Source organism: Camponotus vicinus, unplaced genomic scaffold, assembly GCF_025532165.1.
Source record: "Camponotus vicinus isolate PSW18456_S1 unplaced genomic scaffold, iyCamVici1.0 SCAF_8, whole genome shotgun sequence".
Taxonomy (NCBI): Eukaryota; Metazoa; Arthropoda; class Insecta; order Hymenoptera; family Formicidae; genus Camponotus; species Camponotus vicinus.
In genome coordinates this window covers 49,870-169,725 of record NW_028141980.1, presented here as the reverse complement: position 1 = coordinate 169,725, position 119,856 = coordinate 49,870, and the positions used below count along the sequence as shown (strand labels likewise).

At 35.6% G+C, this 119,856-nt stretch overlaps 2 protein-coding genes and 2 long non-coding RNA genes across 7 annotated transcripts; all 4 read right to left on the bottom strand.

Moving 5' to 3' along the window:
* Window positions 1–20,255: 20,255 nt before the first annotated feature.
* LOC145975729 (fatty acyl-CoA reductase 1-like) lies at window positions 20,256–54,645 on the bottom strand. The gene is made up of 9 exons (XM_083106398.1): window positions 54,343–54,645; window positions 53,773–54,021; window positions 52,955–53,097; window positions 52,636–52,745; window positions 32,218–32,410; window positions 26,694–26,942; window positions 23,453–23,629; window positions 20,565–20,645; window positions 20,256–20,448 (listed from the first exon to the last, which is right to left on the bottom strand). Exons 1-9 carry the CDS (start codon window positions 54,550–54,552, stop codon window positions 20,367–20,369), a joined length of 1,494 nt encoding a protein of 497 aa, XP_082962524.1. The 5' UTR covers window positions 54,553–54,645; the 3' UTR covers window positions 20,256–20,366.
* LOC145975730 (uncharacterized) lies at window positions 34,837–43,590 on the bottom strand. Its single transcript, XR_014440072.1, has 3 exons — window positions 43,456–43,590; window positions 37,078–37,144; window positions 34,837–36,999 (listed from the first exon to the last, which is right to left on the bottom strand). It is a non-coding gene; the product is annotated as an uncharacterized LOC145975730 (long non-coding RNA).
* Window positions 54,646–75,731: 21,086 nt separating the features above from the next.
* On the bottom strand, window positions 75,732–78,859 carry LOC145975921 (uncharacterized). The gene is made up of 6 exons (XM_083106691.1): window positions 78,706–78,859; window positions 78,467–78,604; window positions 77,702–77,890; window positions 76,805–77,040; window positions 76,367–76,526; window positions 75,732–75,984 (listed from the first exon to the last, which is right to left on the bottom strand). Exons 1-6 carry the CDS (start codon window positions 78,794–78,796, stop codon window positions 75,845–75,847), a joined length of 954 nt encoding a protein of 317 aa, XP_082962817.1. The 5' UTR covers window positions 78,797–78,859; the 3' UTR covers window positions 75,732–75,844.
* Window positions 78,860–100,343: 21,484 nt separating this feature from the next.
* Window positions 100,344–103,059, bottom strand: LOC145975779 (uncharacterized). 4 transcript variants are annotated; one of them, XR_014440086.1, is made up of 9 exons: window positions 102,768–103,059; window positions 102,292–102,644; window positions 102,072–102,195; window positions 101,778–101,939; window positions 101,503–101,674; window positions 101,365–101,432; window positions 100,917–101,251; window positions 100,642–100,813; window positions 100,344–100,571 (listed from the first exon to the last, which is right to left on the bottom strand). It is a non-coding gene; the product is annotated as an uncharacterized LOC145975779 (long non-coding RNA). The 4 variants fall into 4 exon arrangements; XR_014440084.1 differs by having other exon boundaries at window positions 100,917–101,432; window positions 102,292–102,399; window positions 102,549–102,644; XR_014440083.1 differs by having other exon boundaries at window positions 100,917–101,432.
* Between the last annotated feature and the right edge of the window lie 16,797 nt (window positions 103,060–119,856).

Sequence of the window (119,856 nt, the reverse complement as noted above, 5' to 3'; positions counted from 1 at the left end):
GCTTTGTCTTATGTTGACGTATCGTACTTATACGAATTGCTTCAGCTTCTCTCGCTTTAACTACTGCTAATGGGAGTATTTTTTGAAAAGTATAACGTTTATCTTGTGGAAAATGCTCGATTACATTAGATTCAAAAATTTTTATGAAATGCGAACGCATTAAACTATGATCATATGTCACTTTCTCAGGTTTAATATTAAATAATAATGAAATTGCAAAAGCTATTGCAAAAACACCGCAATCGTTACTATTTGGTTGATGCTGTACCGTTGGGAACTTGACAGGGTGCTTTTTAAAATCATATGTTAGGAATAATCTTTTTAAGAATTGTTCGTGATGTTTATGTAGCTTCTTATAATTTAATGAATCATAAATAAATATGTTCTTTTTGTCATAATAGCTACAAACCCAATGTCCATCATATGGACCTGATGAACTATGTAATATTTGTATATGTTTTTTATCTACTGGCATAGGTTGAATCCTATCAAGGCATTGCACTCGCCAGGTTTCAACAGGTCTATAATCTGAATAATTTTGTAAGAGATAACCGAAATGGTCCATATGTATGTCAGTTAACCAGTCACCTCGAATAATTATATCTTTTTCTCTAGATGGCAGAGTTATATTCTTTGTGTTTGTAAACATTTTATATAAATACAATATAAATAAATAATTATTAGGTGTAACCTTTTTATTTTAAAATATGCAACAACTGCTCTCTAGGCAGTTGCTCTATATCAACGTACAATTTTATTACGACGCACAGCAGCTTTGTATCGGCGCACAGCAGCCGTTTTTTACAGGCGCACAGCAGCTCTGTATCGGCGCACAGCAGCCGTTTTTTACAGGCGCACAGCAGCCGTTTTTTACAAGCGCACAGCAGCCGATTTTTACAGGCGCACAGCAGCTCTGTACAGGCGCACAGCAGCCGTTTTTCACAGGCGCACAGCAGCTCTGTACCGACGCACAGCAGCCGGTTTTTATAGGCGCACAGCAGCCTTTATGTGATTTTTAAAATTAAAATTACTTACCTGTATCCACTTGAAAAGCCGTCAATTCGTGCAGTCAACTCTGGAACTAATTCTGAGCAGAAAATTATTTTTTTGTTTTTCAATAATATCATTAAGAGAAATGGATACCTTTAAATCTAAAAAAGTTAATATTATTTCTTGGAAACCAAAGCTTTCATAAAAAAATGTACAAAAGTTTCATGACTTCAAGGGGAGATAGTGATATTTCGACCCAAACAATGTTTGAAACATTTTTGTGTAAAATTAACTATGTATATATTATTTACATTATATTAATATTTATTAATATAAGAATTAATATTTTATATTGTATTAATATTTAATATTATAATAACATTTTATATAAAATTAATATTTATAAAAATATCTATGAAGGCAATTTCTAGTAACACGCTGTGTAGATATGTTAGTGAGACAGAGAAAACGATTCAAAATGCGATTCTTTGTTTTACAGATCGACACAGCTCGATAAGGTAGGGTTATAATTAAAATTCAATGAATTAAACTCATGGTACTATTTTATATCCTCCTCGAAGTCACAAAACAGAAGACCTTTTTTCGAAATCTTGGTTTTCGAGAAATATGTTAATTTTTTTCAGATACACCCCATAATATTCTATGTAACAAAATATTTAATATAATAAATATAGCAAATATATTTAAGGAAGCAATTTCCTAATGTAAATGATAATTCGTAACTACGTTCTTAACTTAATATTTTTGTAAAACTTATTGCAAGAGATGTAAAGTATCCATAAAAAATCAATGCAATTTTTAAATCGCTGCATAAATAAAACGATGTTTTTTGAATAATGTTAGATTGTTAGATTAGATAGTAACAACGGCCTTGATGTTCTTTTGTTTCTATTAGATTTTTAGGCAGTATGTACTAAAAGATAATATTTAAAATAATTATTTAGTCAGCAATTAAAGATTAATGTATTGATGTTGATAGATAACATTTTAAATATCTGCAATAAATTTCAGAAAATAGTATTAAGCTAAGAATATGTATTTAGATCTATTACATACATATATTAAATTATGTGTGTATTATAATAAATGTAAATTATTGAAAAAAGTCTAAATCATGTACATACAGGATATGGTACTTAAATCAAAAGACTAAAATATCTCTACAAAATTTAAAAAAAAAATTACAATTACAAAAATTGTTATTAGTTTAAAAAGGAGGAATAATAAAATATTATTGTGTATAAAAAGATTACTTTCTTAAAATCATAATCTTTGAGTTTTTGAAGTTATCAAATATATGTTAATAAATTTTTTTTTAATACTTATATCAAAAGAGAATTTTAAGATAAATTCGAACGATATGTATTTATATATCACTATATAAATATCACTATATGTATAAAAATAATATATAAAAAGATATTTAATGTAATATAAATTTCGAAGATGTATCTGAGCAATTTTTTAATGTGTTTCGTAATGTTTATGTCTATTTAGATTTTTAACTTAATATTATTTTCGTAAAGTTTATTGCAATAAATGCACAAAGTGTTATCTAAAGAAACCAATATAATTCCTTAGTTGTTAAATAAATAAACGATATATGTTCTTTTAATAATGTCAGATGTAATAATAGTACAAGCAGTTATAATAACTCCTTTAAATTTTTTTACAGAATATTACAAGACAAATGCTTGTGTCACGATTACATCTGACATATAAAGAATACATCATTTATTTGTTTAGCAATTAAGGATTTACATTAATGTTGATATAGATAACATTTTCAATATTTTCTGCAATAAATTTCATGAAAATATTATAATATTAATAAGAATATAAAAGACATTCATTATTTTTTCAAATATTACATAAATCTATTATATGTATTTATACCTAAATATATCTATATGTATTTAATAAAAATATTATAAAATTAATTTTCTAAGTAAAATTCTTTTTTAATAATTGAGAAAAAGCTGATGACCTTTAAAACTCACAAATGATAATTTTGAAAAGAGTAATATTATATATAATAGAAATTAATTTTGTGATTATATTCCTCCTTTAAACAGTACAATTTTTATTATTGTCACATCTTCGTTTAAAGTCCAATTGTATTCACCATTTTGCTTTAGATACCACTAAATGTACAATCTTTTTTTTTCACAAACTATATTTTCTAAAAAAATAAGATTTAAATTGTAGAAACATATATAAACATATAAACAGATAAATAATATTTTGCAAATGTTAAAAATATTAAAATATATGTACATATAACATTGAATTGTTTGAAAGCATATATATATTATAACACTGAAAGCAAACATTTCTAAATAATTATATAAATTTCATAAATAAGTTATCACTTTAAGTTACAATATTTTGGAAATATTAAAAGCAATTTCATTTTATATTATTATACTTTTATTATTACTTTGTGAAAACACATTTCCAAATAATCATGTATCAAAACAAAATATAACAATTTAGAAATATCTTCAGTAAAAAGATAATTATATACTTTGACAGTCATATTGAAACAGAAATTTAAAAGCAATCATTATCATAAATAGCAATTTAACAATGTAACGATACTCTGAAAGTACACAAGAAAGAGTATTATATAGAAAAATTCTTCAATTTAATATTATATATATATATATATATATATATATATATATATATTCTGATTCTATATACTAATTTAATATGACTATATTAAATATAATCATACACAGAACAATTTTTAAAACAGCAATTAGAATACATCGACCAAATGCTAAATATACCTGAATACCTGAATAATATAACAATTATGTCTTTTATCCTCTACCTTTTCTTTTTATATTTTATCTTCTTCTCATTGAATGTTATTTCTTATCTTCTTATCTTCTTCTTTACCTTCTCTTTTATCGTTCTTTTCTCTTATCTTTAATATAAATAATATAGCTGAAAAAAGTAAATAAATAATATAGTTGAAAAAAGTAAATAATTTCAAAATTATATTAATTTGCTCTAAACTATATGCATAGAACTATATACATAGAAAGAATATTATATTTTCAATTAAGCAATTAAAAATATTATGATAGAATCTATACTAATATATTTTAATATAATATATTTTAATATAATTTTATGTACAAATATAATAAAATAAAACGTATGTGAAAAATAAATTATAACATAACCTTGTATATATTAAAAAAAATTTGAATATGTTGAACAATTACATACATTCCAACAACTATATGCGTACATCACGAAAAGTTAATGTACGAAACACAAAAAATAAAATTCAAAATAGAAAGATTAATAATTAGAAACTAATGCAAAGAATTAAAAATTTATATAAAAATTAAAAATTAGTACAAATAGAAAAATTTTAATTAAAAAAAAACTTGGCGGTGCTAAATTTCAAAGCATATATTAAATCAGTTAAATAGTAAATTTAATTTTGATGTCAAATTAGTATACGCCATATTATTTAGCACCGCCAAGTTTTTTTTTAATTAAAATTTTTCTATTTGTACTAATTTTTAATTTTTATATAAATTTTTAATTCTTTGCATTAGTTTCTAATTATTAATCTTTCTATTTTGAATTTTATTTTTTGTGTTTCGTACATTAACTTTTCGTGATGTACGCATATAGTTGTTGGAATGTACGTAATTGTTCAACATATTCAAATTTTTATAATAAATATTATATTGCTGTTTATTAAATTGTTCAACATATTCAAATTTTTATAATAAATATATTGCCGTTTATTAAATTAAAACAATTCAGACAGAAATGGGGCTGACCTTCGAAGAATATGATTTTATTTTATAATATCATATTATTTAATATTTTACCATTATATGTTAAGAATAATGGAAATTATACTATGGCCCCCTGAGCGCATCATATAATAAAAAGTACATGGCAGTCAACGTGTTAATTATTAATATAAAGAATGTTAAATATTAAACTATATACTCTTAAATCAGAACATATATAAATACCAGTATGCGTTATACATAAGTACATTTTCTAAATTGCATATAAATATATTCATTGTTTTTATTAACTAAACAATATGTTATACAATATGTTATACATTTTAACTAAATAATATGTTTCATAAATATTTATTTCATGTAATTCTTACTATTTTTCAACAATCTAGGTTATTTGCATATATAAGTTTTCTTGCACTTATAATGAATATTATTTCAATGTACATAAAGTATTTACCTAATTAAATCAGAGGAAAATCACTACACTTGTCACTTTACTATGAATTATGTGTTAAAAGTTTTATCACTTGCACTATATAATGATAAATAGGCGGCAAAAGATAACCACATCTAAACTAAAAGCATCTAAACTAAAGATGTACTAAACTTTAATGAAATTGTCTAAGGATATGTTCCATTTAGCGTTTGCAACGCTCATAGTATCATTTCATCCTTGTTATTAAATAAAGACAAATGATGCTCGTGAGCATTGCGTTAAGTGGAACACATCTTAAATAGGCCTTTAGTTTTAATTTGATGTCATTGGCTGCTGATATTCACTGGTCAGTACTGACTGATTTATACATCATTTGTACATACATGTTACGTGGTAGTGAATATCGAAACCACCATTTCCGCCATTTTTCTCCTAATGTACGACCGATGACCACGTTTTCTAGTAATTCCGCGTTTTCTAATAATTTTGTTAATTATAAAAAAATGGATACGGTAAAAAATAACACGACAACGAGAACGTACAAAAAGAAGACCAGTGTTGCTGTAGAAAATGTAAGTAGACTTTTATTAATATAATATTCCCTTAATATTAATTAGAATAAGGGCCCTACGCACAATAGGAAAAATATTAAATATTAAATTTATAGAACGAGAGAAAGAGAAAAGAACTCTTCTCTTCTTTTTTTCTCTTTTTATAAATTTAGTATTAAATATTTTTCCTATTGTGCGCAAGGGCCTTATATTCCCAGCAAACTAAGTAATAATAGTAACAATATTAATGTTATAATTTGTCACTTCACAATATAACACTGGAAAATAATATGCCTTCTATATATAACAGTTACATTGTTGATTGGGAAAAAACATTGATGTTACTATTATTACTTTATGTTTGCTGGACTTCTACTTATGAACTTTACATTTATGTACACACGATAACAAAAATGGCTTAACATTTGCATTTTTCATATGCGCATAAATTCATTAAGACATTCCTGTTATCTTGTGTACATATGTATCGCACTTGTGGATATATATTGCACATACATATCCACAAGTACAGAAAGAAAAATTATTAATATGTATTTTTTAAAATAGGATGCCACCAATATGATGCCAGAAGAAAACCTAACATTGGCCATGGAGAACAACTTACTTAAGGCTGAGCTGGCAGAGTTACAAAATCAACTAAAAACTAACAACGAAGAAGAAAATAATTTACTAAAGGCTGAGCTGGCAGAGTTACAACGCAAACTTCAATTAGCAACTAATAATGAAAAGGAAAAGCAAAAAGAAAAAGAAAAGGAGGAAGAAAAAGAAAAGGAGACCGAAAAAGGAAAGCAGAAAGAAAAAGAAAAGGAGAAAAAAAAAGAGGAAGAAAATAATAATTTTCAATGTAAGTATAAAAGAAACAATAAAATATAATAAATATAAAAATAAATGAAAATAAATATAAATGTAAATATATATATATTTTTATAATTTTTGTTACAGCAAAATATAAACCTCGCTGGCACCGAGCGGGAAGGAAACGCGAAGGTGGCCGCGGAGGTAGCCGTGGAGGTAGCCGTGGAGGCCGTACAATTTATATAAAAATGTAACAGTAAGTAAATAAAATATTAAAAATATTTATAAGCAAATATTAATTAGAAAGATCAATTATTACAATTTTAATTATTTTTTTATTTTACAGTTATCAAGAAAAGAGGGACGAAGAGGAGAGAAAGAAGACTTAATTACATTACATATATATACAGTGGTTTATTTTACAGCAGCCAATATATTCATTCCGAATAGCACATTCTCCCAATCAGCAAATAAATTTTTTGTCTGTTTTTCAATTTTCTCGTTATCTGTTTTCAACATTAATTTCAATTCTTGTTCTTCTGTTGCATACTCACGATCCAAAGTAGTCCAGTATTCTGTTAATTTTGCTGTAACATTTATAACATAATATAAGTATCATTAAAAATGAAATAACATTTATAATATATATTTTCAATAAAAATTATTTCTTGTTATTGTATTCTATTACTACATTTCTATTCTATTATCTTATGAATATAAGTAACGTAGATGAATAGAAGAAGACCTTACTTAGCTATGGAAAATGATTTACTAAGGACTGAGCTGGCAGATTTACAACGTCAACGTCAATAGCAATGAAACCACCTACGAATAAAGAAACTAACAATATCAATATATATATATATATATATATATATATATATATATATAATCTGAAATAATAATATAGATACAATCTAATCTAAATATATAAATGTTATATGTATATTATTATTTTATTTATAATTACCTGAAGTGACACACTTAACCTTTTACAGCATATTTATAAGCACCGTTAACGCCATCTTATAGCGAATGCGTCAAACGTACATTATAAGAATTGTGCGCTTGCGCATTGGGGATTTGAGCGTTGACCAGGGAGACGTTTCTTAAATGAAAATTTTCATATTTCGACTTTGCGTCGTAATAGCTCCGTTTCTAGAGCACGTAGCGCAAAAACAAAAACACTTTTATTATATAATTTAGACCCAAGCTATCGATTGAATCTAGTAAAAACTCGATCCGTTCAGCGGATATATGAGAAATGAAAATATCAAGTACGCTCAACTATCCGACTCGCGTACAGAGACACGGAGCGCGTCTTGTTGCTGCGCGGACTTAGCACAAGACACTACCGTGTCTCTTGATAATATGCATTATTGGGCCGTTGAAAACCCACATTGGATGCGATCTGTTCCCTTTCAACATCGATGGTCTTTAAATGTTTGGTGTGGCATAATAGGAGATTTTGTGATTGGACCTTATTTTTTTGAAGAAACTGTAACATCTGAAAGTTATTGTGATTTATTAAAAAATCATTTGCCTGCGCTTTTGGAAGATGTGCCACTACACATTAGAAGAGAAATGTGGTTTCAACAAGACGACACTCCTCCACATTTTGCAATCATCACCAGACAATTTTTGAATGAAAAATTTGGGAACAAATGGATAGGTCGTGGGGGACCTCGTCAATGGCCTCCTCGATCCCCCGATCTAACACCATTAGATTTTTTCTTATGGGGATATGTAAAGGACAAAGTTATGTTTGAACCGCCGACGACAAAAGAGAATATGAAACAAAGAATACGTGACGCTTGCGCTTCAGTGACTCCCGAAATATTAACAAATGTTAGAACAACTTTGATGTTTCGAGTAAATAAATGTTTACAAGTCCGTGGTGGACATTTTGAACATTTAATTTAAAGGACATTTTATTTCTTCACGAATAAGCAAAGAACTCAAGCGCGTATAATTCAACAACGCTATTTCCGAGCGCTTCAAGTAAGTACCTACAAGTCGAAACTTCAAACTGTTATATCTCATCATGGAAATATCTGACAAAAAAATGTTTCAGACAAAATTTACTTGTTTTTTCCTGTAGAATCTAAATATGTAACGTTTTATAGGGGGTTCCATTTAAAATTATAAAGTTACCCCCGCCCCCCTTAAGGGGGGCCACTTCACGTTTATGTAGTTAGAAAGGCCCTTCAGATCCATGCAATTTAAGACTAAGAACTTTAAAATCGATGGCATAGTTTTTGAGATATTGAACTGTTAAGAGTTATGTGGGCCACCCTGTATATTTAAAACAAAAATCCAAGCTGTAGGGAGATAGAGGTTGAAAAAGAAAAAAAAGGAATATATATATATGCAATGTAAATTAATTAAAGTCCGGATGACCGATTAACAAGAAGCAACTTGAATGCGAAGAATATATTCACAGCGATATTCCAACAGCACAAAGCTAGGTCAGGAAGAGGTTCGATGTAAATAACACGTGTGTTTCGGCTGGCGGATCCGTAACGACTCTTATTCGACATCGATCTGCTATGTCACGTAGCACGGAATTTATCGATCATGCGCAAATAATCATACTTCATGTCTAGGGCGCGCGCGATTTAACTCGCAATAAAATAAAATCGCCTACAAAGCTTATATTTTAAATATATTGATATTTAAGCTTTTCATGGTCGCCATCTTAAATCTGCTATTTTGAATTTAAATTTTGATGGTAAATTTAGAATCAGCATCCCCAAAAATCCTTAAAACTGTCTTTATATGATACGCATCTCTTCTGGGAAAGCCGAAGGTACGAAAGGGTTAAAAATAAAATAAAAAAAGGGGAAAAGAAAATTTTTAATAATATATAGGATATATTATATTTACTATAGAATAGTCAAAAAGAAAAGAGAAAAGAAAAATAAAAAATAATATTAAGCATTCAAAATTTAACATGCCTCTGTTTCCTATATTTAACAGGAAGCGTCATATATATATAATAAAACTCAAATCTAATAAATGCATTATTCATATTAACTAACAATTATTATTACTCTCATTACCAACCTCTTTTCTGATCTCCTCATATAACATACACATCTTATATTAATAAAATTACTAGCATCTCTTTAACTAATTCTTAAATGAATTATTCATTATTCAAAAGCATTTCATATAAGTAGTATTTTAAATTCGGGAACCGAATTTCTCCAACGGGGGAGATGTCACGTCCGGCGACCCCTAGATCTAGCAGAAATTTTTCCTTTTTCACTATCTTCCATCCAATAGGCTACAACCACAGACCAACATGAAACTAAGAGAGACACACTTATACGTCACCTATAATAAAATGCGAATCTGAGAGAGAGAGAGACATATATGAATCATCTATACGAGTGAGATAGACTTATACGTAACACTTGGGAAAGACAAGGACCGATATAAGGAAATCCTTTTAAATATACACTTCTTTTATTATACAAACTATATAAAAATAATGTAAAATATGTCTAAAAGATTAAGGAGAATCTATTTACGTAAATATCATGATAAATGACCAATATTTTAAATAATCAATTATTGTAAATCTTTGAAAAAGGTCATTTATCGTAATTTATTATAACTACTATAATAAATGTAGGACACGTCCTTGCAAGCAATGCATTCAGAGAATCAGTTAATATGTATTCCTAGAAAACTTTCTCTTAAAGACCACCCAAGAAGTTCGCAAAAATCCCTTTCATAGAATAAGCCAAGGAATTTGTTCTTAAAACTCTGTCATAAATTACCCCTACCACTCAAATTCAAAACCCAAACAGCACAAGATATCCTCAGGATGATCCTGAATATATCCTAAATATCCTCGGGATATACACGGAATTTATTCAGGATATGGTATAAAGCCAAACAGCTCAGGATATTTTTTGGATCTCTTAAGGGAATCCTGCAGAACTATAAGGGATATCCTAAGGATATCCTTTTATGTTCCTCATTGCATTCCAAATTAGTTCAGTTAGTGATTGATACTATATATATGTTATTTGAAGGATTAATTTAGATTATATCCAGTATATGTTTTCAGGATTATTTAAGAAGAAATTTAAAAAATTATATATGCGTTGCATATATCCACACAGTACGAATGGCTATTAGTCGACATTTTTTAGTCAACTTGAAGTCGTCTTTTTAAGTCGACGTTTATTATTGTGGCCTGTTTTTTTGTGTGTGAGTGTATATTCACCAAGTAGCTACCAAAGATATCCAATAAATAGATAAATAGAAATATTCATGTACTTCCACGAGTTTCACGCCTCGCCGCTAGGTGGCGAAAAGGAAAACGCTTAACCCGAAAGTGAAATTCATCTAAAACAGTAATATAAGGCCGCGACACAAGTCCCACAAATCACAGCTTATCGGTCAAAGAGCGCTATTATAGTCGCATCTCCTCTAGCTTTTGCAAGGAGCTTCAGAACTCCATGTAATTAACCGCAGACAGTTAATTTTTTTTAATTCCATCATGTATGTATCTATATACAGAACATTAAATTGATCAAATTTTTGAGAAATGACATTAAAATAAAAATTTAGTAGTTAATGGACATGAAATTAAATTGACTGAAAATTGACTAAAAATTAATTGAAAATTGACTTATAATCGCCATAAAGTTGACTTCTAAGTCGACTTATTAGCTAACTGACAATCGACTATAGTCGAGTCATTTGTCGGCTGTTAGTCGACTTTAAGTTGACATTCAATCTGACTTTGAAGTCGACTTTAGACTTTTTCTGTCGACTGACAATCAACTAACAATTGACTTGGTGCTGTTTGGATACAAACATATATTCGACATATAAACTGCTAAATCAAGCAACGCGATATAAAATGTATATGAGAAAAAATATGCTAGATATAACCTAAATTAAGATCCTGAAAATAGCATATAAAGCACTTCAAAGATATATTCTGGACCAATTTCCCTAACAGCACATATAGATACTGAGAATGTTCGAAGAATATCGCAAAAGTACAATGCATATATTCTCAGAACATTCGAGATACATACTATGATATACTAAGTATATACTAAGAATGCTCTAATGTCCGCCTATTTTGGTTAATAGCAAATACTGAGAATATCTTGTAGTATAATTCATATATGTAATAGAAATACTTTTAATAAATGTAGTAAACGCACACACTATTTCTCATTTTAATTTCAAATAATCTTTTTAATATTCTGAATCCCAACAAGGAATCCAGAACAACTAAACTACTAAACAAATGAAAAATTTTAAATTCAGTCAGTTTATTATAAATTAAACTGACTAAAAAGAAAAAAGAAGAAGCTTTGGAACTCATGTTAGTACCAGTCCTTTATATCCATTTCACCAAAAATTAAATACGAGTTTGGTGGCGCGCGTAGCGGCAAAATGAGGAAACACATGCAATATTATAGAATATATACGAAAATATACGAGAAAGAATATACTAATACAAGATATGCAAAGTATATTCTGAGAATATATGAAAAATAATATACAACAAGAGATGTTATGGGATTATTCTCAGTATATTACATCTGTAACGTATATTTACAGTATGAGTATAGAATATTCGAATGATATCATGTGCTGTTAGGATTAGGATGTATTGTGGACGTTTCAAGAGTTATAAAATTTCCTATGGACATCCTGCAAATATCTTTAGGACTTTGAAATAGAATCTCCTAAGGATATATCTAGGCTTTATGTGAGGCGCTCATTCCTCAGGACATCCTCAGAATGTACGAGGATTACAAACAGATACCCTCAGGATATCTCCTATATCCATGCAGGACGTCCTTAGGAGATCCAAAAGACGTCCGTGTGCTGTCTAGGAAGTGTATAAAAACACTTTCAACAACGGAGGATCAGCACTCTCATTGATTCACTCTAGACTTAGACTCACTCAGATTTTCATTGTCTTTCAAAGTTCAAATTCAAACTCGCACTGTAAAACGCTAGATCAAGTCAATTCAGAATAAAGAATTCAAATTTTAAACAAGAGTATACTTCTTTAATCATCATCAATGAAGAAAACCCAGCTCAAAGCAGTTAATTATCCTGGAGTTTTACCCTCTTAACCGCAAAAAGAACCCACAACTAAGACGTTCTGTCGAATTCGTAAAACTGTTGGAAGATCCTGTCTCACGGAACCATCTAATCGAAGTTACCAGAACGTGACTATATATATATATATATATATATATATATATATTGTGACGTTGCCGTCCCGACGCGCGTCCATCCGCCCCGAAAATCTTAACGGAGCGCGAGCCGATCGGCGGCGCCAGATAAAGATTGCGAGAGCCGTATCGAGATCTCCGGAGAGACGAGCGATAATTGTTATTTCGCGTTCCTAATTATTATTATTTTTTTTTATATTATTTTGTACGTGGGGCAACCCGCCGGAGAATATTGAAAGAAGAGAAAGAAGAGGAATCTTTTGCGACAACCTACACGGCGCTTCCAGCCTCCGATTCGAGAGCGGAGATAGCGCCCGAGGAACAGGACAGTGCAGAGTCGCGGGTGGAATTCGCCCCAGCGGCAAGAGGATGAACATCGTAAAAAAAAGGAAACAGCTGTCTTGGACCGGGATTGCAGGGTCCGGTCGGCGCTACCCTCCGAGGACGGAGGACGAACGATCGGCGTGGGAAGACCGCCGATAGCAGGGTCGCCGAAATTAAGATTTTTGAATTATCGGGCCCGTTACGGCTCCCGATACGGCGTTGTCGCGGGGCGCAGTAATATCTCGCGTGTCGCAGCGCTATTGGCCGCGAATCCACGCACCTCTGCGATTGATGAGGATTGACGCCGTTATCGACCCTGCATCGCGAGATCCAGAGAGACTCTCTGGCGCGGGCGCTTGTCATAGAAAGTCATCCTGTTGTATTTGTGGTCGCTTGTAAAAGTGTGTCGTTTTAGAAGACTCCTAGAGAAGACGGAGTCGAGAACCATCCCCTGGAAGCAGGAGCGAGTGTGTCGGTGAGGTTGCCCATCTTTAATTTGTGAGCCACGTACATGATTCCGTCCGTTACCCGGCCACTCTGTCGCCGTCACCATTTCGTGTTTCGTTTACGCCAGGACTCTGCCCTGAGCATTAGATTTTCGTGAATTTTGAGCGACCGGAGACAAGCGACCGAAGTGTCAAGGACAATCGTAACGCAGGCCTTAGTTGATAGGGAACCGTTCGTTTCTCTTCGGGATTCGGGGTATAGCAAAACGCGTAGCGGTCGGCTCTCGTATATCGACCACGTGCGCGGTAAATCGCGAAGAATGCGTTCGCTATCCGTGCGGTGGTAGAGAGTTATCGAAGCCGCGTAAGACAACCCCGCAATCAATCTTTGTGCGATTTTCGTGTGGTGATTAGCGTGTGCGTGTGAGTGTTGCGTGTAGTGAATTCGCGAGTATTTGTCCGTCATTGTCGCGTCCATGACATCGTCTCATTCGCGTCTATTTCGTGGTAATTGTCGTGTGTGTGAGTGTGTCGCGGTGTGGAATAAATTACGACAGATTGCGAGATTGTCGAAATTCGAGAGATTCGCGTAGGTAAAGAGCGTTACGCCGAAAAATAAAGTGCGAGCTGCGTAAGCGGCATCCGACGGCCCTCGATTATCGATCGCATCGACCGTGCTCGTCACCAACGATTTCTATCGTCTTCGCAAATTGATTAATTATTCACCCTTGATCATTAGGCATTCTTTTGAACCGATTGTTATTAATAAGAGGAACGAGATTAAAAATTAGAGCGGATAAAGGTGCATTTGCGGGAAAGAGCCCGTACAGTAAGACCACGATTTGACGATCGAATTATCGTATGTTTTCGAAACGCCGTTCAGCCTTGCGAAGTCTGGCCATAAAAACGGGCTAGAAGAAAAGTAAGGAATGACTTAGCGCTTTCTTATATTCTCAATTTCGTATAAAACCTTCGCTCCATCTGATTATAGAGTATTATTATTATCGCCGTCGAATATCTGTCATATTTCGTTATTTCAAATTTTCAGATTTATGTGATTATTATTTCTCTCTTTAATTTGTTATTTATTTTATTTTATTTCTTTTTATTTCTTTTTCTTGAATAAATTTGTTATCTTTTTTTTTATATTAAGTCCGCGTAATTTATTTAAGTGTTAGCCTTTCGTGATCGTTAAATTCTGTCGTGTTTGTCGAATTTCGGAATTGCCAAAGCCTCGTATAAAACAATTAACTTTTCCATAGACCCTGCCCCTCTACCGTTAGGCGAGCTAGTCGGCCCGTGGTGAACAAGGCAAGCGTTTTTCGCGTTATTTTGGCGTTAGCGAACTGATACGTGAAAGACCCTATCTGGCGCCCAATTTCGTGATCTCGAGACGACTTTCGCTTCGCCGCGGCTCGCGTAAGAGCATCCTCCATCCCTGTTTCCCCGAGCGCGAGTACTCTCTATTCGTCTTGGGTTTTTGACGACGTTTTCGCTCCCCCTCTCTAACACCTCGAGGAAGAATTGTATAAAATAAAAATAAAAATAAACGTTGCTGCGTAACTATATTTGTGTCTACGCAGGCAAGTGTAATAAATGTCTATGTAACTATAATTATGGTTGCGCAGTCAAATATGTAAATTTCTACACACATATATATAGATATATGTATATAATTATGTACTATAGAGAACTATAGAGTTAAAGATATATATACTTATGCAACAAAACGTTTATCAAAAAATATCCCTAAAAATAATTTATCTCTCAAAAAATATATGTAAATTTTACAAAAAGATGTGAAATCCCTCAAAAAAAACCTTACAAAGGTAAAAAAAATACGCCAAGTACATAAAAAATATTCCACCTTGAATGCAACAAATCGTTTATAAAAAATATCCCTAAAAATAATTTATAATAAAAATTTTCTCTCAAAAAATATATATTTTTCCTAAAAAAAAAAATCAAAACTAAATATGAAATCAATCATTAATTAGCCAAGTACATTAGAGCAATTGATAGAGATTTGCAATTTGAAATATTTGTCACAAATTCAATCTTGCATATATGTATTATAGATTCCCGACAAAATGAAAATGATTTTCAAAATAAGTTCAATACTTTGTATGATATATAAAAATACATTATTATATATGATCCAAATAAATATTTGTACAATATATGAAATAGCATTAATATATTACGGATTTTATATTGCAGATTATAAATAGTAAGTCATAAAACTATTTAATACTTACTGCAATAACATCGATTGCAATCGCTAATTTTGAATTTAAAAGAAAAAAACTAATCGACTTGTTTTAAGATAAGTTTTACTATGTAGACCTGGAACTAAAAGATTTAAGAAGTTACATACAAAAATTTGAAAAATACATCACATTATAATACACATAATTTTACAAAGTTTACGAATTACATACCTGTAATTAATTTCAATTATAGAAATATGTGAATTATAACGACCCGAGCACGCCAAGTTTTTGTAAGTCATTTTGGTCTTAATTTTTTTAGTTCCAAATTTACGTGGCAAAGCTTATGATTAATTTCAAAATTAAATATTTCCTAATAATAAAAATGTGTAAATTATAATACGACTTGGGTCAAATTTTTGTATGTAACTTCTTAAATTCTTTAGTTCCAGGTCTACATAGTACAACTTATGATCTTAAAACAAGTCGATTAGTTTTTCTCTTTTAAATTTAAAATTGGCGATTAATACAATCGATGTTATTGCAGTAAGTGTTAAATAGTTTTATGACTTACTATTTGTAATCTGCAATATAAAATCTGCAATATATTAATGCTATTTCATATATTGTATAAATATTTATTTGGATCACACATAATAATGTATTTTTATATATCATACAAAGTATTGAATTTATTTCGAAAATCATTTTCATTTTGTCGGGAATCTATAATACATAAATGCAAGATTGAATTTGTGACAAATATTTCAAATTAAAAATCCCTATCAATTGCTTCAATGTACTTGGCTAATTAATTATTGATTTCATATTTAGTTTTGATTTTTTTTAGGAAAATTATAATATATTTTTTTAGGGAAAATTTTTATAAATTATTTATTATTTTTTTAAGGGTATTTTTTTATTAAACGTTTTGTTGCATACAAAGTGGAATATTTTTTATGTACTTAGCGTATTTTTTTTACCTTTGTAAGGTTCTTTTGGAGGTAGTATAATTCTAATTTATATTGTTCATCGTATTTTCTAAATTAAATTAAAACTAATGAGAAAACTCGTATATTATTGTTATGCAACTAGTTTATTATTGTTATCATATATAATGCATAAGAGAATCGACTGATCGTAGTCCATCAGTTCCATTATAGGGAATAAAAAATAGAAATGAAGAACTTTGATTGATCGATTTCCTTATGCGTTATGTGCTATGCAAAAGTCCATGCTTTCATTTTTACACTTTAATTTTATACACCAATTTTACACACACACAGAGATATGTGTGTATATATTGCGACGTTTTTAATTTTTATATAAGCTTCCTCCTCGGGTGTTAAAGAGGAAGATGTTAAAGGGGGAGCGAAAACGCCGTCAAAAACACAAGGCGGATAGAGAATACTCGCGCTCGGAGGAACTAAGATGGAGGGTGTTCTCGCGTGAGCCGCGGCGAAGCGAAGGCCGCCTCGAGATCTCGAAGTTGGGCGCCAGATACGGTCTTTCGCGTATCAGTTCGCTAAAACGCCAGAATGACACGAAAAAAAACGTTAGCCTATTTCGCCACGGGCCGACTAGCTCACCTAACGGTAGAGGGGCAGGGTCCGTTGAAAAGGATATTGAATTATTTTATGCGAGGTTGTCGGTAATTACAAAAATTGACAAACACAACGGAATCTAACACTCACGAAAAACGAACACTCAAATAAATTACGCGAATTTAATAGAAAGGAAAATATAACAAATTTATTCAAGAAAAGAAATATAAAGAAAGAATATAAAGTAAAAGAAATAACGAGTTCCAGAAAGAAATAATAATAATAACATAAATTAGCAAATCTGAATTAACGGAATGTAACTGCGGTTAACATAATTTCGAAAATTTGAAACAACGGAACGTATACCAGATAATTCTTCGACAGCGGTGATAACAATAACAATACGAAATCGAGACCATAAGAAAGCTGTGATATTTATCGTCCTCCGGGCCCGTTTTTATGGCCGGACTTGGTGAGGCCGAACGGCGTTTCGAAATCGTAACGGAAATTTCGACAATCTCATCAACGACTCAATTTTACAGATCTTTTCGTATTATTCCATCACTCGCTCATTTGGTCGACAGCAATATGTTCGAAAAGAGGCTTAACAATTGAGCGAGAGTAATTCAGCTATTTGCGAAGACGGAAAATCTCGCTTGCGACGAGCGCGTTCGATTCGATCGATATTCGATAGCCGTCGGACGCCGCTTCACTTCTTTTCGGCGTAACGCTTTTTACCTACGCAAAACCCTCGAATTTCGGCACTTTCTTAATTCGCTGTAATCTATTATGCACCGCGACACACTCACACGTACGACAAATATCTCGCAATAAACGCCGATCATACAAGTCGCAAGCGCGACAAAGACAGCACGACATTCGCCACGTCACGATACGCACACGGCCACACTCTCACATACACGCTAATTAGTAACGAAAATCGCCCGAAGATCGATTGCGGGGATGTCTTACGCGGCTTCGACAACTCTTTTCGACAGCACGGATAGCGAACGCATTCCCCGCGATTTACCGCGCACGTGGTCGATATATGAGAGCCGGTCACTACGCGTTTCACGACACCCCGAATCCCGGAGAGAGACGAACAGTCCCTTATCAACTACGGCCAACGTTACGATCGTCCTTGATGTCTCGGTCGCTTGTCTCCGGTCGCCCGAAATACACGAAAATCGCGAGCTCGGTACAAAGCCCGAGCGACAACGAGACACGAAAATGGCGACGGCGACAGAGCGGCCGGTCCGCGGACGAAATCGCGTACGTGGCTTACAAATTAGCGATGGGCAACCTCACCGATACTTGCTCCCGTGAACAGGGGATGATCCTCGGTCTCGTCCTCTCGACAACCTCGGCTGCGACGCACACAAAGATAACGACAACGACGATACTTTACAAAAGCGGCTATACTTTGAGAGCGCTCGCACCAGAATGATTCCCTGGATCTCGCGATCCAGGGTCGATAGCGGCGTCAATCCTGCGCGCAGGGGTGCGCGGATTCGCGGCCAATAGCGCCGCGACACGCGAGGTATCAATGCGCCCCGCGACAACGCCGTATCGGGGGCCGTAATGGCCCCGATAATTCGAATTTCTGAATTTCGGCGAACCTGCTATCTGTGATCTTCTGGAGGCAGATCGTTCGTCCTCCGTCCTCGGAGGGTAGCGCCGACCGGGCTCCGTGATTCTGGTCCCAGACAGCCGATCTCTGGAGACTTTCCCTCCGTTGCTTGCAGGGGGCGAATTCCACCCGCGACTCTGCGCTGTCCTGAGCCTCAGGCGCTACTTCCGCTCTCGGCTCGAAATCCGTGAGCGCCGTGTCGGTTGTCGCAAAAAAGAATTCCTCTTCCTTCTCCTCCGGTGATTTTCCGGTTGGTTGCCCGACGTACAAAATGATACAAAAAAAATATAAATTAATAATAGCGCGAAATATGACAATGGCTCGTCTCTCCGGGGATTTCGATACGGCTCTCTTTTTCGCAATCTTTTTCTGGCGCGGCCGATCGGCTCGCGCCCCGTCAAGATTTCCGGGGCGGATGGACGCGCGTCGGGACGGCAACGTCACAATATATATATATATATATATATATATATATATATATATATATATATATATTGTATATATATACAGGGTGAGTTTTAATGGTTGTATCAATCTTTTTATCATGCGGGAGATTACCGACCGCAATTTTAATAAACTGATCGATACATAAATGTTAGTTAATTGAATGGACCGTATCGAAGGCCGAAATATAATGTGTACAATTAAAGCAAAAGTTAAAAGCTGAAATTATGTAGTATGGACTTATTATTATTATTAAATACACATTTATTATTATTATTATTAAATATATATATACATGTATATATATATATATATATATATATATATATATATATATATATATATATATATATATATGATATATATATTATTATATTTATTATTATTATTATTATTATTATTATTATTATTATTATTATTATTATTATTATTAAAGCTACGTATACATATTCAATATACAGGGTATCTGAAAACTTCGCGGTCCCGAAGTATGAAAGTAGATTGGGTCAAATTAAGAAGAAAGGTCTTCTATTGTTTGGCGATATTTGTAATAATTAACGTTAACAATTATTTGTAATAATTAATTAATTATAAGTATATATATGTGTGTGTGTATGTATGTATATGTATATATATAAAATAAAGAAAACAATGAATAAACATAAAAACAAGTTAATAAGTGTGGTCGAAAATATATCGCATTTATATTTCCTCTTTTCTTTAAAATTACTTCTCAACCTGATATATTAATTGTATTAATGTAATCCAGAAATTCTACAACAATACGGACAATCTTGAAGAAGGAACATTTTCATCAAAAATTGTTATAAATGACAGTTATACAATTTTATACAATATCCAGTTACAAGTTATACAATTTCATACAATAAACTATACAATATGCAATATTTATAAACCATCTCTTGTTTCTCTTTAAAATATTTAAAATAACATATATTTATATATCATCCATAGCATTCCAATAGCAATAACAGTTTTAAATGTTGCTACGAATAGATTCACTCTAAAATAAACATTTCTATTGTATTTAATAATTAATGTATCTTACACAATCAAATAAGCAGTTAATGCATTGAACAAATAAATAATAACAGTGTTTCTTTTATATTTTATTCTTACCTTTTATAATGTGCTTTTGCTACTTTCAATCGATTCATATCTTCGTGAAGAAGATATTTTTTGCCACCTATTAATACATTCCTTCAAATAATAAAATAAATATTTAAAATTATTTTAATGTAAATATTATTAGATAAACATCAAAATCGGACAATATTGTAAATCAATCTATCACTATCTTTGGATAAACTTCCGAAAACGACCCACGCTTGATTGTCACGAATTTTTGTAGAAACACTGTAAATGATGTAAAATGAATGTCCTTAAGCGGATTTTTACCGATACAAACATTTAATGCTTTGTCTTGCAAAGTATATGCGGGAACACCGCATGTTCCACCCACCCTACGGGGGGGCTCCACTTTTAGAAGATATAACCTAACCCAACCCGTGTTTGAAGTGTGGAATATACCTGGCTTCGCATAGAAAGTTACAAACTTATATAAACCATATGAACCATGTAAAGCGAATTGTCATATCTCAAGATATTTCCTACACTTTAGACACAGGTTGGTGTTCGCAGGTGAAAGCGGTTTTGTCGCGGCAGCGCAGGATTTGAACGAGCGCGACGGACAAGGACACGACAGTCTTTTAATAGCTGACTTCACACAACACGTAATTTTTTTTGGTTTTTGAGTTTTATTTTTAACACCACACAATTAAATAAAGAAAGATATATATATGTACAAAAATTTCAGGAACTGAAATTTCGAAGACGTGATAAGTCCAAAGACTAAAAGAACGGCGTAATTGAGCGGTTTAAGCGAACGGTTTTACTAAGAGCGGTTTTACTAAGAGCGAAAAATTCTGCGAACTGCGAAGTGCCCACGAGCGGTGCCAGTTTTATAGCGAGCAGATTTTGGGGCCCTTTGCGACGTGGGCCAATAAGTTTGATCTTTTAGCGATGACCTCAGGGCGCCGCGTATAATTGGCCGCCGATGAGGTCTGACGTAGAAACTTCTTTGGTTGCCATGCGCGCAGTATTTTTCGATCAGCTGATCGTGACGTATGGGCGCCCGTGCGCTGCGTTTATTTTGCCGACGGTTGACGATGTTGTTATACGTTAAACGTTCATGACAAGCGTTTCTTAGGCCGTGAAAAAATGAGAGATAACGCGTGCGGTCGAGTTTTTTGACGGATCAAAAGCTCGAGAAGATTCTTAATGCCCGTTAAATTTGAATTCTCGAATTAGAGAATATTATAAATTGCTGATTCTTGCCTATGCAAATTTTTAAACTGAGATGATTTTTAGATTTTCGAACATTGGGTTAGGTTATATCTTCCGAAAGTGAAGCCCCCCCGTAGGGGGGGGAAATGCGATGTCCCCGCATGTACTTTGCAAGAAAAAGCAAAGTTTACAAATACATATATTCTATTAAATATATTCCTAAATAGTTTTCGAAATATCAATTTTTAAAAGTCATAAATCAAAACTTTAGAAAATTGGAATTTCGTATATATATAAGGGTCGGACTCAAATAGCTTTGGAGATATAGGCTGAAAAAGGATAAAAATAATAAATACAAAAATTCGCGTGGAAAGTCGCAAATGTAGATATTATAATTTTACCATGTCATATATGTATAAGAAGAAATATATTTAATAGAATATATGTATTTGTAAACCTTGCTTTTCCTTGCAAAGTACATGCGGGGACACCGCATGTTCCGCCCCCCCCTACGGGGGGCTCCACTTTCGGAAGATATAACCTAACCCAACCTATGTCTAAAGTGTAGGAAATATCTTGATATACACATTAAGAATACACAAAGAATAATTATTTGAATAAATTATTGCAATTGTCCAAAACAGTGTAATAGACAATAATTTATATATAACTTTATTTTAATATTTTTAGCATTAAATGTTTGTATCGGTAAAAATCCGTTTAAGGACATTCATTTGACATCATTTACAGTGCTTCTACAAAAATTCATGGCAATCGGGCGTGGATCGTTTTCGAAAGTTCAGCCAATCTCAGCAATTAAAAGCTATACTTTTATTTCATCTTTGATTTCTGTTTCATTTATTATCATAGTTGATATAAATCCAGTATGTGCTTAGTTAATTTACCTTGCACTCGTTGCTCATTTAATATATGTTAAGTTGAATTATATAAATATGTTAAGTGTTAATTTATTGTATAAAATTAAATGTATTAAATTACTTGAAATTTGAAGAAATTTCTTTTCTATATTTTATTTAAATCTGCTATATTTCAATGAACAATAAATTTTTTGATAATATTCATACTCTTGTAAGAGTTACAAAATTTAATTTATTCTTGTTTTTATTCTTGCTGTTTCTTCCACAATGCAATTAGAAGAACTAAAGTGTCCATAAACTAAAATATTTTATAGTTTATATGTCGACACACATGGCTTAATATTATATTTTGATATAATCGATTAATAAATAATTAGTAAATAATTAATAAATAATTAATAAAAAATATAAATAAATTGACCGATTTACTTGAATTTTTATTTTATAAAAAATTTTCTCATTAAGTTTCAAACTTGAAACATAAGAAAAGAAAAATGTATGAAAGAATGTGTTAAATATTATGTTAAATTTTTTAAATAAGATGATAAATGAGAAAAATATAATTTTATGTTAAACTATTAATTTATACATAATTTATATATAATTCAATAACACGGCAGTATTTCGGTTTTAAAAATTATTTTTCAAATTTTAATTTTTACAAAACAGCAATTTGCTCAAAATTTTAAGATAGTACTAAATTGTATACAATATGATACAGAGCAATATCTAATAAATTTTTATAAATTTTTACATATAATTTTTAAAAATACCCAAAACAATGTGCTGAGCCAATTTTAGCTTCTTTCTATTTAAAGTTAAGTAATATTTTTACATATTTACCTGCAATACTTATTCAAATCCATATCAGAAAGATCGATCGAAAACATTTCTAGATCATCAGATGGTATTAGTGACATTAAATATCGACTATTTGTGTTATCAAATTTCCATTCATTACACATAAAATGTTGTAAAACACAATTGGCCACGTATACTTTCCTTTGTAGTCTTAATAACCTATGTAGCATATTATATGTATACATCAAACGATTTACACTTTTAATATGGTATAGCTCTTCAATTATTATTAAAATCAGAATAATCGAACTATCACAAAATAAAAAAAAATTATTTGAAAAAATATGCAATTTTATGTATCCCTCTAAAAAAACCTTACAAAGATAAAAAAAATACGCCAAGTACATAAAAAATATTCTACCTTGTATGCATCTTTAATAAAAAAATTCTTTAAAAATAATTTTTTACAGTAATTTTTCCTCAAGAAATCATTTTCCTAAAAAACAAAACCTCAACAAATAATTTTCATAAAAAAATGTTAAGAAATGAAATATCAAAACAAAATATGAAATCAATAATTACTATTAGCCAAGTACTTAAGAGCAATTTGTAAATTTGATATAATATTTGCCATGAAATATCAATTTTATACAGGAAATATTATACATAAATTCTCCCTAAGAAATTAAAACGCATTTTATATTTATTCAGAGAAAATTGATTTTTAAAATACTTAATGAGAATTAGGATGCTTTTAATTCTTAAATCACTTTTTATATAATGTACATAATTTTAAAAAAAGTTTGACGCAAGTTTTAAATCGAAGTAAGTTATGAAAACTTGGCGTGCCCGGATCGTAATTAAATACAGATTAAATATTTAATTACATAATGTCTAATATTTTACATTTTATTGGAGATATATTTGTTTATAATGTACTTAAGAGCAATTTGTAAATTTGATATATTTGCCATGAAATCAATCTTACATTATAGAAATATTATACATAAATTCGCCCTAAGAAATTAAAACGCATTTTATATTTATTCAGAGAAACTTGATTTTTGAAATTTTTAAAATCAATACTAATGAGAATTAGAATTCTTTCAATTCCTAAAACATTTTTTATATAATGTATATAATTTAAAAAAAAACGAATGTGCGCGCATTTTGCGCGGTTACTCTGAGATATGTATTCTAGATATGTATGCTAGCGGCGAATATCGCACAGTAATGAGAAGATAAGAATCGAAGAACGCACGGTTTTGCTGCTACACTCGCAATTGACAGATTAGCCGCGCAAAACACGCGGTCATTCACTAATCCTTTTTAATTAATATTTCATAAATGTTTATTTTCAGTTACACAGCACGAATAATTTTCATTTCGACATATATTGTAGAGGGTACATTCCTAAGAAATACACCGTTTGAATTTTGCAGTGCTCTGTCATAGTTTCTGAGATATGCAATTTTGAAATTTCATACTTACTTGTATTATCTTTTCGTTATATTCTAAATATGTTTATATTTTTTTATTTATATTTACCGAGGTTATATTTCTCAATCTTTCAGAAGGTTTTAGCCGCTTGTTATTTATAAAATAGTTATTAACGAAAGCATTTCTCATGAATAGAAGATAATTTTACGACACCATGTACATTTAAGAAGAAATATATTTAATGGAATATATGTTTGTATGTACTTTGCCTCGTCTTGCAAAGTAAATGCATGGATTTAAAAAAAAGTTTATCTGGAAAGTGTATTTATATTTCTTTTGTTTACATTTACTCTTTAATTAAACGCGTAGTCGAGGGAGGGGCTCCGTCCCTCTTTCTACACCTCCAAAAAAGACTAACCTAACTCAACCTGTGTCCGATGAATGAAATATATCTCGCTTCACATGGTTTATATAGTTTTACATAAATTTGCAACTTTCTATGCGAAGCCAAATATATTCCACACTTCAGACACGAGTTGGATTAGATTATATCTTCCGGAAGTGGAGCTTCCCCGTAGAGGGGACGGAACCCATAGTATCCACATATGTACTTTGCAAAACGAAGGAAGTTATATACAAACACTTATTAAAAATTAGGTAAAATAAAAAGTACAATTTTTATACTTTATTAAATTAAATATTTATCTTATAGATCGTGTAAGGAATATAATTCTACCATAATGTTAAAGAAATTTAAGCACATAAATAAGATAATGAAAAGATGATACAAGTAAATATGAATTCTCAAAACCGCATATCTCAGAAACGAAGAGAAACCGCCGCAAAATTCAAACAGCGTATTACTTAAGGGGGGAAGACCCTCCAGACAACAGGTTTTTCAATAATTTTTTACAAAAAACTGAGAGTATTTATTACATTGAATGAAATTACATATTGACATTGATGTTCAAATGTATACACACAAATTTTTTTATAAGAAAAAAAAACAAAATGGCGGCGCTACAGCTGCTCAAACTTGGCTCCTTCAATTTGCGCTGTGGAATGCCCAGCCCCTTGTAGTCAACTGAAATCAATCAATCAAAAGTTTTTCATTAAAATAAGTTATTTCGCTTTGTATGTACCTATTTTTAACGAAAAAAAAAATGAAAATTTGAACACAAAAAGAAAAAAATTACACTTTTTTTTTATAAACAAATTGTTAAAAACAATATTTTTAGTAATAATTATTACTAAAATTCAAATTTTACTAAAGTTCAAATTTTACTAAAGAAAAAAATTACACTTTTTTTTATAAACAAATTGTTAAAAACAATATTTTTAGTAATAATTATTACTAAAATTCAAATTTTACTAAAGTTCAAATTTTACTAAAGTTCAAATTTTCATTTTTTTTTTTTTCCGTTAAAAATAGGTACATACAAAGCGAAATAACTTATTTTAATGAAAAACTTTTGATTGGTTGATTTCAGATAACTACAAGGGGCTGGGCATTCCACAGCGCAAATTGAAGGAGCCAAGTTTGAGCAGCTGTAGCGCCGCCATTTTGTTTTTTTTTCTTATAAAAAAATTTGTGTGTATACATTTGAACATCAATGTTAATATGTAATTTCATTCAATGTAATAAATACTCTCAGTTTTTTGTAAAAAATTATTGAAAAACCTGTTGTCTGGAGGGTCTTCCCCCCTTAAGAATGTATCCTCTACAATATTGTCAAAATAAAAATTTTTCGTGCTGTTTAACCTAAAGTAAACACACATTTACCATATTATATAATTATATTTTATTATATATTTTAAAGCATTTAATTTATTTAGTACTTACATAGGTTGATGTCTCGAAATTTGTAAAACTGAATCTATTATTATAGCTGGTAAAATATGCCACAATATTGTCAACAGATAATATATAATTAAACTTTTAGTAAATACTACATCAGGGGTCCAGACAATTCCTTCCAGGGGTATCTTTTCCATGAATTTCAATAAGATATTGCATATTTCTCGAAATAATATACTTTTTTCATCAGGAAAAATGCAGTTTACGACAAACGATGTAGATGTTGGTGTGAAACTAATGATAAATAATAATACAAATTAATTAATATGCTTTATATACAGGGTGTTTCCGGTATCTCTCAACAAAATAAAATCATAAGTAGTTCTCGCCTGAACTAAAATATACTATACCATTTTGCAAAAAACCACGTAAAATTTCGAGATATTAATTAATAAAGATCGGCTAATGCGTGTGACTAGAAGCGCGCGGTGAGAAAGACCGTCCCACTGTAACTTGATATTAGGTGTATGGGGAAGCGGTGGGTGGCGCGCTCTTCGAAACATGATGGTGGCGCGCAGCGCTTCAGCGTTACGTGAGTAAGCTCCGCCCACCGTTTTGCCGCAAGTCTAGTATCGAGTTACAGTGGGACGGCCTTTTTTCCCACGCGTTTTCACTCACGCGAATTGGCTGATCTCTTTTAATTAATATCTCGAAATTTTACGTGGTTTCTTGCAAAATGGTATAGAATTTTTTAGTTGAGTTTAGCGAAATCTACTTATGATTTTACTTTGTTGCGAGATACCGGAAACATCCTGTATAAGATTTTATAAAAAGGCTATTTTACGATTCAGAAATATCTTATTGTTAAACAAATATAAGATTGCTAAAATATTACAAGATATTATTATAGAATATCAAAAATTTTATTTTAATATATTTTAAATTATGTATATTAAGTATTAAGTATTAAATATTAAGGGGATCCTAAAACGACGACCGAACTCCGACGGGATAGCGCCCTCATCTAAGCGTAATTAAAATTGTCGATAATACCGACAATTTTAATTTCGCCATTACCGACAATAGTATATATACATAAATCATATATATTACAAAGAATAATTTTTAATTGTGTTTAACATGTTAAAATCAGACAACATCTTTCTGCTTCTTTATCGCACGCATATCGAAGTATGTAGATAACAGAAAAATATAGATGTGTCTGGCGTGTCATATGTATAATTTAAACACAATTTCATGATTATTCATGATACATATATATATTATATTGATATATACATATATACATATATATATTATATTGATTATGTATCTTCTCATGTATCTTACAAGAGCAATAACACATTTGACAATTTGTGTACATATGTGTATATATATATATATATATATATATACATTTCTATGTTATATTTTATATATTCTATATTTCTATATATTTTTTACAATATAAAGTATAAAAAGTTATTATTCTGTTACGAGTAAGACCATGTATTGTAAATGTTTGTAAATTTCTATTACAATTATATAAATAATTATACATATATATAATGAAAGAAACATTTACATAAAAAAAAATTTAATTTCATAAAATGTATTTTTGTTAATTCCATTATACTGATTATGTGTTAAAAAAAACAATCTGTACTGCATAGATTGTAACTTTATATAAGTAACTATATAACTAATGTAACTATATATGTAACTATATATATATATATATATACAGAGTGTTCGATTTGTGAGGGACCAAACGAAAAGTGATGATAGATTGGGTCAAACTAAGAAGAAAAGTCCTCCACCATTTTGCAAAATTCGCAATAATTATTAAGTAATAAGCAAAAATGTCCCGGCGCATGAGAAGCGGTAAACCGCTTGTAGTGTGATTATTAAGTAATCAAACGAAAAGTGGTGATAGATTGGGTCAAACTGAAAAGAAAAGTTCTCTACCATATTGCAAAATTCGCAATAATTATTAAGTTATAGGCAAAAATGTCTCAGAGTATAAGAAGCGGTAGACAGATCGCTTCTCATGCGCTGAGATATTTTTGCCTATAACTTAATCATTATTGCGAACTTTGCAATATGGTAAAGAACTTTTCTTTTCAGTTTGACCTAATCTATCACCACTTTTCGTTTGATCACTTAATAATCACACTACAAGCGCTTTTATTTACCGCTTCTCATGCGCCGGGACATTTTTGCTTATTACTTAATAATTATTGCGAATTTGGCAAAATGGTAGAGGACTTTTCTTCTTAGTTTGACCCAATCTATCATCACTTTTCGTTTGGTCCCTCACGAATCGGACACCCTGTATATACAGGGTGAGCCATTTTAAGTTACCCACCCCAATAACTTTTTTATTTTTGAATGTACAACAAAATGTTTCAAATAAAAGTTACTTGACTTCGAGGGGGACAGAAGATGGTGGCAAAAATTTGACCTTGGATAGTCATTTGAAGGTCACATAAAGGTCACCTTCAATTTCTTAAATGGAACCTACTATTTTTCATTGCATATTCTTGTAGCTTATCTCGAGAGCTTTCCAAAACACTATAATTAAGTACCTTTTCATTAAGTACTTTCCGAGTTATGAGGCTTGAAATAATTCCTTAATTTTACATAAACCGTAAAATATCTTGTAAAATATTCATTTTTCGATTATCTTACCTTAATACTTTTATGTACAAAATAATGAGAGGAATCAATTGGTGTAAAGAAAACACATAATTGTTTCGAAAAAGAAAATGTAATTGTTAATTGCAAATTACACTTTTTCTTTCGAAACAATTATGTGTTTTCTTTACACCAATTGATTCCTCTCATTATTTTGTACATAAAAGTATTAAGGTAAGATAATCGAAAAATGAATATTTTACAAGATATTTTACGGTTTATGTAAAATTAAGGAATTATTTCAAGCCTCATAACTCGGAAAGTACTTAATGAAAACTTAATTATACTAACTTAATTATAATGTTTTGGAAAGCTCTTGAGATGAGCTACAAGAATGTGCAAAAATATATAGGGTGTCCCACTTAAAAAAACTGAAGTGACCTTCACGTGACCTTCAAATGACTCTTCAAGGTCAAACCAATGGTACCATCTTATGGCCCCCTCGAAACCAAACAACTTTTGTCTGAAACATTTTTCTCTAAAATGCTTAGTTTTTGAAAGAAAAGTGGTGTACAGGTGGTCTAGGACACCCTGTATATTAAAGCAATATTGTTACGACGTGATGCAAGAAGTCGGTAACACGACTGTAATTAACACAATTATAAGTAACTTTTCTTGGTTTTTTGCACGGTTATAGGGTCCGCACTTCGTTATTCTTAGTACTTTAATTGTGGAAAAGGATTTATCGATCTGTGTAGCCAATAAAAAGATTAATGATCGAACTGATTCTTCGCATTTTGTCGGTAAAAAAGTCGACTTTAGGATCCCCTTAACTATCAAGTATATTAAGTATATTTAATAATTATAAGTACTGTTTTATTAAGTATATTAATTATTAATAATTATGTACTATTCTTTATTAAGTTAGAGAGAAAAGTTACTATTAAGTATATTTAATAATTAAGAATTAAATATATAATTATAAAAAATTTTATTTGTCCGAGCGAAATTTCGAAATTTTAATTGTTTGAGAATGCTAAGTTTAACTGCACGTTTAATGCCGGTATATACCCGAGAGGGTATCGCGAGATAGAGAGACAGACACTTGAATAAAAGATGCTGTGCGAGATCACAAATAAAATGAAATTGTTACTTGTTTAGTTCTGCACACAATAACATCCACAATATTTATTATAACGTTTCGAGCGTACAATAGAGCGCGATCGATAGTTTTGCGCTGATCAAGATTCGTACGAGAGCGAGCGAGAGCGCGCTATGTGGTAGCGCGCGAGAGTGAGCGAGACCGCATTATGCAGCAGTACGTGAGAGTGAGCGAGACCGCGCTATGCAGCGAGATAGCGTCGAAGTCCGAGTTACAGAGGGGAGCGCACTCCAGTCCACGAGAAAGTGGAGGCACTCGGCAAGGTCCCGGCACTCGCGCTCAGACGATTGAGTCCTTAGCGGCTTTGTGTCAAAAGAGCCGGCGCTATGAGCGAAATCGCGACACCGACTGAATGCCGTTCCACGCGCAAGATGGCAATTGAAAGAACGGCGATTATCCTGGCGCGGGATGAATCGTTCGATGCCTTTTATCCCGGCAAAGCGGTCGAGTGCAGGAAGCGAAATTAATTTCCGTTAACGTCGCGTATCACTTGCGGATCTTCGCGACGGCACTTCGATTCGAGACTTTTGATGAACTCACGCACGGACCTCTTTATTTCACTCTCGTTCATTTGCGACTGTGTCGAGAGAAAGGCTTTCTCCGCTCTCCAGGACTCGCCGCGATCGGAACGAGCCTATCATAATTGAACACGTTAAAATCGCGTGATATCGCGATTTCCTGATTGGGTAGGACCTGATAATCCTACGCGGTCGCGAAGATCCTGACGGAGCTAGAGGAACAAGGACGACTATACGGATATTCGAATGCTATCGATTACTGACGGATGGCGCCATCGATCCGTATCTAGCGTTACATAATTTTCGATTTGATTCGCTAAACGAATCCTGAACAGTTGAATTATTTTAAACATCTCCGTTTAATCTTATTCAAAAGAAAATTTCAAACGGATATTCTTCCGAATGTGACACATCAAATTGAACATCGTCTTTGTAGGAACTTAAAAAACATCGTCCTTGTAGGAACTTAAAAAGTGATCAGAAAACAAACAGAAAAAAATAATTTTAGCCAAGTGACGTGTTAATTTTTTTTCATATGTATTAAAATTTTACATATTAACCTCGCTTTGCGTGGAAAAATATGCGTGGACACAGTGGGTTCCGCCTCCCCTGCGAGGGCTCCACTATCAAAAAATTAAACACATATGTAGGTTCTGATTGAACCACACTTCGCGTGGAAAATTGCCAACCCATGTAAAACCTCGCTTCGCGTGGAAAAGTGTATGCATGGAAATAGTGGGTTCCGCCCCCCTGCGGGGGTTCTACTACCAAAAAACTAGACACATAGGTTCGGATTGAACCTCGCTTCGCGTAGAAAATTGCCAACCCATGTGAAACCTCGTTTCGCGTGGAAAAATGTATGCGTGGACACGGTGAGTTCCGCCCCCCCGCAAGAGAACAAATTTTAATACATATGAAAAAAATTAACACGAAACTTGCCGCAAACGTGGCCACAATTATTTTTTTTCTGTTTATTTTTGATCTCTTTTTAAGTTCCTACAAGGACGATGCTCAAATTGATGGGTCACATTCGGAAGAACTGCCTTGCAAACATACAAATTCAATTGAAAATAAACATGTGAGTTTTTGATTCTCTAATGTAATAAAGCAAAACAAATGGAATAATCTAATCTATGCATAATGATATCATAATATAATTTTAGTTTGAAATTAAGTTAAAAACGGAAATTAATTTCCTTTTGTAACTTAATACAGTTAGAGATGTATTAATAAGTAAATTGATGTTACATACGTTGTTAATCCAAGTTTCCAAGTTACAAGAATTATAGTGTTGATGACAGTGTCTACTGGTATGTCATTTTGTGAAGTACAATTACTAGCACATGCTACTCGTAATAATCCTTTTCCACCAAATGCCATTAGTCCTGCTGGTCCATTAAAATTATCTATCCATCCTGAGATTGGATCTTTCAACGAAGATGTTACTATAACAAACAGAATATATTTTTTAGATCATTACAAAGTATTCCATAATAAACAGGTCCCACTTCAGTGAACAGGAGACAAACAAATAAAAATCTAAAATAAAAAATAATTAAATGAATAAAAAAAATAAAAAACAAGAAGTAAATAAAATAAAACAAAAATATTAAGTAATAAAAGAAATATTTTATAAATATTTAATATTTAATAATAAAAACATAAGCTTAAAAAAGTTTGAAATAATATCTATTTGTAAATATTAATACAATTAACTTCAAACTATTATTAAATAGTACATTTAAAAAATTATTCATATATATGAGAAGTAATTATTATTACTTCAATTTATTCTTATTTGAATTGATTTTTTTCACATATTTAGCGTAATATGATTTACAAAGGCTTAAGATTTTAGAATTAAATAATACTAACAAATTACTTTGTTACATTGTAATTATTATTAATTCTATATTTTACAAGACCAGTCGGGAAACGCCGCGATAAATTTAAAAACATACACGCACACATACACACATTCATGTATACATGCCGAACACACGTAGCGCGGCATTAAGTTAATATTAATATTTACAAATAGATATTATTTCAAACTTTTCTAAGCTTGTTCTTTATTATTAAATATTAAATATTTGTGAAATATTTTTTTTATTACTTTGTTACGTCCGGTGGACTCCACGATTCTTTTCTTTCCTCGAAACGATTTTGTGGAAGAAGGAAATCAAGGATCGACTTGCATTTGGAATGTAAAGCGATTCTTCTTAAGAATAAAGATAACGCGTAGAAGAACGCAACCTAACCCGCGTGTATCGTCATTTAACTTTAACAAATCTAATTCAGAGAATGGCCTGTCGAGATAGCGTTAACGAAACTCTAAATAAATTCGTGAATTATAAGACGAAAAGTTGTTATAAGAAATTCCAACAGTCCCGTATCTACATCTTGGTACGGCTTTATGTTCGAAGCCTCTCTATCTAAAGAATTTTTAAAATAAAGATCTGGTTCTCGGGAAGATTGTCAAAATCTAAACATACAGCAATATTCTTGAAATTGATAGTGCACGTGCGCTCGTTCGACAGGCCACCCTCAAGCGTTCTCCGAATCGTTAAATCATCAAGAACGATAAGCTAATCAACTTACTCCCACTCTCTACTGGATGGAGCTAAGTCTCGAGCCAAAGGGCTTAACCAATAAAAATCTTAAGAAACGCCTCTCCTCCCAAAAATCAGCCTCCTTGTCCTTAAGAAGGGAGTATTAAAAAGATTCCCACCATCCAGTAAGGAGGAGGAGTAATAACTTTAAAATGCAAGCGCAAGGCGCGACGCGCGCTAATTAACACTACAGTTGACAGTTCAGTACGCTAATTCTTCCGACGAGCAGCAGTGCAGTTGACAATTCAGTTCACAGTTCCAGTCAAGATTCAGTCATTCAATTTTAAAATTATATAGCCTCGGGGATCCTTTTTTCTTGCATTATGCAATTGAGTTATTAATCTGTTTTATATCACAGTGGAAATGATTTTGTTAATCTTTAATTGTGCATCGTGTGAATTTTCTGATGAACATCTCCATTACCCAGCTCTTCATTTTATAAACCTCCGACCTCAGCCATTGCAATTTTATCAACGCACTCATTTTTGTGATGCCAACGAGTTGTGAGTAAAATTGAGTAATTTTTATTTTCTCCCTTTCCCATATCTTACTATCTCACAATTTAAAATCTGTCTGACAAATAATTTTAAAAGGTTTAATAACCATTAAATTTTTACTAATTACTATCAATCAATTAATCCTTGTCTCACCTCTCCTCCAGTCTCGTTCATTGTTCTTCCTAATTCGCCTGGAATCTCCGTAAGGCGATTCGCGAACAAGTCCTTATTTCCGCTTCCCATTCGATTGGCGATTGCGAAACGATCTTTAAGTAATTAAAGAGTTTGAGTTACAGATCTTTAAAGTAATAAGAGTAATCAATAATACTTTCGATCAGTTAGAATTCCATAGTAACCATCAATAGTAATTTATCGTTAACAGTTCAATTCCCCTCTCCATATAACTCTTATCTATTCGTTCCGAATTTCAGAATTGGAATTCACGAATATTCCTCTTATCTATTCGTTGCGGATTTCAGAATTGGAATTCACGAATATCCCTCTTATCTATTCGTTGCGGATTTCAGAATTGGAATTCGCGAATATTCTTCTTATCTATTCGTTGCGGATTTCAGAATTGGAATTCACGAATATTCCTCTTATCTATTCGTTGCGGATTTCAGATTTGGAATTCACGACTATTCCTCTTATTTATTCGTTCTGGATTTCAGAATTGGAATTCACGAATATTCCTCTTATCCAATCGTTCAGGATTTCAGAATTGAAATTCACGAATATTCCTCTTATTTATTCGTTCTGGATTTCAGAATTTGAATTCACGAATATTCCTCTTATCCAATCGTTCAGGATTTCAGAATTGAAATTCACGAATATTCCTCTTATTTATTCGTTCTGGATTTCAGAATTGGAATTCGCGAATACTTTCCCACTCTCTAAAGATTCTTTAAAGCAATCTATCACACTAGTTTCCTTTAATTTTCTTCTCGATATATGTAAATATATATATATATATATAATTATTTCTTCAAATTGTGATCGGATATATTTCAAATGAAAAGATTGAACGATAAATAAACCTTAAAGATCGTTTCTTGATAGGGACCTAATATACTTGATCGATCATCTGTCTTCATTAATAATTACCGTATCTAAATCGCGTATCTTCAATTTTATTAGTGTCGCCTCGCAATTCGCGGTCAAACATAAAGACTTGGCGAATCTCTTATCTTAATTTTATTATTGTATTTTAATTTAGACCTGTGTTTCAGCGAATTTAGAAAATTTTAATTCTAACTATAACATATGCGCAAGCGATAAATTCTATACTTCCCTTAATGAGTAAGCGTTATTCATATTTTTTATTACACATTCACTTTTTATTTTTTATATTATATTAATTATATGTATATTGTATTAACCAGTCAGAATTTAATTCTTAACGTAAACTCTTCCCTGCATATTCTGACTGATGACCTCTGAACGATTGTAACATCCGCGAGAATATATACATACACACACAGATATCCACTCACGCTACAACTGCTAAGATGTATTCTTTTTTCTTTATTTTTTTTATAATATATGTATTTTTAATTTAATGTATAATTTAATTATTTAACCCGTTCTCTTCCCTAAATCCTGAGATCGCACTAGGTCCCATCCCGCGTAACAAGGATTAAATTCCTTTACCGAAAAGGGACCACCGAACGAATAGGCTTAAAAACCCAGCGTTAAAGAGACCTTCGGTCGCTGACCTGTGTCAGGCCCCCACATTCGTTCGACCCGATCCATACACACGCTCGAATAAAGTGTGTCACGGGGTAAGTAAGTTGCGTCCTTCCATACGGCCCATCCATTCCAGGGTCTGGACGTAACAACTTAATATTTTTGTTTTATTTTATTTACTTTTTGTTTTTTATTTTTTTTATTCATTTAATTTTTTATTCATTTTATTTTTTATTTTAGATTTTTATTTGTTGTTTTTTATTAAACTTTTTTCTTTTTACTTTTTATTTTATTACTTATTATGTTCTTTTTTACTATTTTATATCTACTTTTTAATTTATTATTGATCATTAAACTTTTTTTATTTTTACTTTTTTTATTTATTAAATTTTTTTTATAATGATTTAAATGTACTTTTGTTGGTAGCAGGCGAGAGTATATTTCTTCAAAAGTTTTTTAATTATTTCATTCTTTTAAAAGCTCTGTGTATATGTGTGTGCGTGCAGCTAAACATATTGTCGCTCAAAACCCAATAAAATCCTATTTAACTAAATTTGTATAGACGCATAAGCATAATGAATAATTAATTAAGGATAATTATCTTCTGTTTTCTTAAAATTCTTTTTCTCTCCTTTATTCTAGGTTATCATTATAATTTGGATATATTGTCTATCGATAGCCTTTTTACTTGAGTCCTCTTCACAGATAGTAAGGCGCAATTTTGCTGCCAGTATGCACATTATGAGTGCGGCGCAATCATGCAGCCAGTATATGTAGTGCAACCATGTTGTTTATTATTATAAATAATTATCTTCTTTCTTCTTAAAATTCTTCTCTCTTTTATTCTTGATTATGATTATAATTTGGATATATAGTCTATCGATAACCTTTTTTTACTTGATTCCTCTTCGCAGATAGTAAGGCGCAATATTGCTGCCAGTATGCACATTATGAGTGCGGCGCAATCATGCAGCCAGTATATGTAGTGCAACCATGTTGTTTATTATTACAAATATTTATCTTCTTTCTTCTTCAAATTCCTTTCTCTTTTATTTTTGATTGTGACTATAATTTGGATATATAATTTATCGATGATCTTTTTTACTTAATTCCTCTTCCTGCAGATAGTAAGGCGCAAAATTGCTGCCAGTATGCACATTATGAGTGCGGCGCAATTATGCAACCAATATACATATATCATGCGCTGCTATTCTTCTTTTGTCTTCATATTTCTTCATCCTACATATATGTACAGTTTTAATTATTATTATTATCTAACATGTAACACAGAATATAATAATAATAAGCAATAATTACATTATTCACCACGCGACTTCAATATGCCTTGCGTTTTTCTAAGTATTTTTGCAATCTTCCAAGTATTCTGTAATTTTTTTATTAATAAATGTATCACGAAAGAAAGAGAGAGAGAAAGAAAGAGACAGAGAGAAATCATAATAATAAAATTTAGATTTAAATATATAATAATAATTATAATTATGCAGCAAATATATAAACTTCTGTATAACTATATAATTATAATTATATAGACAAATATATTTATGTGTAATAATATATAGTTATGTAGAAAATTATCCATATTTATAAATATGTATAATACATATCAATTGTATACAATTATATTATATAAGTATATTATTTAAATAGTAGTATATATTTGTAATTTATATATTTGTGTAGTCATAATAATAAATAATACAACAATAATATAACATAATGAGAGAAAGAATCTTCTGCGTAGCCACATAATTATGATTATCAAGCGACGCGGTAGCGTCGCGACGCCAACTACATAAAAAACAGGTCCGAGCATTGAGTTGAGAGTCACTGTTCTCGACGCGGCGCTACCAAGTAGCGCCGCGTCGAGAATTTCGCGTCAAGTAAACTTTCGGTTAAGATATTTAATAAACTAAAGCCGTAATCAAAAATCTAACGACACTTTTATCATATAATATGAGTACAAGCTTTCGATTGCGACCTGTTTGAATAAAATCGGTGCAGTCAATCCTGAGAAATGATGATCGAATATCAGAATTGTGACATTTTTCGTTCCTTCTCTTTCTTTTTCAGGTTCAGACTCACGTACATAGCTCGCACGCACACACGCAAAGCGAGTTTGTCCCTCAAGCGGCGTTCACACCGCTGCGTGTACGATTATTGGTTCGATATGTATAATGCTTTAAGAGACAAAATCATATATGTGCATGTGCGTACATACGTGTGATATGTATATGTATGTGTGTACATATGAAAGATAAATTTTAAATAGTGCGGAATAGTGTAACAAGGAAGAGAAGTGACACGTTAATAAGCAGTCAGGTTACTTGTTTAAAAACACAGATTAAAAGAAATAAATAATAAGAGTAAACAAATAAAAGTATAATGTAGAACAAGGAAGAAAAGTAGTGCGTAATAATGTATCAAGGAAAAGAAGTGACACGATGATATTAAATGTTATTATCAAGCGACGCAGTAGCGTCGCAACGCCAAGTACATTTATTGTGACACTTAAGGACAACCAAGTGGACTGTGAATTTTGTAATATTCATCAATCAAAAGGTAAATATTGTGAAATTTTTCTATTTAGACATAATATATTTTGACATGTTATATATTAATCTTAATAAAGAGAATAGACAGTTATCATTTTGTGGAATATAATTATTATGTAATTTATAATATATATATGTGTGTGTGTGTGTGTGTGTAGAAATTTACATATTTGACCGTGCAACCATAATTATAGTTACATAGATATTTATTACATTTGCCTGCATAGACACAAATATAGTTACGCAGAAATATTCTCTACATGTATAATGATAATATATATGTGTGTGTGTGTGTGTCTGTGATATGTGTACGTATGTAGAAATTTACATATTTGACTACGCAACCATAATTATAGTTACATAGACATTTATTACATTTGTCCGCGTAGACAAATATAGTTACGCAGAAATTTTCCCTACATGTATAATGATATTTATATATATGTGTATGTGTGCACATATATATACACACACACACACACACATACACATATATATAATTATCATTATACATGTAGGAAATATTTCTGCATAACTATATTTGTCTACGCAGGCAAATGTAATAAATGTCTATGTAACTATAATTATGGTTGCGCAGTCAAATATGTAAATTTCTACACACACACACACACACACACACACACACACACATATATATATACAGGATGGCCCATTTTAATACATCCAGTCGAATATCTTGAAAACCAAGCCAGGGAGAGAAAAATGTTTCAGACAAAAGTTGTATGGTTTCGAGGGGGCCATAAGATGGTACCATTGGTTTGACCTTGAAGAGTCATTTGAAGGTCACGTGAAGGTCACTTCAATTTTTTTAAATGGAACACTGTATATATTTTTGCACATTCTTGTAGCTTATCTCGAGAGTTTTCCAAAACACTATAATTAAGTACCATTTCCACCACTATAATTAAGTTAGTATGGAATTGTTAATTGCAAATTACATATTTTTTCTTAAAAACTATGTGTTTTCTTTACACCAATTGATTCCTCTCATTATTTTGTACATAAAAGTATTAAGGTAAGATAATCGAAAAATGAATATTTTACAAGATATTTTACGGTTTATGTAAAATTAAGAAATTATTTCAAGCCTCATAACTCAAAAAGTACTTAACGAAAAGGTACTTAATTATAGTGTGTTGGAAAGCTCTCGAGATAAGCTACAAGAATGTGTAAAAATATATAGGGTGTTCCATTTAAAAAAATTGAACTGACCTTCACGTGACCTTCAAATGACTCTTCAAGGTCAAACCAATGGTACCATCTTATGGCCCCCTCGAAACCACACAACTTTTGTCAGAAACATTTTTCTCTCCAGGGCTTGGTTTTCGAGATATTCGACTGGATGGATTAAAATGGGCCACCCTGTATATACAGGGTGTCCGATTCGTGAGGGACCAAACGAAAAGTGATGATAGATTGGGTCAAACGAAGAAGAAAAGTCCTCTACCATTTTGCAAAATTCGCAATAATTATTAAGTAATAAGCAAAAATGTCACATGAAGGTTTAATTTTTTAAATGGAACCCCCTATTTTTATTATGTATTCTTATAGCTTATTTCGAGAGCTTTCCAAAACACTATAATAAAGTATTTCTTCATTGAGTACTTTTCGAGTTATGAGGCTTGAAATAATTTCTTAATTTTACATAAACCATAAAATATTTAGTAAAATATTCATTTTTCGATTATCTTACCTTAATACTTTTATATGCAAAATGATGAGAGGAATCAATTGGTGTAAAAAAAAGTTGTTTTTAAGAAAAAATATGTAATTGTTAATTGCAAATTACATATTTATTTTAAAAACTATTTTTTCTTTACACCAATTGATTCCTCTCATTGTTCTGTATATTAAAGTATTAAGGTAAGATAATCGAAAAATGAATATTTTACTAGATATTTTGCGGTTTATGTAAAATTAAAAAATTATTTCAAGCCTCATAACTCGAAAAGTACTCAATAAAAAAATACTTTATTATAGTGTTTTGGAAAGTTCTCGAGATAAGCTATAAGAATACATAATAAGAAATAGGGGGTTCCACTTAAAAAATTAAAGGTAACCTTCATGTGACATTTTTGCTTATTACTTAATAATTATTGCGAAATTTGCAAAATGGTAGACTTTTCTTCTTAGTTTGACCCAATCTATCATCACTTTTCGTTTGGTCCCTCACGAATCGGACACCCTGTATATATATAAAATTATATACTATATAATTATTGTTATAGATAATATGCAAATATTTTCCCCCAAAAAATTATTTGCAGAAAGGGTATAAAATTTTACAAAAAGGTGTGAAATCCCTCTAAAAAAAACCTTACAAAGGTAAAAGAAATACGCCAAGTACATAAAAAATATTCTTCCTTGTATGCATCTTTAATAAAAAAATTCCTTAAAAATAATTTTTTACAGTAATTTTCCCTCAAAATCATTTTCCTAAAAACAAAACCTCAACAAATAATTTTCATAAAAATATTAAAAAATAAAATATCAAAACTAAATATGAAATCAATAATTACTATTAGCCAAGTACTTAAGAGCAATTTGTAAATTTGATATAATATTTGCCGTGAAATATCAATTTTATACAGTAGAAATATTATACATAAGTTCTCCCTAAGAAATTAAAACGCATTTTATATTTATTCAGAGAAAATTGATTTTTAAAATATTTAATGAGAATTAGGATTCTTTTAATTCTCAAAACACTTTATATAATGTATATAATTTTAAAAAAAAGTTACGCAAGTTTTAAGTCGCAGTCTTTAAATCGAAATAAGTTATGAAAACTTGGCGTGCCCGGATTGTAATCAAATACAGATTAAATATTTAATTACATAATGTCTAATATTTTAGATTTTATTGGAGATATATTTATTTATAATGTAAACAATCCGGGCACGCGAAGTTTTCATAACACTCCGATTTAAAGACTGTGCGATTTAAAAAATTTGCGTAGAACTTTTTCTTTAAATTATATACATTATATAAAAAGTGTTTTGAGAATTAAAAGAATCCTAATTCTCATTAAATATTTTAAAAATAAATTTTCTCTGAATAAATATTAAATCCGTTTTAATTTCTTAGAACTTACGTATAATATTTCTACTGTATAAAATTGATATTTCACGTCAAATATTATATCAAATTTACAAATTGCTCTTAAGTACTTGGCTAATAGTAATTATTGATTTCATATTTAGTTTTGATATTTTATTTCTTAATATTTTTTTATGATATAGTATTTCTGCAATCATAGAAGTTTATATATTTGTTGCGTACCCAAGAATGATTGTAGAAATGTCATATAATCATAATTATATGGCTATATTTTTATTACAATCATTCTTGGTTACACAGCAAATATATAAACTTCTATGATTGCAGAAATACTATATAATCATAATTATGTGACTATGCAGAAGATTCTTTCTCTCATTATGTTATATTATTGTTATATTATTTATTATTATGACTATTGTATTATTTATTATTATGACTACGTCGTGTACTGATGAAATGAGTTAAATCGAATAGAAAAGTGTTATCATTTTGCGATTTTTACAATAATTAACTAGATATTAATTTATAAAGATCCATTTGCGCGAGTAGAAGCGCATGGCGAGAAGAGCTATCACACCATAACTTGATACTAGGCGCATGGCGAAGTGATAGGAAGGACACTCGGGTGCTATTCCGAATGAAACACTCTTTTGATTGGGATGAAACTTTGCACATAGCCGAAAGATCATGATAAGATTAACTGTTAAAGTCGCACATCTGGGCATAATTTTTAAACAATCTTTTCGATTGTTTAAAAATTATAAATAAATATTATTCTAGTAAAAATCGAGAAAGAACAAAAACGTCCAATTGGTACAATAATAGAAATTTCGACGAAATCTATTTCACATTGAGTTGCAACTTTTCACGCGAAACGAAGTTCATCCCACACCGCCTAAATGCGTAACATGGTAAATATGCATATGATGCCCGAAAAATATATATTATTTACAAAAATTTTTGTTAATAATTTTTGAATAAGCAACGAAGGTAGCCAAAACTCTTTGAATATCATTCAGGGTCATTATCTTAAAAACATAAATCAAAGTCGTTCATTAGGGCTTCTTGTTTTTCTGGATTTTTATTAATTAGAATTATATTTATTTTTAACTTTTAAACAATTGAAAGTCCAGATATGCAACCTTGACAGTTAATCATAATATGATCTTTCGAGACTACGCATAAAGTTTCATCCTAATCGGAAGAGTGCCCATTCGGAAATACAGCCGGATACGCTCTCCACGATGGCGACGCTAAAGCGCCCTGATAAAGCAATAGCAGACATGCTCACTAAACATATTGCTAATTTTGATAAATGCCTCCCACCATTTTACCGTGCGTCTAATATCATGTTATAGATGTATATCCTTCTCGTCGCACGCTTCTACTCACGTGGTTGACTGATATTTTAAATTACTATTTAAATAATTATTGTTAAAATCGCAAAATGATAAAGAACTTTTCTACTCGGTTTAACCCACAATTTAACCTCAAGATGGCTCTGCTATATGTATATTGATGCCTATGTAAATTTTCTTATAATTTTATACTTGTATTACGTCCGATGGACTCCACAATTCTTTTCTTTCTTCGAAACGATATCGTGGAAGAAAGAAACCAAGGATCGGCTTGCATTTGAAACGCAAAGTGATCCTTCTTAAAAATAATGATAGCGTATAGAGAACGCAACCTAACCCGCGCACATAACCGACATTTAAACCTAATAAATCTAATACTGACAATGAGAGTGGCCAGTCGAGATAGCGTTAACAAAACTAAATAAATTCGTGAATTATGAGACGAAAAGTTGTTATAAGAAATTCCAACCGTCACGTATCTATTGGTACGGCTTTATGTTCGAAGCCTCTCTATCTAAAGAATTTTTAAAATAAAGATCTGGTTCTCGGGAAGATTGTCAAAATCTAAACATACAGCAATATTCTTGAAATTGATAGTGCACGTGCGCTCGTTCGACAGGCCACCCTCAAGCGTTCTCCGAATCGTTGAATCATCAAGAACGATAAGCTAATCAACTTACTCCCACTCTCTGGATGGAGCTAAGTCTCGAGCCAAAGGGCTTAACCAATAAAAATCTTAAGAAACGTCTCTCCTCCCAAAAATCAGTCTCCTTGTCCTTAAGAAGGGAGTAATTGGAATTATTACAAGATTCCCACCATCCAGTAAGGAAGAGAAGCAATAACTTTAAAAAATGCAAGTGCAAGGCGCGACGGAACACTCCAGTTGACAGTTCAGTACGCTAATTTTTCCGACGATCCACAGTGCAGTTGACAGTACAGTTCACTCATTCAATTAGTCACAGTCGAGATCCACATTTTTGAGAATTCAATCTTAATTTGATTCAAATTATATAGCCTCGGGGATCCTTTTTTTGCGTTATGCAATTGAGTTATTAATCTGTTTTATATCACAGTGAAAATGATTTTGTTAACATTTAATTGTGCGTCGTGTAAATTTTCTGGTGAACATCTGCATTATCCTCTTCATGTTATAAAGCTTCGACCTTAGCCATTGCAATTTTATCAACGCACTCATTTTTGTAATGCCAACGAGTAGTGAATAAAATTGAGTAATTTTTATTTTCTCCCTCTCCCATATCTTACTATCTCACAATTTATAATCTATGTCTGACAATGTTCACGGATGAACGCGGATGGTCGCGACGGTGCTGAATTCTTAAGAGCGAAGCGCGAGGACAAGACAAGTTCTTAGAATTATAAAGACTGCGCACTACACTTATATTTCTTTGGTTTTGTTGTGCCGGGAGCGACACGGATTGTGGGGTAACCGGGGAGAATGCAGATAGGCCTCGGGACCGTCAATTTAGTTTTTACGTTTTTTATTGTTTCTTCATATCATTCATACAAATATATTCAATTACACTAATCGTCTCGATTTCAGTTAAACCTTCTCAGGAGTTTCGAGTTTCTTTCCGTCGCCTCTTCCTTCGTTCCGTTAGATTTTTAAGTGTTATAGTAACTAGCCCAGATTCGCACTCTTTATCAATTGACTTTTTATTAACGACTGTCCGCCGCGAACCCGCGGTGGACAGTTTTTAACACCTCATTTTAGGGGTATTTTGGAGGGGATCGCCTAGCGAAATGACCATATATGGTCATGGAAGATTTTCGTGGCGGTCAAGTCCAAGTGCAAACGAAGGAGGTTCAAAGTCGAATCCCTTCGTTGGCATTTTCACGTTTCCGGCGAACTCGCGCGTGGTTCACTGAGGTAGCGGTTTTACGCGGTTCGCGAACATTCTATGGCATCTAAAGCGTATAAAATTTATTAATGGTAAAATAATTAATTATAGTCTTAATAATTAGTTATAGTCTTTCGGACTATAACAGTTTGATTTTAACAATTTTTTATTATAAACGACACCACAATTTTAAATAAGAACATATATATATATATATATATATATATATATGTACAAAGATCTTGCCCAAGAACTGATTCTGTCTTTTTTACAGATAGTTAAGAGCTGAGCGGTTTAACACGAGCGACTTTTCTGCGAATTATCAAAGCGAATTAGCGAATTTAACGTAAGCGGTGCTATCTAGAAAATTGCTAGAGACTGCGGCCGTTTCTTGGTAATCGCGTCTTTTATTGAGGTGCCCCTTTGCGACGTGGGCCAATGGTTTCAATTTTTTGGCGGTGACCTCAGAGCTCTTGGTCTGATAGGCTACCGCTGGGTTTTGACGCGCCAAAGTTTGCGGTTGGCATGCGCGCACTCTTTTTCGATCAGCTGATTGGCAGTCAGCTGATCGTGACGTATGGTCGCGCATGCCCGTGCGCTTCTCTGATTCTGCTGACGGTTGACGTTGTTATGATGAATGTTTATAACGAACGTTTCTTATGCGATAGAAAAAACGGCAGATAAGCGAGCAGTTGAGGTTTTCTAAGCGATCGAAAAGTCGAGAAGGTTCTAAATACCCGTTAATTTTGAATTCGAGAATAATTTTATGAATTTTTAGCTAATATTAATTTTGATCGCGATGCATGTCACGAATGACTTTTTCGTTTCTCGAAGAGACAAATAATTCTAAAGATTAGACTATTGAGTTTTGATAACGAGGTGAGCGGCGCTTTCTATTCAATTATTTCATGCTATGCATATCTAATTATTAATTATTCTTCTTTTTTTTGTACATGCGTCTTCCGTCTTGATTATTTTTTCCTCATTTTGCGTTTTTTGAAATTCTCGACCGTTAAAGATGTTTACACTTTTCGTACACTCTGTTGCGTTCGCTTTTGTAAGATCGCTTATATTATTTTTGTTACCGTTTTATTTGTATCAATCGTTGAGACATTGAAAATGATCCGAAAGAGATCGAAATGTTTGTCGGTATTTTGCATTTGAGAGAATTATTGTTTTGACAGATAATGTACTTTTTCCGTCCAATCAGTTGATGAATATATAATTTTTCTGTCTTACAAGGGGAACACCAGGCAATGGAATCACCGATTTCGCTCAACTTGAAATACATTATAATTCCATCCTCCCACTAATTCGTCATAAAGTAATACGACTTACCTCTCAAGTCAAGTATTCGCGACAAAAACGTGTTTAAAAATTACGTGCTCGTTATGTACCGAATGGAAAAGACAGATTTTCAGTTAGTATAAAATTTCAATCAGTGACATGCAGCGTACTAATGGATGGAACTATAACATACCTGTATTTCAAATTGAGCGAAATCGGTAATTCCACTGCCTGGTGTTCGCCTTGTTGGATTTATTTTTTTGATTTCTCATTACGTTTTAACAGCCTACGTCTTGGTTCTCAGCCTTTCTTTTTATTATATTTTGATTTGTTATATAACAGCCCTAACAGCACATGTAGATACTGAGAATGTTCGAAGAATATGCAAAAGTACAATGCATATATTGTCAGAACATTCGAGACACATACTATGATATACTAAGTATATACTAAGAATGCTCTAATGTCCACCTATTTCGGTTAATAGCAAATACTGAGAATATCTTGTAGTATACAGGGTGTTCCATTTAAGTTGATAATGCGAAATATCTCAAAAACGAAGCGTTAAAGAAAGAAATGTTTTAAATAAAAGTTAATTGACTTTAAGGGAGCCATAAGATGGTGTCATTGATTTGACCTTGAAAAGTCGTTTGAAGGTCACGTGAAGGTCACCTTCAATTTTTTAAATGGTAACCCCTATTTTTTATTACTTATTCTTGTAGCTTACCTCGAGAGCGTACCAAAACACTATGATAAAGTATTTTTTCATTGAGTACTTTTCGAGTTATGAGGCTTGAAATAATTTCTTAATTTTACATAAACCATAAAATATCTAGTAAAATATTCATTTTTCGATTATCACCTTAATACTTTTATGTACAAAATAATAAGAAGAATCAATTGGTGTAAAGAAAAAACATAAAAATATTAACATAAAACATTCCTCTCATTATTTTGTACATAAAAGTATTAAGGTAAGATAATCGAAAAATGAATATTTTGCTAGATATTTTACGGTTTATGTAAAATTAAGAAATTATTTCAAGCCTCATAACTCGAAAAGTACTCAATGAAAAAATACTTTATTATAGTGTTTGGAAAAGCTCTCAAGGTAAGCTACAAGAATATGTAATAAAAATAGAGGATCCTATTTAAAAAATTCAGTGATTTTTATGTGACCTTCACAACACTCTACAAGGTCATACTGATATTGTTGCGTAATGCGATACTTGAAATTCTACTACTTTTGTTAGAAACATTTGTTTCTAAAATGCATGGTTTTCGAAAAATTTAGGGCTTTCCGTACTTTTTCCTCACTCTGTATATACACAGAATGCATCTTTAAAAGCGCTCATTAAGTACAGTGTTATTCCTGATCAATCGAGTTGAAAAGTCCCCGGGAAAAAAGTTTATAGATAATTATATACAATTAGATAAATTTAAGTATAATTATATATAATGATTATAAAAATTTTCCCTCAAAAATATATATAATTTTCCTTTAAAAAAATCAAAACTAAATATGAAATCAATAATTAACTAGCCAAGTACATTGATAGGATTTGTAATTTGAAATAAATTTATCACAAATTCTATCTTGCATTTATGTATTATAGATTTTCGACAAAATCAAAATGATTTTCAAAATAAGTTTAATACTTTGTATAATATCCAAATAAATATTTGTACAATATATGAAATAGCACTAATATATTGCGGGTTTTATATTAGATTACAAATAGTAAGTCACAAAACTATCTAACACTTACTGCAATAACATCGATTGTATTAATCGCCAATTTTGAATTTAAAAGAGAAAAACTAATTGACTTGTTTTAAGATCAAAAGTTTTACTAAGTAGACCAGGAATTAAAGGATTTAAGAAAAGTTACATACAAAAATTTTATCCGAGTTGTATTACAATTTACACATTTTTATTATTATGAAATATTTAATTTTGAAATTAATCATGTTTTGCCAAGTAAATTCGGAACTAAAAAAATTAAGACCAAAACGACTTACAAAAACTTGGCTTAACGTTTCTCTCATTTAAAAAGTAATGCTCAGATGCAATTTTTTCAAAGGAAAACGTTGTTTGTTTTGGTACGAACAATCACGCTGTGCATTCCACATGCGGGAACTTTAATACACCTTGTATAATTGCACCGATTTGATAGTTACATATATTTACAATTATATACAATTGAACCGATAAAGATTTCTAATTTAATTGTATTTAAAGATATATAATTGTATTTAATCATATATATATATATACAGGGTGTCCCATTTTAATGTCCCACACCAAATAACTTTCTTATTTTTAATTTTAGAAAAAGATGTTTCAGACAAAAGTTGTATGGTTTCAAGGGGGACATAAGGTGGTGTCATTAGTTTGACCTTGAATAGTTGCTTCAAGGTCACGTAAAGGTCACCTTCAATTTTTTAAATGAAATCCCTTATTTTCTATTACATATTCTTGTAGCTTATCTCGAGAGCTTTCCAAAACACTATAATTAAGTACCTTTTCGTTAAGTACTTTTTGAATTATGAGGCTTGAAATAATTTCTTAATTTTACATAAACCGTAAAATATCTTGTAAAATATTCATTTTTCGATTATCTTACCTTAATACATTTATGTACAAAATAATGAGAGGAATCAATTGGTGTAAAGAAAACACATAGTTGTTTTTAAGAAAAAATATGGAATTGTTAATTGCAAATTACATATTTTTTCTTAAAAACAACTATGTGTTTTCTTTACACCAATTGATTCCTCTCATTATTTTGTACATAAAAGTATTAAGGTAAGATAATCAAAAAATGAATATTTTACAAGATATTTTATGGTTTATGTAAAATTAAGAAATTATTTCAAGCCTCATAACTCAAAAAGTACTTAACGAAAAGGTACTTAATTATAGTGTTTTGGAAAGCTCTCGAGATAAGCTACAAGAATGTGCAAAAATATATAGGGTGATCCATTTAAAAAAATTGGTGACCTTCACGTCACCTTCAAATGACTTCAAGGTCAAACCAATGGTACCATCTTATGGCCCCCTCGAAACCATACAACTTTTGTCTGAAACATTTTTGTTTGCTGGGCTTAGTTTTTGAGATATTTTACTGTCAAAGTTAAAATGGGACACCCTGTATATATATATGTATATATGTATATATATATATATGTATATATATATATACACACTCAGTCCAAAAAAAGCGGTACACTTAAAATTTGGGAAAAAATCACCAAATTTCAAATGACGATAACTTCGTAAATAATAAAGATAGAAAGGTCTATAGAAAATAAAAATGAAGCTTGTAATCTCCACTTTAAGAATCGATTTATTTCAATGTTGCTAAATAAATTTATTTAAAATGGCGGATAACAATGCAAGAGCATGCGAAATTGAAAAATAATGGTCCGAGTTTGCCACGGCACATGGCGTGAGTCAAATGTCGCGCAACTCAATGGAATAAAAAGCATATGATAGTACAGTCTCTTCTTTAAAATGCTTTTTAATTCATCTCGATACAATGATTTTTCGCCGAGACATTCGCATTTGAATAAGAAGGCAGCTTTTTACTTTAAATGCGAATAACTCCAAAAAATCATTGTATCGAGACGAACGAAAAAGCATTTTAAAAAGGAGACTGTACTATCATATGTTTTATCTTATTGAGCTGCGATATCAAACCCTCGCCATGTGCCGTGGCGAACTCGGGCCATTTTTTTCAATTTTGCATGCCCTCGTTGTCATCCGCCATTTTCAGAAAAATTGTACAAAATTGCGATATAAAATTTCGGAAACTGGAAATACGAACCTTTAAAATGCTTTTTGTAAAATCCTTCCAGTTGTATCAGGTGCTGAGATATTCAATTTTGAATTTTTAGCAACGCCGAATTGCAAGAATAAAAATTCCATGGTTCGCTAGTACCGCGGTATCTTAAGACTCGAAACCGTACTCGTGGTTGTGTGCGTATGTGTGTTAGTGAGTGCGCCTGCGTGCGTGTATGTGTGTGTATGTGTTAGTAAGTATGCGTACGTGCGCGTGTGTGTGTGTGTGTAATTCGTGCAAGAGGTGGTTACACACACTACTAACACAGTGCCCCTCTCCCTCCCCCCTCTCGCCCCTCCCACCCACCCACTCTCTCCCCTTCCCCTTTTACTCCCTTTCTCCCTCTCCCTCCCTCCCTCTCCCTCTCTCTCTTTCTCTTACACACACTCGCGCACAAATGCATGTACAAGGATGATTTGGAGTCGCGAAATACCGGGAAGCTGATGAGCTACGGTGTCCTTATCCTTGAAGTGAACACACACACGGACACACGCACACTCACTAACACACATACGCACACAACCACGAGTACGGTTTCGAGTCTTAAGATACCGCAGTACTAGCGAACCATGGAATTTTTATTCTTGCAATTCGGCGTTGCTAAAAATTCAAAATTGAATGTCTCATCACCTGATACAACTGGAAGGATTTTACAAAAGCATTTTAAAGGTTTGTATTTCCAGTTTTCGAAATTTTATATCGCAATTTCGTACAATTTTTCTGAAAATGGCGGATGACATAACGAGAGTATGCAAAATTGAAAAAAATGGCCCGAGTTCGCCACGGCACATGGCGAGGGTTTGATGTCGCAGCTCAATGAGATAAAACGCATATGATAGTAGAGTCTTCTTTTTAAAATGCTTTTTTGTTCGTCTCGATACAATGATTTTTTGGAGTTATTCGCATTCAAAGTAAAAAGCTGCCTTCTTATTCAAATGCGAATGTCTCGGCGAAAAATCATTGTATCGAGATGAATAAAAAAGCCTTTTAAAGAAGAGACTTTGTACTATCATATGCTTTTTATCCCATTGAGTTGCGACATTTGACTCACGCCGTGGCAAACTCGGACCATTATTTTTCAATTTCGCATGCTCTTGCTTTGTTATCCGCCATTTTAAATAAATTTATCTCGCAACATTGAAATAAATCGACTCTTAAAGTAGAGATTCCAAGCTTCATTTTCATTTTTTACAGACCTTTCTATTGTTATAGTCCGAAAGACTATAACTTTATTTTATTTTACCGTTAATAAATTTTATATAATTAAAATGCGATGGAATGTTCGCGAACGGCGTAAAACCGCTACCTCAGCGAACCACGCGCGAGTTCGCCGGAAACGCGAAAATGCCAACGAAAGGATTCGACTTTGAACCTTCTTCGCTTGCACTTGGACTTGACCGCCACGAAAGTCTTCCATGATCATATATGGTCATGTCGCTAGGCGATCCCCTCCAAAATACCTCTAAAAACGAGGTGTTAAAAACCGTCCACCGCGAGTCCGCGGCGGACAGTCGTTAATTAAAAATCAATTGATAAAGAGTGCGAATCTGGGCTAGTTACTATTCAGCGCGACTATAACACTTAAAGTCTAACGGAACGAAGGAAGAGGCGACGGAAAGAAACTCGAAACTTCTGAGAAGGAGTACGAAATAAGATATTTAAAACTCAACAAAATTGTATACAAATCTAGTTAAAATAAACGATTTGATAAAAAGAAATAGGGAAAGGAAGAAGGTATTGATTGGTCCCGAGGCCTCTATCGGGTTATCCCGGCAACATCTCGTGCCACACACGGCACAACATTATCTTTATTATTTACGAAGTTATCGTTATTTGAAATTTGGTGATTTTTCCCAAATTTCAAGTGTACCGTTTTTTTGGACTGTGTATACATATATACAGGGTGTCTCGAAAGGTAAGGTCAATCGAATAGAAGGTGAAAAAGGAGCATGAGTAGAACACATAATGTAAATAAATTTTTTTCGTATTCGCTATGGTTTAGAAAATACAGCGCTTTATAGGAGTGCACAAAAAGTGTTGAAACTCCTTAATATTTCGAAAAGTACGCATTTTAGAGAAAAATGTTTTATACAAAAATTGTAGGGTTTTAAGTAAAGCACCACTCTGTGTAATGCTTCACTTAAAACCCTACAATTTTTGTATAAAACATTTTTCTCGAAAATGCGTACTTTTCGAAATATTAAGGAGTCAACACTTTTTGTGCACTCCTATAAAGTGCTGTATTTTCTAAACCATAGCAAATACGAAAAAAATTTATTTACATTATGTGTTCTACTTATGCTCCTTTTTTACCTCCTATTCGATTGACCTAACCTTTCCAGACACCCTGTATATATATATCCTCTCTTTTTACATACTGCTGTAAAGGAAAACGAAAAAAGATAAAGCAATTGCAAGTTTAAAAATCTAATTTTATAATTTTTGCTTAATTTAGTTTTAGTAAAATAAATAAGTTTTACTAACAATAAATATTTAGATATATTTTGTAAAATAATTAAATAAATAATTGTAAGTAATAATACATTTAAATAATATTTATATAACAATGATAGGATTGTAACAACGTATTAATGTAAATCTGGCATTAAATATTTGTACGATTTAAAAATATTATATGCATATATATTTTTTCCGTATTATTTCCATTTATATATCACGTTCATGTTATACATACACATAATTTTGTATTTTATTATAATATACCAATACAAATATTAAATGTTAAGACTTTCTATATAAAATAAAGAGAACAAATTTTTCCAGCTTATTTAAAAGGTATTAGTAAAAGAGAGAAAAGCTCATGTTTTTTTCTCTATATTTTTTAATACAGGAAAAAATATCTACGTACCTATGGATGGTCTCACAATCGCACACAACAATGATGAAGAATATTCCTGTATTACACTTTCCGCTAAGTTTTTCGAGAATAAATACGTATTAGGAATATAATCCAGACATCTGTACATAATTTCAAACGTTTATGGCAAATTAAACATCTGTATATAATTTCAAATGTATATGGCAAATTAAAAGATTAAGAGTAATTGAAACAATATGATAAATGTAAGAAAATTACTTTGTTTTTGATTATATTACATATATTATATTTGAATATTTCATGTATTTATAAAATTTATATGTATTCAATTTGTATTTGTCATATTTACTTAGCTGTAAAGATATTCAGATTATGTTCATCCAATAATTCGGCCACTTTGATCATTTTCCGCCAATCAGCTACAGGTGGCACCTTTTCTTCTATAAACGGATTATCCAAATGTGTATATGCTGTGCTCACATATACTAGAGCCTTTGATATGAAAAACAATTAATATTAAAATTATGCCTTATTTAAAATATTATAATTAAAAAGTTTATAGCAAAATATTTGAGGCATGTTCACAATTAATAAAGAAATCTGTCATGTGAGAACATTTCTTTAAGATACTTCAAGTAAACAATTTTGAAAAATATACCCCATAAAAAGTATTTTTAAATATAAAGATATAATGATAAGTATATACAGGGTGTCCCAGACTATCCATACACCCCTTTTAAAATGAAAATGAATGGCTTTTATCAAAAATCGCGAACAACTTTTAAGTAAATCAGGTACGCTCTATGAAATGGTTCTATGAAAAGTTTCTTATTTTTTCACGTACAATTCGAATCTGTAATAAAAAGTACCATGTTCCATAAAAAAAATTCAACTTCCGATTCGCATGGCGTATTTCCGGTCGGAATCAAAAGTTGAAAATATCACCATTTCATGGAGCATACCCGATTTACTTAAAAATTGTTCGCGATTTTTGATAAAAGCCATTTATTTTCATTTTAAAAGGGGTATACAGGTGGTCTGAGACACCCTGTATATTAATATATCGCATAAAATCTCTCTATGGAAGATAATTTACACATTATAAAACAATATATGAGTTTTTCATGAATATGTGGGAATGCATAGAATTAATTTAAATTTACTTACTACTAAATTCTTCATATTTTCGGCTAAAATACATATATCTCTCGTTGATCTAGTATTAGTAAGGATAGCGTATTTTAAGCTGTCGTTAAATTTCACACTTGCTGCGTTATGAATTATTATAGTCACTCGTTCAATCAGCATTTGTCTATCGGCAACAGATAAATTTAAATTTTCTTGACTGATATCACCAAAAACTGGAATTAATTTCTTAAAATTTAAAGACTGCTTCTCTCGTAATTTGTCGTACAACTAAAATGAAAAAATTATATTACATATAGAATATTTTTTTTTTTAATTTGCCATAAATTTCTAAAATATTTTTAACTGTAAAAAATTGTATAATAGTTTGATGTGACTCCTACAATTTATTATTTTTTGTTTCTCAATGTTTTATCTTATATAATTTTACTTCTCTCTTCAAAGTTATTAAAATTAATTTAAGTAGAATGATGTGTTATAACAAAAATTATTCAGACAAATTTTATTTATTAATACATTATAATAATGTTTTTAAAAATATGGTGTGTATACGTGTTTTATAAAAAATATTTCTTTCTATATCTAACTTACTGATAAACTTAACATTTTTTCAAGTCTTTCGTCAATGGTTATGCCTTTTTTCGGACGCATTAATACAAATATTTCTCGAACGTCCGGGCAAGATCTTAATATCTTCTCGATGTATACTTTGCCTATAAATCCTGTCGCGCCTGTCAAAAATATACTTTGTCCAGCGTAAAACGATGGAATCGACGTTGGATGAATTGTATTCTTATCCATTTATAAAAGTTATGAAAATGAAATAAACGGAATAGTATTAACAAGAGCAAAAAATATACGAACGTATATCTAAAAATTTTTGTTCTTTTTAAATCGATATCATTACTGAACAATAATCTGAGACTTCGATTATATATACATAATAAAGCTAAACACGTGACTGAAATTATATCCATAAATCGGAAATGCACCAGATCAAAGTTGATAGAATAAATACATACAACGAAGGCAAATTATGTCTTCATCGATCAAAGTCAACACAATAGCATAAAATCATGATATGTAATTTATTCTATTTAAGAGGATGCCGAAGTCGCAACCGAACTGTGATGGGAAGACGCCCTCACTTGAACATAACTAAAAGCGTCGGTACATTACCAATACTTATAATTATGTTACCGACAATATTATCTGGAATAAAAAGACATGCATATATTTTAGAAAGAGCATGTGAAAGCTTTATATTGTGTTTAATTGTGTTTATTGAAACAAAAAATATGTTGTATTTTCACTGCTCTATTGTCTCGCACAAACAACAATTTTAAAGCATAGATCTGTTTTTATTGCGTACATATTTAAACACTGTTTTTATTACGTACATATTTAAACATAATTCTATTATTGCTTTCATTACCTATGTCTCTTTATATATATATATATATATATATATATATATATATATATATAATAAAAATATATTGTGAAAATATTTATAAATATTATATACTTATAAATTTTACAAATATACGATATTACATCAAACAATTTGCATAAAACATTTTATATTGTTAGCTTTTGATTATATCGATTTATTAAACGTCGTGCATAATTTGTAATTTGTAGAAAGTTATATACAAATATTTTTTTTATTGTATATATAGTGTCGCAGAGTACTATATATAAGCGCTTGTGAAGAGCGCAGTACATTGAACAAAAAAGTCCAATAGCATTTTACGATTTTCGCAATAATAACAGAAATATTAAATAAAATCGAACGAATGTTTATCTGCGTGTGTGTGTGTGTGTGTGTGTGTGTGTGTGTGAGAGAGAGAGAGAGAGAGAGAAGCGCTCGACTGTTCGAGTTATCGCATGTCCAAGCATCACGTGTCAAGCATTTTGTCGGCGCGCGGCAAAAGAAGGAACAGCGCGGCGCGGCAATGATGATGGTATGATGAATGACAACGGCGTGCTCCGCTGTCCTTTCCCTTGCCGCGCACCGACAAAAATACCTGACACGTTGGACCATGCGATAGCTCGAACGGCCGAGCGCTTCTCTCTCTCTCTCTTTCTCTCTCTCTCTCTCTCACACACACACACACACACAAACACACACGCAGATACACATTCGTCCGATTTTATTTAATATTTCAATTATTATTGCGAAAATCGTAAAATGCTGAGACTTTTTTGTTCAATTTACTGCTTCTCATAAGCGCTTATATATAGTACTCTGCAACACTCTATATATACAATAAAAAGGATATTTACATCAAGCGACGCGGTAGCGTCGCGACGCCAAGTACATAAAAAGAAAATCCGAGCATTGAGAGTCACTGTTCTCGACGCGGCGCTACCAAGTACCTTATCCGGAATTTTGGGCCTAGTAAACTTTCGATTAAGATTATTTAGAAACTAAAGCCGTGATAAAAAATCTAATAGCACTTTTATTATATAATATAAATACAAGCTTTCGATTGCGACCAGTTTGAATAAAATTGGTGCAAACAATCCTGAGAAATGATAATCATATTCATTTATTGTGACATTTTATTTCTTCTCCAGACTCACGTACATATGCTCCCACGCACACATACAAGGCGATTTTGTCCCTCAAGGCGCGTTTGCAACGCTCATGTACGATTATTCGTTCGAGTGCAAATATGCCTTAATAATAACATGCGTGTATACATGTGATTAAAGAGTATATAATGCGGAATAATGCAACAGTGTACAAAAATGTTATCTTCACAAATGAATATGAGTAAATATAAATAGTTAAAAATTTTTAAACTAAAAAATAAATTTACAATTATTAAAAAATTTTTAAAAACCACCCCTTGGGGGTGAAATCTAATATTTCAGAAACAGTGCACCACAAAAATATCAAACCTGTGCCGTTAGTTGAGGTTTCTACAAAGACTAATTTAGCGTATAATAATAATTTTTAAAAACCACCCCTCGTGGGTGAAATCTAATATTTCAGAAACGGTGCATCACAAAAATATGAAACCTGTACTGTTAGTTATGACTTGTAGAAAGACTAATTAAGCGTATAATAACAATTTTTAAAAACCACTCTTTGTGGGTGAAATCTAATATTTCAGAAACGATGCATCACAAAAATATAAAACCTGTGCCGTTAGTTAAGGTTTCTACAAAGACTAATTTACCGTATAATAACAATTTTTAAAAACCACTCCTTGGGGGTAAAATTTAATATTTCAGAAACGGTGAGCCACAAAAATATAAAACCTGTGCCGTTAGATAAGAACTGTAAAAAGACTAATTTACCGTATAATGATAATTTTTAAAAACCATCCTTTGGGGATGAAATCTAACACTTTAGAAACGGTATACCACAAAAATATAAAACCTGTACTGTTAGTTATGACATGTAGAAAGACTAATTAAGCGTATAATAACAATTTTTAAAAACCACCCTTTGGGGGTGAAATCTAATATTTCAGAAACGATGCATCACAAAAATATGAAACCTGTGCCGTTTAGTTAAGGTTTCTACAAAGACTAATTAAGCGTATGATAATTTTTAAAAACCACCCCTTGGGGGTGAAATCTAATATTACAGAAACGGTGCACCATAAAAATATAAAACCTGTACTATTAGTTATGACTTGTAGAAAGATTAATTAAGTATATAATAACAATTTTTTAAAATGTCCCCTCGGGGGTGAAATCTAATATTTCAGAAACGGTGTGTCACAAAAATATAAAACTTATACCGTTAAATAAGACTTGTAGAAAGATTAATTTACCGTATAATAACAATTTTCAAAAACCACCCCTTGGGGGTGAAATCTAATATTTCAGAAACGATGCATCACAAAAATATAAAACCTGTACTGTTAGTTATGACATGTAGAAAGACTAATTAAGCGTATAATAACAATTTTTTTAAACCACCCTTTGGGGGTGAAATCTAATATTTCAGAAACGATGCATCACAAAAATATAAAACCTGTGCCGTTAGTTAAGGTTTCTACAGAGACTAATTTACCGTATAATAACAATTTTTAAAAACCACTCCTTGGGGGTAAAATTTAATATTTCAGAAACGGTGAGCCACAAAAATATAAAACCTGTGCCGTTGAGGTTTCTACAAAGACTAATTTAACGTATAATAACAATTTTTAAAAACCACCCCTTGGGGTGAAATCTAATATTTCAGAAATGGTGCACCACAAAAATATAAAACCTGTGCCGTTAGTTAAGATTTCTACAAAGACTAATTTAGCGTATAATGATAATTTTTAAAAACCACCCCTTGGGGGTGAAATCTAATATTACAGAAACGGTGCACCATAAAAATATAAAACCTGTACTATTAGTTATGACTTGTAGAAAGATTAATTTACCGTATGATAACAATTTTTAAAAACCACCCTTTGGGGGTGAAATCTAATATTTCAGAAACGGTGCACCACAAAAATATAAAACCTGCACTATTAGTTATGATTTGTAGAAAGTCTGATTAAGTATATAATAACAATTTTTAAAAATCTCCCCTCGGGGGTGAAATCTAATATTTCAGAAACGGTGTGTCACAAAAATATAAAACTTATACCGTTAAATAAGACTTGTAGAAAGATTAATTTACCGTATAATAACAATTTTCAAAAACCACCCCTTGGGGGTGAAATCTAATATTTCAGAAACGATGCATCACAAAAATATAAAACCTGTACTGTTAGTTATGACATGTAGAAAGACTAATTAAGCGTATAATAACAATTTTTTTAAACCACCCTTTGGGGGTGAAATCTAATATTTCAGAAACGATGCATCACAAAAATATAAAACCTGTGCCGTTAGTTAAGGTTTCTACAGAGACTAATTTACCGTATAATAACAATTTTTAAAAACCACTCCTTGGGGGTAAAATTTAATATTTCAGAAACGGTGAGCCACAAAAATATAAAACCTGTGCCGTTAGTTAAGATTTCTACAAAGACTAATTTAGCGTATAATGATAATTTTTAAAAACCACCCCTTGGGGGTGAAATCTAATATTACAGAAACGGTGCACCATAAAAATATAAAACCTGTACTATTAGTTATGACTTGTAGAAAGAATAATTTACCGTATGATAACAATTTTTAAAAACCACCCTTTGGGGGTGAAATCTAATATTTCAGAAACGGTGCACCACAAAAATATAAAACCTGCACTATTAGTTATGATTTGTAGAAAGTCTGATTAAGTATATAATAACAATTTTTAAAAATCTCCCCTCGGGGGTGAAATCTAATATTTCAGAAACGGTGTGTCACAAAAATATAAAACTTATACCGTTAAATAAGACTTGTAGAAAGATTAATTTACCGTATAATAACAATTTTTTTAAACCACCCTTTGGGGGTGAAATCTAATATTTCAGAAACGATGCATCACAAAAATATAAAACCTGTGCCGTTAGTTAAGGTTTCTACAAAGACTAATTTAGCGTATAATAATAATTTTTAAAAACCACCCCTTGGGTTTGAAATCTAATATTTTAGAAACGGTATACCACAAAAACATAAAACCTGTGCCGTTAGTTAAGGTTTCTACAAAGACTAATTTACCGTATAATAAAAATTTTTAAAAACCACCCCTTGGGGGTGAAATTTAATATTTCAGAAACGGTGAGCCACAAAAATATAAAACCTGTGCCGTTAGTTGAGGTTTCTACAAAGACTAATTTATCGTATAATAACAATTTTTTAAAACCACCCCTTGGGGATGAAATTTAATATTTCAGAAACGGCGAGCCACAAAAATATAAAACCTGTGCCGTTAGTTGAGGTTTCTACAAAGACTAATTTACCGTATAATAACAATTTTTAAAAACCACCCCTTGGGGTGAAATCTAATATTTCAGAAACGGTGCACCACAACAATATAAAACCTGTGCCGTTATATAAGAATTGTAAAAAGACTAATATACCGTATAATGATAATTTTTAAAAACCACCCTTTGAGGATGAAATCTAATACTTTAAAACGGTATACCACAAAAATATAAAACCTGTGCCGTTAGTTAAGATTTCTACAAAGACTAATTTAGCGTATAATGATAATTTTTAAAAACCACCCCTTGGGGGTGAAATCTAATATTACAGAAACGGTGCACTATAAAAATATAAAACCTGTACTATTAGTTACGACTTGTAGAAAGATTAATTTACCGTATGATAACAATTTTTAAAAACCACCCTTTGGGGGTGAAATCTAATATTTCAGAAACGGTGCACCACAAAAATATAAAACCTGCACTATTAGTTATGATTTGTAAAAAGACTAATTAAGTATATAATAACAATTTTTAAAAATCTCCCCTCGGGTGTGAAATCTAATATTTCAGAAACAGTGTGCCACAAAAATATAAAACTTATACCGTTAAATAATACTTGTAGAAAGATTAATTTACCGTATAATAACAATTTTTAAAAACCACCCCTTGGGGGTGAAATCTAATATTTCAGAAACGGAGCATCATAAAAATATAAAACTTATGCTGTTAAATAAGACTTGTAAAAAGACTAATTTACCGTATAATGACAATTTTCAAATACCACCCTTTGAGGGTGTAATCTAATGTTGCAGAAACGGTGTACCACAAAAATATAAAACATGTGCCGTCATTTAAGACTTATAGGGAGACTAATTTACTATGCAGTAACAATTTTCAAAAATAAAAAAGTATCCCTAAAAATAATATGCAAATATTTTCCCCCAAAAAATAATTTAAAGAAAGGGTATAAAATTTTACAAAAAGGTGTGAAATCCCTCAAAAAAAAACCTTACATAGGTAAAAAAAATTCGCCAAGTACATAAAAAATATTCTACTTTGTATGCCTTTAATAAAAATTCCTTAAAAATAATTTTTTACAGTAATTTTCCCTCAAAAAATTATTTTCCTAAAAAACAAAACCTCAACAAATAATTTTCATAAAAAAATATTCAAAAATAAAATATCAAAACTAAATATGAACTCAATAATTACTATTAGCCAAGTACTTAAGAGCAATTTGTAAATTTGATATATTTGCCGTGAAATATCAATTTTATACAGTAGAAATATTGTACATAAATTCTCCCTAAGAAATTGTAACGATGCACCCCGTGCACCCCTTTGAGATGCATCGTTTTCCCGGCATGCGATCCGCCGGAAGCTGCCGCCCGGCAGAACACCCGCCGGGCAGAGGCAGGGGCGCGGTGCGCCCACTTTTTTTAAACGTTTAGAACGTACCGCATAAACGGCTTTAAGCCGTTAGGCTAAAATTAGCCGAAAACAACCGAGCGTCGCCGATGCGGCCCGAACCACCGACCGGCGAAAACCCGCGTTCAGCGCACTTCCCGAACCCCTCCGAACGGGCCCGACCGTACCGTTTTTCCGAAACCCGTTCGGAAGGGGTAATACCGCCGCGCGCCGACGCGGGTAATTAGCCGGTATAAAAAGGCCGCATTCGGCGAGTTAAGTACCTTTTTCCAATCCGATCACGAAAGTGAAAAGATCCGAAAACCTAGACCGCTCCTAAAAGAATTAGCCAACTCGCAAGATCCGGAGGTAGAGCGAACTCTTCCTCCATCGAGCACTCTCGATTCTTATAACAGGCTCTTTCCATCCGAGCATTTTTCCGACCGGAAGAAACCGAATCAGAGTGCACTCCGGTTCGATCGAGAGATCTCGATATCGGTCTGACATCCGACTGCCTAACGCCGGTGCATCTAACTCGAGGTAGAGAGGAGAGCTACCTCGGACGAGAATTCTCGTCGGCACGGCGTTCCCGGGAACATTCCATCTGAAACCGGGAATCGTAACAACATTTCTACGAAAACGATGCTACGATCCGCGCAAAAACCCAGGGCTAGACCGATCGCCCATACGCGCGACAAAAACTAGACACGCGCTACGTCAAACGGTCATTGACCGCAGAGAATTGTAAACACGCACGGTATACAAGTATCATAGCGTGCGAACGCGTGGCGAGATATATCGAAACGCGACTTAAAGCTGCACATCTCGCGAACCGAATCCGATTGCAGGCGAACGAATCGACGAGTAGTTCGCACTCGCCTATTATATCCACGCGACACGAACAACAGTGTAACACTCAATAAACTATAATTCTTTTGTTTTTCTCATTTACACACGCTCTCGTTTATTTCGACCGCCCACCGAACTCTGATCCCGACTCCGACAATCCGACGGCAAATCGCGCGGAAGTCGTCCGTGACAAAATTAAAACGCATTTTATATTTTTTCAGAGAAAATTGATTTTTAAAATATTTAATGAGAATTAGGATTCTTTTAATTCTTAAAACACTTTTTATATAATGTATATAATTTAAAAAAAAAGTTTTACGCAAGTTTTAAATCGCACAGTCTTTAAATCGAAGTAAGTTATGAAAACTTGGCGTGCCCGGATTTTTTACATTATAAACAAATATATCTCCAATAAAATGTAAAATATTAGACATTATGTAATTAAATATTTAATCTGTATTTGATTACGATCCGGGCACGCCAAGTTTTCATAACTTACTTCGATTTAAAGACTGTGCGATTTAAAACTTGCGTAGAACTTTTTTTTTAAATTATATACATTATATAAAAAGTGTTAAGAATTAAAAGAATCCTTATTCTCATTAAATATTTTAAAAATCAATTTTCTCTGAATAAATATAAAATGCGTTTTAATTTCTTAGGGATAATTTATGTATAATATTTCTACTGTATAAAATTGATATTTCACGGCAAATATTATATCAAATTTACAAATTGCTCTTAAGTACTTGGCTAATAGTAATTATTGATTTCATATTTAGTTTTGATATTTTATTTTTTAATATTTTTTTATAAAAATTATTTGTTGAGGTTTTGTTGTTTAGGAAAATGATTTTTTGAGGGAAAATTACTGTAAAAAATTATTTTTAAGGAATTTTTTTATTAAAGATGCATACAAAGTAGAATATTTTTTATGTACTTGGCGTATTTTTTCTACCTTTGTAAGGTTTTTTTTAAAGGTATAACTCTACAAATTACAAATTATGCACGACGTTTATTAAATCAATGTAATCAGAAGCTAACAATATAAAATGTTTAATGTAAATTGTTTGATGTAATGTAAAATTTATAAATAATACTTATAAATATTTTCATAATACATTCTTTACCTCAAAAGCATCAAAATAATAGATTTATATCGATAATATAATAGGCCCTTTCATCGCCCATTTCCATAAGACGCAACCATAATATGTATTTTTTTCGTCTCTCCGATACAAACGAGATATTTATACTGACAATGAGGCATCTTTTTCTAACGATATTCCAATGAATATCGTTAGAAAAAGATGCCTCATTGTCAGTATTCATTGGAATATCGTTAGAAAAAGATGCCTCATTGTCAGTATAAATATTTCGTTTGTATCGGAGAGACGAAAAAAATACATATTATGGTTGCGTCTTATGGAAATGGGCGATGAAAGGGCCTATTATATTATCGATATAAATCTATTATTTTGATGCTTTTGAGGCAAAGAATGTATTATGAAAATATTTATAAGTATTATTTATAAATTTTACATTACGTCAAACAATTTACATTAAACATTTTATATTGTTAGCTTCTGATTATATTGATTTAATAAACGTCGTGCATAATTTGTAATTTGTAGAGTTATACCTTTAAAAAAAACCTGACAATGAGGCATCTTTGGAATATCGTTAGAAAAAGATGCCTCATTGTCAGTATAAATCGTGATATGAGTAAAAAAAAATCGTGATATGAGTAAAATATCGTGATGAGTAAAAAAAAATCGTGATATGAGTAAAAAAAAAGAAAATGTAAGATGATATATGAATAATTTACCACTTTAGAAAAGGCAATTTACTTTTAATTTAAAAAAAATGTTGCTTCATACATTTTACATTATTGAAATATTTTTCTTTACAAGGATTTCCTTCTAAGGCTATAGTTTATAGAAGTGTAGCGAAAGCTGCAGCATAAATTTCACAGCATATGCTATCAAGTTGTTGAAGCTTTTCAAATATTATTATTTCTAGGCAACGGCGATGAAAGTAATTTTTTAGGCACCAATTTATGTACAGCCGAGTAGGTATCGTACATTCAAAGCTTGGTGTCATCCAAAAAATCGCCAGCGATCACTATAGTTTGCTCTAATAATTTGTTAACTTTTATATGATATATGATATGCTATAATTATATAAGAATTATCGAAATATAGCACACTTTAAAATAAGAATCATCTTTTATAACGCTTAAAAATCGGTCCAATGATTCATCTTATCTGGATTTTTATTCTTATTAAACATGCTTTTTAGTTTAGGCAGTGTCTATGATCTCTGAATTAAATTTCGCTACCAGAATGCACGTGCAATTATATCTAATGTAAAATATTTTTGAAAATAACCAGCATACCAGCAAATTAAGATCACCTCTGGATTTTTTTTGAATAACCAGCACCCGAGTTAAATCGCCTCTGGGTTTTGTTTAAATCAGCACACGAATTAGATCGCCTCTGGATTTTTTTTTGAATAATTAGCTCACGAATAGATCGCCTCTGAAATAAATATTTTAACAATTAGAGCGCACATGCAAACCGCTTCTGGTATGAAATCTTTCTAATAATAACCAGCCCACGAATAAATAGCCTCTGGATTTTTTTTGAATAACCAGCACACGAATTAAATCGCTTCTGGACTTTTTAAACCAGCGCACGAACTAGATCGCCTCTGGATTTTTTTTTCACTAATCAGCTCACGAATAGATCGCCTCTGAAATAAATATTTTAATAATCAGAGCGCACATGCAAACCGCATCTGGTATGAAATATTTCTAAAAATAACCAGCACACGAATTAAATCGCCTCTGGACTTTTTAAACCAGCGCACGAATTAGATCACCTCTGGATTTTTTTCAATAATCAGCTCACGAATAGATCACCTCTGAAATAAATATTTTAATAATCAGAGCGCAAATGCAAACCGCATCTGGTATGAAATATTTCTAAAAATAATCAGCACACAAATTAAACCGCCTCTGGATTTTTTAAACCAGCGCACGAATAAGATCGTCTCTGGATTTTATTTCAATAATCAGCTCACGAATAAATCGCCTCTGAAATAAATATTTTAATAATCAGAGCGCACATGCAAATCGCATCTGGTATGAAATATTTCTAAAAATAACCAGCACACGAATTAAATCGCCTCTGGACTTTTTAAACCAGCGCACGAATTGGATCACCTTTGGATTTTTTTTCAATAATCAGCTCACGAATAGATCACCTCTGAAATTAATATTTTAATAATCAGAGCGCACATGCAAACCGCATCTGGTATGAAATATTTCTAAAAATAACCAGCACACAAATTAAACCACCTCTGGATTTTTTAAACCAGCGCACGAATAAGATCGCCTATGGATTTTTTTTCAATAATTAGCTCACGAATAGATCGCCTCTGAAATAAATATTTTAATAATCAGAGCGCACATGCAAACCGCATCTGGTATGAAATATTTCTAAATATAACCAGCACACGAATTAAATCGCCTCTGGATTTTTTAAAACAGCGCACAAATTAGATCGTCTCTGCATTCTTTTCCAATAATCAGCTCACGAATAGATCGCCTCTGAAATAAATATTTTAATAATCAGAGCGCACATGCAAACCGCATCTGGTATGAAATATTTCTAAAAATAACCAGCACAAGAATTAAATCGTTTCTGGATTTTTTTAAACCAGCGCACGAACTAGATTGCTTCTGGATTTTTTTTCAATAATCAGCTCACAAATAGATCGCCTCTGAAATAAATATTTTAATAATCAGAGCGCACATGCAAACCGCATCTGGTATGAAATATTTCTAAAAATAACCAGCACACGAATTAAATCGCCTCTGGACTTTTTAAACCAGCGCACGAATTAGATCACCTCTGGATTTTTTTCAATAATCAGCTCACGAATAGATCACCTCTGAAATAAATATTTTAATAATCAGAGCGCAAATGCAAACCGCATCTGGTATGAAATATTTCTAAAAATAACCAGCACACAAATTAAACCGCCTCTGGATTTTTTAAACCAGCGCACGAATAAGATTGTCTCTGGATTTTTTTTCAATAATCAGCTCACGAATAAATCGCCTCTGAAATAAATATTTTAATAATCAGAGCGCACATGCAAACCGCATCTGGTATGAAATGTTTCTAAAAATAACCAGCACACGAATTAAATCGCCTCTGGTCTTTTTAAACCAGCGCACGAACTAGATTGCCTCTGGATTTTTTTTCAATAATCAGCTCACGAATAGATCGCCTCTGAAATAAATATTTTAATAATCAGAGCGCACATGCAAACCGCATCTGGTATGAAATATTTCTAAAAATAACCAGCACACGAATTAAATCGCTTCTGGATTTTATGAAACCAGCGGGTAATTATTTAAAAGAACGGCAACCTCCCCGATGACTTTGACCTTGACATATGTGGTCAAGGTCATGATCCTGAGTAATCTCCAAAAAGTTTTAGCTGGCGGTCATTGTTTATTAAGAAGTTATTAACAATTTAATTCTGTAGTAAAAACAGTAAAAACATGCATGGTACCAAAATGGTAAAGGTTGATATTCTTCCCCGTGGGAGTCCACCTTGTCGTGGTGGGGAGGCTTAAGGGATCTTGGTCGCTGGGATCGGTCCTTGGACCAACCCTGTGGAATATAACTTACGACTGGGCGCTCCGTACCCCCTTGGAAGAAGGTTGCGTCGTCCTCGGATACGCGGACGACACCCTCATATTATCTAGAGCAGAATCCATAGAGGTAGCAATCGCAAAAGCCAGTCTACAAACTGATAAAATACTCAGACGGATTAAAAAACTAGGATTACAGATTGCCGTGAGTAAAACCGGCGTGATTATATTTGATACTAGAGATAAAGATAAAGACTATATGTACAATAATATCTACAACATAAGAATAAATCGCGAGGTAGTCACAATAAGCTCTACTATTAAGTATCTAGGATTACTGCTAGACAGAAATTGGAGATTCCTCGAGCATTTCAACTATATCGAGGAGAAAGTCTCTCGAGTTACCAGGGCACTATGTGCGTTAATGCCCAACTTAAGGGGTCCACGCGAGAAGAGGAGAAGACTTTACGCACCCGTCATCGGTTCAATTATAAATTACGGTGCTCCCATTGGAGCACTGCTACCAATAGGAAGATACGTGATAAACTGCGACGTATCCAAAGAACTATATCCATACGTGTTATTGCGGGATACCGCACAATATCCGCGGATGCTTCCCTTCTTCTCGCGAGGATTATTCCCGCCGACATCCATGCGGCATATCTTCGAAGAGTATTCCTGCGCGCACAGGATTTGAAGAGGCAAGGACTGTGGAATAAGCTCGAGGAACGAGAAATCAAAAGAGACGAGGAAATACTCTTAAGGCGGCAATGGCAAATCCTATTACAACGGCAAGATGTGGCAGGGGCACGCACATGTCGCGCCATTGCTCCACTTCTAGATCAGTGGCTCTCCAGGAACCATGGAATGTTGACTTTCCACATGACACAATTACTTGCGGAACATGGCTGCTTCTATTCCTACCTCTACCGAATTGGTAGAGTCGAGACAGCCATATGTCCCTTCTGTGAAATGGAAGAGGACTTCCCTGATCACACACTACAGCGATGTGAAGCATGGGAAGAGGAGAGAGAGTTATTACGCTGCTCTATTGGCCAGGATCTGTCACTGAGTACAATCATATCGAAGATCCTGGAATCTGCGGAAAACTGGGAAGCATTCCTCACATTTTCGGAGAGGGTAATGCTCGCAAAAGAAGAAGATGAACGCGCACGTGAGCGCCTGAGAGAGAATAGTGTGGATACTAACTAATACACTACTTATACTTATACATAACCACTAGGTTTACCTAGTGGATATCCCTGACTAAGACTATCAGCCTCTCGATTACGACACGGAATAGAAGGTCCTCAACACTATACACCTAGACACACACACACATTGGGTACACATATCATTAGGAGACATGGAGGGCGGAGGAATAGAGTAGGAGTGGGTTGGGGGGTAGGGTTTTTGGGGTTTGGAGTAGGGGGTTTGGGATTCATTCATTCATTTATTCATTCATTCATTCATTCACTCACTTACTCATTCACATACAAACACACAGTCACACCCACATTTACACATTTTATATACACATACATTGGACCATGGAGGATCCTGTATTACGCAGGTAGCTAGATATTGCGTAATGGTATTACCAACAAATTGATCATTCGACTTTTTGTGTCTTGAAATGAAACGTCCTAATTACACACACATAGAGCCACACACACACTACACGCACAAGTACACGTATACAGGGACATGAATTTACCGGGGTCATTACGGAGGGAAGTTGGGTAGGAGATTGGAGTGGAGTGGGGGGAAGGGATATTTTGGGGGTTTTGGTGTGGATCGGGGTTGGGATCATTCATTCAATCATCTTTTCATCATCACACTTGCACACTTACACTCATACACATGCATGCATGTGTCATACACAAACATGCACATTTGAATCTACACTTACACACACACATTTTTTTTTTGTTTACCGTACGGAGGGCAGGGGAAATGCAGAATCCCGGTCACCTCCCAGTAAGGGGAGAGGACCAGGATCCAGCCTTATGCACACCCCCCGAGCCAGCCTCGGGGGTAGTGTGGGGCTCTCCCTCCTCCTGCGGAGGGCCTACCCACTAAAACCCCTGTCCGACGGGGTCCTAAAGGACCCAGTGGAAAACATTCTTCATGTTATCCTATAATCAACCCCTAGGGGAACCGGGAACCATATCTTCCCCAGGGGCTGAGGACCTAGCACGAAGACGTGCACTCTGGTGCTGATTGATTCTAAATTATTTTCTTCTGTTCCAGGTATCCAAGGACCAAGTGTTAAGCTGACCAGGACCACAACCACCAAAGGAAGGATGCAACAACCAGACAATTGGGCATCAACGCAGTATCATCATAGGTAAGTATAGGTAAGTATACTATTCTCACCTACTATATACATATTTACATATACAGGGTGAGCCATTTTAATTAACGCACGCAATTATTTCGGAAACAAAGCATTTTAGAAAAAAATGTTTCAGACAAAAGTTTTATGGTTTCGAGGGGGCCATAAGATGGTATCATTGGTTTGACACTGAAGAGTCATTTGAAGGTCACGTGAAGGTCACTTCAATTTTTTTAAATGGAACACCCTATATATTTTTGCACTCTTGTAGCTTATCTCGAGATCTTTCCAAAACACTATAATTAAGTACCTTTTCGTTAAGTACTTTTTGAGTTATGAGGCTTGAAATAATTTCTTAATTTTACATAAACCGTAAAATATCTTGTAAAATATTAATTTTTCGATTATCTTACCTTAATACTTTTACGTACAAAATAATGAGAGGAATCAATTGGTGTAAAGACAACACATAGTTGTTTTTAAGAAAAAATATGGAATTGTTAATTGCAAATTACATATTTTTTCTTCAAAACAACTATGTGTTTTCTTTAAACCAATTGATCCCCATTTTACGGTTTATGTAAAATTAAGAAATTATTTCAAGCCTCATAACTCAAAAAGTACTTAACGAAAAGGTACTTAATTATAGTGTTTTGGAAAGCTCTCGAGATAAGCTACAAGAGTGTGTAAAAATATATAGGGTGTTCTATTTAAAAAAATTGAAGTGATCTTCACGTGACCTTCAAATGACTCTTCAGTGTCAAACCAATGATACCATCTTATGGCCCCCTCGAAACCATAAAACTTTTGTCTGAAACATTTTTCTCTAAAATGCTTTGTTTCCGAAATAATTGCGTGCGTTAATTAAAATGGCTCACCCTGTATACATATTTACATGTTATACATACTACTAATTAGCCTATACATATATACATACATATACACATTCACACATACATATACACATACACATACATTTTCATATGTACACATGTACAGGCCTAATTCTATTTTACAGACAGTTATTAGTTTAAGTACTATCTGTGCTGCTACGAATGCTTACGCGCTATTTCTATACGTGTCTCTTGCGCTCTAGTATCGATATGCGTACTTTTCTTTTCTTTCTTTAAGAAATACTTAATCGCGTGCACTAAAGGTCGGCATTCATTCTATTAAATTAAATAATAATTAAATTATATAAAGAGATAAAATTTAATGAATAAATTCTTGGCTCGCGTACGTGCGCGCTTCGCGTGTGTGCGTATGACGTCGACCGTCCACATACATACCGCGACACCATTCCTACCGGTGCGTGTACAATAACAGACCTCTTGTCGCGTTGAGTTATAATCGTGAATAAACGTAAAGACAAACGCAAAAAAGGCCAATTAAAGGTAAATAAAAAGAAAGTAAACAATTTAAATTTATATAGAATTTAATATATAATTAAAAAATATCACAAATGTATGTGTACACACACACACACGCGGGGGGGGGTGCAAGGTGGGCCTTCGGTCCCCTCTCCCGCAACCACCCCGCCGGTAGGCAAGGTGGATCTTGCTTTACAACTTACAGCATATATCCATTGTGATTGAACTCTTCGCAATGCGTCCCCTACCGGCGGGGTGGTTGCGGGAGGGGGGCCGAAGGCACACCTTGCACCCCCCGCGCGTGTGTGTGTGTATGTGTACACATACATTTGTGATATTTTTTAATTGTATTAAATGTATTTAAAATAATTTTTAATTAATTTAAAACTAAATTTTGCTTGGAAATGGACCTTACTTTGCGTGAACTTCAATTGCTCACAACTTTTTAACAAACAAAGACTGCCAAATAAAACTTTTTCGAGGTTACTCAGGATCATGAACTTGACCACATATGTCAAGGTCAAAGTCATCGGTGAGGTTGCCGTTCTTCTAGATAATTACCCTAAAATCTTTTGCATGTTACTCAGGACAGTGATCTTGATAACATATGTCAAGGTGAAGCTCATCGGAGATGAGTCCCCTAATATCAACCTTTACCATCTTGGTACCGTGCATGTTTTTACTATGTTTTTACTACAGAATTAAATTGTTAATAACTTCTTAATAAACAATGACCGCCAACTAAAACTTTTTGGAGGTTACTCAGGATCATGACCTTGACTACATATGTCAAGATCAAAGTCATCGGTGAGATTGCCGTTCTTCTAGATAATTAACGAGAAATGTTCTCTCCTAGCCCGGCGCACCGTTCGCACCCATTGTCGACGCTCTATGTTGACGAATCCAGAAATTTCCATTTCGTCCTGGAACTATAAAATAATCTATTTTTAAAAAAATACACAATTTTTCACAATTTTCCCGCAACCACAAAATATTCGCAAAAACGATACATTCCACAGGAAAGTCAGCTTCAGGAACATGATGCATAACATGTCAAACATTTATTTTCCACTCGGGATAGATATTTACGCGAACCATTTTTTTTTAATTTGGCACTTCTTGACTCGCGCACTGTCCGCAACTTTGTAACGAGGCAACGAGGTCTCGGCGCGAGATTTTATAGTAGAGATGTAGCATTATCACCATATCAAAAACGCGTCGTAAGACAAAAGTATACGCGGTCCCATGCAACTCAGCATGATATAATATAATATTAATATTATCATATCGCGACTTTGTGAGGAGACAATCGTATCGGTACGAAACTAAAATAGGGACGTATCATTATCGCTTTACCAAAAACGCGTCGTAAGACAAAAGTATGCATGTTCCCATGCAACTTAGCATGATATAATATAACGCTATAATATAATGCGTTAACCCTGATCGAATGGTTATTGAACGGTCATTGAACGCTCGTCGAACAGAAATGAACGCCCGTCGAACAGAAACGAACGACCGTCGAACGGCTATCGAACGACTGTTGAACGACCGTCGAACGGAAACGAACGACCGTCGAACGGTCATCGAACGGTAATTGAACGGCTATCGAACGGTAATTGAACGGCTATCGAACGGTAATTGAACGGTCATCGAACGGAAATGAACGACCGTCGAACGGAAACGAACGACCATCGAACGGTCATCGAACGGAAACGAACGACCATCAAACGCCCATCGAACGGAAACGAACTCCCGTCGAACGGAAATGAACGGAAATGAACGCCCGTCGAACGGCTATCGAACGGAAATGAACGCTCATCGAACGGAAATGAACGTCTATCGAACGACCGTCGAATGGAAATGAACGACCGTCGAACGGCTATCAAACGCCCGTCGAACGGAAACGAACGCCCGTCGAACGGAAATGAACGGAAATGAACGCCCGTCGAACGGCTATCGAACGGAAATGAACGGTCATCGAACGACTGTCGAACGGAAATGAACGGAAATCAACGACTATCAAACGCAAAACTATATTCAATTATCAAACAATTATTTAAATGTATTACCATGAATCGAAATACAATATCTAATGACAGCTGTGTCACGTACGGAAACACGATATTGCCCACATGCATAGATAAGGAAAAGGAAAGAAAGGAGAGAATAAGAAAGACGATAAAAATATATTGCATCATCAATTTATTATAAATATGGATTCGATGAATCATTATCATGATGTTTCAACCACCAATTATAATTCTTAAATATATTTTGTAAAGCGCAATTTTTTACATGATTTTCACAACGCACAATATTCTTAACATCTAACTTATTTAAAGAAGCTACATCCTCATAGTCTGCATCCAAAGTTTCAAAAATAACATCGTTTCTCGCATCATCGTCCAGTATATCGGCCAGCCATTGTCGTTTTTCGTGCCCTTTAACATATACGAGAGGTGATGTATCATCCTCCTCCGTTGCACTCATCACTGCCGTCGTAATTAAACGTTTCGATTTCCAATATGAAACGTGTCCATCATCCCACGATGATCCATGGTGATTTTTAATCAGCCATAAAACCTGGCATCTCTCAGATTTTGTGAGCGTGCCATGGTACGGGACATGTAAAAATGTAATGAGAAAGTATGGATCCTTTTCTCAGAACCGCAGCTTCTTTCACGACAAAATTTCTCCCGATAATAAATCCTTATAAATCCACAAACGTTGGAGCAGCCATGATGACAAGATCCGATCGCAGACTGATGTCGATCGTCAAACATCTAAATCTTTTATATTTTTCTTCATGCGCATTGGAGGGGATATTTGCTGACTTATGTAATTTTGCGGACTACATTGGTCAATGGATTATATTCGACAACCCGATCGTGCAAGATGAGACAATAGGCGGTAGTATTCGCCGGTATATTTTCCCTGCATTCAAACTCTATTCTCACGTCCACGGTAGCAGTTTTGACAGACTCGTTTTGTCGCGAGCAATCAATGATAGCGAGAGGACCGCAACGTAGAAACTTTGAAATGGTTAATAGCGTGGTGCTATTATCGCATCCGTAATAAGATTTGCGAAAATGAGAGTACATGTCGAATAGGACGGCGAATCTATTTTTTTCAAAATCTAAATTTAAATCATCGTAGGGATAAAATTCCGAGTTTAAATAGAGTTTAACGTTGGTCAATTTGCAGTCATCGAATAATGTAACATCTTGTGACACTGAATTCTTTTTACCAGTTTGCAGTGCAAAGATCACGTATCGTGGTTTCTCTAGTTGGGAGGCGGCTTCCACGGTCCACGAATGCCTAGTCGTGCTATGTAGCAGAGGAAATTCATACCCACATAGAACAGAAACCTCTAATGGACGTCCATTAGACGTCTATCATGGATATTTAAAACTTCCACTAGACGTCTATTAGACATCCAATGGACGACCACAAGACATCCATAGTTCCGCATTGTGTACATCCATTGGACCTCCATTAGACGTTTTTAAAGATATCCATTAGACGTTGTGTGGAACATTAATAGAGGATTCGTGAGGTCTCGATGGATGATTAATCGATGTTCCATGGATCATTAATAGAAGGTTCACAGAGCCTCGGTGGACGATTAATTGACGTTTCGTGGATCATTAATAGAGAATTTATGGAGCCTCGGTGGACGATTCATCGACATTTCGTGGACCATTAATAGAGAATTCACAGACCCTCCGTGGACGATTAATCGACGTTCCGTGGATCATTAATAGAAAGTTCACGGAGCTTCTGTGGATGATTAACGGACGTTGCGTCGATCATTAACAGAGGATTTACGAAGCCTCGATGGACGCTCAATCGACGTTCCGTGGATAATTAATAGAGGGTTCACGGATCCTCGGTGGACGACTAACGGATGTTGCGTGGATCATTAATAGAGGGTTCACGGATCCTCGGTGGACGACTAACGGACGTTGCGTGGATTATTAATAGAGAGTTCAAAGAGACTCGATGGATGACTAACGGACGTTGCGTGGATTATTAAAAAAAAGTTCACGGAGCTTTGGTGGACGACTAAGCGACCTTGCATGGATCAATAATAAAGGATTCATGGAAGATGGATGGATGAAATATATAATTCTAAATAAAAATAATATCAAAAATTGTAAAAAAAAATTATGTTTATTGAAGATAAAATTACAAATATTATTTGATGCTTAAAAGACCAATATTCCTTTAAAGTTTGCAGCAACTGATGAAAATAGCATACGCACTTGTGCCAATGATAAATTTCAATTTCAGAAATTTATACTAATATAGATGCTTGTTGAATTATCAGCTGCGGCAATCTTTTTCTACAAATAAGAATTTATTATTACATACATAATTTAGAAAATTATTATATATGATCGATATTCAGAGTTTGATCTCACTTTAAATCGTTTTATAAGTACATATATATATATATATATATATATATATACGATTTTTAAATGGCCGCGTATTAGTTTTTTAAAACTGTTTAAGATCTTAAATTGAGAACAAACTTATGAATATCGGATCTATTAATTTATATATAGACTTGTTTACATTGATATCTGAAACATATAATTAAAATCTTTTAGTATATCGTATCATGAAAATGGTTAAGACACGATAAACGAAAGAACAAACAGAAAATTGTATTCAACATAACGAATAAAGAGCGAGCGTTTCATATCATATGTTTTTTATATATTCTACACATTAAACTGTTCCTTATTTCGTTCATTGTGTCTGACTCTTTTAATTATTCTACAGCACACATTCTATATCAATGTTTGCGCTAAATGCACACAATGAGATTTTCCGTTTTAGATCGTAAGTGATCCAGTAAATGTACTAAAATTGCAGTATGCAGCGAATTTAATAATTTATTAGAGCGCATTGCATCTAGTACGAAAAATCGCATCATGTGCCATTATTTTTAATAATGGAAAATTGATGACAAATATAATGTCTAAAAAGGAATTAATCTTGTGAAAATGGTCATGCAAGCTTCATTTAAGTGATGAAAAGCGAATGTTAAAGGTAAGTAGACATATACATTTATATAAAATATATAAACATGATATGTATATATATATATATATATATATATATATATATATATATATATATATATATATATATATATATAGTCTTCCCGTAAAAAGTGTGAAGTTATATACATATTTTAATGTTATTTGACGTTATTTCCAATACCTTGAAAGTTAAATTTTTTTTACAGATTGCCTCAGACTGGCGATATAAGTTATTGAAAACTTTATATAGCGCATCTCATCATTGGCAATACAAGAAAAGCTGAAAAAAAACTAAATAAAACATGTAAAAAGCAGTAAGTTAAATATGTATATGTAAGTATATAATTCAAAAATAATATGTCAAAAGTATTATTATAGATAGTTGAACGTGACCAGTAAAACCTTACACATAATAATAATAATAATAATAATAATATTAATAATAATAAATATACCATAAATATAATATACCTTAAATATAATATAATAATAATAATAATAATAATAATAAAATATACCTCTCATACCTTTTGATATTGTTAAAATACCTTTTTTCCTCTTATATCTTTCCTTACTTTTTCCTTTCTCAATTAATCCACGGAACCGTCTTCACCTTGTGCTTTCCGTTTCTCCTCATTTTGATGTCTCGCTTTTGAATGTCGGAACCATTCCATAATCCTTCGCTGAATTTTGCCATGGTCAGTATCTGGGACATTCTGAAGTACGCAGCCTGCACAAACATTTTTTACATTTTAACTTTTTTTTTAAATATATATACAGTGCGTCGTGGTATTTCATTGTATAATTACTTTTTAATTAATGTAAAAATTGGAAATATTATTTAGTTAAATTTGTACAATAATAATGTGAAAAAAACGATAACTTGTTATATATCTCGAGAATTGAAATTAAATTAATCAGAAGTTTTGTAAATTTGATACAGTTAATAATCACATCAAAATATATATTAAAAGTGTATATATTAAATAATGTATATATTATAAAATGACTATATATTTTCTTTATTTATATGTCAATATATGTATACTTGTAAACGTTTCTTAATTGTTTACAAAAATTTTAATGTATAAATACTACTATGTAGTACTTACTAAAAATCACTTTTATTAATTCTAATTTGCGTAGTGGTTCCTTTCCGCATCGACCTTCCCAATTGAACTTTTCCGCCAATTTATTGGAAAATAATTTATATAAAGTTCTCTTTACGGCATCAATGACGTTGGTACCTCCGATGGATTTGATGTATGCGCGCTGTAAATTAGTAAAGTAACATATAATTTTATTATATAGAATGTAAGAGAGAGAAGAAGAGAGAGAGAGAGAGAGAGAGAGATAAGTGTGTGTGTGTGTGTGTGTAATATAATTCTCGAATTATCTTCTTTCAAATTCCCAATTTTTAATCTTTTAGGAAAAAAAAGAGAAAAATTTTTTATACTTATACGTTTAATATTTTAAGTAAAATTCTTTTGTTAAAATCTTTATAATATTTAATACTATAATAAAATGTAAAATTATATGTGTTAACTTACTAGCGCAACATTATGTTGAGAATCACGATGTTTCAAAATCTCCTCCACCTCCATTAATTGTTCTGTAGTTTCTAACGGAAATCTGGTCTCAACATCTTCAAAAGAAACCTCCGTATTCTTGTTCGCTTCTGTTTCCGTATTTGTCTTTTTGACCAAAATGTCCAACAAGGAAAGTGATTGCCTCATATCATATTTAATGAAAGCTATTTCTCTCGTTAATCTCTTCAAATAGTCCACTGTAAAAATATGAATAGCATTATATTTAATAAACAAATAAAATACATATATATGTTGTATATACATAACTTTATCATAATTTAAACATAAAATTCCAAACATCATTATACGTTGCTTTGTAAAAAAAAAAGAAAAAGAAAAAGAGAAAAATCAAATAAAAATAGTTTTAATTTTTTATATTTTAATTTCAAGTTTATATTTAATATATTATTAGGATCCTCTAAATTCTTATTGTTAGAAATATTTTTATTTCGGTATAAAATATTTTGCTCTTTATCCAAAATAATATATAAAAAAATTTTTAAACATTTTAAATTAATTTTTTATTAATACATGCTATATTATCTTTTCGCATATTTGTTATTGTAAGTTATATAATATTATTTAAAAGTATTGTATATATTATATAAAAATATAAATAATGATAATAAGTTCGAATATATTTGTAAATGTTAAAAATTAGATGAGTAACTGAAACATTTAATGTCTCTATTATTTTAAAATATGGAGAATATTTTTACGTATAAATAAATATTTCAGAAATAGTAAGTTACAGTCGTAAAATTTTTATTTTATCATGCTTAAAATAGAATTATTTAATTTTTTTAATAAAAATTATTATTACACAAAATGTATTATATCTGATAAATATTTACTTACCAATTGCGTCCTGTGAAGATTGATGATTTAAATGATCATCTATTTTCTCTCCTTGTTTCATTTTACAGCTGCTTCGATCATTTTCTTCTACTTTATCATCCACATGCTGATTTGGTATATTCTTTTCATTTTCCTCTTCTCTTGCATATGCAGCACTGCTATGCGCTTTTTCATTACGATTATCCACATCTACGTATAAAATAAAAATATATTATTTAGTATTCATTTAATACTATATCATTATTAGTACATGAAGTAAAAATTATTAGAATAAAAAAATGAAAAATTTTTCACAAATTATGTTCAAAGACATGACAAAGATTTTAGAAAATATATTCCATGTATATATGTATTGGTCATAAAAGTTATGGTACAAAAACAAAATTACTAATTAATATATACAAAATATTGTGCATGTGTGCACACGCATACATATTAATAATTGTGAGTGTATGTTTGTACAAAATTTATAATAAAAGATAAACAATGAATCAATTTACATATATGTTTTACGAAATAATTGTTAATATTTTACTTATTAATATTTTAATATATTGTTAAAATGTTATATTTATTATATATAATGGTATATTTATATATTTTTATTTTTTAATTTTGATGTCAATATTAATATTGATATCTAAAAATTATGTATAACTTTTTAAATTTACATTTACAATAAATAATTATAAATATGAAATATATATATAGACCAATACATATATATAATTATGAAATTATTACAAAGAGATTTAACGAATATACCTTGCGAAAATGATTGAGAGTTCGAATTTGAGACTTTTTGCTTCGTTTTGTTTGACTCGCTGTTTCTTTTCATAGATTTCCCAGAATATGTAAGGGATGAATATGAAGGGATTTCATCTGTATCATGCAATCGCTGACCTTTAATACAAAATAAAACATGAACGTAAAAAATGTAAAATATAAATTTCTCTCATAAATAGATATAATATTAAATATAATATTAGATTTTATGTACTTACGTTTTGGAGAAGATGGAGGAGATGATAAAGTTGTGTCTGCGCATGATTCGTCTTCGCTTTCGGACGAGTATACAACTCTTTTCGCTCTCATTTTTCTGTAAGACCTCGCTTCCTTGTCAGTATCCAAGTCTGATGTATAGATTGCCCTTCTTGCTTTTTCATCGGCCTTTTGTAAGGATGCTGAAAATATTTTAAATATTATTAGCAAATATTACTAATACGAAAAGATAAGATAAAGAAAATTAAAAGCGATTTTATTTATACTTACGATACTCGCCAAAAATCCGTTCAATTTTAAAAGAAGACCAATCAGAAGCCGGCGGTTCCTCTTTTTCAATTGCCTTCCGAATTCTCGAATCTGTCTTATAATGTGAAGGATATTTGCAAAAATCCTTACTTTGCAGCCACATTTTCGGTATTACTTGGATACCATCAGAGAATTCCGCGACGATAAATACTTTATTCGGCATTTTTCTAGAAATCTTAAATTATTTGTTATTAGTACAGTATTATATAAACACGCACACACATATACAAAATATCTATTCAAATATTTGCACAAAAAACCTATTTCTTGTATATAGATTATGTATATATATATTTAAAATTTTATAAAGCATAATAATAATTTATATATTAAAAATTATAAGTGTGCGGTGCTTATTAGCGGTATTATTGCAAAAATTCTTTCATTATCCTTTTTTGTATATGGTAATTTTATAAATTTATGATTAATTTTATGCAAAGGCCAAACTTGAAGAGCAGATAATTTACTGACTTTAAATATACCCAAACGGACAGAACTACATGGATAATGATAAAGTTCCTCAACAACTTGAAATTTACGACCTATTACAACGTAATTGCCTTCACTCGAGGTAGCAATATTTTCTAAACAGACGATATCATTTTCTATAAAACAACAATTATCAGCAGAAGACTTAATTGAAATAATAAAATGAGGAAATTCAATCTTTGAAAATTGTGGACTAAAACAACCCGATATCAATGGTCCTTTTTCGTGTGGAGCTTTTACATTAATTTTTGAAATATTTATATTGTTAGAATTGTTTTTACAAAAACTCATCTCCGCATAACGATTACTAATTTGCTGTAATGGTTTATCCGATTTTCTTAAAATAGATTTCAATTCTTTCATAAAATTTTCGAACGGAAAAGCACTAAAGGTGTCTAATGGTCCAAATTGTCTTACGCAATCAGTTATATGTAAAAGTCCGTGAATATTATAGGATGCAAATTCAGATCCGTAAATTTTAATAAAGCACTTAACAAAATGTTTCATTAATTTATCTGCATATTCAATATATTCGACTGTACTTTTCTGACATAAAATGCGAACAGCAATGTGCAAAGTGAGGAAATTGGAAAAAATATCAGAATTCAATTCTTTTTGTAATATAACAGGACCGGTATATAACAGAAATTGTCTCAATTCGGTTGCTTTCCACTGTGCAATATCTTCTATTTCTCGTGGCCTTCTTGCAAATTCTTTAGGAATAAAATGTCTAATGTTAAGAAGAGATTTGGAAACATTTTTTATTTTACGCGAGGTTAAACATCTAGTTTTTAGAGGCCCACTTATCCATAATTTTATTAACTTTTTAACAACGCCAATACATATTAGATGCATATAATCTAATGGTATATGAGATACAATGCCAAAATTTGAAATATTTAATAGAATAGAATGACCAAGATGATGTTCTTCTTGAATTTGATTAGAAAAGCTATCGTCTGTTCTCATTTGATAATCAAAACTAGGAAAACAAACTCTGTTAGCGATAAAATCGCCTTCAATTGTACATTTCGAGCAACTAAAATAACCCGTATGTCCCTTAGTAAGGGTAATAAAAGATTTTGCAGGGGCATCGCATATGATAGAGTGTATTAATACTGAAAATGTTGTCCCGTTATAAGTTACGCCTTTATTAATTAGATTATTGATATCATTTACAAATTGTTGTAGAAATTCATTCGCATCCGCTGGTTTAGTTTTACCGAAATAACAACCGATAAGAATTACTTTCTCGTGAGGCATAATTCGACCTAAAATGGGCCATAATTGATTTGAATTTGATCGCGATATGGGTAGACCGTCGATACCAATTTGAATCTGAATAAGAGATGAAACCGGTGTATTCTTGTTTCTAGATAAGAATTGGAGAATGCCATATTCAATACCAAAATGACAATATTGTCCAGGAAACATTTCAGTAATAACGGAAGATTGTGGTGTGCGTAATAATGTCTTGGCACATTTTGGGAAATTGGAAAAAATTGGATGTATTGTTCTCAAACCGGATAATAAATTCGACAAAGCTACATGAGAAATACGATGCGTAATAGCCCATTGTACTAAAAATGTCTTAAAATCATCATTTTCTTTCTCTAAATTATTATCCTCATCTCTTATATTGTCCTTAATTGTTATAACATTATTCTCTCGATCTAAAGACACGTTATTGTTTAAAAAAAAATCATATGCGGAAATGTTCGTTAAGTCGGAAAATGGTATTGTTTCTTGTTTCTCAATTTCGGAAATAACGCGATTAAAATTGACAATCTCGTCATGATCATCATTATCCGAGACAGAATTATTTATAATTATGCTCGAATTGGTTGTAGAGTTTTCATTAAATAGAGCAAATAATTCGTCGCTCTCTTCTCGAATTAATTTACGGCGATATCTTGTCGAAATATCTTGTTGAAATAATTTACGCTTTGGCATAGTCGATTGTTAGTTAATTATTTCTATGTAAAATCTATATAAAAATGTATACACAATATTTACTATATTTAAAATAAAAACTGTGAAATAAAGATTAAAAGATACTGATACTTGCGTTTTTTCGATACTTATTCTCTCGTTGCTGATCACGCAGGAACGTGTGCCTCAGTAGACAGGAATAGATTTTTCGATTGCTAGAAAAAAATTGCAATAAAATATATATAAAATAATTAATAAAAGTAAAACGCATATACGGCACATGTGCTAACATGTCTAGAAAAATTCGTACATGTCGCATATATCTCGAAACTTTTGACTCTAATATTCTTTATAAAAAATTAAATATATTGGAAATTATTCATATATATATATTACTTTCTTCTCGATGTCCTAAGGACGTTTGTATATTCGTCACATAAAGATGAGCGTTGCGTAGGATTAATTTACGGCGGCACCTCTTTGAAATACGCGACAGAAATTTAAGCATGCTTCGGCATGGTTTATTCGATGTATTTCAATATTTCTATATTTCACGTAAATATGTACTACACTCGAATAAAGTCTACATTGAATAAAAATTAAAGATTCTACTTACTTTTCCTTTCTCGAAAATCTTCGTTGTCCAGTAGCTCGTATAATAACGTTTGCCGCTGAATTAAAAGCTCTCGTTAACATCCAACACGCTCGACTGACGGGAATAGACTGGTCGTGAGAGTCGTTGTCCTTTATCTCGAAAAGACAAGTAATACGCGATACGACAAAAGTAAAGCCCCTCCTCCCGCAGCAAAGGTTAGGCAGTTTAGGTACGTACGTACATTATTTGCGCATAGCCCCGTTTTGTACCGACTAAAATTAGCAAATTTTTAAAATTATTTCAATCAAATAAAATATGCTGCATTAAGCACTACTTGTATAATAATTTAATTAAATTATTAAATTATAATATATTTCATTTAATTGATGAACCAATTTTAGCACGGGGCTACCTAAATTATAATTTAATAATTTAATTAAATTCTCGGCGAGCTAATCAGAGCTCTGCAGCTCAGAGCGGAGGTACAAGGCGATCCAGAATCCTTAAAAAATAAAATCGAAGAGCTGCTACTGGAGATTAAAGTGGCTAAAAGAGAGGAAGAAAAGAGGAAGAGAGAGGTTAGTGAATTGCAGGAGACAATAGAGGTGCTCAGAAAAGAGAACAAAGATATTAGGTTGGAAATGCGAAGGGAAATGAGAAAAATCAGAGAAAGCATTAGCAGAGAGAGTGAGAAGAGAGAGAAAGGAGAAAAGGAAGGAAATATAAATAAAGAAGAAAAGGTAGATAGGAAATATACACAGGAGACACAGGCTATGACATATGAGGCTGTAGAAAGTATGGAACCCAATGTGGAATGGGCGATGAGACCCCCATTACAGGGGAAGTCGGTACCCATCCCAATTAGGACAAATTTACCACGGATTACAACAGCAACATATACAGGAAAAGGATACGTTCAGTCCGAGAAAATCCCCGATAACATTAGATCAAATGTAGGGTCTAAGAATAAAGGAATCAAAATTAAAAGTGATATCCAGATTGTGCCACCCAGGGAAACCATTCAGCAAATTCCTGGTAATCCTGATACAGAAAAGATGACATATGCGCAGGTAGCGCAAATAAATGCGCAAAATGCACAGAAAGGATGGTCCGTTATCGGGAAGAGAGGTAGAATTCGTAAGGAAGATCCCAAGTTAGGACCCCAATCGCAACAGCGTAAACCTCCTCCTAAGAAGGAAAAGATTAAAATGGTAAACACTGCTGCTATTAGCATAAAAGGCAAAGATAATAACTTCTCTTATGCGGAAGCATTGAAGAAAGTTAGATCGAAAATATCATTACAAGATCTGGAAATCGTGGCTCCGAGAATTCGGAAAGGGATGAACGGAGCCACGATAATCGAAATATCAGGACCCGATAATGCGAGTAAGGCGGATAAATTAGCGACGGCAATGCAAAAGGTGCTAGCGGGAGAGGCCGCGGTCGTACGCCCTAATATCAAAGGCGAATTGAGACTTTTTGGTATGGATGAGTCTATATCAGTCGATGAAGTAAAAGAGACGATCGCTATAGAAGGTAATTGCATGATCGGCGAAATCAAAACCGGACGTATTGGTCGTACAAAGTCGGGTACGGGCGTGATTTGGGTACAATGCCCAAAATCGGCAGCAATTACTATAGCCGGCAAGAAACGAATACAAATCGGATGGACATTTGTAAGAGTAGAGGCATTAAAAGCAAGACCGCTCCAGTGCCGTAAATGTTGGAGAATCGGGCATGTTAAAGAGCGCTGTAAGTCAAGTGAGGATTTTACCGGCAGCTGCTTCAGGTGTGGAATAAAAGGCCACTTAGCGCAGGATTGCCGAAATAAAGCGAAATGCCTCCTATGTCATGATATAGGATTAAATAGTGAGCATAGAATGGGCTCATATAGATGTATCGGTATCACAACATCTTTGCCAAATGTTGATAATCTGAATGTACATAATAATGAGAATATATCGCAGGTAAAAAATCTGCCAGTAAACAGCTCGGATATGACGATAGACAATTTGACAGTAGATAGATCAGAAGTAGGGGCAAATAATATCGATGCAAACAAGAAAGACATCGAAGCGCCTGTAAGGAGGACAGACGCTGAGGAAGAAATGGACATCCAAAATAATGATTGATGCCCATCAAATTAAGTGTAGAAAAATGAATAATACTAAGTCTAGGATTAATATATTACAAATAAATATAAATAATTGTAGAGCGGCCCAGGACCTCCTGATGCAAAAGGAGAAGGAGGGTGATATTGACATTACGTTGATATCAGAGCCTTACCAAGTCCCCGATTGCGTAAATTGGGCGGCTAATTTAAATGGCACCGCGGCGATCCACTGGAGCACAAAAAATATGCGATGCTCTGGAGTTCTCCAGAAGAGGGGACGTTTCTCCGTTATGATGAAGTGGGGAACACTAATTGTAGTGTCCTGTTACATTTCTCCCAATGTCAGGGTTGAGGTGTTCGAGGAGTTCTTGGACGAGCTCGACAATAGTCTGTTGGAAGCCGAAATTGGACAGGAGATTATACTCGGAGGCGACTTTAATGCAAAATCGATATTGTGGGGTTCCTCTCACACAGATTCGAGAGGGGATCGTTTATCTCGTTGGTGTGCTGGTAGAGATCTGATACTGTTAAACACAGGAACTCAACCCACCTGTGTTAGACATCAGGGGACGTCTTTGGTGGACATCACCTGGTGTAACTCTAAAGTAAAACCCCACATCACTGATTGGCAGGTACTAAGTGAGGAGACACTATCAGACCACTGCTACATTATATACAGTGTACGTAGGACGGGTAGTATGTATAAAAAGAAAAAATATGCCAAGTGGGCATACAAGAAATTTAACGAGGATTTATTTAGAGAATCTCTGGAATGGACATGCAATCAACAGGATGATGCTGAGTTGGACGTTAAGAAGGCTGCTCGCTGGCTTCAAGATGTCCTAACTATGGCTTGTGATTATGCGATGCCTAGAGCAAAGCTAACACACCATCCCAATGCTTACTGGTGGAACACACAAATTGCGGAATTAAGAGGAAAATGTGTACAAGCCAGGAAAAAATGGCAAAAATCCAAGAGAGACAAGGCATCTATAAATGAAATTATAAATAGAGAGGATACTTATAGAGAGATTAAGAAAGAGCTTCGGAACGCGATCAAAAAATCAAAAGCGCGCGCATGGGATGAGCTCATACAGACGATAGATAGGGACCCCTGGGGTCTACCCTATCGGATTGTGATCAAAAAACTCAGGAGGTCTTCACCCAGTCTCACTGAGATACTCGACAATGACATCCTTATGGAAATTATAAATAAGTTATTTCCGAATAGATCGGATAACGAAGAAATCGATGAGGCTATATACAATGAAGAAGTAGCATACAATGAGGCTATTTGGAAGGATGAGTATGAAATATCTACAGATGAATTAATTAGTGCGATGAAAAAAATGCCGGGCAATAATAAGGCGCCAGGGATGGACGGATTTAAGTCCACGTTTTTAAAGAGTATCCCGAAAAAGCTGCAGCAGAAACTACGGCATATCTATAACATGTGCATTAAAAAAGGACACTTCCCTAATCTCTGGAAGAAGGCTATATTGATACTAATCCCCAAGGGAGCATTGGATCTGAGGGCACCAAAGGCCCGCCCCATATGTCTTCTCAGTGAATTGGGGAAACTCTTGGAACGTATCATAGAGGAGAGATTGCAGGACTGGATGTTTAGAAATCCTGCGTCGGCAATGTCTCCAAACCAATTTGGTTTTCGACGGAAAACGTCTACATGCGACGCCCTATACATTGTACAGGAATTAGTCTTGGAGGCGGGAGAATGCGGAGAGGTGGTAATTGGCGCCAGCCTCGACGTTACAAACGCCTTCAATTCCTTGAGTTGGAGTAGTATAAGGAGGGCCCTGTTAGATAAGGGTTTTCCTATGTACTTACGTCGAATTATTGACAGTTACCTGTCAGATAGGAAGATAGAATACCCAACTTCAGACGGAAACACTGTTGTCAGAGATATTACGGCAGGAGTTCCACAGGGTTCGGTCCTTGGACCGACCCTGTGGAACATTACTTATGACTGGGTACTACGTACCCCTCTGGAAGAAGGATCTATAATAATCGGATATGCCGACGATATCCTTATTTTGACTAAAGCTAGTGATATAGATATGGCGATTACCAGAATTAATCTACAAATTAGTAGAGTTTTGAGACGAATAACGAGTCTCGGATTAAAAATAGCAGAACAAAAGACTGGCGTCATTATCTTTAATAGGAAAATATGTACAGGAAATATTTACAGAATTAGAGTGTATAGAGAAGAGATAGTAGCTCAGAAAAATATCAAATATCTGGGATTGATCCTGGATGAAAAATGGAAATTCCTGGATCATTTTGAAAATATAGAGGAAAAAACTTCCAAGGTCTCGCAGGCACTCTTTGGTCTTATGCCGAATCTTAGAGGTCCAAAGGAAAAGAAGAGACGTTTGTACGGACACGTACTCAATTCTATAATAAATTATGGGGCGCCCATTTGGAGCGAAGCCACTGCAAATCCTAAGATCAAGGCTAAATTAATGAGAATCCAAAGAATGATGGCGATTAGAATTATATGCGGATATCGCACAATATCGGCGGACGCTGCTTTGCTCCTCGCAAGGATGCCTCCTATCTTCCTTACGGCAGCATATTATAAGAGGATCTTTTTAAGAGTCCAGGAATTAAAGAGAAACGACATGTGGAGTAAAGGAGACGAAAATGAGATTAAGAAAGAAGAGACGATTCTCCTTAGAAGGCAATGGGAGATATCTCCAGAGAGAAAATGTAGCTGGTGTGAGAACATGTAGAGCCATTACGCCAGTTTTGGACAGATGGCTAGACAGAGAATATGGCGAAACGACCTTTCACATGACCCAGTTATTAACGGGTCATGGGTGTTTCTACACTTATTTACTGAGAATTGGCAAAGTGGACTCAGCTTTATGCCCGTTCTGTGAACGAGAAGAGGATTACTCCGAACACACTCTCGCCAGATGCGAAAATTGGAGCGAGGAAAGAGAAACGTTGATGAGTGTTATTGGAGATGATCTATCTTTAAGCACTGTAGTCTCAAAAATAGTTGATCTAGAAGAATGTTGGGAAGCTCTCGTCACGTTCGCTGAAACAGTAATGTTAATTAAGGAGGACGATGAAAGGGAAAGAGAGCGACAAATGCTCGATGAAGTCTAATTTACTAACTAAGTGACGTTCACGTTTACGTTTACGACGAAATCCCGATGAAGTCTACATACAATTACCTTGTAATGACAATAAAGTCCACAACAAAACACCACACTTACATTCTTTCATTCATTCATTCATTTACCCATCATTCATTTACCCATCATTCATACAAGTACACTGACACTGGTTACAGGGATATTATTGGGGGCCATCGGATGGGAGGTAGGGTTGGCGTAGGAGAGGGATGGGGGGTAGGGGGGATATTAGGGGGGGTAGAAAGAGGGGGGAAGGGTTGCTCACTCATTCATTCATTCTTTCATTCATTCATTCATTCATTTTTCATCCTTTCCATTCATCTATTCATCTATGCACACACATCTATTCACTCACACATACACATACACATATTAACACACGAACAAGGTTTATAAGCACACACACACTTTTGCACTCACCCACATACATTACACTATACATACACTACACAGGACTATGGAAGCCCGGAAAGGAGGAAGAGGGTGTTAAAAAAAAAAAAAAAAAAAAAAAAAAAAAACCAACTGACACGAAAGATTCCACGGTGGGTTGATGCGAAAGCGGGTACCACTGGGAATCTAGTCATTACCGGACGATGCATGGAGGGTTTTTTTTTTTTTTTTTTTTTTTTTTTAGTTGGTAGTGGCCGTTACGTAGGCCGAGTCCAACACTCCCCCGGACTACGGGGTTAGGTTAGGTTAGGTTAGGTTAGGTTAGGTTAGGTTAGGTTAGGTTAGGTTAGCAGAAGTTACTTGGAAACAGATATAGTAGAATAAAGGCTTAGTTTAGTTTATAAATATAATAGGATGAAAGTGGTAGTACTTACCCTCTATATATGATAATTTATCTCATAGATATCATAAATACTATGTGACATTTACCACAATCTGACAGATAGGTTATTTTGTCCTTGGAAATATATCTGGAAATAAAATATAACATAATACGGACTTGATTTTCTTTAATACAAATATAATAAAATGAAGTAAGGTTATCATATATATTGAGTATATTTATATATATGCTAACACGTTTGTGGACTAACCTGGTATAATTATGTGTGTTGAGTATAATTTTTATGTTGACTAAGCATGGATTGACGGTTGTTGTTGTTCTTAACTCCTTGAACAACACAAAATTATTACTGCAATAGGTGGAAGGCCCGGCTCTGCACATGATATTTCTCTCTTGTAGATAGCACGGGCATCTGAAATAACAAAAATTCATTAATTACTGAGCCTATGGCTGTCACTGCGAGTGAAATTATTAATAAATAAGCTTGACAGGCGCTGAACTGTCTCCTGTCAACGCGAACGACAAGGAGTTGCACTTTAATGAACTGGTGCAGCAGTAAGGCGCCCTTTCACTGGCGACTATAGTCATGGGCAGTAAGTAATATAGACGGGAAACTTTGAAATTGAAGTATCCCTATCCTGAAAGAGGTTTGTGCTTCTTAATATGAATAATTATATACCGAAAGAGTGTATTCGACTCTTAAGATGAAAGTATGTTCGGAAATTCATTAGATATTCTGAGCATGCTAAAATTATAGTAATTTCTATCTGGAAAGAGACTAGTATCTCGTAATATGAATAAATGCATATTGATAGCGTGAATCATCTCTTAAGATGAAAGTATGTTCGGAAATTATCCGGATACGCTGAGTATCCGAAGACTATAGTAACTTTGTTCTAAATGAGACTGGTACTTCTTGAAACGAACATTCATACACTGAGGGTGTGAATTTGACTTTCAGGATGAAGGTATGTTCGGAAATTATCCGGATATTTTAAGTACTTGAAAAATTTTAGTAACTCTTATTCTAAATGAGAGTGGTACTTCTTGAAATAAACATTTATACACTGAGAATGTGAATTTGGCTTTCAAGATGGAGGTATGTTCGGAAATTACCCGGATATTTTGAATATTCGGGGAAAAAGTATAGTAATTCCTTTTGGAAGAGATCGATATCTCCTAATATGAATAATTGCATATGGGAAATGTGAATTGATCCTAAATCGATAGTATGTTCGGAAATTGTCTGGATATCTTGAGTATCTGTAGTTTATAGTAACTTCTATCCTGAAAGGTAAATTAACTCAGTTAGCGAGGTAAGGAGTGCACGGTGGTGTTCACCAACCAGAGCGCATTCTGAATCTGATGAGCAGTGGTGCAATTTTTAATTGATGCGCAGTAGACTTGCGTGCGTTGTAGGGGATGCGCGTTGGGTGGGATTACATCTCGTTGATCCCCCCCACCCTACCAGAGGGTTAAAATTGTTTAGTGTTGCGCAGTAAATAATTGAGGTCAATAATGAATGCGCATTATATGTAGATGTATTTAGAGATCCTCCTCTGTCATTTCAACGCAATAGATCCGTTACTCTTGCGTATTACTCGGATATTCTATGTAATTGGAAATTATAGTAATTCTTTTTCTGGAAGAGATTGGTACTTCTTAATATTACTAATTGCATACAGAAAGGTGAATTTTGTTCTAAAATGACAATATGTTCGGAAGTTGTCCGGATATCATAAGTATTCGGAAATTATAGTAACTTCAGTCTTGGAAGAGACTGGCATCTTTATTATGAATAATTGTATGCCGCTAATGTGAATTTAACACCTAAGACGAAAGTATGTCCAGAAATTATCAGGATATTTTGAACATTCGAAAATTATAGTAGTTTCCATACGGGGAGAAACTGGTAATTATTAATATGAATAAAGTCATATTGAGGGTGTAAATTCATTCTTTAAGATGAAAGTATAATTGTTTGAGAATGAGAATGAAGTTGATTGTTGAGGCGGCTTAATTATAAATTTCGTCGATAATGTTATATAAGTTGCTGCGAGAAGTGCTATCATTGTACTTTAAGTTCTTTAAAATGACTAGAATAAATAATTAAAGTTACGCGATAAAGTAAGTGAGAGCGAATACAAAAGTAGATTAGTGGCCTTATTAACTGCGGCCCATTTTCATTGGGCAGACCGAGCCCAATATTCCCGGTCAACTTAATTTAGTATGAATGGATAAGATACAAGTAAGGAACTTACGAGCGCAGGGGACCTCGGATACCCCAGGGTTCGGCGCGAGGGGGGTTGTGGTCCCTGACCCCGCCGCGTCGTCATCATGCGATGGGCCTAAGAAAATAAGTTTTGTTAGGAAGAGTTTGGACAATAAGATCGCAAACAAGTTATTCCTGTGTAATCTATCATCCACTAGGATTTTTGAGGATGCCAGGACTGCGTTGTCTTCGTTGGAGGAGTTATCCTTGCAGGCATCCAGAAGGACACAGTACGTGATCGAGACAATATCAGAGCGTACAAGAGAATTATATTTGATGGCTGTTAGGATGGAGTTAGCCCGCGATTACCTTTTGGACCGCATCGAATGCCAGGGCAGTCGCATGCGAGATCTTGACGCGGAAATCAAAGCCCTTAGACTTCTCCTTCCATCCGGTCGTGAGTCTCCGGTTCTGAGAATGAATGATGATGCCTGGGGAATCTTCAAGAATACCCAGGACCCTTTGGACTTCCTAGAAAGAGAGGCATCAACATCTAGGCTCTCCTTCTCTATTGTTCGTTCACCTAGTGTGATTCGTGGTGATCGTGCGGAGAGTGACGAAGGGATCTCCGCGCTGTCCATCCTGGAAGGTTCAATCTCAACGGTAGCCTCTAGTTTACGGATGGAAGAGGTTCATACAGATGAAATCCTAGCCGCGGAGATTTCCCAGAGAGAGGATGCAGTAGCATTTTTAATGAAGGAGATCATTATGAGGACAGCGACAGTGGTGGATCTGGATAAAACACATAGGAGAAAATCTGACGAGACTGGACACATAATAGACGACCTTGGCGAGCTACAGGACAACGATTACTGGGCAGGACGGGCTCACAGGCGTAGTGAAGCCAGCCGTCCTAGGGGAAGGATACCCCGAATAACAAACCAAATACATACAAATATGATGGACAAAGATACAGAATCGTTGTTAGTGCCGCAGAGGTTACGGAGCCTCAGCGACAGGCGTGCAAGCCCTACGGTCCCTGGGGCAGGCACGTCTTCATCCTGCAAAGGGCCCACTCTCCGTTTGTCGATGGGCGGGGAGGATGATATGGTTACCGTCGACGAGACGTATGATAGGAATAAGGATAGTGAGGATCCGCTATCATTACCAATCACATTCATAGAATGTCCATCTGAGATGAATGTGAGAGCGGAAGAGGAGACTCAAATGGAGACTCTTCAGACACCAAGAGCAAAAAGAAAAGCACGTCTTTCTCCAGGAGTCCCTGCATTCAGTGAAGGTGAACAGGAGTTAGACGTTACGAAAGAAGAAACAAACAAAGTTATGCTTAGAAAAAGAAAGGATAGGAAGAAGAAAGCCAGAATAGGAACAGACACATCTCTCGAACTTACAGATGAGGTAATATCGATTGACTCGATGTCTGATTCAGACAGGAATGTTGGCGTTAAAGATAAGGAAAAGAAGGAGAAGAGAGAAAAGGACAAGAGGAAAAGCGCAGATAAGAGAGGGACTCCCAAAGGTAAGAAAGAGCATTTAACTGTCTCTTCTGAAGAGGAGGATAATCTCGGAGAGTTTGCCCCAGATGAGTTACGCAGGATGGACGTTACATCGGTTGGAGCCCTTGGCATCGACTATTTAAAAGATGTAGACCGTATGCGTGCTAAAAGCCGAAATATTCAAGGAGGCATCAGCGGCAAAATGCGCAGTAATTTGCAGAAAGCTACAGATGTTATTAACACATTGATTTTCAAAGTAGCATCAACAGGAGATCCTGCCAAACTTAAAATAGACAATAAAGCACTCAAGGACGAGATCGAGAAGTTAAAACTCGAGGAAATTCTCAGAAAAAAGGAGATGGATGAGATGAGAGTCATGATGAATGAGCTAAAGAAGGAATTGGAAGAATTCAAAGATAAATTTGATGAGATGGAAGTGGACAGAAACAAGGCTAGAAACAGCCAGAGGATCGCAGAATGGAAAATGAGGAGAGCGATCGCTGCGGCTGAAGGTAAAGAGTTCGAAGAAAGTGTTCCTGGTAACATAGAAGAAGAAGGTGATCTTACTAGGAAAGAGAATATCGGCGGAAGAAATACTAATGAAAATGACATAAAGATGGATATAAATAAGGATGATGTTTATGCTGGTGACTCAGAAGTGCTCTCTGACTTTAGGTCAGAGGATGCATTGAGAAAAGACAGAAATGACAAAGAAAAAGGACAGGATAGAAGGAGTGAAGAATTAAAAGATATACAAAGACAGATCAAAGATTTAGTTAAGAAGAAAGTTGAAATTAAGAGGAAGAAGGATTATAGCGATAATAGTAATAACTCTAAAGCCAGAGAGGAAAAACCTCTTCCACAGCGAACGCCCAGGGCGAAGCCAAGAGTCCTGACCAATGTGCAGCTCGCTCCTCCCAGATCTGCAGCTCATCCTGAAAGAAAATTCGGGGAACTGAATAGGGATATGACAGAGGAGTTGAACAGAGATGGAAGTATAGGATTTACCGGATCAGAGGATAACAGGAGCTGGAAAAGGATGGACACAAGGAAGAGAAAAGGATATGAAAGACCTGGACAGACGAGGCGAGAATATCGTGGCTATCAGACGCCGCGAAAAGAGGTGTATCCTGGAAATGAAGACCCAGCCATTGAAAAGCGGAATATTAAAAGAGCTGCTCCGACTCGAAAACCTTCTAGAACTGCAGCAGTTATGATTGTTGGTAAAAGCAAAGATTTTTCATACGCCGACGCGCTGAAGCAGGCTCGAGCTAAAATTTCATTAGACGATTTAAGAATAGAAAGTAGCAGGGTTAGGAAGGCGGCTAATGGCGGCTTGATAGTTGAGGTTTTAGGCCCGGATGGTTCAGGTAAGGCTAATGCATTAGCGGAACAGCTTCAAGTTGTACTGCAGGATACAGCGAGAGTAACTAGACCTGTTACCAAAGGAGAAATCAGACTCGTCGGTCTGGACGAGTCGGTTACGGCGGAAGAAGTGCTGCGTGCTATCGTTAAACACGGAGAGTGCACTGAAACGGAAGTTCGGGTTGGATCTATAAGGCCCATGAACAACGGTTTGTTTACTGTATGGATCCGGTGCCCTCTCAATGCGGCCATAAAAACGGCCAATTATAAGAAAATTAGACTGGGTTGGACGCTCGTCAGAGTGAATCTGTTAGAATCCAGACCAACCCAGTGTTTTAAGTGTTGGCGTTATGGTCATTTAAAAAATTCATGTACTTCTAACTTCGACCATAGTGGATCCTGTTTTAATTGCGGTGGATCGGATCATAAGGTTGGAACATGCAGCTTGTCTGCTAAGTGTATGGTCTGTGCTGACGACGGAAAAGATGCAAATCACCGATTGGGATCGATACAATGCACGGTCGATAGGTCAAAGCATGGTACTAGGATATTTTATAGGACTCCTCGTAAGATGACTCCTGCCCAGCAGATGGATCCGGATCGGGGGACCGGAAGTATGGAAGTAGTAAATGATCAAAATTAATGTTATACAAGCCAATATAAATAGAAGTAGGCCAGCGTTAGATCTATTACTACAGCAGGCAAAAGAGCTGAGAGTTGGTTTGCTTGCAATTTCGGAGCCTAATAATGTTCCAGATGCTCCGAATTGGTTTTCGAGCTTAGATCGTGGTGCTGCAGTTTTTGTAGATTCAAATCTCATTAAGTTAAGATGCACACTGGCTCACAAAGGCGACAAATATGTCGCAGTTAACTGTGGACCATACTTAGTGGTGTCGCTTTATATTTCTCCGAACGTAGGACTTCGAGAGTATAATGCTCTTTTAGATGAGCTCTCTGCTACGTTAGCAAGTCGACTCGATAAAGTTATTTTATGTGGCGACTTTAATGCTAAGTCTCGTCTTTGGGGATCCGGCATGACCGATGCTAGGGGTTTTCTGCTGTCCAGTTGGGCAGCAGAAAGGGATGTCCGAATAGTAAATGAAGGCAATATCCCTACTTGCGTTAGGCCTCAGGGATCCTCTATTGTTGATTTGACCTGGTCGTCTCCGGACTTAATACCGTTCATAAGAAAGTGGCATGTGATGGATGACACGGAAACACTCTCGGATCATTGTTATATATCCTTTTCTGTGGAAACAGCTCGACAGGTTCCTCCTCTTTCTAGAAATAAGACGAGAAGATGGAATCTCAGGAGATTTAGCACGGATCATTTCTTGGCCACACTTTATTGGCACGAAAGAGATACCATTGAGGAGCAACAGTTCAATTTAGAAGGAATGATGTCATGGCTGGATAAAATTATGGAGGAAGCCTGTGATGCTGCTGCCCCGAGAGTAGGCCCTAAGAAGCCGAAGCGCCAGGCATACTGGTGGAATGCAAATGCGGCCTCTCTACGCCATGATTGCATTCGAGCTCGAAGAACGTGGCAGAGAGCAAAGAGAAGAAGGCGCCCGGAGAATCAGGTGCAAGAATTGGGAGAGATATACAAGTCCACGAGGAAGAAATTGCGCAACGAGATTAATAATGCCAAGTCATCAGCATGGCAAGAGCTGATTAATACTATAGAAGAGGATCCTTGGGGACTTCCGTATAAGTTAGTCCTTAGGAAACTGAAGTCGGCGACGTCGACTTTAACTGAAATTTTGGAGCCTGAAATTCTCTCGGAACTGCTGGATTCCCTGTTCCCTAAGTGTGTCGGAAGGGAAATGCTCGCAGATAGGAGAGATTTTGAGTGGTGCGAAGATTGGTCTGTCTCACCTGCTGAGGTTGCAAGGGTCGTTAAGAAGAGAACAGTACCGTCATCAAAGGCCCCTGGACCAGATGGATTTAAGGCCGTCACCTGGAAGCTGGTCACACATGAAATTCTCGAGAGAATGAGACACATTTATGATAGGTGTCTGATAGATGGTGTGTTTCCGAAGAGATGGAAAATGGCCGGACTTGTGTTAATCCCTAAAGCCAATAAATCAGGTACCAGTGAACCTAGAGTCCCAAAGGTTAGGCCGATCTGTCTTCTGGATGAAATCGGAAAGGCCTTTGAGCGAATTTTGGCTGAGCGCATCTACGAGTGGCAGGAAAATAATCCGGAGTCGAGCTTAGCACCAAATCAGTTTGGATTTCGCAAGTTTAGATCCACGTGCGACGCATTGAAGACACTTAAGGACATTACCGCACAAGTAATGAGTGGGGGTGGCCTTGCGATTGTTGTAAGCCTGGACATACGCAATGCCTTCAATAGCATCCCATGGTCTAGGATACGCAGGGCCCTGAGGCACAGAGGCTATCCCGTGTATTTGCAGAGGATTCTAGATTCTTACTTGGCGGATAGAAATATCTGCTACGTCGGTAATGATGGTCGTCAACATGTTAGGCCTATGGAGGCTGGTGTTCCTCAGGGCTCTGTGTTGGGCCCTGTGCTCTGGAATATCGCGTTTGACAGTGTGTTGAGAATTGCGGATGACGAGGAGTTCTGCGAAATTATTTGTTATGCGGACGATACTCTTGTTATAATCGATGGAAAAGATGTAGAGCAAACACTGTTGAGAGCTAGTGTATTTTTAACTCGCGTAGTTAACCATATTAATAGGTTAGGATTATCTGTAGCCATGGAAAAAACAGAGGCCATTGTTTTCCGCGCGAATAAATTAAATATGATTTCCGATTCCATTGTGGTAAATAATGTCTCAATTAAGTTTGCAGCGAGTATAAAGTACTTAGGCATAATGATAGACTCGAATTGGGCTTTTAAAGAGCATCTCAGATACGCTGAGAATAAAGCAGATGGAGTTGTCAGAGCACTAAATAGGCTAATGCCTAATTTAAGAGGTCCCGACGAAAGGCGTAGGAGACTTTTCGCGAACGTAGTATACTCGGTAATTTTGTACGGTGCCCCGTTCTGGGGAGATGTACTTCTGACGAGTCGTGCACGGTTTGCGTTGAGAAGGCTTGAACGTTCTGTTGCACAACGAGTTATATCGGCATATAGGACCGTATCTAGCAACGCGGCATTATTACTTGCCAGAATGCCTCCATTGCGTTTGTTAGCTCCTACGCGAAAACGCATATATGAACGCTGTAAGGAATATAAGGATCGAGGAGAATATACGGTCAGAGCTAAAAATATGATCAAAGAAGAGGAATTCTTCAGATTGTGTGACCTGTGGCGTGCCCAGCTGGAAAGGCCAAACACGCCTGGGGAGTACACAAAGCTGGCGATCGTACCTCAGATGGATGCCTGGTTAGCGCACGATAGTGGGAGTATGTCTTTCCACATAACCCAGATAATGACTGGGCATGGATGCTTTAGCAGATTTCTTTGGCGTATTGGAAAAAGAGATTCGGCGGCTTGCGATTTTTGTGACGACGGAGAGGATGATGCAACGCACACACTCAAGTTTTGCAGCATGTGGAACATACAAAGAGAGCGATTGAGGGAGAAGCTTGGACTTAACGCAGACTTCAGCCTTGGTGAGATAGTCGACGCTATAATCGTCGGGAAAGAAGCGTGGACAGCCTTCTCAGCGTTTGCGGAAGATGTCATGCGCAAAAAAGAGGAGGAGGAAAGGCGTCGAGAAATGGTGAGGAATTCTCCTCACCCTTCCCCTCTTTCCTCCAGTCCGGGATGACGTGTCAGAGAGTTGTAACGCTGACATGTGCCACGTACGACACATATGTATCTATTCATTATTTGGATTTACACACTCACGCATTATTTATTTACATTCATTTATTCACTCATTCATTCACTTACTTTCACCTACTTTCACCTTCACTCATGCATGCACTTTTTTCGTTCATTCATTCATTTCATGCATTACACTAATCATAAACAAATCACACATTTTATTACCTTAATATCCTGTTATCATGCTATCCTTGTCCCATTCCTATAATCTAATATGCGTACGGGAAAGAGTGCCGGGGGATCTGCCCGCGATGTGTTTTGGTTTAGGGTCCAATTGGCTGTTGCCATGGGCTCACGTTCCGGGATGTGCTGTGTTTGTGTTTGTATGGTCACTTAGTAAATATTATAACTCGTTATAATTTATGTGTCCGCTTACACGCGCGGCGTTTTATTACGTTGGTCGATTCGGTACCAAATGCTCTCTCTCGCCCCCCCTTTGGTAGTTGAGCGGGCTCCATGGCGTTATTAAATGTAACGAGATTCATTGGAGCTTGTCCCACCGTTATCAGTACTTATTAATTAATTAATTATTCTAATTATTTTGTCCTATTTTTCTTTCTTTTTATGTTTCGTCTGGGCTGGATTTGTTCTGCAAATGCATGCTGCAGGAGGGAAAAAAAAAAAAAAAAAAAAAAAAAAAAAAAAAAAAAAAGGGGGGGAGGGGGGAGGGGGGAAGGGGAGGGGGGCAAGGGGAAAGGGGGAGGGGTAAGGGGAAGGGTAATTGGTTGATTGATTGATTATTGATTGATTATTATTATAAAAGGGGGGTATATATATATAAGTAATTACATCATTACATAACTCTAACTAACTAGGCTAGTATACATATATATCTTTTATTATTCATATGTGCTTAACTTTTAATTATTTTTAATTACTTCCATTTCCGTCCCCAGGGGGGGGCGAGGGAGAGCAATAATAACAACAGCGGGATTACGGAGGATGCTAATTAGGATTGTCATCCTCTGGGACGTCATGCGCCAGCAGTTCCCCAGGGGGTGGCGGGTTAGGTCCGCGGTGTTCGCGATAGAGGAGGGGTTTTTAGCGGGTGCGAGTCCCGCATAACTCAGCCACACGGGTGGTTGGGTATGCATAATGCATTTTCCCCTCCTCCGCAAAAAAAAAAAAAAAAAAAAAAAAAAGGTTAGGTTAGGTTAGGTTAGGTTAGGTTAGGTTAGGTTAGGTTAGGTTAGGTTGAGTCGGTCGGAGACTATCTCCCACTAAACATCGATTTAGTGGGAGAAATTTTGAAACTTGGTTTTCTGTGCGTGTCAAGACGCGAGGAGTCATCTGAGACCCATTTATAAGAAAGTGAATCTTTGTGTGCGACATATTATGTGGTTTTCCCTCGGGGAAGTTTTAATTATTTATAATAAAGCGAAATATGTGAGGCCGGCTCCACTTTCCTAGGGATACTGCCACGTGGCACTTGAAAACGTGAAATCACGCTCATAATGGTGATATGGTGATTAATATCATCTTATGACTAATTGTTGTTATTCAAATAGTGATTGGATAAATAATTCTTTGTTGTTAAGTGCTCAGAATTGTGTTAAATTCTGCGTAAAACATCTTATAATGCTATCTCTCTCTCTCTCAGGAGGGAAATGTCTATTGTGACACGGCGTACTTAGAAGTGTTTATAAGTACCCCCTTAACTATTAAATGGTGTAAATCAATCATATTATTTGATGAATAATCAATTCGGGTATGGATAGACTTACATTAAGTCTATAATTAACAATATAAGGTCTCTGTGACAGGTAAAGTGCAGTTCTCCGGGCATCTGCGCGGTGCATGTATTTGGTCTTGACGCGCAGTGCGCGCGTGCTCAAGTATAGGGTGGCACGCCTGTACCTGTAGTCACGTGTCTGCGCAATTATTGGATTTGAGCTTCTGCGCGGTGCGCGCGCGTTCAGGACTGTAGTGGACAACCTGCATTTGTGACGTGTGCGGGACATCTGCACCTAGACATTTCAGTGTAGTTCAAGCACACTCAATAATTATGAACAATTCCTGGATGATAATTTTTACTTGCAAGGAGTATAAACATTCAATCAGTATGATTCTACTACATAAGGTAGGATTATTTATGTTACAAAAGATTGTTGTATTGCTATAATACCTGTGACAAGTAACTGACTAAACAGTGCTGAGGCGCTTGAATTATTGTTATGTATAATTAATGATGGCAGTGATCTTACTGCATTATAAATGCATTAAATTATTCAATCTGGTTGTGCTACTTACATGCTAAACGACATTGTTGTGTATTGTAGGAACATATACTATCTATACTGCCCTATTGAGAGCTGAGCTCTATCTACTGTATGTAAAATGCAGTATATGCATTGAGGGCATATTAACGCTGTAATTGAGATATATATTATATACTGCAAGCTCGCGAGTATAATTAAAGGAAGGATGGCCTCTGTTACTTCATGTTAAATGAAGTATTAGATTACTGGAGGATTCTGTGGTAATCTATACAAATAGGTAGGATGAAGTATGACACGCGACAACATAAGATCGCATCTGTATTGATGTGATGATGCTTTAGAATCAACAATAATACAAATTTGTGAGTGCGAAGAGTGATTATTCACGGTAAAATGTTTACTTACATATGCGATTGATGAATGTGCTGAGTTATGCGTAATTAGGCGAAACACATTTAGCAAATAAGTACATGATGATAATTGAGATAGAAATAGCAACTCCGTAGATTTGATAGCGCGTAATATCATAGGATACAACTGCGTGCTGGATAGGATGTACTTGACATGACCTGATGAACGTGTTATTAAAAATTGATTGGTTGCGTTAAACGCATTGGCAAACATGCGATAAGGCTGGACTAGAAATAACATTTATGTAAGCCCGATGATGATATGCATTATTCAGACTAATATTGCTTGTAAATGATTTTATATGTGGGGGAGTTCTGCGTATATATATTGGAAATTGTACGCGAACATGAATAATAATGTTTGAATGAAGTAACAATTATTACTGTTATTACTGTGATATTGATTGTAACTGATAATATAACTTATAGGAAGATAACTATGATAGTTAATGTGGCGTAGATTTAATTTAAATCTGTTTAGAGTATCATTAATTAAGCAAATATAATGGAATGAATATAATAAATACTGAATGTGTTTCTGCACATGTATATTCGTATATTAATAATACACTTTAGTGTGATTATGCATTTATTGTGTATAATTTTGCAATGGCTGATGCCAATAAGAGGCTTAATATAAATACATTGTTGAATAAATGATAGTGTTTGCTTTCTATACATGATAGTTTAATTTGGAAACATAAGCTGTCGTGTAACTCTATATTAAACTCTAATAGGTAGATTAACTCTCCTGGAAATATTACCTGAAAATAGAATAGTATAATGTACTTATTTCAATTTATAAATATAATAGAATAAAGCAATAGAATATGGATTTAGTTTAAATTCATAAATAGAGTGATATCTTATCTTTTACACGTGTTTAATCCAGGATTATGAAGTTGTTGTGTGACCCTACACCACACTGATAGATGTAATTTGTCTCTGAAATAATAGAATGAAAGTAAGGTGACTATATGTATTAGATACATTCTAAATATATGTTTATACATGCCTGTGATTCTTGATTTAATTACATTTTCAGTTAGTATAACCTTAAGTTATGTATCGTTGAAACAAGCGTTAGCACCGCTTTTCACATAGGATAGTATAATTCAAAATATTGATGATGTGTGACTTCTTTATCACAATCGGATAGATACGTTATTTGTTGTAGGAAATGTTACCTGAAAACAGAGTAACAATATAAACTTAGTTTATATATATAATAGAATGAAAGTAAGATTACTATATGTATTGAGCATATTTTAAATATATGTCTATACATGCCTGTGATTTGTGATCTGATTACACATTTAGCTGGTATAACTATTATGTATTGCAGAAATTAACGTTAGTACCGCTTGTTATAGGAGTTCAAATCGCGGAAATTATTGATGTTGTCTTTCACTAAGCAAATATAATAGAATAAATACTGAATGTGTTTCTGCATATGTATATTCGTATATTAATAATACACTTTAGTGTGATTATGCATCTATTGTGTATAATTTTGCAATGGCTAATGCCAATATCTTGATATAAATTTAATTTGGGAACATAAAGCTGCCGTGTAACTCTACACTAAACTCTAATAGGTGGATTAACTCTCCTGGAAATATTACCTGAAAATAGAATAGTATAATGTACTTATTTCAATTTATAAATACAATAGAATAAAGCAATAGAATATGGATTTAGTTTAAATTCATAAATAGAGTGATATCTTGTCTTTTACGCGTGTTTAATCCAGGATTATGAAGTTGCTGTGTGACCTTACACCACACTGATAGATGTAACTTGCTTCTGAAATAATAGAATGAAAGTAAGGTGTCTACATGTATTAAATACATCCTAAATATATGTTTATACATGCCTGTGATTCTTGATTTAATTACATTTTCAGTTAGTATAACCTTAAGTTATGTATCGTTGAAACAGGCGTTAGCACCGCTTTTCACATAGGATAGTTTAATTCCAAATATTGATGATGTGTGACTTCTTTATCACAATCGGATAGATACGTTATTTGTTGTAGGAAATGTTACCTGAAAACAGAGTAACAATATAAACTTAGTTTATATATATAATAGAATGAAAGTAAGATTACTATATGTATTGAGCATATTTTGAAAATATGTTTATACATGCCTGTGATTTGTGATTTGATTACACATTGAGCTAGTATAACTGTTATGTATTGCAGAAATTAACGTTAGTGCCGCTTGTTATAGGAGTTCAACTCGCGGAAATTATTGATGTTGTCTTTCACTACAATTGGATAGATGGGCTACCTGTTATAGGAAATGTTACCTGAAAATAGAATAACAGTGTAAACTTAGTTAGTCTATAAATATATTAGAATGAAAGCAAGGCTAATATTTGTATTAAGCTTATTTTAAATATATGTTTATACATGAATATGATTTTTTTTGATTTAATTACACATGTAACTGGCATAACTTTATGATATATACTATATAAACAAGCGTTAATTTAGCTCTTATATACGATGATGCGTGATTTCACCACAATCTGATAGATAGACTATTGTTACAGGAAACATTGCCTGAAAATAAAACGGCATAATATAAACTTAGTCTATAAATATATTAGAATGAAAGTAAGGTAATTATAGGTATTAAACATATTTTTAAATATATACCTATATATGCCTGTGATTTATGATGTAGTTATACATCTAGCGAGTATAAGCTTAAATTATACACTATTGTAACAAGCGTTGCTCGCTTTCCACACACGATTATTTAATCTATAAATATTATAGATGTTGGGTGACTTTTCACCACAATTAGACAGATTGGCTGTTTGTTACAGCAGAAGTTACTTGGAAACAGATATAGTAGAATAAAGGCTTAGTTTAGTTTATAAATATAATAGGATGAAAGTGGTAGTACTTACCCTCTATATATGATAATTTATCTCATAGATATCATAAATACTATGTGACATTTACCACAATCTGACAGATAGGTTATTTTGTCCTTGGAAATATATCTGGAAATAAAATATAACATAATACGGACTTGATTTTCTTTAATACAAATATAATAAAATGAAGTAAGGTTATCATATATATTGAGTATATTTATATATATGCTAACACGTTTGTGGACTAACCTGGTATAATTATGTGTGTTGAGTATAATTTTTATGTTGACTAAGCATGGATTGACGGTTGTTGTTGTTCTTAACTCCTTGAACAACACAAAATTATTACTGCAATAGGTGGAAGGCCCGGCTCTGCACATGATATTTCTCTCTTGTAGATAGCACGGGCATCTGAAATAACAAAAATTCATTAATTACTGAGCCTATGGCTGTCACTGCGAGTGAAATTATTAATAAATAAGCTTGACAGGCGCTGAACTGTCTCCTGTCAACGCGAACGACAAGGAGTTGCACTTTAATGAACTGGTGCAGCAGTAAGGCGCCCTTTCACTGGCGACTATAGTCATGGGCAGTAAGTAATATAGACGGGAAACTTTGAAATTGAAGTATCCCTATCCTGAAAGAGGTTTGTGCTTCTTAATATGAATAATTATATACCGAAAGAGTGTATTCGACTCTTAAGATGAAAGTATGTTCGGAAATTCATTAGATATTCTGAGCATGCTAAAATTATAGTAATTTCTATCTGGAAAGAGACTAGTATCTCGTAATATGAATAAATGCATATTGATAGCGTGAATCATCTCTTAAGATGAAAGTATGTTCGGAAATTATCCGGATACGCTGAGTATCCGAAGACTATAGTAACTTTGTTCTAAATGAGACTGGTACTTCTTGAAACGAACATTCATACACTGAGGGTGTGAATTTGACTTTCAGGATGAAGGTATGTTCGGAAATTATCCGGATATTTTAAGTACTTGAAAAATTTTAGTAACTCTTATTCTAAATGAGAGTGGTACTTCTTGAAATAAACATTTATACACTGAGAATGTGAATTTGGCTTTCAAGATGGAGGTATGTTCGGAAATTACCCGGATATTTTGAATATTCGGGGAAAAAGTATAGTAATTCCTTTTGGAAGAGATCGATATCTCCTAATATGAATAATTGCATATGGGAAATGTGAATTGATCCTAAATCGATAGTATGTTCGGAAATTGTCTGGATATCTTGAGTATCTGTAGTTTATAGTAACTTCTATCCTGAAAGGTAAATTAACTCAGTTAGCGAGGTAAGGAGTGCACGGTGGTGTTCACCAACCAGAGCGCATTCTGAATCTGATGAGCAGTGGTGCAATTTTTAATTGATGCGCAGTAGACTTGCGTGCGTTGTAGGGGATGCGCGTTGGGTGGGATTACATCTCGTTGATCCCCCCCACCCTACCAGAGGGTTAAAATTGTTTAGTGTTGCGCAGTAAATAATTGAGGTCAATAATGAATGCGCATTATATGTAGATGTATTTAGAGATCCTCCTCTGTCATTTCAACGCAATAGATCCGTTACTCTTGCGTATTACTCGGATATTCTATGTAATTGGAAATTATAGTAATTCTTTTTCTGGAAGAGATTGGTACTTCTTAATATTACTAATTGCATACAGAAAGGTGAATTTTGTTCTAAAATGACAATATGTTCGGAAGTTGTCCGGATATCATAAGTATTCGGAAATTATAGTAACTTCAGTCTTGGAAGAGACTGGCATCTTTATTATGAATAATTGTATGCCGCTAATGTGAATTTAACACCTAAGACGAAAGTATGTCCAGAAATTATCAGGATATTTTGAACATTCGAAAATTATAGTAGTTTCCATACGGGGAGAAACTGGTAATTATTAATATGAATAAAGTCATATTGAGGGTGTAAATTCATTCTTTAAGATGAAAGTATAATTGTTTGAGAATGAGAATGAAGTTGATTGTTGAGGCGGCTTAATTATAAATTTCGTCGATAATGTTATATAAGTTGCTGCGAGAAGTGCTATCATTGTACTTTAAGTTCTTTAAAATGACTAGAATAAATAATTAAAGTTACGCGATAAAGTAAGTGAGAGCGAATACAAAAGTAGATTAGTGGCCTTATTAACTGCGGCCCATTTTCATTGGGCAGACCGAGCCCAATATTCCCGGTCAACTTAATTTAGTATGAATGGATAAGATACAAGTAAGGAACTTACGAGCGCAGGGGACCTCGGATACCCCAGGGTTCGGCGCGAGGGGGGTTGTGGTCCCTGACCCCGCCGCGTCGTCATCATGCGATGGGCCTAAGAAAATAAGTTTTGTTAGGAAGAGTTTGGACAATAAGATCGCAAACAAGTTATTCCTGTGTAATCTATCATCCACTAGGATTTTTGAGGATGCCAGGACTGCGTTGTCTTCGTTGGAGGAGTTATCCTTGCAGGCATCCAGAAGGACACAGTACGTGATCGAGACAATATCAGAGCGTACAAGAGAATTATATTTGATGGCTGTTAGGATGGAGTTAGCCCGCGATTACCTTTTGGACCGCATCGAATGCCAGGGCAGTCGCATGCGAGATCTTGACGCGGAAATCAAAGCCCTTAGACTTCTCCTTCCATCCGGTCGTGAGTCTCCGGTTCTGAGAATGAATGATGATGCCTGGGGAATCTTCAAGAATACCCAGGACCCTTTGGACTTCCTAGAAAGAGAGGCATCAACATCTAGGCTCTCCTTCTCTATTGTTCGTTCACCTAGTGTGATTCGTGGTGATCGTGCGGAGAGTGACGAAGGGATCTCCGCGCTGTCCATCCTGGAAGGTTCAATCTCAACGGTAGCCTCTAGTTTACGGATGGAAGAGGTTCATACAGATGAAATCCTAGCCGCGGAGATTTCCCAGAGAGAGGATGCAGTAGCATTTTTAATGAAGGAGATCATTATGAGGACAGCGACAGTGGTGGATCTGGATAAAACACATAGGAGAAAATCTGACGAGACTGGACACATAATAGACGACCTTGGCGAGCTACAGGACAACGATTACTGGGCAGGACGGGCTCACAGGCGTAGTGAAGCCAGCCGTCCTAGGGGAAGGATACCCCGAATAACAAACCAAATACATACAAATATGATGGACAAAGATACAGAATCGTTGTTAGTGCCGCAGAGGTTACGGAGCCTCAGCGACAGGCGTGCAAGCCCTACGGTCCCTGGGGCAGGCACGTCTTCATCCTGCAAAGGGCCCACTCTCCGTTTGTCGATGGGCGGGGAGGATGATATGGTTACCGTCGACGAGACGTATGATAGGAATAAGGATAGTGAGGATCCGCTATCATTACCAATCACATTCATAGAATGTCCATCTGAGATGAATGTGAGAGCGGAAGAGGAGACTCAAATGGAGACTCTTCAGACACCAAGAGCAAAAAGAAAAGCACGTCTTTCTCCAGGAGTCCCTGCATTCAGTGAAGGTGAACAGGAGTTAGACGTTACGAAAGAAGAAACAAACAAAGTTATGCTTAGAAAAAGAAAGGATAGGAAGAAGAAAGCCAGAATAGGAACAGACACATCTCTCGAACTTACAGATGAGGTAATATCGATTGACTCGATGTCTGATTCAGACAGGAATGTTGGCGTTAAAGATAAGGAAAAGAAGGAGAAGAGAGAAAAGGACAAGAGGAAAAGCGCAGATAAGAGAGGGACTCCCAAAGGTAAGAAAGAGCATTTAACTGTCTCTTCTGAAGAGGAGGATAATCTCGGAGAGTTTGCCCCAGATGAGTTACGCAGGATGGACGTTACATCGGTTGGAGCCCTTGGCATCGACTATTTAAAAGATGTAGACCGTATGCGTGCTAAAAGCCGAAATATTCAAGGAGGCATCAGCGGCAAAATGCGCAGTAATTTGCAGAAAGCTACAGATGTTATTAACACATTGATTTTCAAAGTAGCATCAACAGGAGATCCTGCCAAACTTAAAATAGACAATAAAGCACTCAAGGACGAGATCGAGAAGTTAAAACTCGAGGAAATTCTCAGAAAAAAGGAGATGGATGAGATGAGAGTCATGATGAATGAGCTAAAGAAGGAATTGGAAGAATTCAAAGATAAATTTGATGAGATGGAAGTGGACAGAAACAAGGCTAGAAACAGCCAGAGGATCGCAGAATGGAAAATGAGGAGAGCGATCGCTGCGGCTGAAGGTAAAGAGTTCGAAGAAAGTGTTCCTGGTAACATAGAAGAAGAAGGTGATCTTACTAGGAAAGAGAATATCGGCGGAAGAAATACTAATGAAAATGACATAAAGATGGATATAAATAAGGATGATGTTTATGCTGGTGACTCAGAAGTGCTCTCTGACTTTAGGTCAGAGGATGCATTGAGAAAAGACAGAAATGACAAAGAAAAAGGACAGGATAGAAGGAGTGAAGAATTAAAAGATATACAAAGACAGATCAAAGATTTAGTTAAGAAGAAAGTTGAAATTAAGAGGAAGAAGGATTATAGCGATAATAGTAATAACTCTAAAGCCAGAGAGGAAAAACCTCTTCCACAGCGAACGCCCAGGGCGAAGCCAAGAGTCCTGACCAATGTGCAGCTCGCTCCTCCCAGATCTGCAGCTCATCCTGAAAGAAAATTCGGGGAACTGAATAGGGATATGACAGAGGAGTTGAACAGAGATGGAAGTATAGGATTTACCGGATCAGAGGATAACAGGAGCTGGAAAAGGATGGACACAAGGAAGAGAAAAGGATATGAAAGACCTGGACAGACGAGGCGAGAATATCGTGGCTATCAGACGCCGCGAAAAGAGGTGTATCCTGGAAATGAAGACCCAGCCATTGAAAAGCGGAATATTAAAAGAGCTGCTCCGACTCGAAAACCTTCTAGAACTGCAGCAGTTATGATTGTTGGTAAAAGCAAAGATTTTTCATACGCCGACGCGCTGAAGCAGGCTCGAGCTAAAATTTCATTAGACGATTTAAGAATAGAAAGTAGCAGGGTTAGGAAGGCGGCTAATGGCGGCTTGATAGTTGAGGTTTTAGGCCCGGATGGTTCAGGTAAGGCTAATGCATTAGCGGAACAGCTTCAAGTTGTACTGCAGGATACAGCGAGAGTAACTAGACCTGTTACCAAAGGAGAAATCAGACTCGTCGGTCTGGACGAGTCGGTTACGGCGGAAGAAGTGCTGCGTGCTATCGTTAAACACGGAGAGTGCACTGAAACGGAAGTTCGGGTTGGATCTATAAGGCCCATGAACAACGGTTTGTTTACTGTATGGATCCGGTGCCCTCTCAATGCGGCCATAAAAACGGCCAATTATAAGAAAATTAGACTGGGTTGGACGCTCGTCAGAGTGAATCTGTTAGAATCCAGACCAACCCAGTGTTTTAAGTGTTGGCGTTATGGTCATTTAAAAAATTCATGTACTTCTAACTTCGACCATAGTGGATCCTGTTTTAATTGCGGTGGATCGGATCATAAGGTTGGAACATGCAGCTTGTCTGCTAAGTGTATGGTCTGTGCTGACGACGGAAAAGATGCAAATCACCGATTGGGATCGATACAATGCACGGTCGATAGGTCAAAGCATGGTACTAGGATATTTTATAGGACTCCTCGTAAGATGACTCCTGCCCAGCAGATGGATCCGGATCGGGGGACCGGAAGTATGGAAGTAGTAAATGATCAAAATTAATGTTATACAAGCCAATATAAATAGAAGTAGGCCAGCGTTAGATCTATTACTACAGCAGGCAAAAGAGCTGAGAGTTGGTTTGCTTGCAATTTCGGAGCCTAATAATGTTCCAGATGCTCCGAATTGGTTTTCGAGCTTAGATCGTGGTGCTGCAGTTTTTGTAGATTCAAATCTCATTAAGTTAAGATGCACACTGGCTCACAAAGGCGACAAATATGTCGCAGTTAACTGTGGACCATACTTAGTGGTGTCGCTTTATATTTCTCCGAACGTAGGACTTCGAGAGTATAATGCTCTTTTAGATGAGCTCTCTGCTACGTTAGCAAGTCGACTCGATAAAGTTATTTTATGTGGCGACTTTAATGCTAAGTCTCGTCTTTGGGGATCCGGCATGACCGATGCTAGGGGTTTTCTGCTGTCCAGTTGGGCAGCAGAAAGGGATGTCCGAATAGTAAATGAAGGCAATATCCCTACTTGCGTTAGGCCTCAGGGATCCTCTATTGTTGATTTGACCTGGTCGTCTCCGGACTTAATACCGTTCATAAGAAAGTGGCATGTGATGGATGACACGGAAACACTCTCGGATCATTGTTATATATCCTTTTCTGTGGAAACAGCTCGACAGGTTCCTCCTCTTTCTAGAAATAAGACGAGAAGATGGAATCTCAGGAGATTTAGCACGGATCATTTCTTGGCCACACTTTATTGGCACGAAAGAGATACCATTGAGGAGCAACAGTTCAATTTAGAAGGAATGATGTCATGGCTGGATAAAATTATGGAGGAAGCCTGTGATGCTGCTGCCCCGAGAGTAGGCCCTAAGAAGCCGAAGCGCCAGGCATACTGGTGGAATGCAAATGCGGCCTCTCTACGCCATGATTGCATTCGAGCTCGAAGAACGTGGCAGAGAGCAAAGAGAAGAAGGCGCCCGGAGAATCAGGTGCAAGAATTGGGAGAGATATACAAGTCCACGAGGAAGAAATTGCGCAACGAGATTAATAATGCCAAGTCATCAGCATGGCAAGAGCTGATTAATACTATAGAAGAGGATCCTTGGGGACTTCCGTATAAGTTAGTCCTTAGGAAACTGAAGTCGGCGACGTCGACTTTAACTGAAATTTTGGAGCCTGAAATTCTCTCGGAACTGCTGGATTCCCTGTTCCCTAAGTGTGTCGGAAGGGAAATGCTCGCAGATAGGAGAGATTTTGAGTGGTGCGAAGATTGGTCTGTCTCACCTGCTGAGGTTGCAAGGGTCGTTAAGAAGAGAACAGTACCGTCATCAAAGGCCCCTGGACCAGATGGATTTAAGGCCGTCACCTGGAAGCTGGTCACACATGAAATTCTCGAGAGAATGAGACACATTTATGATAGGTGTCTGATAGATGGTGTGTTTCCGAAGAGATGGAAAATGGCCGGACTTGTGTTAATCCCTAAAGCCAATAAATCAGGTACCAGTGAACCTAGAGTCCCAAAGGTTAGGCCGATCTGTCTTCTGGATGAAATCGGAAAGGCCTTTGAGCGAATTTTGGCTGAGCGCATCTACGAGTGGCAGGAAAATAATCCGGAGTCGAGCTTAGCACCAAATCAGTTTGGATTTCGCAAGTTTAGATCCACGTGCGACGCATTGAAGACACTTAAGGACATTACCGCACAAGTAATGAGTGGGGGTGGCCTTGCGATTGTTGTAAGCCTGGACATACGCAATGCCTTCAATAGCATCCCATGGTCTAGGATACGCAGGGCCCTGAGGCACAGAGGCTATCCCGTGTATTTGCAGAGGATTCTAGATTCTTACTTGGCGGATAGAAATATCTGCTACGTCGGTAATGATGGTCGTCAACATGTTAGGCCTATGGAGGCTGGTGTTCCTCAGGGCTCTGTGTTGGGCCCTGTGCTCTGGAATATCGCGTTTGACAGTGTGTTGAGAATTGCGGATGACGAGGAGTTCTGCGAAATTATTTGTTATGCGGACGATACTCTTGTTATAATCGATGGAAAAGATGTAGAGCAAACACTGTTGAGAGCTAGTGTATTTTTAACTCGCGTAGTTAACCATATTAATAGGTTAGGATTATCTGTAGCCATGGAAAAAACAGAGGCCATTGTTTTCCGCGCGAATAAATTAAATATGATTTCCGATTCCATTGTGGTAAATAATGTCTCAATTAAGTTTGCAGCGAGTATAAAGTACTTAGGCATAATGATAGACTCGAATTGGGCTTTTAAAGAGCATCTCAGATACGCTGAGAATAAAGCAGATGGAGTTGTCAGAGCACTAAATAGGCTAATGCCTAATTTAAGAGGTCCCGACGAAAGGCGTAGGAGACTTTTCGCGAACGTAGTATACTCGGTAATTTTGTACGGTGCCCCGTTCTGGGGAGATGTACTTCTGACGAGTCGTGCACGGTTTGCGTTGAGAAGGCTTGAACGTTCTGTTGCACAACGAGTTATATCGGCATATAGGACCGTATCTAGCAACGCGGCATTATTACTTGCCAGAATGCCTCCATTGCGTTTGTTAGCTCCTACGCGAAAACGCATATATGAACGCTGTAAGGAATATAAGGATCGAGGAGAATATACGGTCAGAGCTAAAAATATGATCAAAGAAGAGGAATTCTTCAGATTGTGTGACCTGTGGCGTGCCCAGCTGGAAAGGCCAAACACGCCTGGGGAGTACACAAAGCTGGCGATCGTACCTCAGATGGATGCCTGGTTAGCGCACGATAGTGGGAGTATGTCTTTCCACATAACCCAGATAATGACTGGGCATGGATGCTTTAGCAGATTTCTTTGGCGTATTGGAAAAAGAGATTCGGCGGCTTGCGATTTTTGTGACGACGGAGAGGATGATGCAACGCACACACTCAAGTTTTGCAGCATGTGGAACATACAAAGAGAGCGATTGAGGGAGAAGCTTGGACTTAACGCAGACTTCAGCCTTGGTGAGATAGTCGACGCTATAATCGTCGGGAAAGAAGCGTGGACAGCCTTCTCAGCGTTTGCGGAAGATGTCATGCGCAAAAAAGAGGAGGAGGAAAGGCGTCGAGAAATGGTGAGGAATTCTCCTCACCCTTCCCCTCTTTCCTCCAGTCCGGGATGACGTGTCAGAGAGTTGTAACGCTGACATGTGCCACGTACGACACATATGTATCTATTCATTATTTGGATTTACACACTCACGCATTATTTATTTACATTCATTTATTCACTCATTCATTCACTTACTTTCACCTACTTTCACCTTCACTCATGCATGCACTTTTTTTCGTTCATTCATTCATTTCATGCATTACACTAATCATAAACAAATCACACATTTTATTACCTTAATATCCTGTTATCATGCTATCCTTGTCCCATTCCTATAATCTAATATGCGTACGGGAAAGAGTGCCGGGGGATCTGCCCGCGATGTGTTTTGGTTTAGGGTCCAATTGGCTGTTGCCATGGGCTCACGTTCCGGGATGTGCTGTGTTTGTGTTTGTATGGTCACTTAGTAAATATTATAACTCGTTATAATTTATGTGTCCGCTTACACGCGCGGCGTTTTATTACGTTGGTCGATTCGGTACCAAATGCTCTCTCTCGCCCCCCCTTTGGTAGTTGAGCGGGCTCCATGGCGTTATTAAATGTAACGAGATTCATTGGAGCTTGTCCCACCGTTATCAGTACTTATTAATTAATTAATTATTCTAATTATTTTGTCCTATTTTTCTTTCTTTTTATGTTTCGTCTGGGCTGGATTTGTTCTGCAAATGCATGCTGCAGGAGGGAAAAAAAAAAAAAAAAAAAAAAAAAAAAAAAAAAAAAAAAAAAAAAAAAAAAAAAAAAAAAAAAAAAAAAAAAAAAAAAAAAAGGGGGGGAGGGGGGAGGGGGGAAGGGGAGGGGGGCAAGGGGAAAGGGGGAGGGGTAAGGGGAAGGGTAATTGGTTGATTGATTGATTATTGATTGATTATTATTATAAAAGGGGGGTATATATATATAAGTAATTACATCATTACATAACTCTAACTAACTAGGCTAGTATACATATATATCTTTTATTATTCATATGTGCTTAACTTTTAATTATTTTTAATTACTTCCATTTCCGTCCCCAGGGGGGGGCGAGGGAGAGCAATAATAACAACAGCGGGATTACGGAGGATGCTAATTAGGATTGTCATCCTCTGGGACGTCATGCGCCAGCAGTTCCCCAGGGGGTGGCGGGTTAGGTCCGCGGTGTTCGCGATAGAGGAGGGGTTTTTAGCGGGTGCGAGTCCCGCATAACTCAGCCACACGGGTGGTTGGGTATGCATAATGCATTTTCCCCTCCTCCGCAAAAAAAAAAAAAAAAAAAAAAAAAAAAAAAAAAAAAAAAAAAAAAAAAAAAAAAAAAAAAAAAAAAAAAAAAAAAAAAAAGGTTAGGTTAGGTTAGGTTAGGTTAGGTTAGGTTAGGTTAGGTTAGGTTAGGTTAGGTTAGGTTAGGTTAGGTTCCCCTCCGTGGTCTTCTCTGACGCAGACCGCCTTGACGTGGCGGAGAAGCTTATACTTCCGGATTCCGATGAAATTATCCCGGGGGCGAAAATGCCTCTCGGGATGTTTTCGGTGGATGAAGGTTGTTAAACTAAGAGTCTGCATTGCACTTCCCTCCCCGGAAGGGGAGGATGGGAGGCTCCGCTCCTTCCGGGCACTTTGGCCCAAAGCGGATACGGGAAGGAAAACCCGGAAACCAAACCCGGCATTTCGGAAGTCGTTGACGGGTGGGAGAACACCCAGTTCCACTTCTCTCTTCTTTAGATCTCTTTCTGTCGTAGAAATCATCGTAGTTTGTTCTATTTTATTTTATTTTATTTTATTTTGTTTTATTTTATTTCATCTTGTTTTATTTTATTTTCGTTTTACCCCTCCCCTAATTTTGTTATTTCATCTATTTTATCTTATCTTATTTTATTTTATTTTATTTTATTTTATTTTGCTATATTGTGAATTACGGCTTTTGTATTTGCATGGTAGAAAATCATATCGATTTTATCGGGTGACGTCACGTTATAATGATGGGAATTAAAATTTCTAATATTATATTATTTCAATGTTTATGTCGTTGATAAATTCCTTTGCAAGCGCCGCGTCATGTCCGGGCTTCGGCGTGTTTATATCTGGTCGTGACGTCACCAGGAAATAATCGATATTTCAATTATTCATTTTATTTTCTTTTTATTTTATTTATTTCATAATTTTGTTCACCCTAAGTAATTAATTCGTCTCGCATGGATGTATTATTATTGTATTAAATAGTGGTAAATGTAAAGTAGTTGTAATACATTTTATATTCCCACATATTATTTCGTTAAAATCATTTTATTTTACTGTATTTATTTCACTCGCAAATAGTAGTATTATTTCGAGCTTGTTATTGTTTTGTCTCCCGCCGCGTCATTGCCGCGGCATGTGTTTACTTGCCCCGGGCGCTGTGACGTCGGGGCGCGTGACGTCACGATAGTATTTTTGAATTTCTGAACCTCGTGACGTCACACCGAAATTGATAATTTTAGTTATTATATTTCTTTACATATTATTGCTCCATATGGTTAAACATGCTTTATGACGTCACGGCGAACATTAATTACATTGTTTATGCCTCCTCATTTTGCCCCATCCCAGTTTTCAATTAATGTAGTGCATTAATAATTTCACCTATTATTTCGACAAAATCACTTCATTTATTTTATTTTTATTTCATTTTCACTTATGTATAGCGGTATTTTGACTATTATTGTTTCGTTTCTTGTTGTGTCACTGCTACGCGCTGCATGTGTTTAATTAGCCCCGGGCGCGGTGACGTCGAGGCGCGTGACGTCACGATAGTATTTCAATTTCGAGATATCGTGACGTCACATTGAAATCGATTCTATAGTTTCTCGTATATTATTGCATATTATTACACGGCATATTTTGTATATTATTATATAATATTTCACAACGTGGTTAGACACGCTTTATGACGTCACGGCGAACATTAATCACATTGTATTTTTCGCCCCATATAATTTCATTGTGCAACACCTAGGTATGTGTATGCGCGCGCGGATGTGCATGCGTGCGGGTGTGTGTGTGTATATGTTGTTGCTTATACTTGCTGGAGTACTGGGCGTTGTTTCCCATGTAGTAGACTTTCTTCCTCTTTCAATGCATTTTCTTTAAATGCGTTTCTTTCCCTCATGTACCTTCCTTCCAAAATTCATATTTCCTTCTGCCCCCCCCCTCCCCCCCCACTATGGTGAACTGTGGGTTGCATCCGAGGAATGCGAATGTTTGCATGATGGTGGAGGTGTTCGGGACGGGCGTTTTGGAGGCCACGAGGCAGGCGCATACTGGCGCAGTAATTCTCGGTGCCGGTCGGAGGAATCGGAGTCGATCGAGATGTCATGGTCACGTCTTTAAAGGCGGGTGAACGCCCGTTGAGTCGGGGCGGGGGCTATCGATTACGGCCCTCAAGCCATGGCACCTTGACCGAATGACGGGAAATTTGACCGACGCCTCGGACGGCCAACGCACAAGGGGGAGGGAGCACCGGTTCCCGAACCCTTTATGGTCGGGGTCTTTTGCCACTTTCCCCAAAGAAAGTGGGTACCCCTGGTCGGCTTACGAGCAAGGGTAACCCGGGCAGGTAGTTTACTCAGCCAGATGGCACAGCCTTGGTTAGGGGTGATGCCTTCCCCTCATAATTCCGAAGGCATTCAGCATGGCGGGCAGGGGCGATGCGGGTGACGGGGATAAGAGTACGGGGCAACCTGGCACCCCCGAGGTCGTGATCGTCGCGGCGAAGGGTCCGCCTTCCCCTCGCTAAATAAAAAAAGCGGAGGCGGGGACACGGGTTAGGAGTCGGCGTTGCACGTCGGCGGCAGGGGGCCTGCCCACCCTTGAATAAAAAATCGTAGGCAGAACGGGCGCAGCAGTATCTTACGATGAAAATACCCTGCGCGAATCGCTCCCACGTGGGAGTCGAAGATTGACCCTAAAATGAGGGCCCCGGGTATGACAAGGCCCACCATGTCGTGGACGCGGCATGATGGGGAAGAGGGTTAGTGCCTCACCCTCCGGAAATTCGGAGACACGCTAAATTCGAGTCATTTGCTTCGAGCCATGGATGCCCATCGGGGCGCGGTGATGTCAAGTGACGGGTCATTGACCCCGAGGCTGACATCGCCAGCAACAGGAGTCTGCATTCCTCCTCGTATAAAAAGGCGGATGCAGGGACACGGGTAGGGGCGGATTAGGACAACGGACTTAGTCCCGACTCTGATATCCGACCAACAGGGGTGCGCCTTCCCCCTCGTATAAAAACGCGGAGGCGTACGGGGCTTTTGGTGCATTTACATTGAATCGCCAAAGCAATTTCGCCCCCTTCCATAGGGGTTCCGGGTAGATAACTCGCCTCTGCGGCGAAAGCGAGAGGCGAGCAGAGGGGTGGTGGCTAACCCTCCGGATAAACGAAGCACGCTTAAATCGAGTCACTTGCCTCGAGTCACGGATGCCCACCGGGGCGCGGTGATGTCAGGTGACGGGTCGTTGACCCCGAGGCTGACATCGCCAGCAACAGGAGTCTGCATTCCTCCTCGTATAAAAAGGCGGATGCAGGGACACGGGTAGGGGCGGATTAGGACGACGGACTTTGTCCCGACTCTGATATCCGACCAACAGGGGTGCGCCTTCCCCCTCGTATAAAAACGCGGAGGCGTACGGTGCTATTGGTGCATTTACATTGAATCACCAAAGCAATTTCGCCCCCTCCTATAGGGGTTCCGGGTAGATTACCCATCTCTGCGGCGAAAGCGGGAGACGGGCTGAGGAGTGGTGTCTCATCCTCCGGAAAATCGGAGACACGTTTATCTCGAGTCACGGATGCCGTCGAGTGGCGCGGTGATGTCAAGTGACGGGTCGCTGACCCCGAGGTTGACATCGTCAGCAACAGGAGTCTGCATTCCTCCTCGTATAAAAAGGCGGATGCAGGGACACGGGTAGGGCCGGACGGATAAGATGGAGCTTGCTCCAGATTTGAAATCCGACAAACAGGGGTGCGCCTTCCCCCTCGTATAAAAACGCGGAGGCGTACGGTGCTATTGGTGCATTTACATTGAATCACCAAAGCAATTTCGCCCCCTCCTATAGGGGTTCCGGGTAGATTACCCATCTCTGCGGCGAAAGCGGGAGATGGGCAGAGGAGTGGTGTCTCATCCTCCGGAAAATCGGAGACACGCTTATCTCGAGTCACGGATGCCGTCGTGCGGCGCGGTGATGTCAAGTGACGGGTCGCTGACCCCGAGGTTGACATCGTCAGCAACAGGAGTCTGCATTCCTCCTCGTATAAAAAGGCGGATGCAGGGACACGGGTAGGGCCGGACGGATAAGATGGAGCTTGCTCCAGATTTGAAACCCGGCAAACAGGGGTGCACCTTCCCCCTCGTATAAAAACGCGGAGGTGTCGGGTGTCGTGGATGTATCCGAATGAGGAGCACCAGGCACAAATTCGCCCCCTCCGTTGGGGGATTCGGGCAGGATAGCCACCTTTGCGGAGGTGAGACAAGGGGTAGTGCCTCACCCTTTATGAAAGCGGAGGTACATTATACTCGAGTCACGGATGCCACCGGAAGTGGCGCGATCATGTCAAGTGACGGGCTGGCAGCCCCGAGGCTGACATATCGCAACAGGAGTCTGCATTCCTCCTCGTATAAAAAGGCGGATGCAGGGACACGGGTAGGGCCGGACGAATAAGATGGAGCTTGCTCCAGATTTGAAACCCGGCAAACAGGAGTCTGCATTCCTCCTCGTATAAAAAGGCGGATGCAGGGACACGGGTAGGGGCGGATTAGGACGACGGAACCTCTCTCGTGTAGGTTTCCCGAATCTAATATCCGACCAACAGGGGTGCTCCTTTCCCCCTCGTATAAAAACGCGGAAGGTGTCGGTACCGCAGGTGCATTCGGAATGGAATCACCAGCGGCTTAAATGGCGTGGCTTGACCGGTAGGGGAGCACGTGTCCGGACCGAGCGGTTCTGCCGTTCAAACGCTAGGGGAATGCGTCGCCCCTAGTAGTAAGCGTGCAGATACTTCAACCCTCTTTGCCGGGGTTGTGGGCCCCCTTCGGGGGGAGCTCGGATTGGAAGGCGACTCTCCCGCCAACACAGGCGTCCGTCTAGCGGGGGCAAGCCCTACCCCGCTATAAAACAAGCGAGGGCCCACGCGTTGGGGCTGTCCGGTGAGCACACTTAAGGTGCCCGGACCGCATGGACAAAATTCGCTCCTGGCAGAGAGGAGCATGAGATGGGACGGAGTTTCCGAAAGGTCCTCCGTTTTTCGCTCCCCTAAGAGGGAGGCACCTCTCCGCGGTGTGCCACCTTGTCGTGGTGGAGGGGCTCCCATTCTCTTCGGAGAATGGGTCTAAGAGCACACCATTGCACTTCCCCATCTTTTGCCGACAGTTTGTTGGCAGGAGTTGGGAAGGGGGGTTGCGCTCCCTCCGGGCACCTTGGCCTGATGCGCATAGGGGTAGGCGGCCCTGACTTCAATCGCCCGGTTGACTCCGACCGTTAGGGACGACCCTGCTGCTTGCGGCGGGGCCTACCGTCCCGGGGTTCGGTGGGTGCTCCCACTTGAGGGGCTACGGCGGCTTCGGGCTGCGTGGGGGGAGGGGGTGAAGGGGGAACCTTGAGTCTGGGGGTGATGTCCTTTTTAGGGCATGCATCCTGGCTTGGGGAACCCCCGGATCCTCAAGGATGGAGGGTAGGAGGCCGGCAGAGCCACTCGAACGTATTTCGAGCTCGGGTCTGCCGGCCTGGCCACTGGAGCCACTTGGACATATTCCGAGCTCGGGTCCAGTGGCGGAGGTTCGGTCCGTCGAAATACCCTTCCGGGGGTATGGAGGCGGCCCGGTCGCCGGGGCCGCTCGGACATATTCCGAGGCGGGGCCCGGCGACGGATGGATCCGAAAGCCGCCGCGACTGCTTCCCTTCCGAAGCGGCGGCCGTAGGATAGGCGGCGCCCTGTACTCGGTTCGCCGGTACAGGTGCGCGGGCGCGCTGGTCGCCACGGCGGGTAAGGCTGGGCCGGGGAGCAGCGACCCAGCCCCAACCGTCCGTGGGGCCCTCCCGGGATATCCAAGCCTGGCAAGCTGTAGCACGGTGCCCGTATTGTCGGAGGTACGGGAGCCCCGAAAGCCCACCCTTTGCGGGGTGGGTGTGTAGGGGCCCGGAGCCCAGTGGGGGAGTTGAGTCTCTCCTCCCCCCCGAGGCATAGTCCACCCCCCGGGGGAACTTGGGGCCCGGTCGGGAGTGTTGCCGGTCATGTTTCGGGACACTCTCGGCCGGTGAGGGTATACCCTGGTGGATGGAGCCGTGCTGCACCCGGGAGCAAACAAAGATGAGTAGTGCAAAAATAAATAAAAACAAAGACGAGGAGGGAGAACCACATCCTGTGGAAACACAGGATGAGGGTGAAAAGAGAGAGAGCCTCTCTTTACAAACGCTTGGGATTTCTCCGACGGTGTCGCGTAGCGGCAGCCTGAGGAGTAGTACCCGGAGCCGGAGATCGGCTCGTACAGCGAAGAGTGGCTCCGAATATGGCTCGGCTGATGAGTCAGCCGAGCGCGACATCGGGGTCACTGACGAGGATTCGAGAAAAGGAGGGGGTGAATTTCTCACCCCTGCCCTCCCCGCTAATGATCGTCCGGGCCCTGCGAGCAGCAAGGTCCGCAAACGCAAGGGGAGTGAGGCGTCAGCGACGTCCGTCGATCTCACTATGGAGGTCGACGATTATGAGGACGATCCGACAACAAAACGTCCCCGGGACAGCGATTCTGAAGCCTCAGAAGGCTCCACCAAATCGCTTCTCACGCACACGAAAGTGGCGCGGAAGCTAGAGAAAAGGGGGAGAGGCAGGCCCGCTACCACAGGGGAGTATGCGGGCTTGGCCGCTGCGAAGGCCGAAAAAAACCGGCTGGAGGGCGAGGAGCTCATGCTCATGGCTGAGCGTGATCTCCTCGAAAACTGGACCGAGCCCTCAATAACAAGGGCCCGGAAGGTCCTCCTAGGGGCAGAGGTCATGACCGAACGGGGGTCGAAGGAAATAGTCGACCCCTCTTGCCTGACCGCGGCTGACCTGGAAGGTCAGTTGCGGGGGACGGTCGAGGCCCTTCAACAGGTTGCCTCCTTCAAGAAGGGGTACAAAGGTACCTCAGTGAGAGTCTTGAAGGAGGCGGCCAGAGTAGTGGCTGCGGCTGGCAAAGAACTTGCCAGTCGCACCCAATCTGATGAGAGCTGTCGCCTGAGGGAGGCCAACGTCCGGTTAACTGGCGAAGTGGCCGAGCTCAGGCGTCAGCTCAGCGAACTACAGGAGAGGGTGGCGAACATGGCGGGTGCTCAAGTTCCCGTGCCACCTTCGTCCCCACCATCGGGCCCTAGTTCGGCGGATTTCAACCCCCCACCCATGCCGCAGCGCGAAAAGCGCCGAAGCAGGGAGGGGGCTGCGGGCTCTCCCCCCTCCTCACCTAATCTTGACACAAGCAAGAGGAGGAGGAAGGGAGAGGTCGTTGAGGACCCTTGCAAAGGGGAACAGGGGATT

Excerpts from the sequence above, each read along its gene's own strand:
- LOC145975729 (XM_083106398.1), bottom strand. The coding sequence starts at position 54,552 with ATGGATAAGAATACAATTCATCCAACGTCGATTCCATCGTTTTACGCT. Across the intron at positions 26,943-32,217 it reads TGGAAACTTGGATTAACAAC|TTTCACACCAACATCTACAT; the intron begins GTATGTAACATC and ends ATTTATCATTAG. Across the intron at positions 20,449-20,564 it reads GCAAAAGCACATTATAAAAG|AGTGAATCTATTCGTAGCAA; the intron begins GTAAGAATAAAA and ends TGTTTATTTTAG.
- LOC145975921 (XM_083106691.1), bottom strand. The coding sequence starts at position 78,796 with ATGAGAGCGAAAAGAGTTGTATACTCGTCCGAAAGCGAAGACGAATCA. Across the intron at positions 78,605-78,705 it reads TCCTCCATCTTCTCCAAAAC|GTCAGCGATTGCATGATACA; the intron begins GTAAGTACATAA and ends TTTGTATTAAAG. Across the intron at positions 75,985-76,366 it reads ATTAATAAAAGTGATTTTTA|GCTGCGTACTTCAGAATGTC; the intron begins GTAAGTACTACA and ends ATGTTTGTGCAG.